At 41.8% G+C, this 138,057-nt stretch overlaps 7 protein-coding genes across 17 annotated transcripts; 1 reads left to right on the forward strand and 6 right to left on the reverse strand.

Moving 5' to 3' along the window:
- Positions 1-5,280: 5,280 nt before the first annotated feature.
- PCBD2 (pterin-4 alpha-carbinolamine dehydratase 2) lies at positions 5,281-30,003 on the reverse strand. Its single transcript, XM_005523512.3, has 4 exons — positions 29,920-30,003; positions 27,106-27,237; positions 8,707-8,787; positions 5,281-7,248 (listed from the first exon to the last, which is right to left on the reverse strand). Exons 1-4 carry the CDS (start codon positions 30,001-30,003, stop codon positions 7,153-7,155), a joined length of 393 nt encoding a protein of 130 aa, XP_005523569.1. The 3' UTR covers positions 5,281-7,152.
- Positions 30,004-30,799: 796 nt separating this feature from the next.
- On the reverse strand, positions 30,800-34,410 carry TXNDC15 (thioredoxin domain containing 15). Its single transcript, XM_088063591.1, has 5 exons — positions 34,302-34,410; positions 33,845-34,215; positions 33,155-33,318; positions 32,829-32,959; positions 30,800-32,144 (listed from the first exon to the last, which is right to left on the reverse strand). The coding sequence occupies exons 1-5, from the start codon at positions 34,363-34,365 to the stop codon at positions 31,948-31,950; spliced, it is 927 nt and encodes a 308-aa protein (XP_087919717.1). The 5' UTR covers positions 34,366-34,410; the 3' UTR covers positions 30,800-31,947.
- Positions 34,411-37,431: 3,021 nt separating this feature from the next.
- Positions 37,432-49,587, reverse strand: C17H5orf24 (chromosome 17 C5orf24 homolog). 2 transcript variants are annotated; one of them, XM_005523511.3, is made up of 3 exons: positions 49,469-49,587; positions 41,671-42,100; positions 37,432-39,785 (listed from the first exon to the last, which is right to left on the reverse strand). In XM_005523511.3, the coding sequence occupies exons 2-3, from the start codon at positions 42,095-42,097 to the stop codon at positions 39,745-39,747; spliced, it is 468 nt and encodes a 155-aa protein (XP_005523568.1). In that variant the 5' UTR covers positions 42,098-42,100; positions 49,469-49,587; the 3' UTR covers positions 37,432-39,744. The 2 variants fall into 2 exon arrangements, with proteins under 2 accessions (XP_005523568.1, XP_014108715.1); XM_014253240.2 differs by having other exon boundaries at positions 37,432-42,100.
- A 4,535-nt stretch (positions 49,588-54,122) lies between these two features.
- On the reverse strand, positions 54,123-73,723 carry DDX46 (DEAD-box helicase 46). Of its 3 annotated transcripts, none has more exons than XM_014253191.2 (24): positions 73,635-73,723; positions 71,166-71,348; positions 70,745-70,885; positions 69,730-69,847; positions 69,399-69,564; positions 68,948-69,099; positions 68,511-68,624; positions 67,747-67,912; positions 67,259-67,379; positions 66,782-66,957; positions 66,227-66,348; positions 65,378-65,456; positions 63,494-63,576; positions 62,491-62,655; positions 61,984-62,146; positions 60,931-61,124; positions 60,278-60,415; positions 59,489-59,638; positions 58,669-58,866; positions 57,888-58,106; positions 57,226-57,370; positions 56,550-56,623; positions 56,015-56,093; positions 54,123-55,078 (listed from the first exon to the last, which is right to left on the reverse strand). In XM_014253191.2, exons 1-23 carry the CDS (start codon positions 73,649-73,651, stop codon positions 56,046-56,048), a joined length of 3,132 nt encoding a protein of 1,043 aa, XP_014108666.1. In that variant the 5' UTR covers positions 73,652-73,723; the 3' UTR covers positions 54,123-55,078; positions 56,015-56,045. The 3 variants fall into 3 exon arrangements, with proteins under 3 accessions (XP_014108666.1, XP_014108665.1, XP_014108664.1); XM_014253190.2 differs by having other exon boundaries at positions 54,123-55,169; XM_014253189.2 differs by having other exon boundaries at positions 54,123-56,093.
- A 111-nt stretch (positions 73,724-73,834) lies between these two features.
- CAMLG (calcium modulating ligand) lies at positions 73,835-80,243 on the reverse strand. Its single transcript, XM_005523508.3, has 4 exons — positions 80,081-80,243; positions 78,533-78,987; positions 77,573-77,638; positions 73,835-75,832 (listed from the first exon to the last, which is right to left on the reverse strand). Exons 1-4 carry the CDS (start codon positions 80,241-80,243, stop codon positions 75,641-75,643), a joined length of 876 nt encoding a protein of 291 aa, XP_005523565.2. The 3' UTR covers positions 73,835-75,640.
- A 1,104-nt stretch (positions 80,244-81,347) lies between these two features.
- SEC24A (SEC24 homolog A, COPII component) lies at positions 81,348-104,996 on the reverse strand. Of its 6 annotated transcripts, XM_088063496.1 has the most exons (25): positions 104,880-104,996; positions 99,583-100,104; positions 98,034-98,192; positions 96,309-96,386; positions 95,825-95,991; positions 95,052-95,224; positions 93,972-94,074; positions 93,065-93,191; positions 92,621-92,730; positions 92,126-92,238; positions 91,345-91,463; positions 90,624-90,679; positions 90,099-90,305; positions 89,672-89,792; positions 88,968-89,126; positions 88,297-88,470; positions 88,102-88,212; positions 87,544-87,719; positions 86,409-86,546; positions 85,648-85,752; positions 85,420-85,512; positions 84,805-84,908; positions 84,065-84,434; positions 83,729-83,930; positions 81,348-82,496 (listed from the first exon to the last, which is right to left on the reverse strand). In XM_088063496.1, the coding sequence occupies exons 1-23, from the start codon at positions 104,926-104,928 to the stop codon at positions 84,320-84,322; spliced, it is 3,279 nt and encodes a 1,092-aa protein (XP_087919622.1). In that variant the 5' UTR covers positions 104,929-104,996; the 3' UTR covers positions 81,348-82,496; positions 83,729-83,930; positions 84,065-84,319. The 6 variants fall into 6 exon arrangements, with proteins under 6 accessions (XP_087919622.1, XP_087919620.1, XP_087919619.1 ...); XM_088063494.1 differs by having other exon boundaries at positions 81,348-83,895; XM_088063493.1 differs by having other exon boundaries at positions 81,348-83,930.
- Positions 104,997-105,116: 120 nt separating this feature from the next.
- Positions 105,117-119,937, forward strand: SAR1B (secretion associated Ras related GTPase 1B). 3 transcript variants are annotated; one of them, XM_005523506.3, is made up of 7 exons: positions 105,117-105,299; positions 109,713-109,783; positions 112,639-112,758; positions 113,547-113,612; positions 114,168-114,271; positions 114,419-114,550; positions 116,081-119,937. In XM_005523506.3, exons 2-7 carry the CDS (start codon positions 109,729-109,731, stop codon positions 116,195-116,197), a joined length of 594 nt encoding a protein of 197 aa, XP_005523563.1. In that variant the 5' UTR covers positions 105,117-105,299; positions 109,713-109,728; the 3' UTR covers positions 116,198-119,937. The 3 variants fall into 3 exon arrangements, with proteins under 3 accessions (XP_005523563.1, XP_087919681.1, XP_014108642.1); XM_014253167.2 differs by lacking the exon at positions 105,117-105,299 and adding an exon at positions 105,627-105,737; XM_088063555.1 differs by lacking the exon at positions 109,713-109,783 and having other exon boundaries at positions 105,118-105,299.
- Positions 119,938-138,057: the final 18,120 nt, after the last annotated feature.

Consider the following 138,057-nt stretch of genomic DNA (forward strand, 5'->3'; position numbering starts at 1 on the left):
TACCCTGATCTAAATTTCTCCCCACTTTGCCATGCATCAATTTTCTTTCTCATAGACAGTCAGCCCAAACTGGAGCATTTAATCCCCCATGCCTAAATCATTCATTATTTCATGCACTTCTGCATGTCCTCCCTTCTCCCAGTGACACAGAATAATTAACATATAAAAGTCTGGTGATAAGTGAAGTTTACGATCCAAACTAGAGGAATGAAGGCTCAGAAGTGAACATTATAAGAGCCCTGTGCCCATAAACATCCCACTTCTGGTGGGCTACCCAGCCAATTAATTAGAGGCAGAAATTCTGGCTGAGCATTCATTGCCCACATAAGCTCCTTGCTGAAAAATAAACCTCCAGAGTCGTCAGGAGAAAATGAAGTAGGAGATGGTGTGCTGGAGAGAAAAACACACACAGACCAAGAACAGGACATGACCTATGTTTTATAGGTTTGGGTTTTTTGTGCCTACTCTGCTGTAGCAAAAAAAAAAAAAAAATCAAAGAAAAACCCCTCCTTTAGGGAAAAGGAAACTGTGCAAGAATACAATGGCCAAGCCATGGGCTTCTCAAAAAACCAGGAATTATTAATTTTCACCTTTACTCATAAGCTAATACAAGCATCAGTCCCTCTTGGGCCAGGTGGCCCATAACACCTGGGTACAGGAGAGCCTCACCCAGCTCCTGGGTTTGGATCCCCCTCTCTGGTGTGGCTTAAAGCCATTGAGTGGAGCTCCACACTCATCCCTCTGCTGTACTTGAGGAGCTTGAGCATGCAGAGGGTCTGGAAACCTTTGGTTGTCCCCTCCAGGTGGGTGTGTGTCCACAGGTGAGACATGTGGGGCAAAGGCAGTGAGGAGCATGATCTGAGATCAGTGAACCCCAGAATGGTTTGGACTGGAAGGGACCTTAAAGACCATCTTGTTTTACCCTCTGCCACGGGCAGAGATACCACCCACAAGACCAGGTCAGGTCCCCATCCCACCTGGCACTCAACACTTCCAAAAATGGGACAGACAAATTTTCTGGGAAAACTGTACCAGTGTCTCATCACTTTCAGCGTGAAGGATTCTCTCCTAGTATCTAATCTAAACCTGCCAGTGTGAAGCCATTCCTCCTTGTCCAGTCACTTCAGGCCCTTGTCCAAAGTCCCCCTCCAGCTCTTTTGCAGCCCCTTTAGGCACTGGATGGGGCTCTCAGACCTTCTCTTCTCCAGGCTGAACAGCCTCAACTCTCCCAGGCAGTCTCCAGAGCAGAGCTGCTCCATCCCTCTGAGCACCTTCTTGCCCCCCTCTGGACCTGTTCCATCAGGCCCACATCTTTCCTGTGCTGAGCACCCCAGTGCTAGTTGCAGTGCTGCAGGTGAGGTGTCATGAGAGTGGAGTAGAGGGGGAGAGTCCCCTCCCTCAGCCTGCTGGTGATGCTGATTTTGAAGCAGCCCAGGGTGCAGTTGGCTGTAAGAAGTTGCAGCTGCTCTCTCAACAGGGGATGGGACTTGCATACAGCTTCAGCAAAAGCTCACTGGTGTAAACAAGAAAGATCTGTGACTTGGAGAGAAGGGGAGATGAGCCCAGACAGCTGCCTGTGGCTGCCAGACCCTGTACACTGAGCCAGCATTTTCACATGAAATGTCCCAAAACAACATCTCTCTGCCCCCAGGGACCGTTTCAAGTGTGAGGCAGCTCACTCCACCACAGTCACCATCATGGGTCTCTGCCCAGTGTGGGGGGTCCTGCCCACCTGTCCACACATCAGGCACCCCACCAGCCCCTCGGAGCCTGGCACGTGCCGCTCGCTTCCCTGCAGGGAGCCGGTCCTGCAGCCAGAGCTCTCGGAAACCTCTGATGCTCCTGACTGGGTTTCTTGACATTAGCCAGGCCTGGCTACATATTACTGGGATATACAATTAAGGCTTAGAGGTTTCCAGACAGTAGCTGGCTTTTGTATGACAAGGAAATCAAGGAGTGTGACCAAGAGGGATTTTTCAATGTGAAAATTGAGTATTAAAAGGGTGCTTAAGCCAGTTGAGCCAAAACCACAAGGGGGAAAGACCTGCCTAGTAAAGGAGCAAACAATAGCATTTTAAGAATGCTAAGTACCAAACAGGTGAGGGGATCTGAAGCTGAAATGCATTTCATACAGACTCTGGGACAGTGCAGGCAATGGCACAGGGGAGGACTATGAACTGGCAGCCACCCCAAGTGTTGACAGGGGCCAAACCCCCATGTCCTACATCCATCCCCTCCAGGCCATAGCACATGGGAACACACCTTGCAATAGCCTCAAGTAAATGCTAGAAGGATCTAGTAAGAAAATTGGGGGCAACACATTCATCATAGGAAGGATCTGGATGCTCCATGTGCCATTTCCACAATGGTTCCATGAAACAGCTTGGTGCTTCTTACCTTCTCCAAGTGACTCTTGGTACAGCTGGGAGGGTGGAACTTGCTGTTTGATATCACCACCTTATGAGGTCACTTCCAGCAGAAATCACATAGGAAAATGCTGGGGAAAATTCCTGGATAGACAAAATTCCAGCGTTAGCACGGGCTGATTATTCTTAATTGACTGGGTTTGCACTGCTGAGCAGTTTAGGCACACACCTGCTCCAATCAGGAGAAGGAAATCAGCCATGGTGATGCTGTGTGGACATGGGTATCATCCCTCCTGGCATCCCAGGGGAACAGCCTGTGTCCATGCCAAGGTGGGAGCAGCCAGCAGTGAGATGGAGAGCATCCCCCCATCCTGTCACCTGGCTAACAGCAAAAACTGCTGAGCACTCCGAAGAAGAGCTGTGCCTTTGAGCTTTAGGGGGTCATCCTCCCTTCTTTGTGTACCCATCATGTCTGGAAGTGGTGCAGGAGCCCAAGCACAGACCTTTGCTCTCACTGAGACCCTTCCCAAGGCTCCAGCATCCCTGCAGTCCATGTGGAGCAGCTGACTGAGCAGCGAACCTCTGGCAGCCATTCCTGAGCTCTTTCCAGAGATCACTTGCAAATGAGTTGCCAGTTCCTCACCAAAGAATCCAGCTCTGTGACAGATCAGCTTTTATGTAAACGTGCCAGTGGGATAGCTCACATCCATGATTACTCCTAGCCTTGGATCTTTAGGAGAAAGAGCATTAACAATTGCCAATTTACTTTGGTTAGTCAGCAAGTCTGGACGCTCTGTGAGCACTTGTTCCAGGACACACACACGTTTCCCAAGGTTTAACTTTGAGCAAGCCACAAATATTTGTTTCTTGGAGAAAACAGTGGTGAAAAACTGAAACTAGCTCATGCAGAAGAACTCATTAACTTCATCCAATTGACAATCCCCTCATTAATCTGAGGCTGAAAGGGCCAGAGGAAATGCACATACCTGGAAGAAGCTGTGGAAAGTGCAAAGCTTTCAAATTTGTTTTTTGCAGGATTGAAAAGCCTTAGAGGAGAGAAAGGCAAAGCAGGGCTGAGGACCTGGCAGGCTCAAGACAGCACAAAGACAGTGCTGGAGCAGGGAAAGGGAAAAATTGTGGTCATCATCCAAATCCATTGATGCTGCATCCCTGACCTTGCACTGAGCCATCTGGTGCACATAAACCAACCAAAAATTCCAATGGAATCCACCCTGTAGTTTTACTCTGCTTAATGCCCAAGGCTCCAGACAAGGCCAAGGAAGAGGCAGTGATGACCAGCACCACAGCCCAGACATGTCCCAAGGGATGCTGTGATCCCTCCAGCCCCATCCTGGAGCCAGGGATGTGTCACGGCCATATTAAAAGTAACCACATCAATCGATCCTTCCAGCCTGGAGAGCTGGCTGGGTGAGGACATGTCCTCGTCAGCCTTCTCATGTCCAAACTGTCTGAGGTGAGAGAGGTTAATTAACAGAAAACCCACCTCTTCTTCAGCCACTCCAGTGCCAGTCTGGGCAGCCAGGAGGAGGAAGGGCAGGAGGAATGCCGCTGCATCCAGACTGAGCCGTAACTCACAAACTTGCTTTCTAATGTGTTCCTGCAGAGCTGTGGGACCCTATTCCCAGAGCCCCATAGCATATCTGATGCCACTACCTCTCATTTCAATATGATTTTTACATTTTACTGGACCTGAGCTCCCACTATGGGGAAAGAAAAGGATTATTCTCTGGCCCCGTTTCAGAGCTGGTGCTGTGAAGGTCTGATCTACAGCCTTCCAGGAGCTAAGCAGTGATCCCAACACACAGCACACTGCAGGCATCGCTCTTACTCTGCTCTCCCAGCCTTGAGTTTTTGCTTTTTAATTTCCTGTGGCCACAGAGCACCACTGGAGGGTCTCCCAGGGCCAGTGTTTCCCATACACCATGGTCAAGGTTGGTGGGGCTGACACAGTAAGTTGTATCAGTCTCAGCACAGGGGAGTTTCTGGCAAGAAGACTGTTTCTGAGGGATTATCCAAATATTTCAAGCCACAATCAGCCTTAAAGCAAAAAAACCCCTAACACTCCAGAAGAATATTTAACCTGGTGGCTGGTGATCTGAGCCTGGAAGCAAGCAGGGAAAGGTGATGGCAGGAGCAGCAACACTCTGCCTTACAGTGCAACTTTGTGGGCTCTTGGGGAGCAGGTACCAAGCTGCCTGGGAGGAGAAGCCAGCACAGCAGGGGAAGCTGCACTTTGGGCAGCTGGTTGAGCCCTATCTTCACAGAGCAGCACAGCTCCAGCAATGCCACCACCTGGGAAAGGCCCAAACCTTCTACACTAGCTACTTTTGCTCAGAGCAGATCAAATGATGCTCAAGAGGAGCTTTAGGCTGAGTTTCCTGGCCCCAAACCAGCATTTGCCACTAAATCCTTGCTGTCCAAATTTGCTGTGAAGTTCCAGCTCAGAGAGACTGTGCATCCCTTCCTCAATTGTCCTATTTTTATATTATTATTTACATTTCACAACAATGCTCACTTTGCTTATAGGTCTGTGGGATGCCCCAGAAGTTATCACGAAGTGACTACATTATGGCTAAATGACTAAAATTATGGCTAAACAAGCACTGACCATAACACTTGAAGCATTTCAAAGCCATCCTCATTCCTGAATATTTTGGCCTCTTTGGTCAGGATTCTCAACACCCCCACCACAGCTTTGTGCCATAGCCAGACAGTGCAGCTCTCTGAGCTGAATTAGTTGATGGGGATTTTTTTCCTCAGAGTATGTAAATAAATATTAATATTCTAAACCAAAGACCTCCCAGTAACTAAATATTATTTATCTTAAATTTATCTTCAAACTAAACAGCTTTGTCATATATGTACAATAATAAAGAAACAAATTACAAAGGAGGAATTTGATTTTATTGGTTTTATTCAAAGCCCATGCGTTATGTATCAATTCTGAACAACAGACTTTCCACAGTTCATTAGAGATGTTGTCAAAACGTTGGGTGAAGCCCATTTCACTTCCCCACCAGTAACAGGAGACATCATAGCCTGGTTGTTTGTTTTTGTTTTATTCACTCTTCACAACACTGACCATTTTCAAACCATATCAGGGAAATCCTCCACTTCACTGGGGACAGGCACTTGTGAGAAAAGAACAGCTGAGCACATAGTCTGAATTTGGGTCTTTTTAGGTATTAACTTCATATCCCAAGCAGGGTTACAGATAATAAAGCCCAACATCTTTCTTCCTGTATGTGACCAATTAGCACGCGATGGTGCTTGCTAAGGATTTATAAAAAATATCTTTCTTATTTTATCAACAGTCACTTGGGTGGCAGTTCATGGCATTTTGCATCCCAAAATATCTGAGAGACCACACACCTCGCATGTACTCCCGATATAGATTTTGGCACTCGTGCATCTCTCTTCTCGGTAGCTGGTGGCTGTGCCGCCGGTGTCATCTGAGCAATGCACTCCGGCATTTCGGAGGTGTCAATCTCCCGGGAGCGCCGCAGCCGGAGCTGCTCACAGGGCATGACAGAGCACGCTGGGGACATTCAGCAGGGGGACTGCAGGGGGAGAGGCCCTCCTGCAAGCTTTGAGCAGAATGAAACCTCCCTGCCGGCACTGGAAATCTGTCTCGGGGAGGATCATAGGATAAAAACAAAGACATTCAAACCACGGAAGAAATTATTTTAAACGTTGTCAGTGGGATCTGCAACAACGTTTGCAATGAGTAATTCTAGCTAAGAAAATAAAAAGTGGGTAAGCATAGCTTCAGTCAAGCCCAGCTTAGCAAGAATCCTGCTAATGCAGCTTTCTTCACCGCCGGCAGCCCTGGCCAGGGCTCTGGGTACTTGGCCAAACCACCCCCTGCCTAATCCAGCAGGTACTGGAACATTACAACACCAACAGTGACTCAATCCTGCAGGGTGCTGAGCACTGACCCTGCCAAGCACATGCTTCATTTAATGGTGTGGGAGCTGGGGGCTCACCAGGATATTTATTTTTTTTTGCGGTACCAGCGCTAAAGTTTTCAGCGACTCCAAGATCCGGTCCTGAACCTGGGAGTGTCCAAGCCAGCCTGGATGGGGCCTGGAGCAAACTGGTCTAGTGGAAGGTGACCCTGCCCACAGCAGGGGGTTGAAATGAGCTTCAACCCAAACCAGTCTGTGGTTATGTGATTCCATACTCTCAGATGGGAAAAAGTTCTCAAGCAGTAACTCTGCATACAGCTGTTCCTGCCAGTTGAGCTTCAACTCCAAGGACACACCAGCAGCAGCTTGCACTGCTCTTCCCAGTATCCCTGCACTTGTCACTGGCAGAGATGATGATACCAAGCCTGGCTGGGCTGCTCTTACACTGTTTGAAGCGCAGAGATGTACACATCTGTAAGAGGGAAGTGGCTAGGCATGGCGGAAGCTCATATGGCACCTACCACCAGTCCCTGTGGGCTTGGGGAACACCAACACACATAGGTGGGCTTCTGGTTTTATTCCAGCTCAGTTTAGTTTTTAAAAAAGGATTGTTCAAAACTTATTTATTGCTGGTTTATCCACTACATCCTCCTGCAGAGCCAGCAATGGGAAAGTACAAGCACAGGCATCCAAAGGGGTCTCAAGACCAAGGTACTGAAGGTCAGAAAAGCTCAGCTACTGCTTTTACAAAATATCTTCTCTCTATGGGTTTTGGAAATCACGATTACAAGGAAAGAGGGATCCCATTTAAACACAAAATACAGGTGGACACTGTATTAAAGCTATTTACATCGTGGTTAAACTGAGGCAGCAGCTTTGTCAATAAACTGAGCCAGCTTCACGTCTCTCTTGGTCAGCCCACCGCAGTCGTGGGAAATCAGAGTTATCTGAACCTATCACAAAGGAAAAGAAAGAGGTTACAAAGAAAAAAGCATTTTAAACTCTGACACGTAGGCTGAACAGCAGTTCACTGTGAACGCTGTGTGTCCCCATAGTGAGCTGGTTTTACTTGGTGCTCCTGGCAAGCACCAAGCTGGACCTTCCCTCCTCATGTAAACCAGAAGATGCTGTAAGTGAGGAGACTTTACAGAGCCTGGAATCTCACCATAAAAGCCCCTTTGCAGAATAACATAGGCTTTCCATTCCTGGGCTTCATCCAAGAAGAGGTGTCTGATTAAATCATTCACTCTTTAAGTTTAAATTCCATGGATCAGTTTCATGAAGAACCCGGGCCAGTGACCAAGCTGCCAAGAGCTGAGTCAGGGGCTCACATTTTGTTAAGAACCACCATCCCAGCGGTGAAAAAATTCTTAAGCTCGCTGCAGATTAATTTAAAAAAAAAAAATGTCTTGGTGACACAGCTGCAACACAGGTCTGTTTGGACTGAGCCAGATGACAAGTTGGGCATTATTCTGTCTTGCCTTCAACTGTGATTTTAGAAAGACTCAAAAGGAAAAAACCACAAATTCTGAATATTCTAGAAATCCAAGAATATCAGGAAGAGTGGGTGATCAGGTTTTTTTACAGTGATCATTTAATGTCCCTTGAATAGGGTGACATGAGGGGCTGATGAGGAAGAGTCTCTGCTGGGAGCTTCAGCTGCAGGGAGAAGTGGGATGTCCTGCTTTGAGGGTGGTGGTCTGAGCTACAGGATGTTTGTCAACATGTTCTTTCAGGATATTTTTAGTGGGATTACCATATATTCACTAAATGCTACAACAAACAATGTGATACAATGCAATGAGAAGTATTAGAAAATAAAGCTGAAGGGAGAGCAATAATTTCTCCCTTCACACAGCACCTTTCATTCAAGGGTTGCAGTAATCCTTGCAACCCTTGTAAATACGAGACCACCACCAGTTAGGTAATATTATAAACAAATTTTATAAGCTGCTATGTTGAGACATAGGAGCCTACAATTTTTTAAAAATCAAATCTAAACTGAGACTGCCAGGCTCCCATTTAGGTACCAACAGTCTGCTACCCTACACCACCGAGTTCCTGACCTGCTGCACAGAAAGGAATGAGAGCTGGTGAGTAGTTTTAAAACAGTAGTTTATTCAGGTTGGCTAAATAAGAGTTTAAGGGCTTCTGTTTTATTTTTAGATCCCAGTCAGAGAGGTGAAGCCACAGACCCCAACCATACAGCTGGCAGCAGGCGCAAAGAGCTTCATTATTAATTCCTCACCACAATCTCAGCATCTCTTTAAAATCTCAAATCTCTTACAGAGACACCTCCCATTCCCTTACCTTACAGAAAAGCTACAACTAAAGGCAGAGAGAATGGGCCAGTGGTTTGGTCTCCTTAACTCCACCGCTGTGTGAGTAACTGGGTCTGGTGAACATGTTACCTTGCTGTAGACATTAAACCATTCCGGGTGGTGATTCATCTTCTCTGCTTGTAGAGCAACACGTGTCATAAATCCAAAAGCCTAGGGAAAGAGAGAGCAAAGAGGAAAATACTCCACCTGCCAGAACTGGCAGTGGATTGGCAAGATTCACTCCAAAATCTCAAAATCTCCTCAAGATGCCCCAGATAGCTGCACCTTGACTTTGTGTGTTCTAAAGAGGCATTTGAACTTCTCATGCCACTGGTGCATCTCCCAGTATAGCTGAAATGACCCCCTGCAGACCCTGGTAAATCATCCTGCTCAATGTGATTCAGCTCAGGACTCAAAGCTATTGCATCCCAGCAGTGATTTTTATCTCTGACATCAGCAGAGATTTTAAATATTGGGATTTGAAAACTGGGATTTTAAATATCCATCCCAAGTCCTCCATCCTCTACTGCCTCTTAGAAATGTGCCATTTCTAATTAAGCACCATGCCACAGTATGACCAACACTGCTCCCAGAAACACATCCCTCCATTTAACCATTTTGGTATTTATTTCACTGGGGAGGAAAAGGCAGCAGGTAGCCCTGCCCCTCTGCTTTGTGAGATATATTTTCCCTTTAAATGAGTTAAAATAGGTTTTCCAATCCTCTGTCCCTACATGCTCTCCCAGGATGCAGGTTTTATCATAGGCTCAAAAGGAAAATAATAGTAGGCCCTTGCCAAAATGCTTAGGAGCAAATCACTGCATTATAAAGAAAATTAGAATGTCCATGCAAATCAAGACTGTAATTATGCAGTGGGGCCCGATGGGCCTGGGAGCGTGAGCAGGATTCAGGCAGCAGGCTTTGTTCATACCAAGCTCCATCCATCGGGTTCAGGACCTGAATTAACATGCAAAGCTGGAGGAACATCCACATTACAGTCTGGTTCAGATTATAATACAACAAGCTCCACAAAACCATACCTGATTTAGGTAGGTTTTTAGTGCTAATTTATGGAAGAGAATGTACATAGCCCGCATTCCACCAAGCGATGGCCATTTCAAACAAACATGTGGTCAATGAATAACATATAATGGTTGATAATAGCTTCAAGTCTTTTTCCCTCTCACAAATTGCAAAAACCTTTAAGGAAAAAAAAAAGAATTGGTGCCTGGATGAAGAATGACTTTGTTGGTCGCTTTGCCAGTCAAATGAATACAAATGTTATAATCAGAGAAAATCATTCCAATGAGGTTTGTCATTTGGAAATCACCAAACTGTCAGCAATTAAAAAGCCTTTTTTCTTTGACCTAAGAGCTTTCCAAAATTCAGAAAAATCTAACTTCCCTTGAAGCTCTTGCTCAGTTTAGTTTTACTTTGAGTGAACAATTACTTTCAAAAATTTGCCCATGTTTCAGCAGCATGCTTTGAAGTAGAAACCTGCAAGTTGTGCATCAATGTTAGCAATGATTTGGAAAACTTAATTAAGTGTTGATTTAAATGTTTTTAGTGTCTTAATAAGAATGCTATTCCCAACACAGCAATCTATACGCAGATATATCCTCAAAAGTTTTAAACAGTGATGTGCCTGCAACCAAACTGCCTGTACAGAAACAAATAGCAAGGGAAAAAATAAAAATAAATTTATAAAACCCCCTAGCAGGTTTGGGTATGCTCTATTGGTATCTGTTCATTCCAGGAACTCACCCGCCCATGTACAGACCCAGGTCACACTGCAAACAGTCACTGATAGTGAGACAATAATCATTGCTCCAAAAAAAACACACAGAGAGAATTACACAAGCAAATTACTCTAAGAAACTAATTTGCTCTATATGCATTCCTCCACACTTCAGATGACAAATCCTCCTCATCAGTACAGCACCAAATCCCCCCAGTCAGTGCACCAACATGACATCCCACTGCCCCTCCCCTGCAGAAAGCAGAGTCTCCAGCTGGATAAAATGGACATGTTCAAAACTGTTCATCCTACCGAAGATTGCTCAACTTGAGGCTGTCCAACCCATGAAAAGGAATAAATTCCAGCACAGTGGGCTCTCCCCAGGACACATCCTGCCACTTGTTGCTCCAGCTGCCCACAACTGAACCAACCAGGGCAATCCAGCGTCACAGTGAAGGACAAAGCCTGCCCACCTTCATACATGCCCTGCTCTGCTTGGAGACATTCTCCCTCACTGCACATTACCCACAGCAACTTACTCCTTGCATTTTAGTTTACTTTAATTACACACAAAATGTATCTCTCACTAAAAAATGAGCTATGGTTCTACTCAGCAATTTCACCAACACAATTTCCATTAAGGTCTTAAATACTTCCTTTGCTAATTAAATGAATTGGAACACTATTGTTTATTAATCACCTTTATATTTGTAGAGCCTTAACCTTCTTTGGGAAAATACAACTGGCTCTGGAAGGAAAAGATCTTTAGGTTTGATTAGATATGAAAACACTATTACACAAAATCAGTTTGGACATTTCTTCACGTCTTGAAACTTGATCGGTAATTTGGTCTAATTGGTGATCAAGGAAACTATCTTGTGATCAATTAAAGTAATTACCGCATTCCGGCAACACAACCAACCTTAATTTGAGCAGGAGTCTGCACTTCTTCAACTTTAATTAAAAATAATGAAAATTATTATGCAGTCTGCAGTGCAAGATCATTGTCAAGACTGCACTGGTGAGCAGAGTTTATCAGACCATCACACATTTCTTGATGAAAGTGGGACAACCACTTCACTCATGACAGTGAGATCTGGCACAGTCTTGACTTTCTCTCTATTAATAACAGGGATCTGCAGTCCCTCAGCCCCAGATGAGAACTTTTTCTAATTTTTCCCTCAAAAATAAAAAGACAGGAGAAAGAAAGGTTTTGTGCATTTTCTAGAACCCATAAAGAAGTATTAAAAGAGACTTTGATGAAGTAAATATTATGAAGTATTCTGTTTTTTCAGTAATAGGCATATTAGACACATTTTTAACCTAACCCTTTTAGGAAATTTAAGCTAAAATAGTATCCAGACATTCAGGGAACTTCACATAAGTAGATGACACCACCCAAGGGGTGGCAGCGAGCAGAGTCCCTGCAAGGAGCCATGAAGAGCAATATAAGTAAGGAGTGAAGCAATCCTGCAGAGACAAGATGCCTTGGGTGCGCTGGTACATCTCTTCGCTTCTTTAAGATAATGAAAGAAAGAACTAAAAACTAATGGTGTTTCACATCTGAAATGGTTCTTAAATACTAGCAGCCCTAATATGTCTCCATGAGATAAAAATCAGGGCTACTTTTAGAAAAACAAGCTAACCTAAAAAAGTGAAAAAAGCCCAAAGTAAACTTTAAAAGAATTCAGCTATCTCATAATGTTTTGTGACTGGTCAAGCTGCTCTTGAAATTGATGTAATCCACCATCACAAAATATAACTTAATGTTACTTTTGTTGCCAGAGAAAGAGAAAACCAGGGCCAGACACTTTGCTGTCAGAAGTGGAAGGAAAGATGAAATTCCATCCACCCCTCTGCTCCACACAGCGCTGCACAGTTCTGGGAGAACCACAGGATCCCAGAGCTAATCTGCTATTATTCTTCCTTTCACACTTCTTAAGCAAGGAATCCATTCATCTTAATACTTTTTAAACATGCTGCTTTTGCACAATGCTTGCCAACATTATCTTGATGAGTTATACATCAAAGGCTCACAGGTCATTGTGTTGTGCTCATACATCAGCCACCGCAAGTCCCCCATGATGGATCACCTCCGTGCATCTCCAGAAGAAAGCAGCTGACAGTACTTGACTCAAAGTGGAGATATTTAAGCAAAACAGCTGAAAGGGTCAACAATATAACCATGCACACTTTTTATTTGTTTGTTTGTTTTAAAAAATGACATCAGCACTCGGGCTTCTTAAATCCTCTGGACACCCAGCCAAGGAAAGTACGTGTTAATCACAAGTACATTAAGGTTTCTGCCTCCCATCTGTCATTATAACGCTGGAGGTAGCATTAACCCTGACCTTCTGCAGTGCGAGGGCTACCTGTCTTCCCTTCCTCTGCCACCCAGGCTGCATCTGTACCATTTATCAGTGGGAAATTAATAAATTACTCAGGTTACAGTGACACTGTCACACAGGAGATGACTACACCTCATACATTTGCTCTCCACTCACCTGAATAAAAAGTACCAAGGGCACAGCATGTATTCTCCCCAGCAGTTTGACACTTGTAACTATAAAATCAATCATTATGGTTCACTCCCAGACTCCAGAAGCTTTCACATATCCAGCCAACATTACTACCTAACAGTGAGCTACAAGCCAGCAGATAAAAGGAAAAAGCTTTTTAAAGTCAAGATATCCTAAGTCAGGATTAGCTACTAGTCACGAGGGCTCTCATGACATTTTCTCTTGTGCTCTCAGGAAAAAATTGGACTTTATGTTGATTCTATTTACTCCATCACTAAATACTTTTATCATATAAATATGCATAAATCACAAAGCTACACTCTTTATCTGAAAATGACAACATAGTTAAACATAAAAAAAGAGGAATCTAACTAACATTTATGAAGGTGATGGCAGCACAGAAGGACATGTATTCATTCCCAAAACCACATGCCCATATTGGGATTTTTCCCTGTTGGCATCATCAGTTTGCCTGAACCACCCTCAGGGACACTGGATCCACATGGCAATAGATATTTTTCTCCTTTTTTTTGTCTGTGTCTGGATTCATACACAACATCAATTAGGTGAACATTTTCTTATTGCTCCCCCGCTTTTTAATATCAATCCATGAACAGTGGGACAGTAATTAAGAATGCAAATAATCATGCACCAAAACAGAGCTAAACTCAGGTTACTCATGTCCCACATCTCTATGCTGAGCTTCAAGGCATAGACAAGGAAGATTCAGGCATTGTGCCTACAATTCCCTACTGTCTCCATTCCACCCCATCCTGGCATGGTTAGCCAACAGAGTCTGAAGGTGAACAACACCACTGGTAGAAATTTGGTTTTCTCCTCTTCAATAGCTCAAGCAGCAAAATATTGTGAACAGAGGCAACCCTCCCATTCCACAGCATCACTTGTGACTGGGGAAAGCAGTGCTCTAAACTCTGAAGGATACTAATGAGGGAAAAGGATGGAATAATAATACTAAAGACACTGTGGCATGGACTGAGATGCCATTTCTGTCTTCATAGAAATATCTGAAACTGTAAACACCCCTACAACTCCAATTTCCAATTGAATTGTCAATGCTTTTCTACATTTACAATGTTCTTTGAAAATCCAGAACTGACCACTTGCATCCCCCATACTTATCTGCATACATCATTTACACAAAAATGCAATGTTGCTTTACACTCTAAAAAAAATTACCTATTTACATTCCTATTGCAGCTGTAAAATTGCTGTGTTGGATGTGCAGTGGAGAACGTGCAAACTTTTACACCATGTTCTCCAAAGAACGCTGTTTCTGTCTCCCAGCACTTGTTTACAATTATGTCAGTGAAGAAACCAGCTTGCCAGCTCTATATCAAACATTTTTGACAGCAAAAGCACAAACACTGATCTATTCTAAGTAGTTTGCCACTCTATGTAATCTTGGAAAAGGCATTCTTGCCTTTGATTCTAAAAATGTTTATACTTTGTACATTATGCAAATAGTTTTTATATATTAAGAAATAATGCAAGCAAAGCTCAAGTTAAATTAAATTCTTCAACAATAACCTTGCCAAAGCACTGATTTTCCTATTAAAAAAATTATTCCAATTTGTTGATCTTACATTGGATGAAACATACTGTAACAATCTTCATAATTTATGTCCTGTTGGGACACTATGATTTAAAGTAACATAATACAGACTAGCATCAATGCTAATTTAAACCACCTGACCAGATAAACAACAGTTTCCCCTTCTCTCTTCACTGAGAGTATTTCTGTTTATTGTCATATGATTTCCCAATTTGAAGAACGTGAAGAATAAATGGAGGCAGAGAGGAGTGGAGCTGGGAGGCACAGCCCTGCCTCGATGGGGACGTTTCTCACACAGGTACTGGTACAATGTCAAAGCCACAGGAGATGACAGAAGGCAATTTCAGGAATGCTGTTCCAGGAAAAGCCCAAGACACTGGTGGCAAAGGGAAGTTTGCACTCACTCAGCACCCTCTAGACCCAGTGCAGCACTGGGCACAGCACAGTTCTGACAGTGCCTGAGGTGCAGCTCTCCAAAGGGATTGGAGTCCAAGGCTTCCTCTTCCTCAGTTTAGCGACCTAAACTATGACATCACAGAATCAGGACAGAATGGTTTGGGCTGGAAGGCATTTTAAACATCATCTAGTTCTAATCCCCTGCCACAGGCAGGAAAATTGGCCATTATTCCATGTTGCTCCAAGTCCCATCCAACCTGGTCTTGGACACTCCAGGGATGGCACATTCACAGCTCTTCTGGGCAACCTGTGCCAGGGCCTCACCACCCTCACAGGGAAGAACTTTCTATATCCAATCTAAATCTCTTTTACCTTAAACCCATCAACAGTCATAAAACAGATGCAAGTGTCATTTGCCCCATCTGAGATTCAACCAGTTTAAAAAGCAAATTCAATTATTTTGCTATGGGCAATGGACACAGATCAGTGCAAGGAAAGGGACTTTGAGAAAAGTAGAGAGCACTCAACTGCTGCACTTAAATCCTGCTCCTTGCTTTGTTCTCTTCCTCCTCTTAAGCTCATTAAGTATGTAAAAAACCCTTGTGTGCAGTCTGCACAACAAACATAAACCTGGTATTTTCTAAGCCTGTTTATATCAGGATTTTAACAACTGCTGAATTTAGGCCTTCTTTCTCTTACTGATAATAATAAACCACAAAATGTTACACGTATTACCTTCTTCTTCATCACACCTTGACTTTTCCAGCAGCCTCCATGCTGAAGATATTTCTTCCTATTCTCCTTTTTATTATGAAAAGTGATTGCACTTGCCACGATTGGCTTTCATGAACAGAATACGTAATATTCTTGGTGATTCAATAAACAGATTTCACACCAACACTAATCACCTGTTCCACCAGAAAGATTTATAGACCTGATGGAGTAGAAGTGAGAGAACATGGAGATGTCTTAAGGCAGCATAAAAACTTTCTGGCAGTGATAAAATTTTCAGTGCCAATACAACCATATTACAAATTACATTTATTTGTTTATAGGTAGATAAATATAATGACAGTTGCCCATAACAACTTCTGCAAAATAAGTAGATACCCTAAGTTCAAATCTCACCTGGAAATAGGTTATGTAGTATTTGCAATGCATCATTTCATATCAAAATACAGAAGATAAATGCTTTTATTCTTCCTTTATTTCCACAGGTCCCTCAGTACTTATAAACATAGACTAATAAATATTATTTATTTATTAAAATTTTAGGTCTCTAAATTACATTTTCCAGAAAAAAATAAGGGGGAATAATCCCAGGTTTCAGGACTGAACTAGAATATGGAAGAAATCCTTCAGCCACATCATAATCTCAAATTGGCTCTCCACTTCCCAAGCCATTTTTGTGTGCTTTGTGTTAAAAAATGGAATATAAAGGTTGCCCTTAGGAGGTTTGCACCAAATAAAACAGCTATTTCAAGAAACATGACTTTTTAAAATGAGCTTTTTGCACCCTACCTAAAAACATGAAATAACACAGTGAAGTGCCCATTAACTGAGCACCTGCTAAAGTAATCAGGCACTTAAAATAATAAACTCCTTTGGCTGCACAACTGAAAGAACAATGATAATTTGACTTGTTAAAACTAATGTTTGGTCCAGCAAATCAAACCCCTGGCTGTACTGTAATAAAGCCATCACGCAAACCACAATAAAAATAAAGTAGTAACAAGGTGCAGGGAGTCCCCAGTTCCAACCTTCTGAAAAATTCAGGCACTGAGTCCTCTGCTAAGGCAAAGGGCAATGAATTATCCTTGACAGCACAGTGCCAGCCCATGACACGAAGGTATTGTAAACCAGAGCAAATCAGAATTAATTTAAGTGAATGTTCTACTTCTAAAAGTTTCTCAAACCCTCTGACTTTTACAGAGTGCAGGTATGGTGTAGAAGAACAGAGAAGTTCATTATCCCATCATGCCACATTTTGGATGAAACAGATTTGACTAGAGCAGAACAAAACATTCTGCAATTTTCCCCAATGTTTGTTTTTACTCATATGCGAAGGAATTATTTCATTCTGTAGACATGAAAGTGAACTTCACATGCTGTTGATAACACAGGGATGCTCAGACAAAATTCTCCTTGGTCTTTTGGCAGAGATTACATACACTATCAGTTTAATATCCAACATCTTCTCTGCTGAGCATCCAAGGGCAATCATATCCTGCCTCTGATAATCCTCTAAATCTCTGCCATTTATGATCCTAAGAACACATCAAAGAGTGGTAAGAAAGGCTTTGCTATATGATGGATTGAGAGAAGATGTTGGTCTCATGACCATTTCATCTTCCACTACCCTGTCAGCTTTTTTGGTTTAGTTTGTTTTTTTAAAGACAAGTTCAGCCATTCAAACATGCAACAGAGAAAACACGATGGAGATGTGAAAAATTTGGACAGGTCTTCCAACCGTTCTCTTGGCCAAGCCAGAAGCTAAAAAGAGCTAGAGATTTGCAGTAAAGCAAACTAAGGACCATTTACTGCAGATCCAGTCAGGGGATCATTTCACTGAACTGAACTGCTGAAGTACAACTGTACTGTCAGAATGAGTTTTAATGTTTGGACACCTTTTATAGTAGAAGAGTTCAGATGATAAAAAGGGGCAGTGAACTCAGGATGAGAATTACCTGGGCCAACATTGGTAGGCTGCTAATTTACACTGCACCATAAAATTCAAATGTTATTTTGCAAACAAGGTATTTCAAGTCCAGAAACAACACATCATTTGGGAAAAAAAGAGTAGGACAGACCAAGAATTTTCCCAGACAAGATGGGGCATCCTTCAAGCTCTGCACAGTTGGGTCCCTTGCCTGGTTTTCCATGCCCACTGTTCCCTCTGGGACCTATACATCTCCTCAATCTGAGCTTCATCTCCTGTCTCTGCTATTTGGAATAATGGCTGGAGTAGGTCACAGAGAAAAGGATAAAAGCAGCTACACTAAGCTGTGTTATTAGGACAAAGCTCACCTAACAGCCAACAAATCAGGCACTCAGCCCACACTTAACACGATCCACTATCTTCAGACCCCTTCTTATGCTCCAAACATATGCCTGGAAGTGAGAGTATGTTTGATGAGCAATATTTTGAGAAGTTCTATGGGGTTTTTGCTGGTTGTTTTCTTACCAGAACACAAAGGTTTCTCTGGGCAGGACAGAGTAAACGTTCCCTCAACCAGGGATACTTTGGACATACACAGACATATATTTAACTGTCTGTTGTTATTCTCATCCCAGTCCAAGGAAAATCACGGTATATCAGGTAATCAGGACTTTTTCTTCTGATACTAGGAATAAATAATATTTTCTTTCAAAGCATCCTTAGCAATAAATAAACCCAACACTGCAGTGCTGACTCAGCACAGGGCTTCCCACTCATCACTGTGCTCCCACCAAACCCCTCCAAGAATCACAACCAGCTTTGTGTTTGTCCAAAATGACTTTTCATCTCAGCAAAACAAAACTAAAGGAATAAAGGGCAAGGGGAAGAGCAAGAAAGGAAGCTCTTCCCCAAAAAAGCCATGTGAAGTGGGTTTGCAGCTTTATAAAAGAGGGCTAAAAAACCTCCACACGCCTTGCCTTGATAAACGATGGCCGTGCCAGTGGCTTTGCAGAGCAGATGTAATGTTTTAGCCAAACGTGATTGTTTGTGAAAGAAATAATTCTGATCAAAACCCGAAATTGCAGCCAGCAGAAGAGCTGCACTTCGTCACGCTAATCCGCCCTGACGGGGAGCGGCGAGCGGAGATTCCTACTGCGAGAGGAGCAGATGCGAAAGGTCAGCGCTGGCCCACGACTTCAAACCCCTTAACGTGTAAAACAGTGTGCATTAAAGCCTGAACCGGCTCACGGCGGGATTAACGGATGTCCGCTAAGTGGGTTTGATGTGCTTTTGGTGAGTAATGGTTAATTTTGAAATAGGGGCGTTGTAGTTTTATTTTAGTTTATTCTGCTAGCCAGAGTCCATTTTTAATTACAGCTGCAGAGAATAATATCCCAAAGCGTGTCGCTCCTTTGTGGGAGTATGAGAAAGTGAGAGGCAATCTACAGTTTGAAACTGTAGGCAGGCATTGCTATAAAAGCAAGGGGATGCAAAAGGTTAAACAACCAGGATTGCATTTAACCAGCATCATTCCAGTTCCCCCATAAAAATAAATTTTATTGTATAAAGGAGTTTCAAAAAAACAGTTTTCCTTAACTGAAAAGATAAAAATGTTCATCTGAGTGACCATCTTCAAAAGAGGCAGTCATACTTTCATTTTCCCAAATGAAGCTTTTCAACTGAATTCAAACCCACTGAATTTTCATTCATTTTCCAAAAGTGTTTTATCATGGAAAGTGCCCAAACTGTAGCTAAAATTAGATGGATTTGCTCCCATTTATCTCTTTGAGCACTGTCAATATGGCTGATAGAACATTATTTGTTCTGTTTAATTGAAGCAATCAATCTGTGCAGCTCAAAAAAAAAGAGAAACTTTTCTTTTGCAACAAATTTACAAGACAGCTTGTGAGATCCAAAAGGCATTTTGACAATTTCTTTTGCATTTTCAGATCAATGCATGCAACAAGCATATGAAAAATGCTGTAATAACTTTTGAGTGATAATAAATCTGTTAAGAAAAGCATTTGTATTGGAGTCAACTGCAGAGCAGCCCAAAGGTCAACTGGGCAGATTTTAAGCAGTGGAGTGCATAAAAGGAGATACAACAGGTCTACTGAGGGGGGAATCTCAGCAATTAGAAACACCACACCCCAATAATTATAAATAATAAAATAATAATGGTTTGTTCTAGGGAGAAATATGACTTAGCTCATCAAGAAAATGACAATGCCAAATTCCAATGATGTCACAGAAAAACCAAAACAAAAAAAACCTGATGCAAACTTTACCACAACCAGGACAGGACATTTTGCATGATGAAAGAGATGAAGGACATATGACCACTCAGGAGTCTTCACTTTAAAGATTTTTTTTTTTTAAAAATATGATTAATATTGTGACATTTTAAATAACCCCGGTGGCCTGACACCACTGGCAGTGCCACAATGAAATTATAGTGATGACATGGGTACTGTAACAGCACTTGTCACAGGCAGGTGGGACACAAGGGTGGTGGCATCTGCATGCACAGACCCTGGCAAAGAGGAGACGGGATACTCAACAGCACAAAGAGGAACCATCACCTAAAAGGGCTGCAGGAGACATAAGGAGGGACTTCTTACAAGGGCATAGTGTGACAGAACAAGGGGGAATGACTTCAAACTGACAGAGGGCAGGGATAGATTGGATACTGGAATGGAATTCCTCCCTGTGAGGGTGGTGAAGCCTGGCACCAGCTGCCCAGAGAAGCTGTGGCTGTCCCATCCCTAGAAGTGTTCAAGGCCACTTTGGAAGGGGCTTGGAGCAACCTGATCTAGTGGAAGGTGTCCCTGCCCATGGCAGGGGTTCAGAATGAGATGAGCTTTGGGATCCCTCCCAACCCAAACCATTCTACAATTCTGTGGGTTTGTACATGGCAGGCCATGATGGCTGTGAGAAGAAAATAAATACCTTATTTCCCCACTCCCAGCTCCAAGGATTTCACTTCTTCTTAGACACAATCAGATGACACATTTCCACCACTACAGACCTCCAAGCTTTGCATAACTTCTCACCACTGATTGCCAACTGGAAGCATCACTGGACACAGGATACCCTCACCAGAGCTCCAGTATCATCTCCTCCTTCTCCAAGGCTAGGGAAGGAGAATCACAAGCTTCCAAACAAGCCATGTCCCTGGAACCTCTCATTTCCCCCAGACTCTGCACTACCTTCATCCCACAGGCAGTGGCAGGCGGTGGTGCAGGCAGGTGGATCATGTCCAAGTCCCACAGCTGCACCCTGACCCGCCGACTCAGAGGCGAGACTCTTATTTACTCAGTCAATCCCAAGAATAAACTCAAGGAAGGTGTGACCATCTAGGAATCATATATTTTTACTGGTGCTTTGCTCTGAGACACTTGATGCAGTTCATTGACTGTGTTTCAGCCTGCAGGTTAACCTCTGCCAGGTCCAGAAACTTCACTTCGCTATCAGTTTCTAATAAAAGAAAATGTCAACAGGTAAATAGGCCCAAAATTCATTATTTTCAGATACAAAGATATTCCCAACTCTGTAAACCCACTCATAAATAATTCTGATTTATTATAAATCAGTTATTGTATTCATAAACGCTGGGAAGTTAGTGAACAACATAACTACCAAAAGAAATACTTTCATAACTTTGCAGGTGCACAAATCACAGCATATGGGAGAGGACTCAAAGGATAATGTAAAATGAAGCAGTTTCAGAAAGCCTATATGAAAACCAGCACCTACCTAGCTCGATAAAAATAATTTATTTTTAGTCGACAGGCAATCAAATGCAAAACTCTAGCAGAAGGAGCTGGCAGAGCAATACTACTAAATTGTATACTAATGTATGTTAACACTATTAAAAATAGCAATTCCCCCCAAAATGTATGAAAATGGGTCCAACTTTTGATTAGCAGAAGTGACAGTTGGGCTGAGGCTGCTCAGGCTTTGAGGTTAAACACAACTGACACAGGCTGCACCTGAATCCAATCACTCCCCGGGCTCCGAGAAGATTCACACGCGAGGACTAAATTTGTCACAAATGGGTTGGTTTCCGATCCTCCTGTAGCCAACTTGCTTTATTCTAACCCCCGTTTAACAAATCAACTTAATGGGTACTGGGAGTGCTATAAAACTTAACAATGGAGTGATTTTAACTTTTAAAATATAGTTATGAAGCAAAATGTTGGAGAGCTCCTTCAATACTGGAAATCAAATTAAAACGAGACATTTTTTAACAGTCTTGACAGATATAATCCTAGTTACCATGTAAATTTATGGTAAGCTGCTGTGATATTAGCCACAGGTGCTACTTTTAATATATGGCCTGCATCTGGCTGGGAATAAAATACCTCAGGAGGACTGAAAATGACCTCACTATCAGACAATGGAGAAGAAAAAAACCCACAAGACCACTGTGGCATATAAAAAGCTGGAGATGTGGTCCACAACTGAATATTTACCATAAAATTCATTTTAACTCTGCAGATTGTAAGTTGAAGGATATAATGTTTTCAATACATAAAAGGTATGGACGCATTTCAGACAAACAGCCAAAAGATTAAGTACATAAAGTGAAAACAAAATACACTGCCTATATGTATAAAACCAAATTTTCCAACCTTTGATGAAGGTAATAAACAAAGCAACATGCCAAGAGTAGAAGAAGGAAAGACAGACCCGGATTATATTTAAGGCACTGGCACCAGGTTCTGCCATTGAAAGAAATCAAGAGTATGCATTGCATATCCTACCAAATTCATTGGATATCTAACTGGGATCATACAACAAGGATCATCAATTTAAAGGGACAAATCTGAGAATGTCTCCCTACAGCCAAAAGAAAAAAAAATTGGCATCACCAGGAGGGAGAAAAAAAGGTATGTACTATAACATGCTCTGTCTCACATATTCCAAGCAAGAGAGATAGCAAATCTAGAAAGGAAATGCAAAGTGAGAATAATAACTTATTTAATATGCCTAGATTTTTTGCTAGATCTTTAAATATATTCTCCAAACCCAAGACACAGATTGCACTGAGACATATGTGCCTCTACTCTTAGTGCACAGCATTTCCATACTGTCCTCTCCACTCAGTCTCATCTTCCACCTCCACCCTCTTGCCCCAAAAGACAAAAAATGTATCTGAAATAGCTTTAAAACTCTTAGAGCATTTGATTTCCTGTCATTTTAGAAAATGGCATTAGAGACCTTATGGAGACTTCCTACATTTTTTTTTTTTAAGCAAACGTAATTAAAAACTTACCCTATAAAAGAAAGCAGCTGTAAATCTGAACCTGACCATCACCAAGCTTGCCCACCTTTGTAATTTCCCAACTGCATTTGCTGCCTTGGTGTGATTACCTACGGAAATGCAATCACACAGGCAGTTGCCCCTTAAACCTTCTGGTCAAATCCAACCAAGTTTGACAAGAGACATGGAAGTCTCAGAGCTAAGATGTTCCTGCAAATTCAGGAAAAGTGAGCAGCTGGATACAGGACCCAAACTGAGAACTTGGCATTCTGCACTCACAGCCTTTCACAGCTGCCCACCCAGCCCAGGACTGGGCTTCAGATGAATCTGGGAGGAATTCACATCTTTAAACTAGACCTATTGCCTCTTCCCACTGCTCCCAAGGTGAACTAACCTGAAATGCTGGGAGTAGTTACCAGCATGATTTGGAGGCATAAATTAACTTCCTACCCCAGTTCCCAATTTTGTTCAAGCAGACTGGAAGCTGAGAGCTTGCTCCACTGGAAGAAGACCATTTTGTTTCAGTAGCACAAAGATGTGAATACATGAGAGCATCCCTTCATGGATGCTACACCATGGCCTGAAAGCCTCACCAGCCACTCTTCTCTGCCCTGCAGCCTGGGAGGGAGGCCCCAAAGAAGCTCCCTGATGAGGCTGTGAGGTTTGTAGAGGCTCATGAGCACCCAGATGCATAGTAGGGATTGGGACTTGCCACAGAGTGCTCCAAGCCCACCTCCTCTCCAGAACCTCACTCACAGCCAGAGGTTTCTGCCAAGCACATGTTCCTTTGGAAAAGTGACTCAACCTGGGGGCTTTGAGCGAGTGCACCCCTTCAAGGGTGCTGAAGGTAAAAGACTCCAGTCTTAACTCATCACTGCCTACCTGCCACTCCACAGTGGCAACAGCTCAGGGCAACTGCAAGGCATGAAGAGGAACGGAGGCATTGGTGTCATCAGCACAGCTCTTCTAGACACAGCACTCTCCTACACAGCTGAACTGCATTTTTCCACCCACCACTGGTGTATTTTATTTTATACAAGATGCAGAACACCAACCCACCAGGAGCCTGCCTCACATAATGGGAACATACAGCCAATACTATCCAGTCCCCCAGGACTGATGCTTGGTGGGCATGCACAGCAACAAAACCAACCAATGTCTTTCAGCAGAAACCCCAGGCTGGTTTCCAGTGTATTTCAGAGAACTGTTACCACCAAAGTCCATTTTCATGAAAACATATCTTCAGACTAACAAACACCATCAGTGCTTTCAAATTCTGGGTTACAAACTAATTCCCCGAGCCAGAAGTGTCATTAGCTTGTCAGCCTTACAAAGGCAGCTCACTGCTAATTGCTTTTAACTGAGCTAATCTCGGCCTGAAAACTTCAGGAATCTAAATAACTCTTGTTTCACAGAAGTTTCATTTCATTCTCATGCTGAAAATAATATACATAAACGAAGCTCATGTCTACACATTTGCACAACTTTATAATAAAAGTTGTGTTTATATTCTTAACATCTGTTGACATACACAGACTTTGTAAAGCTGGCATAGATTTTGAAGCCACAGAATTTTCCATGCATCATGAATATTATCTGCAAGAAGCAATAAAAAAAAAAGCAATGAATACATTAATCATACCAATATCATCTGCAAAACATAAATTTGAAATACCTTTCGTGTCAGCTCAACCACTTTATTTTTTGGTTTTTTTTTTTTTTGCATTTTTGGGGGTGATTTTTTTTTCCCACACCTGATTTTATGCCATCTGTAAAAGGGCAGCAAGAAGATGACTGAAATGACAGATCACTGAGGAAATGACATTTCTCAGTCTTTTGACTCTTACTAAACACTTTAAATCCTGTAAATAGAATATTTATTATATTAAATGAAAGCAGTTGTACCTACAAGTTCCATTTTTTCATTGCAGGACTAAATTCTCCCAAAGTACAAGGCAGGTACAGCTCCACTTTTGCTATTTGTTTCCTAGGTTGTAGTAAACTGTAAACAGTATTTACTAATAGTCACTATAAATACAAGCATATGTGCATAATTGAATAAAATTAAGTATACATGCAAAATTTAAATTTATTTTCAGCTTCAACTTATTGAAAGGCAAATACCTGCTCTCTAATACCAGCCAAGTATCTAATGCCCTTGGGATCTGCATGTTGAGCCTGCTCCTGGACTATGAGAACATGAATGATTTCTTCCCTCTGCAACTGCAAAGGAGACACTGCAGAAAATCCATAAAAATCAACACGTGAAACTCTGCCCTTAGATATTCACATCTATGCTTGATCCAACAAAAGCTGCCCAGAGCACCCACCTGCATGGCTTTTTCTCACAATTTGGGGCAGAAATTCTGTTTTGAAGTCAACTCCCAGCCTCTGCTATCATTTCTGCCTTACATCCATGAAATCAGCTAAGAATGAAAGACACTGTTCTAATATCTTCCAAACAATTCAAGTGGCAATTTTTAAAAATACTCTTCCCATTACTACAGGAACTCAAAGTATGAGCATATAGTTCATCATTTACCAATAAGATAATTTAAATATACTCAACTTCCTATACTGGTATGTGCTCCATCCACCTTCAAATCAGGAAGACATGGGTACAGGTAGACCTGTGAGTATCTACCCATGCTGTAAGATAAATCTACACTGTCAAAAAAAATACAACTTTGTAAATTTTTATCAAAGTATGCGTTTTCCAGATACCTGCTGGTGCAGGACATTGATTTGTCTCCTCATCTGTCTGTTGGCAGAGAGGAACTGTCTAAATCCATCTGATCAAAGTCAGTTACTCATTTACAGTGGGCAAAACTGCTTTTTAATCAACTTTGGGGGCAACTTCGTTTCTAGTTATCGTGAACCAACAAAAACTTTGACCATAACCAGGCAGAGATGCCGTTTCATAAATATTTGAAGTCAGAAAATCTCAACTCTTCCAAGGGTCACTTCTATGTCACCTCGTTCCTGGTTGCTCCAGCCCCCAGCTGCCTGCACTTCTCACCAAGGCTTCCTCTGAACTCCCCCTCATGGGCTTCTCCCCTTCACTGCCCTCTGAATGAACTGATTTGGTTCTATTTGCTCTGTATTAACACTCAGGTTAAAAACATACTCAGAGCTCTGACATGCCCCCTGGACCAGCACTGTCCTGCTAAATGAGCTGGATTTTTCTGCAGTTGTTTTCTCTTTTGCTTTTTCCCAGCTCACCCCATCCACCTTCTCTCTATTGCCTGGGCTTTCCTTACTATGACAATTAGTGAAACAGGGAAAAAAAGGGCCAAGGTTACAAGTTGTTGTTTACCCAGATCACTGTGGTTTCCTAAAACATCTTGTTCTGGGTTTAGGCACAGCCATATAAATAAACAACTCACAGCATAGCTCCTGGTCCCTACACACACCAACAAACCCACAGTATCCCCAAACTGGAGCTTGCCATGTCCCTCCATAGTGAAGGAAAGAACCAGCTTGGTGAGACCCATCATCCCAACAAACCCCTGGAAATTCTTTCTCCTCCCTAGAAAGAGCTCACCCTTCCCTCAGAAATAAAACAGAAAGGAAATGCATGCTCTGGGAACGTGACTTTTTCTAAGAAATGTCATGATTCCTTAGAAAGGAATTTACAGGGGAATGTAGCTGAACAAGGACCTCGAGACAAATTCAGTATTTCTAAAGCAAGTTTGTAATTGATGTCTGAGGCAAGTTCTTGTATGAGATGTGGCTCAGGATCCTGCCTCCAAACAAAAACCCAGTGATGTAAATAAAAACCAGCACTCTGTGCACTCTGTGTGCCAAAGACATTGCAAGATCAGCTATTAGAACTTCGTCAAGGATATACTAGAACTTTGTATTCCTGTTTAGAAGGTGAAATGTTCCTATTTTCCCCACCTTGTTTTCCAAAACTTTCTGTTCTTTCTTATATTTACCCATTTTTCTCATGTATTTCCCTGACAAAAATTATCCCCACTGGCCATCAATTATGTATTTCCAGCATTTATTTATGAGTGCTAGTAATGAAAAAAAAAAAAGTCAGGATCAAATACTGCTTGTATTTCCACAATACCAACCTCGACCCTGACCTGAATATTATAATCAAGAAACTGTAATATTAGAACAAATCTATTTATCAACTACAAAATGGAATTAATTTACTCCACCTAATGAGATCAGAATCTGAGAGCAATTCATCAGGGCAAATCCAAGAGGATTTGGCCCCTCCAGGATACTCCCAAACTTCTGAATATAAATATTTTCCCATCAGGATCATATGGAAATTAAAGCAATTCCATTTCCTTTATATTAAAAGTGGTATATAACAATCATTACCTGATTAAAATTTTTGAAATTGAACTCTTTGTAGATGGCATCTCTTTCTCCCAGCTCAGACCAGCCTGAAGTTTTGAGATCCAGTAAAACTTGGTTCCTTTCCTCTGCTGTCAACCAGTGAGACTGGGAGGACTATTGAGGGGAAAAAAATAAAGGCACGGCACAAGTGAGGCTGAGGTTCTCTTTTGTACAACAATAAGAAACAACACAATTAAATTGTGGTTATGTATTGTGCAAAGGTGAGGATGTGGAAAATTCACAGTGCAGTTTCTTACTGTTTATAATTTCACAGACCAGTTTAACCAAACCCTGCCATTTCTGTTTGGGCAGGTAAGTTTGGCCAAGTGCTTTTTGTACAAAACTACTGAAAAGCAATAGACTCTTTCCCAAGAATGAAGATGGACATCACTATACCCATACCCTTGGTCATCTCAATTATGCAGATGCTGTAACATCATATTTAATTTTCAAATGTTCCATTCTGTCTGGTAAGTAAAGGATGATTTATATTATTTGCTAAATGTACATTTATAAGGCTAAAAGATATCAGGAAATACCTATTTCAAAAGAGAGAAGAAAAACAGGACATTGTATTCAACCTACTTTGTATTTTACTATTTTAAGAAAGTGGGAATGGACCTTTAAGACAGCACACGCTGTGGAGTTCCACAAAAAACAAAGAGCTTTTTAACTAAAGTAAAAGAAAAAAAATTACAACTAAATTAAAAGAAAAAAATTACACAATTACAAAAAGTTTGAAGCTACTGGTAAAAGCACTAGATTCTGCAAAGCACCGGTGTTTAAGTATGGCTTACTTGAAGTGACAAGAGTCCTCCTGATGCCACTGGGAGCACAAACATGACAGATTAACATTCTGCTTAAATATCTGAACCAGGGGCTGAACCACACACAGGGTCAGAGCCAGACACACCTCTGTATGTGTCTGTGGGGCCTTTGGAAGAGATTGATACCTTTTCTAAAAGCAGGGACTAAGCATGAGCCCTTCCTCAGACAACATATTCTGAGAGATAGGTTCTTCCCACTAAAGCATGAGAGGCCCTTCTCCCCAGTACAGCTACATTCAGATTGGTTTAGTTTTTATTTTAGCAGCTGGCCAAGCTTTGTGAGATCCTCCAGAAAGGCAGTTTTGCTCCAGAGGTTCATTCAGACATGGGAGGCCAGCTCAGCAGCTCAGGAGTTTTCACCTTTGCCAGCCGGTGCTCCAGCAGGAGCCCTGGTGCCACCAGATGGGGCTGTGAGTCTGAGCAGAGCAGGAATTAACGCAATTAATGCGACCTCAGCAAGGCATTAAGATGCCAGAGGGCCAAGGAGCAACATTTTCATCAATAACACAGGATAAAAAGCCCCAAAGGGAGTAAATCAATCTAACAGCAATACTGCTGCTGTTTGTGCTTAGGGGGATATAGAGATGTAACAAGAGATGGGTTTTACAGGTCCCAAACTGAACTAATTTAGGTTCTTTACACTTCAAACGCTCCATCAGGCTTGCAAGAACACAAATTTCAGATTACTATAACTGCAGTCATAGGCATAAATTTCTCACATTCTTCTTTTTTTTTTCAAGCATACACAAAAATCACCAAAGCTAAAGGCTGTGTCAAAATGTACTGTATTATCTAGTGTGAGATGAAATTAGTCTGCAAAGGCACAAAAAAATCATGAGGGTGGGTGGTTTTTTTGAGATAGCAAAGTCCAGGACTGTGACCAGGACACAACACAAAGTCCACTCCTCTGGGGACACTGTGGTGCCCTCCTGACACCTCACCTGACACACAGCCATTGACAAGACAATGCTGTAACTTGAAATTCGATCACAGAGTTTTTAATAGAAATATGGAGACCACGTTTGATGCAGGCCCTGGTGAACACAGAGCACATTTTGCATCCTGAGTCAGTCCCTTGACACACCATGATGTACAGAAATGTAGCAGAAAGCAGCAAGGAAAAAGATGAAGTGGGAGGTTCTAATTGTGTTTCCATATTCAAAACCCTCAGCAGCTTGTCACGGGCATGGCCAGAGCCCCAGGGAAGCAGGAACAGGCACCAGGTGCCAATGATGACCGAGCACCAGAGGTGCTGGCACAGGAGCCACACTCGGGGCCCAGGGGCTGTTGTGTGGTGTGGTTGACTAAGTGATCGATAATGTTTGTTCAGAGGAAGCTCAGGCAAAATAGTCATTAAATACAAAAGGAATTAGAACGCTCATGCCTGAGGGGCGAGGGTTGAACCCTGCACGTGCTGTTCATTATTACCTTTGTGTAAAATAAAATAATCAGCTGTGAGGTGGGATGGTGGGGGGACACAGGAAGAATCACAGAATGATTCGGGTTGGAGGGGATCTTAAAGCCCATCTTGTTCCACCCCCTGCTATGGACAAGGGCACGTTCCACTATCCCAGGCTGCTCCACGTCCCATCCAGCCTGCATGAACACTTCCAGGGATGGGGGCAGCCACAGCTTCTCTGGGCACCCTGTGCCAGGGCCTCACCTGCCTCACAGGGAAGTATTTCTTCCCGATATCCCATCTAACCTATCAATGTGAAGTCATTTCCCCTTTCCCTCCGGGCTCTTGTCCAAAATCCTCTCCAGCTCTCCCCGTGCCCCTTCGCGTACTGAATGGTGGCAACCAGATCTCCCCGGAGCCTTCGCCAGGCTGAGCAATCCCAATTGCCCCAGTTCCGAGGGAACAGGACCGGGGACTGACCCAAGGCCGCGGGCCAGCGGCCTGTCCGTGCGGGACCCCTCTGCCCCGCGCCCCCGGCCCGGTCCCCGGCCCGGTCCCCGTCCCCCTCACCATGGCCGCGGGGCTCCCGGCGCCGCCCGCCGCCCGCCGCGCTCCCAGCAGCGCCCGCCGCAGCCCGGCCCCGCCGCCCGGCATGGCCCCTCCGGCCCGGCCGGGCCCGCCCCCGCCGCGCCCCGCGGGAGGAGCCGCTGCCTGCGGCGGAACCGCAGCGGCCAGCGAGCCGGCAGCGAGGGGACACGGAGCGAGAGAGGAAGGGGAGATGCCTCCGCCACAGCAGCCGCCGGGATGAGGGGTGGGACCGGCAAAGCGGCGACCGGTCAGGAACGAGGAGGCTCAGGCACCGCATCGCTCTGTGCAGCCCCCTGGAAGGAACTGGAGTGAGGGGGAGACCGATCTCTACTGCCGTGCTTGCAATGAGAAGATCACAACTGGCGCAAAGCTGAGATTGGAGGATTCAGATCAGATTTTAGGAAAAACCTTTTTACTGTCCGGGTGGTCAGGCACTGCACCGCTGCCCGGGGAGGTGCTGCAGTCACCATCCCTGGAGGGGTGTAAGAGGCGCTGGGTGAGGCGGGTTAGGGGTTACAGTGGCGGTGCTGGTGCAGGGCTCGACTGGACGCTCTAAAAGGTCTGTTCTAACCTTGATGATTCCATGATTTGTGACACCTACCCGGGAGGAGAACGGCCGAGCTGAGCTGCGGGCCGCGGCCGCTGGTGGATTCTGTCTCCAGGGAGCAGACAAGAGTAATTCCCACCCCAGGGGACCGTACCAAAACAGCCCCGTTCTGTTTGTAAATACATCTCTGTTTCTTTAGCAGTGCGGACATAAGCACTGGGGACAATCCAACCCTGGGCCTCTCAAACAACCCAGATGGCAGAGGCAAGAATGCTCCAATTTATCATTACAATCTTTATTAATAACATCCATCCTAGTTTTATCTTCAGTCACACCGAAGTTTTACCAGTGGGGTTTCCTTTTTGGACACAGATATACACGAACTCTGTTTTCCAGACGAAAAGATAGAGCCAGCAGAGAAATACATGAAGAATTATGTTCACAGATATGAGCTGTCAAACATATGTCTTAAGACTCTTTGCTGTATCTTGGTTTAATTTGCTCTCTAAAGCACCCTATCACGGTACTCTGGCAAGCCTCCCCCATAATAAATACTATGCAGTCACATAATCCAAACCCCACCCAACATACCAGTCCATACCTTATCCAAAGCCCTCCATACTAATCATAACTAAAAAAAACCCATAAATTCTTTATGTAGCCTCAAGTGGAGAGTGTGGAACTACCAAACTAGAAATGGTACTAGAAATTTAAATAAGCATCAAGACTGGTCTTCATAATTTAAGCAGGTCAGTTGAAGTTCAGAAATTGCATGTTTTTCCTTCTGAAAGAAAGCAACTTAAAAGGTTACACTAAAAACCTGATTTATTTTTTTAAAAAGGACAATCAATACAATTCCATCCAACAGAAATGTGGTAAATAAGTTGTATACATACACAGAAATAGTGAGGTGAGCTTGGGAAGTAACTCTAAATCTCATAAAAAACTGCTACTAAATCAAAACTCAGAGCAAAGCGAACGAGAAGACCAGCACTGAACCCCAGTGCCAGAGGTGGGAACAGTCACCTCCAAGGGAGTGAAAAATAATTTAAAACATCTTCATAGTTCATTTTATGGACAGTCAAACTAATGTACCAACACCTCCCTTCACCACCCTTTTTCCTTGCAGTTCTACACACAGACCAATGTGCTGTAAAAATCTTCCCTGATCTACAAATTAGAACTGTACCTCTAATTACATAAGAGTCCATTAAAAAAAGGTCAATCAGAGCAGCTTAATAAATACTTTAGTTCATGTTTTTTCATACTTGTTCACTTATACCTGTAATCACCACAAATGTGCCCCTTACAGATTCAGTAGTTGATAAATAAAGCAAATTTTTAGTCATTATTATAAATTACAACCAACAAATTCAACAGTTCATTCTTAGGTACTTCCAGTCCATAGAAATTCCCACTTTACCAATAACTGGAAAATTTTGTCCCTGTTGGAACATGTGAGGTTATTCCTGATGTTCGTGCTCTTGTCCCGGGATGAGCCACCGGATGCTCTCGGTGCGAATGGTGGCGTACATGACAAAGGCAGCCAGGAAAAGCACAGAGAACAGGAGCAGCCAGTCTATGCCTTTTGTCAGAACACTGGGCAGGGGCCCTTCCCAGTCCTCCTCTGTCACAGCCACATTGCTTTTAGCTTCTATCCCTAAAAAATAAAGCACTTGGTCAACATCATAATTGCTAAATACAAAGAAGCTGATTCTATCTGGAGCTTTGTTCCTGCTCTCAAACTAAGGCCTAAACACAGGTAGACTTAAAATTTTGGTGAGATGGCCCCTGTGTATTAACATATACCCAGGATATAATTTACTTACATAAAAACTTTGTGATTTTTATGTGTATTTGCATAACAGAAGACTTGTTCTGTCCTCCCATAGCACAGCCTTGGCTAAGTTGTGGGGGTTTTTCAGCGCATGGAAATTTAATTTAAAGTGATTTTCAGGAATCTCATTTTTGTTCATTTCTGGAAATGCAGATCCACACAGCACTTCAATGTGGAGTAGAAGAGAGCTAGCTGGGTGGCAAAGAGTTTTATTTATTTAATTCTTAATTAAATCTTTGGGCAGAAAGATGTGCTCCATCCTTCTGGCAGCCTCTCCAGCTAAACACCACTGTTCCACCTGCTCTGTGCCAGCAGCCCAAGGGGCTGAATTTCTGCTCTCAGCACAGGCTGAAATCCAGCTCATGGCAACAGCTGATTAAGTGAACCTCTGCTGGGTCCTCTTAGGGACATTCATTTTAAAGAACATACACAGGGACAGGAAAGCCCAATTAGGACCTTAAAGCCAGCCTGTGCTTCCCACTGACAAACCAGGGCTGATTTACACACCTGTCTGGTTAAAGATGAAGTCTTTCAGGGTTTCCAGCGTTCTCTCTGTATGATTAAATCTAGCCATAGGTTTAGCACCTTGGAAAAGAAGGATATTTGGTACAGCCACAGTTCCAAATCTAGTTGATAAGCTACAGAAAGAAAAAAACAAAGCATGAAGGAAATTAAATCTTCTGGAGGAACAAATAAAGACAGTCACAATACTAAAAGTGTTAGTTTCACAAAATAAAGTTGTCACATTATGTAGAAAAAAAAGTCACTCCTGTTTTTAAAACTCAAAACTAACAGGAATAAATTGCAGCTAGAGCATAGGGAATGTGAGTTACCTGCTGTGCTGGGATGCATCCAGTGCCAGAAAGCGAAGAGTGGGAAATGCTCGGGGCAAAGAGTTAAAATGAGGTGCCAGGCTGGCAGAAAAGCGGCACCACGGTGTGTAGAACAGGACCAGTGTACAGTCACTGCTGTTTGGGTTCAGGAACTCCATCAGGTCCTTGGAGAAAGCATAAGAACAGACATGAACAATTACATATTTAACAGAGTTAAATTCTGTGCAGGGATGCAACATTCAACAATCAATTAGATACTCGGCAATACTGATCAAGCAGCTGCACCTTTTAAAACAGGTAGAGAATTGTACATAACTTTTTTTAAAAGTTGTTTCAAAAGTTTATTACTTAAAAATATGCATACACATAACTGTTACAAGAAATGAGCTGGCACTAACTGCCATTAATGATTTCCGAGAAACACCAGAACACAGAGCAAGCTCGCAGTACCCTGCAGGCACAGAGATAACACACGGGCACATGAAGCGAGCCGTAACTCGCGTTTTTTCTGCTCAGAATGGTGCAAAAAGCCTCCTTGCCCAGTCATACATATGTTCTTCGGTATTACTGAGGACGTTACACAAGAAAATTCACTAAGTCAAGCACCGAAAGCAACAAGCTGACGGGGCATCTTCCAGCACCCTCAGGCGTTCACACCAGCAGCGGGCAGAGAGCGGGCCACCCGCGTACCTGGGACACATTCAGGATCTGCAGCGTGAAGCGCTCGATGCCCGTCGTGTTCCTCTCCTCGCAGTTCACCTTGGGAGCCTTGGCGCCGTCGGTGCCGTTCTGCTCCTCAGCGGGCGCGGGCAGCACGGCCTCCAGCACGGGCTGCTCCCGGGCCTGGGCGGCCGCGGGGTCGCTCCCCGCCGGCCCGCACGCATCGCCCGCGGCTGCCCCATCGCAAACCTCCGCCGGGCCGCCGCCCGCCTCGGCCGGCACCGCCGACAGCAGCACGGGCTGCTCGGCCAGGGCCCCGCTGCCCAGCATCGCGTCCGCCATCTCGGCCGTGCGGTACCGCACCGGCTCGGGGCCGCCCGCGCTCCGCTCCGCCGCCGCCCCTGAGGGAGAGACAGGGACGGAGAGAGGGGTCAGCTCCGCGCCCCGCCCGCCCCGCCACCGCCAACCCAGAGCCCCCTGGCCGCACCTGCGGGAAGGGTCGCACCGAGCCAGGCCAGCGCCAGCAGCAGCCGCCACACGCCCACCCACATCCCCGGCCCCGGGAGCCGCCACCGCGTCTCCCCGGACAACGAGTGCTTCCGCCGGATCCCCGGGACACTTCCAGTTCCGCTGCCCTCCGTATTTCCGTGGGAAGAGCCCTGAAGGGCTGAGGGTGGTGCTGGGGAGCGGGGTTGAGCCCTGGCCGTGTTAGGTACAAAGAGGGTGGGTTTAACCGAGTTTTCTGGCGGCCTCGCTGAAGCCCGAATTGGGAGTGTTCAGCCTGGTGACTTAACTACGGCCTCCCAGAACCTGAAGGGAATTTACAGGAAGGATGGGACAACACAAGCACATGTTGTGACATGACAAGGGAGAATGGTTTAGATCAGATAGTAGGAAAAAAATTCTTTATTAAAATTATTTTAAGATAAAAATTGCTGTGAGGGTGTTGAGGCCCTGGTTGCCCAGAGAAGCCCCAGCCCTGGAAGTGTTCCAGCCCAGTTTGGATGGGGCTTGGAGCAAGCTGGGATAGTGCAAGGTGTCCTTGCCATGGCAGGGGCATGGGCCAAGTTGTTCAAGGTCTCTTCCAATCCAAACCATCCCATGACTCTGGGACCCCGCCTTGCAGGGCTGAGCCCGCACGGTGTGACCGCAGCCGCTGCCCGGGCCCGCTGCTGGGCTGCTGATGCTCCTGGAGGCGTTTCAGTGTTGATTTAAATGAGCTCAGGTTGGAAATTCTTGCAGCGAGGCAAGTGCCATCCCCTGGCCTCGGCAGGCTGCTGTGACTGAGCAGTGAGTGAGCTGTAACATCCCAAAGGCTGTTCACAAGCCGCTTGCAGCCCCAGCATTTCCTCACAGCCACATGAAGGATTTGCCTACTCCCTCGTTAGGGAAGAACGGTCCCGTTTGGGAGTTGTTTGCACACAAACTGTTCCTTAACCTACAGCAGGCTGGGGTAAGGGTAAAACACGGCAAACTAAAGGCATATTTTTAAAACTAAAAAGCAGACGTCTTGTCCAGCAGCTTATCAACTAAAGCTCCCAAGGAGAAAGGCAAGATAAATACTCCCATATGCGTTTTTAGGAAATTGTATTTTTCCTGTTGCAAAATTAGTTTTCACTTTATTTCAGTTTAATAGTGAAGCCTTCAGACTATTTGGGGCAGTTTGAAAGTGAACACATTTGAAAATGAGCACATTACTTTAAGTGCTGATATCTTTTTAAACACACTTCCTTAAAACTGCCAGCAGTGCAAAATGACATTTTGCCAAAACTCTGCATCTGTCAAAAACTGATAGTTATGACCTATGGGAGCACGAACACACTGGAAAAGGGCATGAAAAATCAAGTACATGTGTATAAATGAAGATGGGGTCATTCATTACAGAAATGGGATTTGATGCTTTGTTTTTACTCAGGTGTACTTCTCCAACTGTGTTATTCCTTACAGCACACATTTTCTCGCTTGAAGCTTTTTCTTTCAAAGTGCAATTTGCATAAGCACTAATAATGAGGACATAATATTTTAAAAATAGAAAACATGAGGTTTGCACATAGAGGGAAAATATTTAATTAGATTAGCTGGTGCAGAGCAAGCCTGAAAGCAAAAGCACAAAGGGAATCCAAACTGGTGCAGACTAGCAAAGAATAAGCTGCCCCATTCCCCCTTCTCCTTATGTTTTAGTCAAAACAGTGTTTTCAATTTGAAAACGATTTATCTGTGAATTTAATCTTAACATAATATCCTTCCTGCCATAACACAAATCAAAATAACACAGTTTTTTTTACGGTGACTGTAAGTAATCCATGTTTAACAGGTACAACATGACTAATTCACTCTTTGTGCTGCTTAAAAGAGCTCAGATCAAGGAGATGCAGAAGCATAAAAGTGCCAGTCCAGCCCCAAAACAAGCCCTGCTGTCTCACCATACATGTAACTGAGGTTATGAAAAGGAAGAACCATTTTAAAGACCCCTTGAAGATGTGCAGTTTGCATAGCTGATACCCCAGCAGTGCTGGTCTACCAGCATGAATAAATTCTGAACTGGTCCTGTCATCAGAAACCACACCTGGCTGCACGTACCTGCTGTGCACTGAGGAACAGACTCCCTGCAGCTTCCATCCTTCCATTCATTCCATGGCAGAGAACACAGAGACACTGGAAGCAGTCAAGCAACTTCCAACACACCTGAAAAGGCTGGATTCTTGTTTGATACTATTTGTGACTGATGTAATATCGAATACTTAAGGTTTCCTCACAACAAATAAAATAATACATGTTGCTCATGTAATCATGTCCAGGAACTGATATTTTTAGACCAGCATGTAGCAAACTCTCTGAACATATCCAGTAACCTTGAAAGACAAGTATTTAGAACTATCAGAATAGCCAACCAAAAAAAAAAAAACCCAAAAAGCCAACCAACCAACCCAACCAACATACCAAATGTCCTTTTCATGTAAATTCAAAAAGTCTGCAGAGTAACAGCAACTGGTATTTGGAATGTTCCAATTCCAGATGTATTCAAAGCCTTTGAAAGTTCACGGAAAAGAAAAAGGGTGCTGGAGAGCAAGCAGAGGATGCAGGCCTGGAAGTCTGGACTGCAGCTTCTGGTGGGATTCCTGTTCTTCCCCAAAATTACTGAAAAACTTTAGTAAAGAGAAAAAAAGTGCTGAGTGGCAGAGTACATCTTACCAACACAGATAAATTGGAATATTCCTGGAATACAAGGATAAATACATCTTATTCATCACAGACTAATGAATTATGACCACCATTCCATGAAAACTTTATTTATGAGTACTTTCAAATTGATTTCCATGTGCAACAGAGGAAAAAGTTAGCAGTTGACTATTTATCCATACAGGGTTATAGCTCCTTTCTTCCCCTTTTCTCCTATTTGAGTGAAAGGACAAGAACAATTAAGTTACTGTCACTCTGTTTTTAATTAATTAAAAAATAAGCAAGATTCCTCTACATCCTGACACCTTGTAACTCTGAGTCTTTTTGCCTTAATGCAAACATACATAATGTGCCTGTAATAATCAGGTAATGTTGTCAACTAGCATATTCAGTCAGAACTGAAAAGATGTTAAAAAAAAAAAAACAGGGAAAAATGGTTAGGTTTTAAAGTATTAACTTTATTAATAAATATACATCCATATGATGATGTAAGTACAGATCATGAACACTACTCCATTCCCATACACATAATTGCACACGAGTAGCTCAAGTTCATGGACATAAAAACATACACAGTATCTAATCAGGCTTTTTACAGCAGAGAACAGGGTGCTGATACTAGTTATTTAACAGATTACTGTTACCCACAAAGTAAACCTGTGGAAAAGCAAATGATGAAAGACTGAAGGAACAGAAAGTGGTTCAAATTTCAGAATACAGATTCTTCTATTTTGAAAAAACGTCACAAGGAGAAAGATCTAGTCTCTACTAATGTCATAAATATATTTAGCGGGTTAAAATATATGCATTAAAATAGAGAAGAATAAACTTTTTGTAATCAGAAATGAAGTTTGCAGTTCCAAGTATTTATGATTGTTATCAGCTGTTTTAACTGTCAACTCTAAGGGTATCATGAAGTATTATACTACATATAACAAAGAACAGCAGAGTCACAGATAATGAAACCATTGCACAAATGACTTCACATTGCTCTGCCTTTTAAAGCTCTTCAAAATGGGGGAGGGAGTTAAATTCTCATCTGAATTACTCAGTGTATCGTAGTTCCAGGTAATTCTCTTCACAGATACATCACTTTTCACTGACAAGGCTTGGCTTTGTCCTGACTAAACATTAAGATCCTTCAGACAAAATGAAGATCTACTCATTCAGAAGAGAGATCTTTAATGGCTCTAGTTAATTTGATCACTTTAAACTAAATCCAAGATATAAAGAACATTGCCTTAATGACAAAGCTAAGTGCTGATTTTAAAAATACCATCTTTGATATCAAAGTCAGCTGCTTCTGATGGTATCTGTTTTTTTTTCTGCCAAAATATGGTGCTAGCATCTTGAATCTGTCCAGTGCAAGACTTTATAGTAGCAAAATTATTTGGTTTTAAAGTTTAAGTAAATTTAATCAGAAAATGAATAGTAGTTACTATATGTATCTTAAACAGTGAACTTTATAGCATCATTAAGGAATAATAGCAAGCTAATACATTTCATTTATGTATAAATAAGACACTAGAAACTTGATAACTAAAAGAAATTATTAAAACCTAAACTCGACATGTCAGTCTTCTGAACAGTGTTAACACACAACAGTGATATAGCTGAATTATGATATATAATATAAAATAAGCAATTTACCTTACAAGTAATGTTTTCATACTATGGGGGGAAAATGCCAGTTTTCCCATTGGTACTAATAAAGTTTAGGTATTAACATGCTGTTTCAGTGTTTTTCATGGAAAGAAAAGTGTTGAAAAAAGCACAATGTATTCTGCAGACTATATATAGGAAGAACAGAAGTATTTGAAAATTCCATTTTCTAGTCACTTTGAATCTCCTCTTTTTTTTGTCCCCCCACACGGCACCAGTAAACTCTAGTCAGATATAAAATAAAGCAGATTTAGGAGACGCCAGCAATGCATTTCTGGTCTCCTTCCTAAATCCAGGGTGCCAAACAGCACACTGCAGGCTCTCCGAACACTTTTCTATTTGATGCTCATCACTTCACAACTGACAACATTAATTAGTTTTTACTGGGATTATATTTAATCTGATATAATTAATAAACACTGTAATGAACAGAAATTGCTTAGGTGATTTCATTATTTCATCAGCATACTTGAATACAAATTATACTAGCAGAACAGCAATACATCTGCATTATCTCCTGACACACAGCAAAGCACCATTGAGTGGATGCACAAGTGAGGAACGGACAGGAGCAAACAGGATCAACAGGAGGAGGTAAGGAGTGGAGTTTCTCCAAGGTACAGTGGTGACATGCAACACGTTCCTTGCCAGAGAGGTGTGACACTCCTGCAGTTATACATTCAGCTGAAGATGACTGCTTGCCCAGCTGAGTTCAGGAAAGAACTTAAAGCAGTCTTTTGTTGAAAAATTATCTGATTAAAAACAGCCAATACAACACAGATCCTGAGGGTGAATGAACTCACGTTAGCATTTTGCAGGTGTCAGAAGTTATATCTTCTGAGAGAGACTGCTAAATTTCAGACTTGTGAGTTTGTTGAGGAACAGAACGTACAACTGGATTTCAGAGCTTCAGCATGAAGAAACTATTCCTTAGTAGCAATTTAGCTGCCATTAGTTCATCTATCGACTAAGGAGCCATCCAGTATAAGTTGAGGTTCATTGTCTTAGTTGCCAGTGCATACACAGCTCCCCCAAAACAATTCAACACACCTATTGTAAAGTACAGCAAAAGTCCAGCTCAATATGTGTTAGGCATCACTGGAACACCTGAAGGCTTGCTGCTTTTTTCCTGATAAAAAAGGTATGAAACATGACATCTGTTTCTTAAGTTGTCATCACTGAAATCAAGAGGTCTAGTCAAAATGACAGCAGGCCAGAATAGCATTTATGTTAACAAAAATGACCATCATCATAACCCATTCAGCACAGGCTCAATTAACCCAAATTTTAGTCTTTCCCAAATCTGCAAATTCTACATATTCCCCCTCCCCAGGTATTTCAAGCTACAAATTTATCATAAAGTCATTTTATATGTGAAATGACTTAGATGTAAACTTTCTTCCAAGTTAAAAAAAAAAGTTCTAGTTTCAGTAAAATTAATTTAGAACAAACAATATGCAACACTGAGGACTGGTTGTTTTTTCTTTTGAAGTCTGAATGAAAGTATTTTACACACTCACACTCACACATTCTCCCACACTTAAAAAAAAAATTACACACACCCAGTTGAAAAATGGAACATTTCTTTCGGGAGGAGGGGAGGTTTTAGTTTGAGTCAAGAAAAGTATTTATAGTTAACCAACATTTTTTTCTGGCTTGCATGCATAGATAAATTACTCTGTATCTGGGATCTAGCAGTGCAGTAAACTGCATCCTGTTTGCATCAGCTATACAGTTTGCTTTTATAAATCATGAAAATGGTGTCCTTTGGTAGATATATAAGCTTCCATAACTTAAATATAGTATAAATGAGTAACAATGAAATAACTATTTCCAGGAATATCTGGCAAAACTGAGTCTAAAAATTTGGCAACAGTGTCTATTAAAAAAGTTTAATTTGTAAACATTATAGATTATTACTTTAAAAGCTATTAAACTGTCACCATCTAAGCACAGATTTGAAAGGCAAAAGCCAGGGTAAATAGCTATTTACAGATTTAAGAACATACTGTTAATTATTAATCAAGTGCCTAACTAAAATGAACAGTACTTTATTTCTTATAAAGTATTTCAAATTTCAGAGAATTATTTGTGGTTTGGTATACGTACTATTAGGCATTTCAAAATAACCTAGTAGAATCCTGTAGCAGTGTAACTAAAAGAACAGCTCTCACCTAAAGGCAAAGTAATTTGTCTTGCTTTGTAAGGCGCTGTGAAGCTGTAACACACTGTACAAATACTCAGGTTTCTTTAATATCTGCCAAAATATTTTTGGAGCATTAGCTGAAATTCACTTAATGCTACAACTCCAGAAATAAAAGCCACCAGAAATCACTTTAGAAAAAAAAGTTGGGTTTTTTTTGTTTAAGTCTATTTTAAGTCTATCTGAGGTCTGTAGAAAGTCCTGCAGAAGTGGAAAATGTGGCTTGCTACTTTATCAATTTTTTCTTACCAAGTAAGAATTGGGTAAGTTGCTCATTGTGGGCCAGGCCACATCATGAACCATCAGCCAGCTAATTTCTGTCCTCCTTATTTTGATTATTTAATGCATAGCCACACATCTACATTTATGAGAAATTGAACTTAAAACTTGGGACATGGACATTACTTAAGTATCAACACCAAGGCATAATGTGTCATTTTAGACTTCCTTATAAATTATGATTTAAAATCAATAGAAGCTTTAAACTAAAAGCTTTTTAAACTAAAGCCTTCTCAACATTCTGTAAAAGTTATTAATTGCACCCCTAGGTTATGGCATTATTGGAATAAAATCTAGAAGCTCAGGCTTAAGCAAACATTACAAGAAAACTCAAGAAACATGCCCAAAATCAGCATAAAGCAGATTAGTAAGGAGTTACTCATTCCCTCCCTTCACTCATTAGGCTGTTTGATTTTGCTGCTAGTTTCACCAGCAGCATGGACTCCTCTGTTATGCACCATAGGGTAAGGAAAAGCTGCACTGCCACAAGTATAATTTAGATTTGCAAGCCGTGATAGAGCTTTAATGCTACCTGGAGGTCTGCCTGGGCTGACTTTGTATCCTGCTGCTTTAGTTGTACCCAAGGGTCTGCCTGGACTTGTCTTAAATCCAGCTGCTTTGGTGGTCCCCAGGGGTCGGCCTGTGCTGGTTCGGTACCCTGCTGATTTCGTGGTCCCTGACGGCCTTCCACGTTTCCCGGAGCGGTTGAGGTTTTTCTTTTTCTTTAGTTCATCTTTTGTCTCTATATTCCTGCCACTTGTGGTCTGCAAGTGGGAGTCGTTCAAGGCATCTTGTCTCTGGCAGGCAATGGGTTTGTGGCTGACTGCGTGGCTGTACTTGCTCTGCTGTGTGGCGTAGAGGTCAAACTGATCCGCAGCCCTCACATTGTCTTCATTCAGGCAAGAGCTCTTGCCGGTCCCACAGAAAGCTGGATTACTGCTGGCAACAGGGTGCATCATTTTCTACCAAAAACAGGAGAGGGAAATATGTATCAATATACCATAATTCTGCAGTGTTCCACAAAAGAGAATCTTTCAAAAGCTACCTCTGTTTCATAAATTAGTCCAAACTACTTTGTCTATTTCTAGTAAACAGTCTTGATGTCAGTAAATTATTTTTAAAATTAGTTTTATTAAGCCTTCACTTAAGGCTCTACACAGTAACCTTTACACATAGTTAAAAAGGACAGTTTAAAATATGTATTATTCACATAGGTATAATTAGGGAAGAAGTGAAAAAAATGAACAGCATTTCAGCAACCAAGACCTACATAACCTTCCTAACCACATTTCATCTAAATTTTAGTTGCTCTAGCTCTAAGATTAGTATGTGACTCAGCTGTAAACCAAAGAAAGATATAACTCTCTTGGTATAGCAGACATAGGAGCCTGAAGTTTTTTTGCTTAACTGCAGCAAAAGAATAAAGTGCCAATCAGTTTTCTTATTTCACATCACAGTAAATGTCAAAGAAATAAACATATAAGGCATTTGGGCAACACAACGGTGCCACAGTTGGGAAAGCAGAGGGATGAAATGAATTTGTAACAAAGTACAAGATGCTGGATTGCAGAAATGCCTCTACTGTCCTAGTTAGGAGAGTACATACAAACTGCTAGCAATGCCAGCACTGAGATATGTTGATATTGTTGGCATTGCCAACAACTCTGGGAAATAAAGCAATTACATCTTCCATTCAACCATACTGGTTCTACAACTTAAATAAGCTGCAAATACTCAAAGTCTAAGACAGTAATATTTAGCCATGCTGAAGACAAAATTAAGCCAATATATATGTGGTCCTTCAGAGTATTTCTATGTCTTAGAGCCACACTTAAGACACCAAAAGTGTCTTCCCATGGTAAAATTTCACAAGTAGATAAGGTCTGGAAGATTTATTATCTTTTCCCTACAATCACTCTGGAATATCACCTACAGCAACACAATTTAAACTCTACTATTGATTACTGAATTTATTTGTCAGTTATGAATGCTTCCTGCCAGCAAGAGAGAAAGCACACAGCACAGTCTATTTACCCTGGAATAAATCCCCGTGCTCTTTTCTGCTGATTACAAAGGATACATTCCCTGTTGGAACACTCAATCTACCCTGGCTTGTCAAAGGCTCATTACAGTGTGCATTACTCTTGTGCAAATATATGAATATGGGTTTATGTCAAATAGTGAAATTATGATAGTAATACAGTTTAAATATTAGATGTTCTAGCAGAGATAATCCAAGTGCTACAATCCTGGTGATTTGCATGGGGTACAGTAGAACAAAAGTGAAACCACTGTTATTGCAGCTGTTAACATCCAAACAAAACAACTAAGAATAGTTTGCAAGCCTGCACTTAGCAAAGGGCAAAGGAAATAAGCTCAGGTCAAGAGACCAGACAGACTTTTCTGTGCAGCACAAAAGGAAGCTGAAGGTTTTCTACAATTAGCAGTCAAAAAAATGTTACCTTTCTTTAACCCCACTAGACAAGTGCCTGCAATATCACAAAAAATATCTGAGATTTTTCATTATATGGAACTGCAAACATGAGGGTTCTGTCATGTCCTTTTGCTGCAGAGGGCAAAACCCAGCAGCTCTGAAAGGCTGTTCAGCTGTTTGTTGATCCACTACAGACACTTGGAGTGGTGAGCAGCATTCTTGTCTCAGTACTCATTTTAAACACAGGAATATTGGCTTTGGCCCCAAAAAACTGCTCCCAGCTCAACTGCCACAAAGAAGGGTGAGTTGATCTGCCCAGTATCCAAGGAACACACTAGAGCTGGGAGAAGGCACTGAATAGAAGCAGGGGCTCCTGGTATTTCTCATGAGACCAACCAGGCTCACACTCACTCCTGTGTTACATTCTTAATTCTCTGTTTCTTCTCCTCACTGCATTTGGGGGGAGTTTTCCATCCATCTTTCTGGGGGAGAACCATCAAAAGAACTCCCAGACAGTGAAAATATTCTGCTGTAGCTGACAAACGCTGGAGCTTCATCACCATATGCGTGTGCTTTGTGTCTACTGCAATACCACCGACAAAAACTGACTTCAAACACAAGCCCTGGCTGATGATAATTTACCTTCCATCTGGCAACAACCAGCATCACTGGAATGGATGAACGAAGAAAGACAGTACAAATCAGTAACTGTTTAAAATTTCTTTCTAGAGGAAGCTTAACAAAACCTCCAATCTCAGTGGAAGACTGCCAATAGGATTTTTTTTAATGCATCCCCCCCCATTTTTCATCAAACCATGCAAATTTCAAGTAGTAGCCAAGGTTCCTCTTCTATCTTCTTTAAGACTTCTTTGGAAAAGTTTTAAAAGGAAATATGTAATCAAGCTTAATTACCCTAACATGGAATCTCCAGCATAATTTTCCTTCATTCACATTACAGTAGGGAATAAAAGAATGTAGAGAGTCTATCTGTAGAGTGGAAGCAGGTTTCTTGGCAGGGAGTTATACAATATAAAAGAGAATTGGTATAAAATGCAAAGCTATGCCAATTTAAAAATTATACTCTAGCTAAATTGTATAGCTAAACATATACAACTTTGTGTGCAATCATTCTTGAATAAAACCCTCCAAAAAGTTCCAATAAGATAGAACTTTCTTGATTTAAACCTCTAAAAGTATTTGCAACAGTTTACTTAAATCAGTTTTTAAACTGATTTAACTGACTGCCTGAATATCTCTATGTCAACAAACAGTTAAGATGAGGCACTGTAACAAGGAAATTTAGTTGTACTTGAAAAAGATTTGCTGAAAAGTGACTGAGAAGGATTTTCTATACAGATCTTTTAGTGCCTGGTAATTTATATCTATACAAATGCTGGAGACGGGAGGAGACACTGGATAAGCCGGGTTTGGGAAAAGAGAGGCAGCTTCTCATGCAACAAAGCACAGAAGTTCCACCACTGCTAGAAAGAAACAGGACAATCCAGCTGGGACCCAGAAAGCTTTGCTACAGGGGGATGCCTGGACATGGTCATGACTCCTCCTCGTATTCCTAAAACACAGCTTAACATACAGCTCTAGCTCACAGCTGCTAAGGCTCCCAGTATTGTTATGGCCCATCTCTGTCTCCAGGCTTTCCTCCTGCAGGTAATTCCCATTCATGACCTGTTCACTACACAGAATTGCAGTTTCAAAGCTACTCAAACCACATTACATAAAAGCATCCTCTTGAGCTGTGATGTGATGCCATCTTTGGCTTTCAAACATCATACCTTGCCTATCATGGGCATGATTTAGCTGCCAGTGTAGACAAGATGAAACCTTTAATAAGCAGAGAAGTTCAAAGCCCCCCAGAACCGGCACTTGCAGTAGTTATTTTATGCTGAGTACTGGACCCAAGACCCATTATCTGCATTGAGCAGAATAATCAGTCCCAGCACAAGCAGCAGGCAACTGCTCTGCTCTCACCCACCCCAGCCTGCCTTCTGTGGCCTGGTGAGCACCAGAACAGAACTGACACAGCAAGTGCCTCTGACTTCTGCCAAAACACACCTGAATCACAGCAAAACTGCACAAAACTCGAAGTCCATCTATATTACAGCTTTTCAAATGATGAATATCAGGAAGAGTAAACTCACACCAACAGGGACAATTTTGCTTTTAACGAGGGTTAGCATAAAACACCCACTTGTTTTTCTGAGGTTTTTCACCACTGAGCTTGCAATAGTTTCCAAAGTATCGATGGGGCTGTGGGAGGCTGTAGCAGCACATTTTCATCATCATCCAACACATACAAAGTATGTGACTCGCTACTTAACAACACAAGCAGTCACAAGCATCATTTGTGCACAGCTCCCTGAAGGTCACTGCTGCCAGTGAATGCTGCGGGAGTAGAGCACAGGCCCAGCTCTGTTCAGGATCCCTCATAAAGGACATTCTATGCTGAGTTCCACGGCCCTGGGGAGCGTCACAGGGCTCCTTTGCTTTGCAGGGGGGTTGAGCAGCAACAGCAGCAAGAGGAATATTTTCCCTTTCAAGACCACAACAGAAATATGGTGTCTATTCTGTACTTCTCTCTTAGGACAGCATGTGTGAGAAATCCTTTCATCACTCACTGAGAAGAATTAATTCTATCAATTTAAATGTTTTTCACATGTCCCTTTTATTGTCAGCCCCTTTTCTACACATTAACTCTTGCTAAAGCAGGGCCTTACCCAGTTTTTAAAACGCTGTAACTGCTTGCTTTCACAAAGATGCACCTTACCTGAAGTACTCACATAAATGTATATATTTTAAAAATACTGAGTATGAAATTCTATCAGTGGCACAATATACACTGTAACACCTGAACCTACAATTGAAATCTTATCTACTTGTGAAGCTCGATAACCAGCTTTTCCACACTGTGCTTATGAAGCTCATTCCGCAGTTGGTACATAATATGATTTTTCTCAGCATTTGACACCAGGTAAAATATATTAAAAACTGCCAAAATATAAGAAGTAATTTTTTTACAGCAGTGACTTGCTAGAATTACTACATGACAACACAAGACGGCAAATCAAGAGACAAGTAATTTTGGAAACAGTTTATTTCTCAATTATTCTTAGAAATGAAGAGTTTCCCAAGCAATGGAACTTTCAAGTATGGTCCTTCTCCTGGTGACCCAGCGTCATTTCCGTATATGACAGAAGTTAAGAGTTATTTGGAGCTAAACACCTACCCCCTTCAAATTCCCCTTCCCCAGACGTGCCAGGCAGAGTGGGAGCCTTCCCTCACCAGCATCTGTGCCTCCTGCTCCTCATCACAGAGCTGCAACCTGGGTGCGGTCTCTGTGCCCCCGGGAGTTCAAGTCCTTTGACTCAAACACCCTAGGAGAAACAAAGCTCTCCAAAGCCTAAGCACCAGCTTTGTATTACAGACAAAGCTCAACTGCTCTCACAAAGAGTTGATGTTGGCAAGCCCACAAGGCTAAGTGTCAAGTAAACTGAACTTTAAGGGTTCACTCATTATTTGATTGCAAAAGCAGGCAAACAATTGTTAGGCTTTCTAACCTTAAAAACCAAATAAGCCATATCCAAGGGCAGAGTTTCACTAGATGCGAACATCAGCAAGGACGTCAGCTGACTTCTTCCCACCCCAAAATTAAGATCATATGTGACGATGATGATGAACAGGACACCTTGAAAGGCTTCACAAAAATTAAGGAAGATGGCATCAATGACTTAATTACCTGTGCACCTCCAGTCACAGTAACACAATGTCAGTTTGGTTTCGTAATCAACAGAAACCACTCCGAATCCGCCCCTTTTTCTGAACAGGACAATCTTGCCCTTTCCTCTTCTCCCACATTCCCACTCCTTCTGCCAACACTAAGTGTTGTGCAAGAGCAGGACAAATCAACAGCAGGGATCTGATCCAGGTGAAAACTAACCCAACAAGAAAGCAAAAGCAACAGTGTGTAGGCATGGGGGCAACAGAGTAACAGAAGTCCATATTTCCATTATCAGAGAGACAGTCCCAGGTCAGCGTAAACCACATTAACCACTGGCTGCCACTGACCCGACTCCCAGGTAACGTTACTTAAAAAAAAAAAAAACAACAAGGTCTCAAAAAGATGGTCTTAGAGGACATCAAAGATCTGGATGACAGGCATGACAAGTCCCAAACACAGCACAGGGAATGGAGGTTGGAGAAAAACCCCAGAGCTGGGGATGGAGCAGCACAGAATCGAGCAGCCATCAGGCCAGACAGACTGGCTTAGGAGAGTATGCAGAAACTGCACCCTCATTATTCTGTGGTTCTGCAATTACCAAACTTCAAGGCAAACCAAATAAGCATATGAATGTTGGAGCAGGTAGAGGTGGATCTTTATAAAGAAAGGATTATTAGTGTTTGTGAATTGCCCATTCACCTCAAGGGGCTATTCCCAAATAAAAAGGAGCAGTCCTTGCCGCAGTCTAGAACAAGGGCTTTGAGGAGCTGGAGATGCTTATTCATCTCCGTGGGTGTTCTTGCCCACCCGCTCTTCTCCCCAGGGCTGCAGTCTCGAACAATAGCTCGAGAGGTAAGAGGTGCTCATTCATCTCAGTGGGTGTTCTCACCTACCCTCTCTCTCCTTTTCCCTAGCCTGCTACCACACAAAAGGACTTTCAAGCTTAAGAGATGGATCAAGCATCTCCCTCCTGACGTGCATTTTCACAGTGTTTCTCTGTGACAGGACCTTGCAGAAGGCTCTGGACACCTGTCCACACCCCAGCAGTGCAAAGGGCTCTGAACACCTGTTCACACACCCAAACACAGCCACGGCAGTGTCCTTGTGACAGACTGCAGAAAGACCAAGTCTACTTGTTGAATCTGTTCAACAATGGCCAATAGAAAAACATGCTGGACTTCTTTTATTTAAGGTTGCATCTAAAATATGAGGGATACGGGTACAGACACACACGTACACAAAATTCTAAGAGAAACTGGGGCATCTGAAGACTGGAATAGAAATAAATAATAATTTAAGAAATGTTTTAACAGAGTGCCACTCCCATCCTTTCATTTTACACAAATAAAAAACACATGGATCAAAATAACTGTTAATCCAGGGAGAACTGCACACAAATTTAAGGCGCAACTATTCACTAATTAATTACCCCCGAAAGACTATGCACAAAACTCTCCCTAATTGTCCACGAGAATACACAGCAGTGACACGCGTTATGTCAGAACGCAAAGAGGCACAGAAAGGACACAGTGTGGCTCTCCAGGTACCCCTGGATGCGCAGGTGAGGGAAGGCACCCGCTACTTTTGTGTGTCGGTAAATACATCCATGGGCTGTACACACACATCCAGATGCCCCACGCGAACGGGAATATGCTCGAAGTAAACAGCGCTGCACACGCACCAGCCCCACGCACGGAGCTGCGGCTGCTGAAGGGAAGGAACAATTCCCGGCCGCAGGCTGGAGAGCAGGAGGGCCCAGCCCCACCTGGAGGGGCCAAGGGCCGGCTGAGGGGACAAAGGGGCGGCACAGCTCCCTCCGACTCAGCCGGGGACACCGCGCCGGGGATGGCCTCACGTGTCCCGCGTCCCGCGCGGGGGGCACGGACAGGGCCCGGCCCTCGGCCCGGGGCACGGCCGGGCGGGGACAGCGAGGCAGGAGGCGATGGCGCAGCTCCCCTCGCGCGGCCCCGCGGGGCCCGGGCACCGCACCCCGGGGCGAGGAGAGCGCGGGATCACCCTCAGCGGCGGGGAGGGGAGCGGAGGGGGGAGAGGAGAGCCCCCCTCCCCCCCCCCCCCCCCCCGGCCGCGGCTCCATCTTGCCCGCCCGCCGCCCCCCCCGGGGCGGAGCAGGGGCCGGGGCCCGCGGGCCCGACCCGCACCTACCTGAGAAGCTCGGGGCGGCGGAGGCGGCGGGCGGAGCGGCCGCCCCCCCACACCGCGCGGGGGGGCTGCAGGGAGGGGACGGGCGCAGGGGAGGGAGCGGCGCTGCGGCGGGCGCGGGCGGCGGGGCGGGCGGGGCGCGCTCCCGAGTGGGGCCGCGCCGCGGGGGCGCGCGCGGGGCGGGGCCGGTGAGGCCCCTCCCGCCGCCGAGGGTCGGGGCCGCGCGGCCGCCGCCATTTTGTGGGGCGGGCGGAAAGAAGTGAGGGTGGTGAGGGCGCACGCGAACGTTCCGAATGTTTGAGACACCGTGCATGGCTGCGCACATCCCTGGAAGCGGGTAAATATTACTGGTGCTTTCGTCGCTGCCGTTTGGATAGAAGAGTGTGGTGTCTTCTGTGTCAAAAGTGCAGACAGAATCACAGGCTCACTTAGATTGGAAAAGACCTCTGGGGTCACCGAGTCCAGCTAATGACCAACACTGCCTCATTGAACAGACCATGGCACTGAGTGCCACATCCAGCCTTTACTCAAACACCTCCAGGGGCGGTGACTCCATCACCTCCACTCCACCACATGCTGCAGTCCATTACGGAATAGTCCAGCTTCAGGGCTATTGGAACGATGAATTATGTTGGTTCTCCCCCGTGTTGACTCTGCAGTGGGAACAGCTGCAATTTCCCCCGTAGTTCACACGGACATGGACCATCAGTGTCTTACAGCACCAGTGTGGGACTGCTGGCTATTAAATATTTTGCTCTGTTTCATCCATCTGTGTTCTGAAGAGTTCAGTATTGCAGTAGCACTTCCTTATAAACACAACTTCATACCTGCAAACAGGAACAACTGCAGGAATTGCAACTTCAACTGTTTCCAAAAAGATCCCATAGAAACATGAATTTTAAGTGCCCAGCACATTTCACCATTCAACATTTTGCCCAGTTGGTGGAGGGCTGTGACCAACATTTTTTATTTAATCCACATTTGTTAATGACTGTAACAGTCTCCTGCCCTTCATTAGCACCCTTGGTCTGGGGTCTGAATGACCACATTGGTCCTTAAATGACTGACACACAAAAAAGCCTGAAAAATATTGTGTATTATTCTGATGAGGTTTTAGAAAATAAAAGCAAAAAGGACCAGAAAACAAGGATCTGCAGCTTTCACAAATAGTTAATCCTACTTTTAAAAATACTTTCCTCTCCTGCTGTTGTTTGAGGAGCAGACTGCTGTACTCCAACACTAAGATACTCTATTTCTACAATACTTGGAGCTCTTCAGGCTGAAAATTGCTGTGAAACATCCTGCCAAGATGATAATACATATTTCTTGCCATTTCTTCCTAATGCATGCAGGAATCCTCATTTGCAATATAAGAAAGCAGCAGGGAAAAGCAGCATTTATTTAGCTTAATTTAGCAAATGATTCAGTTTATTTACAAATCTCATCTTTCTGCTGTTCAAACGCCTGTTGGAAATGCCAACGAAAAATAGTTCAATTCAATACATTTTTGGTGTCCTGTTATTTTTCAATATTTTAATCTGGAAGGTGGTGAAGTCAGGCTGGGCTCAGCCTCCTGATTTCTGCAAAAATTGTGGTCTTAACAGAACACAGAAGCCATCACACCCTAGAGGAGTGGAAGTGCAATGTGAGGCAATGAAAGGCTCCATCCTGAGCTGTGAAGCTGGAACCCAGCTGTTGTTGAGGCTGTTGCTGGCAGAGCAGAGCAAGATCTAAATGTGTGACCTGGAACTGACCATGGCCCTGTGATGGCCAGGTTGGTGTCACTGTCCTGCACCAAACTCCAGGCACACCACACCAGCTGAGCCAACTCCTAATTGTCATCTGGTAACAACAGGGCCCGGTCCTAGCGTGAAACTGCACTAATAACAACAGGGACCAAACACTGATAAACTGCTCTGCCACTGTCTTCTTTTTCTCAGCTCCAAGGGCGGTGTTCTTCCAGTTGTCAATCTGCTTCCTCCTCTTCTTTCCTCTAAAGGACTGACTCATTAGCAGTACAAAATGATTACATTAATTATCAGTAAGATAAGTGATGCAATGGAATGTTGACCCTTCCCACATCCAAACCACAAAGTGCCATTCTCCTCCTCTATCACTGGAGATCCCACCAAAGGATCCCCATTTTCAAGGAGAGGATGGGCTGCAAGGCACAAGTTCCTTCTTCTGCCAATGCTGGTCTCCACAGCATGCTGAGCAAACAGGGAGAATTCAGTATGGAAACTGCCACGACCTCCTGTCTATTTAACTGTGAATTATTGGAGCTGGTAATTTCTACAAATTCACTTCCTTGCTAACATGCACGGGCAGAGGAAATACAGGTTTTAACGAAAATCCTTAATCTTAACTCTGAGTGTAACATTTTACTTGCTTGGCCATTCATTTCAGAAGAGTTGCTATGTGGTATTTATTATTTTGAGAAATGTTTGTGATGATGAACTTCATACTTAGAGTGGCCAAAGTATAATGTAACTTAATCATACACTCACTCTGCAGTAGGTTATTAATTATTTCTTAGCTCACTAGGACAACTTAGATGTGAGATGTTAATTAATTTACCTCTGCTTATGCTGGTCAGTTTAACAATCATATCTCTTAGTTTGACTAAAGAAAAATATTTAAATTTGTTTCAGATGAAAAGTCTCAGAGAAGCAATGTTTTGGGTGGCAATCACTCAGACTAATGGTCATTTATTTAAAAACAATTGTTTCCACTGTAGCTAAAATTATGAAAACAAATCTTCCTGCCTAGCATTGTATAAACATTGTACAAAATGTACATTTTGGGACAACTTTGAGTCCAGCTGTGCCCCTTTTATTTTTGCATTTTTAGGTTGCTCTCTGCCTTCACTCCCCCATACAGCCAGCCACAGTTAGCTGGAAGCCAGAATTTGTTCTGCAAACGCCCAAGCTCTAAGAACACAAACTTGTTAAAGCTGAGACCATATTTGGAAGAGATCTGGGTCAAGGAAAATAATCGAAGTGCATTCCTGGAGCATCATGTGAGGAGGCCAGAGCATGCACACAGGGCCCAGTGCTAATGCTCAGGGACAACCCTCAGTAGCTCCCTGCCACTGATGTTCACCCTGAGAACCACCTCACCAGCAAACAGGCGAAGCCAGGCCCGTGTAAATGAGGTGTTCAGCAGCACACCATCAGTAGCATCATGACCATGACAGGAAGTTAAAAACTAATCCAGACCAGCTCCACAGGCTCCATCCTCACAGCCACAGGTACCTGCCTGTAACCCTGCCACTATTTTGGCTGAAGTAACCACCATTTCTTAAAACTGTAAACATGCCTGAAGGACTGAAATACCAAAGTATTCTCTCACTCCTTGAAATTCCAGCGTTCTTTTTTTTGTTTTAGGAAGATCCCAAATCCATCCTTTGGTGTGTGTTTAATATTTGGCTGCCACAATTACAGAATTTCAGGAAAACTTTGCTTAACAAATTTTTATTTTTTTTTCCACTTGGAAGACTCAAGTATGAAAAGCCCCTACAGATGGTACTTTAAGCTTCTGAATATCTTATTTAATTACCAGCCACATGCACATAAAATAAATTGCAGTACTTTAATTGTGCAAGTAAAATCTCAAGCAGCCAGCACAGGAACAGCTACAGAACATACTGGCTGCGATCTACACTCATTGTCTGGGTTAATGCTTATACCATAAATTCAGCATGCAAAATAGGCCTTAAGCTGCCTGTTTACACAAAAGGTGGCACACAAAAGGTGGCAACCGTGTACCATATAGTTCAGGGAGTATAACATTCTGAACTGTGATAGCACACATTTTTTATCTTGCTGTGAATTTTTTCCCCCACACAAAACACTGTATTTAGTGTCTCCTGTTTTCCTAGCTAGGGCATTAATCCTTTATAATGGTGGTGGTTGGGGGGGCATGAAGAATGAGGGAGCTGGGCTGGGAGCAGGGGTCTTGTTCTGCCTCCCCTCCCTGGTGTGGGCCTGCTGCATGATGACACCACCACATTATGTAAAATGCAAGAAAAAACTCATTCATGATCCAGTGCTAAGTACTTTTATCACTTATCTACCCAAAACCTCACTGTTCGCTCAAGGCAGCCTTGAAAGCTGGTAGCATTATCACCTGGGCAGGTAACAGAACAAGCTTTGCTTATACGTATTTTAAAACAAACCAAAACAAAACCACACCATCCCTGTGTTTTCCCACAACTGGCAACATGAATCTGACCAGAGTAGATTCCCTGGAAAACAGCCAAATCGTGATATTTATAAAGATCTTGTCTATAAAATCCATGGACACACTTGTGAAGATCTACATATAGTGGTTTTCATTATTAATTGTATCTTCTCCAAACTTTTATTCTCATCTTGTTTCCACTATTTTCCTGTGTATTTGTTAACTTGAGAGCTTCTTTTCCCTGGCTTTTATGCATTTTTCTCCTGTTTTCACATATCCAAACACCTTCACTGTGACTTCCTTAACTGAGTATGGGTTGTGTTGCATTGCATTTCCAGCACGAAAACAAAACATACAAGCTGCTCTTCACATCACCCTTCTCCAAACACTGTGAGGTTAACTGTCATAGGAAAAAACACAGAAGCAGTGCAGAAAAAAAAAAAGCAATGCAGAAAACAGAGGAGCTATTCAGAAAGACAGTTTCTGAAAAACATACATTGAAATTGCTTTTATTTTTGCTGGAATTAAAAAAACATAAGAATATTGACATTGCATTTAAAACCCCCAGGAAGTTAAAGATTATACATTTTTGCATCTCTGAAATCCAATAAACATGTCTCCATCATGCCTTTTATAGGAGATATCAATGTATGAACGTTTTGAACCAAGATTTTTAAAGAAATTGTCAGGCTGTCCAAACTCCACAGCACTCTTCATTAAATATACAAAATGTGTCATTCTTCTGGGAAGTGACACTGTCCAAAAGTTAGACAATTCAACAAAGAATTTTTAGGAAAGACATCAAACCCCAGTTCTTAAGGGAATGAAAACTGATGTATTTAAATGTAATCACAGAGCTTTAGTTCGGGATTTCTGTTTTACGTTTTGAGAAGTGTTACTTTGTGTGCTGCTTCTCCTTGCTCTACTCTTATGTACTAATACTGGCAAGTACGACATTAGGACTGTTCTTATCCTAGAAGTAGACTGTTAAGCTGGTATAGTCATTCCTTTCCTTCTTCCCTGTACTGCAAATAAGGTACAGTGACACGGTAACACACAGTGGTAATGCAAACACAAAGAGTCACTTAAATTACCTGAAGTTTGGAAATAAAAGCTGCGAATTTATACAGCCATGATGCTGATTGTATGATTTGTCTTCACCAGGGTTAAAGCTGGTTGCAGAGCTGGTTTAAAATGACACATTTCTTCTCAATGTGTCAGGTAAGAAAGGCTTTCTAAGAAAGTCCTTTTCAAAGTCATCATCTTGAAAGTCTTGCAGCTGATAGAATGAGACAATTCAAATTGCTACTGGTTCAGCTCCAGACGAGCAGACGACTTAAATGTTTAGGAGTAGAGTCCATCATGAATCCTACTGGTTATGGGGATGAGACCTCAAAAACATCAGTCTTGCCTGTCCCAGTAGCTTATTGACTGCAATGATAGTATTTGTGGAATTCATTCATAAATATCACTATACATTTTTATTTAAAGCCATGTCCTAACAGTAATAAAGATGACAATCCTGGGGGAACAATCACATTAAACATATATATAAGAACATTATAAAAGAGTGACAAAGTTGTATTTCATTACAAAAGAGGTTTCTCCTTTTTTTTCCTGACAATTCCTTTTTAAACTAAAACAGACTTTCATTCTTATGTCACCAAATGAGGAAAAAAAATCAAATCCTAAAATTCTGATATTTAGAAAAAAACAGGAAAACTACTGTCATACTACAAAACATTTCACTTTACAACAACCTCTAAGAGTTATCTATTAGCTGGATGATAAAGAAAAATTGGGACATGAGAAGGATAAAATCTTAAAACAAGACCTCAAGTATTTTTGGATAAAATTCTCTACTCTGATGCAAGACTCTCTGACCTTAGGGGGACATTTGTACAGAGAATGAATGTGTGGAACCAGCCAGAGAGATGCTATGGATCAGGAGAAAAATCCTGACTTTATTTTGGTGTTTTGTAATTTTTCCAGTATAAACTGATGTGTGAACCATTTCAACAATAAGAAGCAGGTACATTCTAACAATTTCCAACATAAATCCCAACTTTCATTTTCCCAACAAAACTTTTGTTTATTTAACAGTACACTGTCTGTCAAAAAAATTAAAATGTTTATTTCATATTCTTTATGATGAAAAGTATATAAACTGCACTTTTAAATTAAATCATGTTCTGCCCAAACTGATCTGCTTTAAGACTTATAACTTCAGTGGAGAGAATTAAGATGCTTCAGCAAGTATCAATTTTCTGTTAAAAAAATGTCCGCAAGACGAAATAAAAAAATTTCTTAATTTACAATAAGCAATGTAAACAGCAAAAACAACAGAAGCCACAAAGTTTCACGCACCAGCTGCTAGCAGACAGATAACTCCAAATGCTCATAGAACTTTGTATCTTCCTTTGTTGGTAGGTTGGTAAGAATTTTGCTGCAAATAAAGATAATCACAGTTAAAAGCGAAGATGGATAAATGAATTGCAATAAAGTCCCACTAGGTTATTAGCTGGGTGTGATGTAAAGCTACAGCAAACTACATTTATGAACACATATAAAATATCAAAATGAGGGGGGTAATTCTCCTCTCCCCTGCCTGATTGTGTTGAAATTAGGAAATTTATTGGGACCCAACTCGTTGAGAGGTCTTCATTCAAAACCTCTGTCAATGTGTTATCTCCATCTGCTGGCTGATAGCAGCCGTGTTCTGGCTGATTAACCAGTGTCATGGATTTTTAGGCTGTTCAATAAAACAGTGGTTTTGAGATCTATAGGTCCCAGTCCCTGATATTAATAAAACCTTATGCCAGAGCATCAACATTTGCAGAAGTCAATCTCATAAAGCACACATTAAGGCACTTTCCCCCTGTATTTTGGATATTACACTCACCAATCTGATGAGCTCCTCTTTTATAAGTCGTGTGATTTCTGCCTTTGCTTTCTGTACAGCCAGTTCATTGGCACCTGAAGATAAAAATATGCATTTTAATCTTAAACACTTTCTGTATATGAAGCCTACAGCCTGTCCACTTTCAGAAGCAGAGTAAAATTTGCTGAATATCCTCAGCTATTTGGTGAAGAACATTCTATTGCATAGAATGCCGAAGCTTGACTGTATTCTCTTTTAAGGAAGGTATTCCAGTCATAAATGATACTGTTCAGAAATATGTAGGATTAGAGGCTTCTTGAGAAAAACTCAACCATTATGACATTTGCCAAGTTTTTGTTGTAGTAGTTGATGCAATTTCTTACGCCTTTAACAGCTTAAACAGAATTCTATTTCCTTCCTTATTTCACACTGGCACAGATCTCTTTGTGCTGATTCTTTTTCCTCTGTTCTTCTCCAAACTGACTTCATATGTTAGCTGTTGTTCAGTGGCAAGGGAGGAGAAGCCTCTCTGTGATTCCCATGGATCATTTGATAAGTGTATAAAGATAAACAATTGCTAAGTAACTGAAGTGAGTCTTTAAGTCAAGTGTCCAAACACCGACTACAGAAATTCCATGTCTAATTACAAAACTAGACTCATAGCTTTAAGAGAAACATTTATAAAAAGAATACATACTTTCTATAGCCAAATAAATCTTTCGTTCTCCTTCCTTGGGTTCTTTGCCTGGAGGGAAGTAAGTTCCCCTGATTGTAATGGCAGCTTCAGAATATTCACTGATTCTCTGCAGTGCTTCCTTGGAGGTAACTTTCCATCTGGCAGTCTGCAAGGTGAAGGATATGAAAGGATCAGCAAGAAGAAAAGCACCACAAAATGGCAATCCAGTAGTTCTGCCAGTGTGGGCAGAACCTCAAAGATAAATATAGGGAATTTGTATTTGATACTGTGAAATATAAATCCTCAAAATAATAGATGATGTAGATCAGAGCAGCAATATTCTGAACTGCAGAAATACTAAGGTACTAAAAAAAGGGCAAAGAGCAGTCATGGCAGTAAAGCCTTTCCAAAAAACACCAGACAGTGTCAGAAATCTGGATATTAGATAAGTGGGCAGAGGATGAAGAGGTTTTTGTCTGATAACAAATACTTGTTTTTCTGATACTCTCTGGAATAAGTCCAAAGCATAGCATTTTTATAACCTGAGAAGTAATCACAGTTGACGTAGTAATTTCAATTAGGTAAGATCAGAAACAGAGACATATTTTACTCGTGTAAGTATGAAGAGAGGTTTTGTTAAATAATGGTACTTTAAACTTGATTATAGCAAAATGGTTACTTGCCTGTGGGAAGTCATTGATCTCTAACTCTTCTTCATATCTCTTGAAGGATTCATTCTGTCCTCCATCCTGTTTCTCTTCCTCCTGCTTCTCTATGGGTACATAATTGAGCTTGGCATTGATTTTTTCAGCCAGTTGCTCTGCAATCGTCTTGGCAGACACAGTAGGAGCTTGAATTGTGCCTCCTCTCAGGATAGCATTTGTAGCCTGCTGCATCACATCCTGTAAAAGCACAGGTCTATACTGAGAACAAGGTAGCCAAAAAAAGTCCTATATAAACCAGTGAGAGGTTCATTAAAGCTCTCTATGTAATGTGATTATCTACATAACAAATACATTCTCCAGACTTCTTCCCCCTTCCTTCCTCTCAACAACTCCCTTCACACCTGCAAAGAAAAGATCTTTGTCATCTTTTGTATTTTCAGCCTAAAATATCTTTGGATATCCCAGAACAATTAAGCTCAGTCTAAACACATTGTACATCACATGTACACCTCATGCTTCAACAGAGAAAAATGTTCTGCAACTCTGCCAAAGCTGACAAAACTAATTGTGTAATGTTATCAGTAATGAATTAACTCTTTGCCAGGGCAGACAAAGCATTAACAGTTATGTAATAAGTCTTATAAACGTATCAGCTCACTCACAAATACTACGTGAGTTAGCCCAGCCTAAATGAGATAAACAATGCAGTATGTTACTGAACATGAAACGGCAGCCACAGAACAAAGAACTGAACAACCTCTATTAAAAAAGAATAAAATTGGTCTGTAAAGAGCCTGACCTTAAAGTGGAAGGGAACCATGACTTGTGCCTCTGCTCCAAGATTCTTCTGAGCATTGATTCTCAAGGCCAATCTTTTAGCAATTTCCAATTTTTCTGCATTCCCAGCTGATGGTGTAGGAGCATTTGATGTTCCTGGCGCTGCCATGTCTTTTACTCTTTTCTTTGAATTGAACATGCTTTCAATTTGTTCATCAATCTAAAGAAAATAATAATTATATGATCACTGCATTTACCACTATATAATCTTTTCATCATAAAGGAAACACTAAGGGGCATTTAGTTCACATGTCCTTAAAGAAATTAATCTTGTATAAATGGCAGAAGCCTGTCCAAAACAACAGCTCAACAAAAGGATGATCTAATCAGGAAAAAGTCTGAACAGACTTTTTTTTTTGTTTACTTGCAAGGTCACAAAAAGGAAATCTATCCAACATTAAGAAAAGAATCTAGTAAGATTTAGAAATAGAAAATGCTACTATGTCTTTAAAGCACTTCAAATAAAATATGTTCGCAATTGAGGACCATAGTTTTCATTTACGCAAGATAAATATCCCAAATAATTGATGTGACTTTTATGTAACTACACCTATTAAGTATAAAATACCAGTAAATCAAAAAGAGACACTGAAGATCTTCCTAGATCTTGATCTTCATAGCTGTATCTCTATATTTGAACAATACATTCAGTCAGTAACAAAGGTCCCAGAGTAACAGACATCCATACACTCTGCAAGATATCATGGAACCTACTGGGGAAGAAAATCAAATGTATCGAGAAAATCCATAAGCAACTTAAAATCCTATTCCCAAGTGCTTACATCAACAGCTGTATCTTCATCATCTGAATCTTGCAAGCCAAGAGCTGCTTTTTGTAGCTTCTTTCTTTCATTAGCCAAAGCCTGTTCTGTTTCATCAAATTTAAAACCTTTGCCAGAGAATCCACTGCTTTTTTTAATCAATTTTCCCTCCTGAAAACAAAAACATGTATTACCATACTTAGGAGTTTCAAATCCTAGTTCTGATAGTTGTAAAATAACTGTAAGATTATACAAATAATTTTGAAGTTCTTTAAAAAGCAAATCCTAGCACATTCATAATGCGCCTCAAATTTAAAAAGCTGCATTTCACAATGAAATGTAATAAAAAAACCCCCTGTGTTAATTCAGCAGAGACAGTACCCTACTGGGATTAAGTATACATTTTAAATGCTCTTCAAATGCAAAAAAAACCCTCCATTTTTTTAATCAGAAAAACTCCAAAGTCACTCTTCTCAGCACGAGCGAGATCCTCTGATGATGAGCTCTAGAAATAATCATACAAATTCTTTAAAAAGGCTTCATTATCTCATATGCAAATTTTGTTAAAAGCCAAAGTGTCCCTCATGCCATAGGTATTTATTACATACCAGGTGACAGTACTTAAATTCTCAAGAACAGCTCTTTAAATGAAATTCAAGATCCCAATCTTGAGGTCACTGACACACTTAGGCAAGCACACACGTGTTCCCAGAGAGGTGACCCATGTGTGTACACTGGACAACTGGACACACATGCATACACAGGCATTAAACCTAGACAAACCCCCCTATTGAAGACAGAATTACTTACAGCCTTCTGTTGGTCTTTGAAGTCAGCCCAGAGCTTCTCCAAATCAGTAGGAATTGGATTCCCAGACAATTCCAAAGCCTTAATGATATCACCAGCATAACGTGCCTGATCCTCAGTAATGAATGTATATGCATATCCCTGGTCAAAATTTATTTAAGAGACAATCAGGAAAAAGCTCTAAAGACTCTATCTCTAAATTTACTGAAGCACCCTTGCACAGATGATGATTTCTGGCCAATGAAAGTAATCACAGCAGTCATGCAATAACTCTTTTTTAGTGGAAATGTAGAATGAGTAATGTGATTTCCCAGGAAGCAGATACAGAGGTAGCCATCCGAATATACTAAACACTGAAATCTCTCCTTCCAACTAATGTTGTCATGGTTAAAAGTTTGAAAAATTAAAATCTTATCAATTTAGTAGGGCACATGTCCAACACTGAAAAACACCCCAACTTTCAGCCACAAGTGGGATTTAGAAGAACACTCAGACATCTGAAGAACACATAAGAGCCAAATTTCAGATTGCTAAAAACACTCTTCCCACCAACAACACAAACTACTCCCTCTGTAGCTATCCCTCGGAGCAACTTCAACAAACAATAAAAGGAAAAATGCCAGCACTAACAAAACCAGGTAACTGAGTGTACATACTTTATTGCCAGCTCGCCCAGTGCGGCCTGCTCGGTGCACATAGTCCTCATAATGGTTGGGACAGCTGTAATTGACCACCAGCATCAGCTGCTTCACATCCAAGCCCCTCGCTGCTACAGACGTGGCCACCAGAAGTTTGCAGGTTCCATTCTTGAAGTCATTAATGATGCTGTCCCTGTCATACTGATCAATACCTGCAAGACAAATCAGTTAATTATAAAAGTTCTGCTTTAAGTCATGAGAATTTGTACACAGGTCAAAACACCCTCCAACTTCAAAAAACCAAAACCATAAACAAATGAAACTTCAATACTTTCACAGTTTTGAAGGCAAAATACACTAGCCAAAATAACCTCTATTATTTAGAATAACTTTTAGTTTTTCAACTATCAAAAGATGATTTCCCCATACCAAGACCCTCAAAACGTTTTTTAGTATTATTTTATATTTTGTACTTCAGCTGAGACCTCATCTGGAGGCTTTGTCTGTTCTCTAAAGGCAACAGAAATCTCAGAAGAACAACAATATTTTTCCCTCTTCCACTGCTGCATTCCTCCAGAACACTGATTTGTAGTTACTCGTTTTACATGAAATGCTCTAAAAAATACTCTAAGTTTTAAAATACACTGGGATGGGACAGCATTGTAAGGAGATTTTTCTCCTCTTGCTAGTTACATTCTGTACTACTTGACAGAAGACAAGTAAAGTGACAACTGCTGCTACTGTGGAATCTCAAATAAAAATATCATGTGATACTCTCCCAATGGCACTCACTACAATAATGAGAGGTGTTAACTCTCAGTAACAGCCCTCTTGCATAGACACAAGATCTGGCATCTGATGACATCTCACAGAGAACAATGAGGAGTAATTACACAAAATTATCATGTCTATTTCAAATTAAGAGACAACTATCCTCCCCAATTAGAAAGCAAAACCTGCTTATGAAGAAGTAATAATTGGTATTATACAGGAACTAAGTGATACTGGATACCAACACCCTAGCTATAAGCTATTATATAGTTAATATAAATCCTTAAATTTGAAGATTACCTCCATGAAGAGACAAGCAAGGATAAGAGGCCCTCATTAAATCTTTCAACAGCCCATCAGCATGTTCTTGCTTATCTACAAATATGATAACGGATCCTTTCTCCTGATAATGTCCCAGTAGCTCCAGTAACTTCAGAAACTTGTTCTCCTCTTCTATGACAATCTGGAAAAAGACATACAAAAGCCAAGCAGGAAGAATATAATTTGTATCTTGAGTCATTAAACAAATCTGGAGCATACAGAAGTAAAAATCAGGAACAGGAGATGGCTTTTTCAGGCTGTTCCCACAGCTAGTGGTAAAAGAGCTGTTCAGCTTAGTACTACGGACCAACTTTAAAAATCACACTCATTTGCAGACTAGGGTGTTGATTTGTTCTAAGTTAATTTTTAATAAGGCACTAAACTTCTAAAAAGAAAAGTAGGTATATTGGTTTATATTCAACATTGCAGGGAACAATCTTCTGTGAGCAAATGAGAAGATCAGTGAGGCAGATGTATCATACTCACCACGTGTTGCTCTACATCAGAACAGACAACGCTTCTGCCTCCAACCTGCACCTCTATAGGTTTACTGAGGATCCTGCGAGCCAGGGCCTCCATAGCTCTGGGAAAAGTAGCAGAGAACATGACAGTCTGACGGTCAGGCCTGACGTTGTCTACAATGCGCATAACCTGTGGTGAGACAACATTTCCTGTTAATATCCAAGTGCTGTAACTCAATTTCACACGCATACAAAGCTGTCGTCTTTAAAGTCAAGTGGTATCTGCACCTCACAGACTACAAAACATTCTTTACAGATTTCCTCTTGGCACCAAGCTGCTGGCATTGGAAGACAGGCAAAACTTGCTGGATTCAGAAGGAGGTTATATGCAATCCGGCAGCAGCTCAGCAAAATTCCTAGGAAATGCAGCAGAAACCCTACAGTTCAAGAAACAAATAAAAGGAATTTTCCTAGTTTTGGAGAACAGTATAGCCCGTGACAACTGAAAGAGCCCTGGATGTCCAAAGCTCTCAGCAAGTAATTATTCAGCAGCATTTCCAACATTTTGTTTTTATCTCTTGCCAAGAGATAAACACGTTACAAACAGACTACAACTACTAACACAACACCTGTATCAAGGAAGTACACCAGGATACAATGCGGCCACAAGTACTCAAAGTGAGTGTGTAAAACACCCTGTGTATTAAGAGAAAAATCTAAGCCATACAGGAATTTGTTGAAAGCAAAACATAGAATCACAGAATGGTTTGGGTTGGAAGGGACCTTAAAGATCATCCAGTTCCAATCCCTTGCCAAGGGCACAGATACTTTCCACTAGATATGAGGATAATGTGATGCTATAATAATGTGGTAATAGATACGAAAGTAATAGAGTCAGCTTAAACTGCCACCCATATGCAGCATATCCTTTTGAACACCCACAGGCAGTGTAGCAATAACGTAGTGTTACAAAATCCTTGATGTGAGAAACAGCATCTTTCGGCACCGTCCCTCATGTCACGAATTACCTGAGGCTCAAACCCCATGTCAAACATCCTGTCAGCTTCATCAAGCACAACGTAAGTGACTCTACGGAGGTTTGTCACCCGACCTGTGAAAGGAGAGGAAAAAACACATGGGAAACAAAATCAAATGGAAATCTAGTTTCCCTTAGGAATATTTTTTTATAATGTTATATAGTCTCACTATCGGCTAACAAAAACATTAATTAATTTAAAAAAAAATTCACTAAAAGTGAATTTTAATGTTCACACTTTAATCACACATACATTCTGGGAAATGTGTAAGTATGCACAAGGCCCTTTTAGTTTGCCAAACTCTTCTCTTGCATACCATCATAGGGCCAGAAGAACCTGTAAAATTCAGAAAACTGCCCTCGCCAAAACACATCATAAAACTAAGACTGAGCTGAAGCAAGGAGCCACATCAGCCAGTATCTGACAGCGGCACCTAGAAAAGAACATATTAGAGATTACAGCGCATGTGTGGAAGGCAAAGCCCAGTGCTAACTGCTGCAGCCTCAGGAAATTCCTTTATACACAATCTTTAATGCTTCCTTGGAACTAAGAATAACTATTGAGGGTAACTATACTAGTTCTAGATCACTGCTAATAATAGGCATAAAACAGAATAAGCACTCTTTTCAAAATGACTATATGAAGATTAAAACCTACCCAGCAATACTACTGAATTTAAAATCAAGAACCACCCCAAACTCTGGGACAGGTTGAAATAAATTAAGTAAGTTGTGTTTCTGTGAACATTTTGAACTTATTATGAACAGGCTAACTAGCACCCTTCCCAAATTGTGAAGAGATTCCCTTTCATGAGAAGGATTTAACTCAAGGATTTTAGAACCATACTCTCAAACAATATAGAAGCATTCAGTTTCACACAACTGTGGAGTGACACTGCCAAATGCTCTCTGAATCAAACAGATTTGTCCTATTTTCTACAACTATCACTCAGATTTGTGCCTATGAAACTACAGAAGAACTTGGTCCTCTCAGCTTCAGCAAATTGTAGCTGAACCCTCAAATTCTTTAAGACATTATGCACTGCATTTTTTTAAGATATGGAATTCATACTTAAGGAACAAAGCAAGTATTCCTTATATCTACGTATCTATTTAACACCTTAACACTTTCATCCCCAAATAATAACTGTAAAATTACTTGGGAACAGCATTAATGTACCTACCTTTGACGATTTAAGTCTTGGAAGCCCAGTTCTATATGTCTTGAAGGTACTTTTTTCACAGAAGTTAAATAATGTCAACAGTTTAGTAGAGGTTTTGATGTGGAATAATTTAATAATAAAACTTTATCTAACAAGCATGCAATGGTTACACTAGGACAAAACCTCTTAAAGCTGCAGTGGCTCAGTTTAATCAATCTGAATATTTGATAAAAGGTCACTTCTTTTATTTCTGAGGAGGTATTGAGGGAGGGCTTCTTTGTCTGTTTTTTAAAGCCAACAGATAAAGGCAGTCAGATGCTCTTGTAAAGCAGGGAACTGCTGAGCTACCCTAACGCAGATAACAGGTCAATGGGCAGACAAAATAAGCAACTGCTATCTAAGGTTTAGATAACCTTTATCTAAATTACTCCAAGTTAAAAAATTTGGACCAGCACATTTCAAGTTTAGCAATGATTAACATTCTCAAAAACTCTTCAAGAATGTAGTATTTCCTGTCCTCCCAAAAAAAGTCATATCAATATATGCTTAGACATATTATTAGTACTATATATTCTAACAGCTATATAGTGCAGCCTGAAGAGATACAAGAAAATTCCATAAGACCATTTATCAAAATACATGATCTTTTGAATTTGTTAGAATTACACAACAAATGTAAAAAAGTTCTCCAAAGGAAAAGGTTTTCTACTCACCATTGTTAGCTGCTAACATGTCAATCATACGTCCAGGTGTGCAAACAATAATTTCAGCACCTCTTTTGAGTTCAGCTATCTGATTTCAAAACACAGTAAACAATCTATTAGTTCTTGCTTCATGATTTCTTTCAGGGTTTTTAAACATATATCACCTTGCAAAAAAGAAAACCACCTACACTGTAATACAGCTAACAGTGTGAATTATGTAAAGATTTTAATTAGCAATTTCTTCAAGTCTTTGGAAAACTTTGCTTCCAAAAAGAGTAACCCCTGACAGTCTGAGTTACCACCATGTGAAGTAGCTTTAATGAGGATATGACTTCATCACAGTTAAGAGCCTGTAAGAAATGTCAGTGTTACATCAGGAACAAGTGATAGTAGACACACAGATGGTTACTCCTGTTGTTTCCATAAATGAGTGGGGTTGAGGTATGGAAAACCTTGAAATTAATTCCTAAGTTACTTCAAGATGCACTACTTGATAATGCAATAAACCAATGTTATAATTTTCTGGCTTTTGTTATCTTAAGAGGAACTCTCAGAAAAATATAGCTTCTTAGTAACTTTCAAACTATTATAACCCACTAATAATTCAGTTTTAATTTAATGCTCAGTACATACATAAAGAGAAACAGTCTGAAATTTTTAAGGATTGTGTCTGAGACTTTCCAGGATCATCACTGTTTAAGGCAAAGCTTTTTGCGATACTATGATTCCCAAAGAGAAAATCCATAACAAAGACTGCAAATGTACTGGGTTAATGGAAAAGGCAACTAATTTTGCTACATGAGAAACATTAATAAAGCCCAAGCATTCTTTGACAAGGCAGCCATGTGTTTTCCATACCTGTTCACTGATTCCTGTTCCTCCATAAACACAGACAACTCGAAGCCCAAGTGTCTTTGAGAATTTCTTGCACTCCTTGGTAATCTGCAAAGCCAACTCACGCGTAGGCGTCATAATGACAGCTGAAAAGCAAAACATTTTCATCATACATTGCAATATAAGAGATGTAATTTCCACAATATATATTAACCTTTTGTAATGATGTTTACAGCAATTTACTTCCTATTTTTAAGAATGTAATTTCAAGGAAAAGATAACTGAGACATTATGAGGAAGGAATGGAAATCTGGTCCAAGTGTAAAAATCAGTAGTAAGGTCTCCCAGATACGTGGACATGGGAGAGCTCCGAAAACAACATGAGGTAGTAAAATGAACACAAAACAACATTAAAGAGCATGGTGATCTTTAACTAAAAAAAAAAAAAAAGCCACTTATCAATGGACATTACTGAGTACTTCTCCCCATAACCAAGCAAAAAAACTGAAATCCCATCTAAAGCAAATACTTGAGGTTATATTTATTTAAACAGTAACTCTGAAAATACAATATTTTTACCTATGGGACCTTCTCCTTCTTCTAATGCTCTCTGATCCATAATGTGTCTGAACATTGGCAATAGAAATGCAATAGTTTTGCCACTTCCTGTTTTGGCAATGCCAATCAAATCCCGTCCATTCATAATTGCTGGGATAGCCTGGGTTTGAATAGGAGTGGGCTTTTCATAACCATGTCTTCAAGAAGGAAAAAAAAATATTTTAAAAACAAAACAGAATTTAGGAAGTTATGCTAAATTTTTTTTACATATTCATATCAGTGCCATTCAAAAAATACAGATCAAAATGAGCAGCAAAAGCACAATACAAATGGCAGAGAATAGTTAGTAACAATAATTCAACACTGATAAACACTCTGATGATTACAGACATGGACATGTGGCATTATGCAGCAAAGTAAAAGGTCCTTCTCATGAACACAGGACAGAACACAGAGAGAAAAATCAAAGATGATACAATTCATAAAATGCTTGCTTACTTTTTGAGGGCAGTGAGAATCTTCATGGAAATACCACATTGTACCCAGGTTTTTATTGGTTTGGGGCAGCCTTTTCCCTTGACTGTAATTCCCTCCAGCTCCAGCCTGTACACATTTACCTCTGAAACAGAGTTTACCTTTTAACAGAGTCAAACTTGACACTTCTCTAGTACCCTGATTAAAGAAACTCTTACTTTGTCTCTTAACATGAAATACTAATTTTATCACTCCCAGAAAAACAGCTTTTTGCTTGTTACACATAAACACGGAGTTTAAGTTGAAAGGACTTGGGTTAATGTTCCAATCAAAGCTTCATATATTATAGTAAGTTATCAACAGTAGGGATGCACCTGATTTAACACTTTTCAATATCAAGTTGCTCCAAATGCTTTTTATATTCCAAAGCATTTGCTGTTCCTTAGCACACTGAAATCCACCGTTCTTCTCTTCAATAGTACCCAAGATGTTCTAGTTGTATTTATATTTACCTTCTTGAGTCATTTTAGCTAGTTCTGGTACTTCAACATAGAAGTTTTTCCTGAAAGGTTCATATTCTATCTTTCCATGATCCACTGGTTCTAGCAGCTTTCTCTGCTTGGTCTGGTAGCCAGTCAGGGCAGTCTGAAGATCAACTTCCTCCTCTTCTGAGGAATACTGCAGAGATCACAATTTTTGTGTACATTAGGATCAAGAATTATGAAGGTGTTTGGCTTTTTTCATTTATAGTGAAACTATTCAGAAGCAGCAGGTACTTCTGTATTACACCTGAAACTGAAGATCTGCTCTCAACTTTAGAGTCGCAATTGTTCCTTCCCCTAATTCTTTCATATGTTTCTCCCAAACATTAAATCACCATGCTGTGTGTCACTTTCACAACTTTACCAATAGCAACTAGCAGCCCATTCAGAAATAACCACTGCCATACAGAAGAAGCAGTAAGAGGAAATTAAGAGAAAGCAGCCAGCCATCAGACTGGTGTCGTACTGCAGCCACAGCTCTGACAGATGTCCCCACCTCAGCTTTGAAGGAGCACCACTAACACTGGAACTGCAGGAACAGAGCATGACCTGAAGTGGCTGAGCTCCAGGGACTGTAGGGTATTGAAACTGTGACTCAGGCAAGGCTGTCCCTCCCGAGCAGCAGAATACCCACACCCTTCACAGCTCCTCAGGCCAAACACCACACACAACCACAGGAAGCAAGAACAGGCACTTTGCCTGCTCACAAAAGAAATACAAAACATCTCCATTACCTCCATTGCATCTTGGTCATTCTCCATGAGTTCCCCTTTCTTCTTTTCGGACTCAGCAGCTGCCTTTTTGGTTGTCACCACAGTTACCACCTTGGTAACAGTTGGTCCAGTTTTCTATAAAAATGTAAAAAAACCCCATTATTGTATAAAACAAAACCCATCCTGTAAAAAACATATAGAATATTTGTACTTCTGGATACATTATGCTAAGCATTTTTATTTCCCACTTCCCGCAGTGAAACTTTATCAGAATAATGCTTAATAAACAGTTTCATAAAAACACCAGGAAATGAAAGTTAAAGCAAACATGCATTAAGTGCATTTAATTTCTTGCTTTTCTGCACTTTCCCCCACTTTTTTCCCAAACCACTTTGCTATTAAAACACAAAGTTATCTTTGTCTTTTAAAAGCAAGAAATCTTTGACAAGTGATTTTACCTTTTCACTCCCACCTCCACCTTTCACACTTCTCATATTGAACTTCTTGACCTCTTCTTTTACTTCTTCCATATAAGCATCTAAGGGATCTAACTCCTCATCTTCAACCTCATTGCCTTCTTTTTCTCCTTCTGCAGTTTCCTCTTCATCATCTAGTAAGAGTGAAATAGATGAGGATAAAAGACAGGGAAATACAGAAGTCCTTACATGTGTCAAATTATTGTCCATCCAAATAATTACAGCCCTGTTTATTACTATGGAATTTTTCTTCACACAAATCTCTCCAGCTGGTTTATCAAGAATGTATCTTACACCATTTGACACCATGACCAGATTAGGCTTTGTTATTTTACGGTTCACATTATGAGGAGTAATTAGATGCTTTAAAGAATTGCAATAAAAATACTACTAGGAACAAAATTATTCTGTTATATTCAAAGAGGTTAAATACCATCATCATCTTCTAAACTCCATTTTTTCCCCTGTTTCATTTCTTCAATTTCTTTTTTTAGCTCTCCTATGTTTTCCATTGCCTTCTTGCGTTGCTCTTCCCTCCATTTCTCCACTCTTTCTTTTCGTTTTCTCATTTCTTCTTCTAGTTTGTTCTGATCAAAATTCTATGACAAAAACCAACCAAAAAAGTGAAAATTAACGGCCACTGGCTTTAGCATGTGCTTCTTTAAACAAATGTAACTATTGAGTAAGCAAGCTATAGGAGACTGGACATCCACAAACTTCCTGGCTCAAATTCTTTTAAATTTACAAGTGTTAGAAGTCTCTACCTCAGTGGCCACAGCATTTGTAGTAGCATCTTTATCCTTCTCTTCCTCTTTGTCATCTTTGTCTTTTTTCTTTTCTTTGGAAACCTCCACACCTTCTGTCTTTTCTTTAGATCTTGATCTGAAAGGTAAGATCAAAAGTTTATTAGAACATTACAGCTTTTCTCAGGGGGAGGACACATATATGCTGGACAGAAACAGAACTATGATCACCCTGACAGTTTTTCGAACACCTCAGAAAACACACTGCTTCCCAGACAATCTTTCCATGACAATATCTCTTCCTCCAACTACCAGTACTGTAGACTCTAACCCAATCCTCAGATTCACGTACTTTTCTCATTTCTTTGTAGACTTCATTTTCAGAGCTCTTACAATTGATACTCCAGTTGTTCTGCACTTTATTTTACACTTCCATTAAGTCAGCATTTAGAAAAGAGATAGAACAAATTCCTGTTTGTAGAATTTCTAGAGAAAGGTAAAGTGATCTAGCATCTTGACATGGAAATGTGAGTGTCCCCCTAAACACACTGTCCTGGCTGACAGACAAAAGCCCTTCTCCCTGGGAAAAGCTACTCATGTAATGTAAATTTAATAGGCAGACTTGCACTGAATACAAAACCCATTTATCACAGGTTTTATTATCCTTGCTTCCAATTTAAAAGAAAGCATCTAAATCAAATTTGTGCTAGCTTATGACAATAAATATAAAATTCCCATTAGCTAATTAAATATCATTAAGCTTTTTTATGTTTTCTAATACAAAACATACACTTATTACCAAAGCCTTTGTGATCCCAGCTTGTCACGATTTCTAGAGTGTTATCACTACTTAACTGTATCCTACTTAGTCTGTATACAGACTGCTGTTACCCTTTACAGACTTCCCACTCATTTTACAGCAGTCTGATTATATGCTGTTTGCAATTGTATCTGAAAACCTCATCAAGATATATTTAAAAGAGAATGACCTGCAGTAAGCTTTTACACATTTCTGAAGCCAAGAACACAAGAATACCTGTTTTCTGTTTTCCTGTTCTTGCTTGGACTGGAGGATCGAGACCGTCTCCCTCTACTCCTGCTCCTGGAACGCCGCCTCTCTCGGCTCCGGGATCGTCTTCTCTCTCGGCTCCGTTCCCTTTCTCTACTCCTTGAACGTCTGACATGCAACAAAATTGTCTTTACTTAGGACATGCTCATCATATAACTTTAGTCTTCCATTGAGGAACAGGTTGTAGAAGGAACCCACCAATCATCAAGACCACTAAGAACTTACAAACCTCAGCAACAGCAAGCCAGAAAGCACTTAATAAGCAAAAAGCCTTAAGCATAGTAAAATCCATCAAAGACATCAGCAAAGTAATTAGCTTGAATGGGAGAACTTCAATACTCAAGAGGACAGGCACCTTTAGATACTTTGACTGGAGCTGATGTCATACCTTTGACGCTTTCTGTCCCGTGAGCGAGACCGTCTCTTGTCCCTGCTGCGTGACCTCTCCCGTCTGCGATCCCGATCCCTGCTCCTGGAGCGCCTGTCCTCACGTTTCCTCTTGTCTGATGGGGAACGACTCCTGGAACGGCTCCCGGAGCGGCCCCGGGATGCAGAGCGCTTCCGATAATGCCTGCATGGCACAGCCACAGATGGTGAGCACCAGAACCACGTGCAGTTAAAGGGTGTTTGTCAGATGGTCTAGCAAGCGAAAAACATTATCTGAATTTCATGGACTTTTTAAATGTCTAAACTTTTGTAATCATCTGCCAAACTGATTAATACACATACTATATGTAAAATATACATAATATGCATATACACTCTTAATGACACTGAAATTAGAAGGATTATTTGGTCGGAGTTTTCTTTTAGTTTTAGAGTACTATTATAAGCACATCATTAGAACACCAGAACATCAAGAACAATTTCTTTTTCAGAAATCCACTGATTTCCATTTTATATATAGGAAAAACTGAAGGCTCTTTGAAGCTATCCCAAAATCTTTCAAGCAAAAAAAACTCCCTTCATTACTTTTTATACAATAAAAATTTACCCATGTAAGCTAAGTAAAATATACCTCTGCTCAATGGGAAAGCTGTCAGACTGGAATTAAAGAAACATAAACCCCTGAGGATGTGACACAGCTGTGGTCAATTATCATGCCGACATCAACAGAAATTCTGTAACATCAAACATCACAACAGAAGCTGCCAGAAGTCAGCAAGGCTTGAGGGGTGTGTGATGGAGATGGGTGTCTCCCTTCCTTCCCTCATTAATGCTCTTATCCCAACCACACTGTGGGGCAGAGGAGAGCTAGGAATTTTCTAGGAAATTCTTCAGCTGATTGCAGAAGTCACAGAGGAACCTTGACTGTGACCATTTCTTCTTCCCCCAACCCCAGATTTGCAGTCACCATGCCAGAATAATTCCCTTAATAATTCACTGTCCTGTGGCTCAGGACCAACAGAGCCTTTCTCCTAATAAGCCCAGTATTAATGCTTGAGAAGCAGGAAGAACCATAGAAGGCAAGACTTTAAGGCCCCCAACTACTGTTTCACTTCTATGGTAGTGTTAAAATAGTTCAGTTCTAAATATAGCAGAATATTTATATTTAGTCTATGTTATGTGGTATATTTAGGTACCATGTGCACTTGGAGTTAGTACAGTAGTATATACCCACATCCTGCCTATCAGCAGGATAACTGACTGCAAAGAATGTCTGTCAGCATTGACATTTTTAATTTATTTTCCATCTCCATCAAAAAATGCCAAGGTATCTGTTCTATACTTCCTCTTTTAGTTTTAGAAAACTACTTTCGTTTTTATTTTTTTTCCTCTATACTGTGCAATAAAACCAAAAAACAGATTATTTCAGGTTGCAGAAGCCTCAGTGTGAGGAACATTTCTTCACACCAACCCCACCACATGCAACCCCCACTCATCATTCACTCTCTTACCATTTCTTCCCTTTTAAAACTTTTTGTATGTTAAAACAGAAAATTAATACATTTAACATTATTTTTAGCCCAAACAGAAGAACCTTGTCATCTTCAGCAGAGAAGCAATACTCTGACAAGCAACGGAGTCCTGGTGACTGGAGTGCCAGAGCTTGGCTTTCAGTTCAGGAGGCTCTAATGGTGCCCTGTACTGCCCACTGCTGCCCCCGGTCACCTGAAGCTAATTTAGATAGATCTGTGAGAGTGCCCACTTCTGCACTAGATCACTAATTAGAGCCTAAGATGGTTGTAAATTTTCAAGTCATCTGTCTCCCTCGGTGTAAATCTCCGTTATGGACCTGAGAGCTGTTACAGTGTAGTACGACTGCATGTGGGGACTGTCTCGTCAGCTTTAGTGTTAAAATCTGATTAAACTACGAGACAGAGGCATATGCCCGATAGCGCTTGCAAATCGTGGAATCAGTATAAAGCCTGATAGGTGTGAGCAGCTCCAGATCATCTGGAGCACAAGCTCGGCCCGAGACACACGCAGCACAGGGGCACATTACTATCGAGCTTGTTATAACCCTAATCGGTCTTTTTATCAGCTGTGAGAGCAAAAGATACGTGATCCTGCATAAATACAAAACGCACAAGCAAAAACATCTAAACCAAGTTAATCCCCCTATCTGGCTAATTACGGCATTTTGGAACAAGCCCGCGAAGGCCGGAGGTGCTCCGAGAGCCGCAGGGTCGGTGCCGGTGAATCCCGGCAACTCGGCCGGGGCGTTGGGGCCCTCGGCCCCGAGTTCCCGGCCCTGTCCTTCGGTCCGGCTCCAGGCCCGGGCCCTGCGTGGCGGCCTCAGCGCACCCGCCGGCCGGGAGAGCCCGCGCCACCCTTTGTTCCCCTCACGGCCACCTCACCGCGCCACGACCCCAGAGCGAGCCGCGATCCCCAAGCGGGCGGGCGGCTCCTTCACCTGGACTCGCGGCCCATGGCGGCGGTGCTCCCGCTACACGGCGGCGGCCATTCCGCGCCCGCACGGCGAGAGCCCGGCCGGCAGCACCGCCCCTTCCGGCCGCGGCCCGCGCCGGCGCACCCCGGCGGGCGGAGGGCGCAGCGCCGCCCCGGGGCCGCGAACACAGGCCGCCCCTACTCAGCTGCACACAGCGCCAAGGAAGCGGGTAACAAATAGGCTTTTAATAGAAAACAATCGGTCTGGCAATAAACATTAAATAGAACTATGTACACCAACAGAGGCAAGGTAAAAACGGAATAAAAGAGTTTGATTTCTTGGTCAAAGGTCGTTTCTTGATCGCCGTTTCTTCATCCAGATTTCTTAATTAACACAAGCACCTCCTGGTAGTCTGCCCATGCAAGAGTCTTTACCCGATTAAAGTTTTTATGGTGAGGATTAAAAATCCATTTCTTTTTGCAGGCACTGGTATAGGGATTTTTCCAATGTATTTGTATTGCATTCGGGCATATAAATACAGAATAAGAACAAGTAATTTTTGAGTAAACTCATTACTTACATATCTCAACCTTAAATTACTGTAATTTAATTTTTCTCTAACTACTATCTAATAAATTTAAAGCTGCTAAATCAATATCTGTGCTAACAGAACCAAGTCAGAATTTTCTGCAGCCCAACCCTGTACATCTGTAATGTAATACTTACTGTAACATAACCAGTTAAAAAAACTCCATGAAAATGGTCAAATCAAAACATACGGTTCTTGTATTCAGGGCACAAATATGTATCTAATTTAAAAGTCAGAAAGGCATCACTAAAATTACAGAAGGATGCATTAACAGAAAATAATCAGCTGAAAGCTGGGCCATTTAGAGAGGTACAATCAAACACATCTGCTCCCTAAAAAACCCTCTGCAGGCAAATACCAAGTTAATTATGTCGTTTACCATGCTAAAAATAGGCATCAGCCTGTACTACCTGAAAGTCCAGATTTTAAACAGAAAACTACAAGCTGAAAACACTACCAAATTTAGCTTCAATAGAGATTTTCAGAAATTATCAGCATTTAAACTGACTATTTGGAATGACACTTCCTTCCTCTCACTGTGCAAAATTCATAAGAGATTGAAAACAAAACTGTTTCCCTTGTAAGTTTTACAAACACTAGAGCAAAGATTTGATACTGCAGATTGGGTGCCAATATATAAAATTTTTCATGAGATGAACTGTTAACAAAAAAGTTATCTGAAAGCACAGGTGTGAGTGAGCTGCACTACAATTAGGTTGCTGGAAACTCATAAAGAGATGTGATTAGTTCTCTTTCTTCTTACTTTTTGATTAATGACTTTATAAACACCAAGACCTTCGTGTTGGTTTTGCTTAGCTCTTTTCCACGATAATCATCAAATTAAATTAATTACAATCACAACAAGTAATGTATAGCAAGGCAAGGATAAGGACAACAAAGTGGCAAGTTTCACCAACATTCTCCAGAAGCAGCTGCTTGGTTCAACGTTCTGAACTTGAACATTTGAAGAGAATACAGGGATTTCTTTTCTTTAGAGCTTTCTTTAAAAAATGGAACCACCACAAAATGAGCAGGTCTTGTTAGCTATAGTCATACAGGATATACACATATATATGGTTCTACTGAAGGGATTTCTCTTCTTGTTCTCACTGAAAAGAACAAAGGCAGCTTTGTAAATGTTTATGAAAGAGGCTGAGAAGGGCATCATCTAACTAAAGCAAATAAATCATCGACTGACACTTGCATCCTAGCCTTCACATTTGTAATATGCAGACACAGTATTTAAATAAATGGAACCAACACAACTGGCAGTCAGGGACCCTGCTCTTCCTTTTCCAAAATTACTGCATTAAGACCCCTTTCAAGCATTCCAACAGGTAAGAATTTTAATGAAGGTTTAGACCTGCCTGCACAGTCAGATGTTAAAAAGAACACAGTCCAGAAAGTTTTAGTGTAGCTACTGTGTGGAATTCTACAGCCATCACGGTACTTCAGAGCCAAAAACCAAAGTAAGTTCATGGCAAAAAATAAAAGTAAAGAAATAGACACAAAGGTCTGTGAAAACATCTCCCATTTTGCTATAGGTGTCCATGGAGCGACTGATCACTTCTGCAGGGATTCCAGACAGGAGAAGAGCAGCAGTCAGTACTGTAGTTTTCACCTTCTTCTCACACTAAAAGGGAAAGAAAAACCAGTATCACATTACTTCTTCTAATCCAATTCTGCTTTACATGTCACCAATGTTGTGCCAATTTCACACATTCCAAATTGTTTGCTAGGAGTAGCAGGTTTGGATTGATTCTGTCCAGACACACTCCAGGGGTCACAGCCCTTGTCCTAGACACAGATTCCTGCTGTGATGGATCCACCAGAGCTGAGTGAGAGGCTGGTTTACAGCAGATAAAAATCATCCCGGATATTCTGCCTCTTTTACACTACTGCTCCCAGCAAGCTGAGACGTGAGGCTGAGCAGCTGCTCCTGCATGAGTGGGAACATTCCTAGACAAGGGAAATCTAGGTATAAGAAGCCAAGCCTGGCATCTCCATTGTCAGAACTGGATTAATCTCATCACACTATTTGGCAAAAAACAGAATCCCAGAATGGTTTGAGTTGGAAGGGATCTTAATGCTCATCTCATTCCAACCCCCTGCTACGGGCAGAGACACCTTCCATTAGACCAGGTTGCTCAAAGCCCTATAAATACTGTTAAGTTTTCTAACAGAAAAATTATTTAGAGTTGTAAACCAACTGTTTCTGTTTTAGAACGACTTAATTTGGCAGTTTCATTCTCTGAACTCAGAAATGCTTGAAAACCTTTTGAAAGCTATTCCATCCTTAAGATGAGGAATCCCAAGGATGCAAGTCTGACAGGAAAATGCTACAGTGGCTGAAAATTCTAGCAATTTGATGACATTTGCTGGGTATTTTAATTTAATCCAATCTAAATCAAGCTTTCTAGAATATTTCTGTTCCATGGCAGAAAAATAAAAGAATAACAAAGGGATTGATCTCACCCAGGTCTAACTGCAGTAAAAGCAAGTTGTGGAAAGGAATCACCTCTTTGAATTCGGAAACTGAGAGATGATTTTAAGTACACCAGAAACAAGATCAGGATGATGTAGCAGATGAGCTGATTCCAATCTTAAGGCTAATTTTACTGTTTTGTGTTGTGACACATCAGCTTAGAATGACTATTATGATATACTTAACTACAAAACAACTGCTGATTTATTCTGATTTTCTACAAATAATCTATTATTCCTTTTAAAATGCAAATTTTCCCATTTAACTATGGATTGAGCATCCCACTCTGCACCACAGACCTGACAAAACCATCAACCTAACAAAGGCTTCAGCACAATTACCTGTTGTAAATATATAAAACAAGTGGTATAGCAAACCTTGCTAATAAGCAGCCAAGTTTCACACACAAATAAATGTCTCATTTCAAGCTGCCTTTCAAACCAATACCAGCAGGGGAATGCAGAGCCCTAAAAACTCAACATTCTGCCTCATTTTTTAGCAAACACTCTCCCAAATTTCATCCAGATATTACATGCAGAACAGCTGCTTAGCAAAGCAAATAATAATCAGAGAAGTGCATGGTCTAGAAGAAAAGCAAGTTTCCTGAAGACATGAAAGGACTACCTGGATTTTCTGGTCAGATGCTTTCAGTTAGGCTACAGCTACACAAGCTGCTAGTCTGTGTTTTCACTGCAACTTTAAAATAGATCCTGGACTACATCTTATAAAGTAACATAGTATAAACTATCAGCACTGGTCATTCAACTTTACAGTTTAAAACAAGGGAAGAATACTTCACATGCATTGGTCCTAAAACAATGCAATATAAACACAAGTTCAAATTTTAAACACTTCAAATTAATCTAATTCTAAAAAATAAAAAATTACCTTTGGAAAGTACTTGGACAGTCCCATGTAAGCAAGTTGTAGAGTAAGAAATGGTGCAAATATTGACTGAAGGAATAGAAAAAATATATATAAAAAAAACCTTGGTCAGAATAGTTAAGAAACAAAGATTTAATGCTTCTTAAGTACTAAAAGAATATTAGGTAAAAATTTATTTGTGGAACAAAGCGACACTGTTCTTGAACACTACAAATCTAAGTAGACAAGCTACATGTCAAAAATAAGGTTCTGCCCTATATTCTTTGAGTCTAAAGAACTGAAATGGCAGAAGAGAACAACAGAGTGTAAAACTGAGCCCAAGGATCCAGGAGGTGGACAGCTGTACCTGCCTCACACCTCTGTCCTGTTGTTCTGGCAGGCACTGGGAATACTCAGGAACTACTTTTCCCAGGCTGACAAATGAGTAGGATCTACTTATCTTGGTAGAACTATTATTCTTAGAATCACAGAACTGTTTGGGTTGAAAGTGACCTAAAAAGCCACCTCATTCCAAACCCCTTCCATGGGCAGGGATACTTTCCATGAGACCAGGTTGCTTCAAGCTCCATCCAACCTGACCTTGGACACTTCCACAGATAGATGAGAACTCTATTCTTACTCTATTATTCTTTTGTAGACCCCACACTAGAGGAGCAGCTGACTCATATGCTTACCAAGATGGGAATACACTTGCAGGAGACTTAAGCTGCAACAACTATTCCAGTGCATCTGGTCCTGAAACACAACAGACTAAACGTGCTGCTCTCAGTGCTTACACAGTAGCTGTGTTGGTAGATTAATCTCAGAATTCAGCATTTTTTTTAGGTTTTATGAAATTTTTAGAAATGTAAAGAGTGCCTAAAGTTCCCAGCTTGGTCATTACCAATAGACTTAAGCCCCAGATATTTCCCAATAATTTGCACCAACCAGCAAACCCTAGCACGATTGTGTCTTTGAACTCACCAGGTACTTGCACACAAAAGCCCTGACCCCGATGGCAAGCAGAGCACATCCCACCAATCTGAAAATGCGGAAAGAGTCAAACTCCTCTGCCGCATTCCCATTCTCTTGGCTTGGCTTCTCACTCATCAGCTGGTTCCTCAGCTTCAGAGCTTCATCAAACCTGGACAGATACTGCTCCAAGCCGTGTCTTGGTGGCCGTGGTGCAGCCTCAGAGGGCAGCTCTCCTCTGTGACGGTGACGAAGCTCGCCTGTCCCCTCGGTGACCAGCTCTGGGGCTTTACCAAACAAGTCCTTGTCCCCTCTGAGCTCTGCCATGCTGCCTGCATGGTCAGTCGAGCCTGTCACGTTACACACAGAATCACCAAGCACAATCCGCTTGGAAACAGAAGGAATGGGAAGGGAGTTTGATTTATCTTGCTCATGCTGAAGCTTTAATTCTGTGTGACTTTCATCATCTAAGGAAGAAAAATAAAAACAGAGTTATGCATGCTGAGTATGTGGAACAACACTTCAGCTATACTGGATCAGGATTCTGGATCTCTGCTTCCCAAGAGAAAAGGCAGATTTATGATTAAATAGGGCACTCTTCATGCAGCAAACACGACATAAAGCTGTGCAATGCAGGTCAGAAGTTGAAGCTGTCAGTCAGCAATGGAGAAATTAAAACACAACTTCTTTAAGCAACAGCACTGCATACACAAGCAGAAAGATACAAATACATGGACTGACATTAAGAAAAAAGACAAAGATTTGCAGAAAGTGAATCAACCAAAAGAACACTAGTACTTGACAAATAAGCAGACAACGTAAGTGCACTTTAGCTTGCTGTCTATCGTCAGAGGCTGGGCAGTGTTAACCTGCTCTTTATCAAACCTGAAGACCCATCTTACAGAGAGGGAGGTGATGGCATAGAACAAAAGCCAAATCAAGAACGTGTCTGATCCTACAGGAGAGCAAGAACTGACACTTCAGGAATACTTGGCATTATGTCAGACTGATTCATGGCTCATGGGCATCCTTGTAAACCAAAATCTGAGAACTCTCCTCACAAGACAGCCCACTTGAAGGATGTACCGAGCTATAACTGAGCTACCTAGGTTAAGGTTCTGCAAGAAAATTCTGCATGCCAACCACAAATACCTATGTCACCATCCAAATGTGAGATAATTTTGCTATAAAAAGCCGACTATGAAAACCATCAGCTACTGACTAAAAACATGGGGGAGGCTCATCGTTTCTTCAGCTAAAAAAAACTACTTGCAGTGAAATGACATCTGGTATGCTCGCTATCTAGCCCGACCCTCCGGCGACACAGGGATTTTATGGGTGGGTCCCTCGCACAGCAGGGCAGGTCGTGCTGCTTGAAGCATCCCTAGGAACGAAGGCGGCACTGAGGGACCGGGGAGCCAGCCGGCCCTGTCCCTGCGGGGAACCGGCCGCTCCGGCTCACCAGGGGACCGCGGGCAGCGGTCACGCTCGGAGAAGCCAAGGCGTCACCGCAGCCCCGGAGCCCTCACACAGCCCCGCCGCACCCGCCACGGGGCTCACCCTTGCCCGCCGCGGGCCGGTGGAAGCCCATGATGCGGTTGATCCGCTCCTCCGAGTTCATGAGCAGCTTCCTGCGGCGCAGCTCTGCGCGGCGCTGGGACGCCGAGAGCCCCGCGGGGGGCCCGGGGGGTGTGGGCGCCGCTCCCGCGCCGCCGTCCGCCATCCCCGGCACCGCAGGCCCGGCACCGCGGGCTCGCCGCGCCCAGCGCGCAGGCGCCGGCACCGCCCGCTTCCAGCCGCTGAAGTGGACGCCGCCATTTTGCGTAGGGGCAGGAGAAGGGCGCCCCTCTCTGACGGCACAGGCCCGCACTCAAGATGGCCGCCCCGGGCTCGGAAGTGACGTTGCGGTGCAAGGAGAAGAGGCGATGGCGGTGCCAGGGGCGCGGGGTGACAGTGCCGAGGCAGGGCGGGGCTGTCCCCGCTGCGCACAGCACAGCCGCACACCCTGGCACTGCCGCGCTGCGGGACTGGCGGCGCACACCGAGGAAACACCGACACACGAGCACCTCTCGAGGGCGCCAGAACTCCCGGCAATATACAACAGGGGCGGTGACTTCTTTCCAATAAGATACAGTTGGCATAATATTTTTCTTTATGTACGCTAGAAGTCGGTTACACCTCTCTGTGTATGGCAGGTGATGAAAGTGCCACATTACTCTTCCCTTACCTGCAAGAGCCCCGTGGCAATGCCACAGAGGGCTCCACCAGCAGCACTGCCGGCCGGCCCTGGCACCGCTTCGCTCCCGGGGCAGGGACACTTCCACAGCAACAGCAGCGCTGGAGAGCCCGCAGTGCCGAAAGCCAGCCGCAGGACACCTGCCGGCTGAGCCCCACGCCACAACAGCAGCGCTGGAGGGCAGCAGCAGCAGGACAGTGTTAGGTGTATTGGGAATAAAAAACAGAGCTGACAAGTCCAATTAATATTTCTAAAATATTGAGAGAATTCTGTATTTAAAACCATGTAAATACAGAAGTCAGACTACCAAGCTCATGCATTAAGTTATCTATGATGGGCCAGAGGCAGCAGTGACAATATCTCAAAAAAAAGTGCAAGCATTAAGATGGAATGGCTTTGCTGAAATAATGGGATGTTAAATGAAGATACAGGATTACCTAAAATTAAATTGATCACCATCTTGGAATGCTGCTGAAGGCTAAATTCCAACCATCACTGTCAGCTGGCTGCTGTGACCAATGTGGTATTTATCTCAATTAACTGAATACATTGTTCTACTTTTATTTATAAGAAACAAGTGATGGACTGGCATGAGTTTGTTCAATTAATTTTATTGAGTAGCCAAATCTGATAAATTAGCACAGATAAAATAAGCATTTGCATGTGTTATAAATGACTTTTTACAGGAATAAAACAGTGAAAATTACAAACTGTAAAAAGGAGGACAAGTAAATCCTGTCTCAAATTCAGAAGGGGGAAGATTTATAACTTCATACTGAAGATCAAATCTTTGAGTTCAGAGAACGAAGATTTAATATTACAATATTATACACTACTTTACAAAATTAAATTTACTATAAGGATTACATCCATAATAGTAAACAGAACCTTAAAATCACATTTAATGGTCCCTTAACAGCCATTCTGCATCTTTGATTAAATTCTGTTAAGAAATTAATTCTAAATAAAAGTGAATCATTCTAGTTATTGCAACACAGTCTATGAGGACTTAAAAATATTAATTTAAGAACAATAATGAAAGCAAAGTAAAATGGATGGTAGCAATGTTGGCTGAACACTAATGTGTCAAACACAGAAATAGTTTAAAAAAACGTGTTCAACTACAGAGAAAAACACCTCTACCACGCATTTACAGTGGTAGAGTTGTTGTGTTGAGATATAAGTACCAGAGCCACTCTTGCCTACTTTTGCAATCCATCTTCAGTGGCCTCATTTTTCAGCTGTATGTAAAAAAATCAATCACAGGTAGTGTGTGTGTTCATGTTCCCTGCACTGCCGTTACAGCAGTACAAGTGAACCAGCAGGCCTTCCCCACTGCAAGGGAATGAACTAACAAAGTTCAATACAGAATTTCTTCCAAAGTGAAGAGAACTCCGAGGGTTCATCTGACTCATCATGTTTTGCTCTGTGAATCATAGGGACTCAAATTCAAACTTGTTAACTGCCATGAAGGCTGCCATCTTCAGCCATTAGTCTGGTGTACATAAAGCAATGAGGCCATCTCCAGTATTTAAAAGTTTCTTAAAAAAAAAAAGGATATAGTAGCAAAATACAGTCATAGTAAGAAACAGACTTTGGGGTGGGCTATTTGATGCAAGGATGGTTTTCAATTCAACATCTGAGTGATAACATACCCAAAACCACAAGGTTTAGGGCAGAACCTATGCAAATGCAGAGATTCCATTTATGATTTAAATGAAGAGACCCCGTTCCCCCTTCCTGGGAAAAAAAAAATAAAAAATCAGACTGTCAAAACTTAAAAGACAACTCTTCACTATGACTAGAAACTGTGCAATTCTCTGAAAAGCAGTTCAAGTAAATATATTCCTGTTTGCTACAGAGGCAGCAGACAGGGAAGCTTAAATTGATTCTGTAATAATCTTTTCATGCTGTTTTAGCCATTGTTCTAAGAACTTTAGCTTCTTGTGCTCAACAACAAGAACAATTTCTCCCAGGGAACTCCTCCCCTAAAGTAAGGCAACTCCTGACAATCACCAGCAGCTACAGCCTGAAATGGGAGCAAATATTTACCCAAATGTTGACCCTACTGACATTTATGTCCTAAATGTCTTAAGCACAGTACATTTGATCACTCACAAGTCTTTTACCTCTTCAAGTTACTTGCCCCAGAAGGTAGGTTTTGCAAGACCTTTAAGTTTACCACTATTAAACAAAAAACCAAACCAAGATTTCTCCATACGCAACACTCCCATGGGCATTGGAATACAGTAACTTAAATACTCTTTACATTGGTAGCTATCAATGATACCTTAATCTTGAAAACAGAAGAATTATCAATACATTTCTATAAAATTATTTAAATACTTTTTGTATATAAATTTTTACTTCAAGTCCAATGTCAGCTTCGATCTGTATCTCTGGCAGGATCTGAGAGTATATTTAAAGCTTTTATTTGGTGCACACTGGCCTTGGACCTGGGCTCATTACACAGCTGCAGCAAAAAACTTTTTGTTTGGAAAACTTCAGGCATGTCTGCAAACATATACGAATCTTCAAATGCAATATAATAGTTTTGTTCTTGGAAAAATAATTTCCAACTTTAATATCAGAACATTCAGTGTTGCAGACCAACATTTGATCTGAAGTGCTGCCAATAAATTTGCTTCAGAAACACACCAGATCTGAGGGGCCCAATATTTGCCTAATGTAAACAAGAGCCAAAAGTCTACTGAACATAAACCAAACAAAATCTGAGATAACCTTCCTTGCTCTTCCCCTCCCACACCATTAATAAATTGAAATTAAAACTATTACTTCTACTGAAGAAAAGTAAAGCTTACCATCTACCTAAGTCTACTTTTGCTGCCAATTCAGCCAATGACTTTTAAAAATCTGTCTCATGTAGGGCCCACTCTTCCCCAGTTTTTAAAATTAGAATAATGACTTATTAAAAGCTTCAAATTCAGCCACCTTATCCAGGTTAAGCTTACCTTTAGTCCTATTAGCCATAATCCAATCCAAGCACTGGATTCTATACTTCATAAGCATTTGTTCATTTCACAATGAATGAACACTTCTTTCATCGCTACTTTAAGCATTAAGTTGAACATTGAGATGCTCTGTCTGTAATCACTGGATGCACTTAGAAGAAATTTCCCTGCAAATCATGATCAGTATTATGAGGTTTTATATCTAGCAGCAAAAAAAAAAAAAAAAAAGTTACAGAAATATACATTTTGAACAACAAAGAACTCTTTATTTTACAAAATGTATTTCACCTTTTCAGTATTGCCTTTGTAAATGTACTTCATGCTGCAACTACTTACAGTAAAAACACGATTTGCAGCAAATTAAAGGTGCTCAACCAGTTCCAACAGTTTGATTCTTTTTTTAAGGTACAATATTATGTAGTTGCACATTTGATTCTCAGATGTGGTCCTTTATTTGCTTTAGTTCGTTGAAATCACAGTGAGAACTTCTCATCAACTGCCTCAGGCCACAGATTTAATGAAGGTATTACAAGCACAATCATTCTTTACTGCAAAATCTTTCCTTAAAGAAGTAAGCCAAAGGCTAGTGTTTCATTTATTCACTTGCTGCTGTATATGAAGGAGGAATTCATAGTATGATAAGGCTGATTCTGTTCTGTCTTCAATCATATTTTGCAGAAAACTTGATTTCAATGGACTCTCATCCCTTAAAAACAAAAGTAAGTGTCTGAGTGGAATGAACATTTGCCATGGGCTACCATGCATTAATAAAGTTACATATCAAGTGGCAAGACATTTCAAGAGCTTAAGGACATATGAAAAGAGGATCTCAAATAGCCCTTAGCAGTGATTAATCCTAGTAAGTGCTCTTACCAGCATTTACTTCATTTATCTGACATTACCTAAAGATTCTTCTGTGACACTTAATCTTTTTTAGTCTTTTGAAATTCTAATTGGAGACAACTCTTACCACACTATTGTTAAGAATTCCATTAAGAAAGTTCAGTATATGATATCCAAGTATGTATTGTTAACAGGTTGCCAAAGAAGCAAAAATACTGTTAAAAACCACTTACTTTATTATATATAGTATAGGAAAGAAAGGTCTCTGTTCTCTCAGCCAAGAAATGAAAGCTCGTGTTCTGATGGATTCTGCCGTTTCAAGTTCTGGGAGATGTGTCTAAAAGCCAAAGGGTTTTATTAATAAAAGCAGGGCATTTTTCAGAAAACAGTGAAAGGAACACAAACTAGCCCAACTAATTAGTATAAAGAAAACCCAGACAGATACATTTTTTGATATATAGTTTCAGTCCTGTCTTCTTTGAAGGGGCTTGAAACAGTCAAGAGCACAAAACTGCTATCAGCAATTAGCTGTCAGAATGTTAATGACTGAGCTGTGATTGATTCCTGCTTTGTTGAAGAAACTAAAGGATTTCCTACTTTCCCACTATGCTCATTATTTGCAAGTGTTCTTAGTCTGCTCCCACAGGTCTGAGAAACTGAATCAGCCAGCCTCTTCCTACCATGTCTTCAAGAGAAGAAATTCTAAGAGGTAAGAAAAATTATTTCTTTCCTTGGATCTGGATCTATACCACTAGAGGGCTAAAATCTGAGTAGTGTATTTTAAATCTCATGCAAATTATATTCTGGCAGCACTGTATGTACTACTGATGTGCAGAGCAAGCACATACCATATTCTGTGGTATTGAGCCATAATTTGGAACTCCAAGGACATGGCTGATAAAGCCCTGCCCACAGTTCTTCCCGATCCACAGAAACATCACCTGAAAGAAACCATAAATAACATTAATTCAACCCAAAACACACCTGAGCAGTCTCGTGCATATTCTGAGTTCTCAGAAAGAACACACCAAGTAAACTTGGGTACTTTTTAAAATCCCCCCCACCACACAACTTACAGAGCCAGCATCCATAAGATAAGCACCATCCCTACTCAGCTTCTCCACTGACAGCTGGAGAAGGGGTGGCTGAGGTATAGTTCTGTCATTTATGTTAAGAGCCCCCTAAAAGAAGGATGAAAAACAGTGGTTCACATCTTGATGCAAAAAAACAGAATAGAACTTTAAATAAGAGTAGAATTTATTACACTGAATACTGGAGCTGGACTGTTTTTCTCAGTTTAGCTCAAGTCATACTTAAAGTGATCATTTACTTTATTAGTTAGTAATTTACTAATAAAACAATGTTTCATTTAGAGAGGGTGAATTTCATCAAATGTATCTTAGTTAATTAGTTGTAGAATGGGAATATCCAATTTGTTATGTACCAATTTGTTATGATATGATTTCTAAAATTGTTCAGGGTTCCACATAAATATTCCCTGTTCTCAAAACTGCTTGATATTTTAAAATAAAGGGACAAAAAAAGCCCATTATGATGTCTTTAGGTGTATGTGTTTTATAGCACAAGATAACACAAGGCAAAGGTGAAATAAGTTAGGAAAAAACCTTCCCCACCCAAAGCATAGCTTTCTCCAGAACTCATCAATCCAGTTCCAAATAACAAATGCATAAATGCAACAAGTGGGAGAATATAAAACATTATATTTTAGCTGTGTAGCTTTAATATGGAGATTAATATTGGGAGATTTTTAACACATTTACTTTCACATCACACAAATCTTTGGGATCAAACAAATTATGTAGCAAGGCAGACTCACCTCATCTGTGAGATTATCGACTCTGTACAGACTGGGATGCGTCATGAGCATGAGGTAAACAAGGGGCTGGTTTTTCACCTGACACATGGTAAAGATGCGTTCATCCAGACGTGTGTTTGTCCCAGTTTGAAATGCTTTCTGCAATCAATCAGGCATTTAGTTTAACCATTAAAGCAAAGTAAGATAAACTGAATTTCACACATTGCCTAGTGCTTATTTCTAATTTACTCAAGTATTAGAGATGTACCCTAAATGTTTTCTCATTGTATTTTACTTCTCTGTAGTTCTCTTCAGTGCTTCACATATAAATCACACAAGTCTCATTCCCATTTCTGGATTTTAGAATTAACCTTGACCTGGCACCATCAATCCTTTCTAGTGAGCACTACAGCTGAGATGAAAGCACCCTGAAATACTCTCTAACATACACCTCAAGAATGCTACTTGATTAAATTGAAAATAATAAATATTGGAGTAGTTTACAATTGGCTTCAATGTACAGAATCGTAGGTCTGTATTTACAAGAAAGAGATAGCCCTGGCTTGTTGAGACCAAAAAAAGCTGTAAATCAAAGTAGGGCTCACTCCTCCCACCTGACTGGATCAAATGTTTACCAAGCCTTTCAAATGAAAAAGCTCAATATGAATATGCTGGTTAATTCCTAATCAAGATGTATGAATCCAAAACTTCTTTCTGAACCAAGAAACCAGTTTGTCCAACACTTAAATGACTTCTAGTATCTGTTCACGGAAATTCAATTAAAAAATATTTACACTGAGCAAGTACTGTGAAATGCTTTAAACCTGTTGCAAGAACAGCCAGCCAACTCCCTCTCTGCCACACACCCAGCTCACTTCTAATCCACACTGAACTGCTGTGTGGATCTACATTTCCAGAAAGGCACAAAATCGAGATTCCTGAGAAAACACTACCAGTACCCTGACACATTCTCTTCAGTAGTCAGTGTCTATTATTTTGCCCTTTCATTGCTTAAAACATGTATACTTTCGGTTTTATGCATGTTTCTAAATTCCTGCTTTTGAACTAAATCATTCTCCATCGAAGAACCGTCCTTTTACTTCAGGCTGACCTGCCAAACAATCATCCTCTTGCCTGGCCTCACTTCCCCTCTTACCTGTTTTAAGAGTGCCAGTATATAAAGCGGGAAGAGCCGCAGTGAGTAGGGAGCTGTGAGCCCAGGCTGTTGGATGCTCAGCACAGATGAGCGATAAGCAGCTAAAGAATCTATCACTGCATTGACCAAGGCATCCCGAGCATCGCTCAGTGTCGCGGAAACGGAGCGGTCCACAGCTGAAAACAGAGTACAAGGTTCAAATAACAGGGGTTTCCTCCCCCGGCAGGAATACAGTCACATACATTAAATTCTCTCACTTTATCACATATGTCGATGCAGCTTAAGCTTTTATTACATTCTAGGGGAAGTCAAGTGCTTCAGAAAAAAGCTGAGGCCCACCATGATGCACCAGACTAAGCCTAAGCCCAGGTGATTACACACAGCTCTACTGATCCTTCACCCAGGCCAAGCATTAAAACCAAAATTCTTAGGCTTGCAATTTTGAAAGCACTCTATGAGGGAGAATCTTTTCTTCCAATGCCATCTCCCAGAGGGTCATTGCACAGACCTTTAAGGATACAATCCACACATATTCAAACAAGCTCTTAGCACACTCACCCATATTGGCTAACAGCCCTGTGATGGCCTGCACATCTGCCCCTAGGTACACATCACTCAGTGTTGTGACTACAGGTAAGCACATAGTGTGGACACGAATTCTTCTTTCACCTGCAAGGAAAGAAAACTGTAACCTCCATACTGGTTGTATGAAGCAACACTACAAACGCCACTGTTGGTTCAATCTAACCTTACCTTTGCTGGAGGTGTACAGGAGAGCTGACTGAAAAGAAACAACTTGCATATCAGTAAGACTTTCTTCCACTGACATTTGCACAGCGTATCCCGCATCTGGGTTTACATTGGGTAATGACAACAAGTCTGTAGATCGTACAAAGAAGTTCCCATGGAAAGTATGAATGGAAAGACCTACAAGATAATAATGAATCAGTTTGGGTTTTATAGCTGTGAAGTACAGGCACCATATACAGATCTGCTATCAATGTACACGACTGTACCAGAATGTTCCCTCTCAATGAAATACATTCTCTTCAAAAAGCGTAAATACTGCAAGCTGACAACTAATCCAAAGAATCCACAAAGCCTACCAGAAAGTGGGAATTAGCAAGGCAAATCAATGCAGAGTAGCAGAAAGTATCTAGAGTATAAAACCAGTCCCTGGTTGAAATAGCAGTCCAGGAAAATTTCCAGTTTTGACCATTATAAACTGGAACTTGGATGCCAGAAAACACACTGCAAATACAGTCTTTAAAAAACTGTCTTATCCCTGATACTGAATTTTACTTTTCTAATCTCTGCCTTTCGGTTACAAAACAGCTAGAATACAATGAAAACATTCCCAAAGAACAGCAAACACCCACTTCCCTCTTCTCAACCCCCAAAAATCCAAGAAGGTGAATTCAGACCTTTGGTGCATCTTATCCTCATGACAGCCTCAAACCCAATTTTTCTAGTTAAATAGCGCTTCAGTTCCTTTTGCAATTTTTCCACCTGGACAGGGTTGTGTTTATGATGGTAAGACTGGTAGTAGTAGACACTACCTGCAGAATACCTTGATATACAACCTGAAATAAAACCAGTATACATTGGAGAGTTGTTGCAGACAGTTGCTGCTGCAGCCTTTAAACTATTAAATTGTTCACACCTACAAATCACTCAGACACAGACACGCCTATAGAGATGTAGTACAACTGTATATTCTAGTATGTGATAAATTTCAGGTATGAAATAATTTTCCATTGACCTGAAATTGCTTGAAACTTTAAAGTTTGGTTAAACAGAAAAGAAGGTAATTAAATGCCAATAAAACTTGCTCTAAAGGCAGTGACACTGATGGTTAAAAGGCATAAAAAGGAAGAAAGTATTTCTGCTACTTGTATCAGTAGAACAAGAATCCTGACGCACTAAGGGAGGACATAAATATAAGTAGGTTAAATCAGGACTGATAGACTACATTCTATTCTGTGTCACTGCTCAGCAAGGACAAGTTTGTATCTTCACACACTAGATTAATTCAAATCAGGTTCATCTACTAAATATTAACACAGATTCTATGTATTTGCTCAAAATACAAGAGTTATATGCCCCAAAACAGCTTTATATGTCTTACCTAGAGAAGCCAAGTCAGAATATTGCCCACTAAGAAGAAACAAATCCACTGCAACCTGTTGCCCTGAGCAATCCAAGGCCAACTTCTTGTAGAAATCAGTCGATGGTGTCAGATGTATATCCTGTCAACACAGTGGAGTATTACAAAATACAAAGGAAATGTAAATTGATTCATACATTTATTGTCTGTTTTCAGGGACACTTACAATCAATTCTCCATCACTGCTTAAAAACCTTTTATAAAAAAATATTTTTTTATTACTCAGTAATTAATTAGTGTTTATATTCTTTGGGTTTTTATTGTTTTTTCTGCTACTTTAACAAAGAAGCAAGATAAGCACAAAATTAACCCAGAAGAGGAAATCCCAGAACCATCTACATGCACAGAACAGGTTTGCTAGTACTCTCAACCTTTTTGTTTTCCTAACCTTTGCTGTTGCTCTTTGGTTTGGCTCTTCTCGTGACTTTAGTGCTCCCATTCCCACAGATGGAAGCTGTGTCTGGAAGACAGTGATTCTACCTCCAGTAGGGGACATCAGTTTAAAGGCAGCCTGTAATGCAGGCCCCAGAGCACTCTGAGTTTCCAGGGACTTGGTGAACATCTGTGGCAACGTCTTCAACAGATCCTGAATTAGCTACAAGAGAGAAAACAGTATTAGGCCTATGACTCTTCATGATTTTCTACTTTATATACAGCTGATCACTTAACATAACCAAGTATTAACACTTCTAATATTAAAGTAGTAAAGAGAAAGTCTTAGAAAATTTGAAGTACTGTCTTGTTCCAGGTTGGCAAGAATTTACAGTGACATAGATAAAAGACCTTTTTTTTTCACTCAAACCTGGCATGTGAACAGCAGGTGTTAATGAGCATTAATTAATCAAAAAATTACCACACATATCCCCAATTACGTAAATGTTACTAGTTATGTAAGAAAGTCCTTGCTTCTTACCTCTTTATTTTCATTTAAATTTACTAGTAAGTTTTCTGGCATTGGTATAAATACATCTGAAAGGCAAAAAAAATATATTTGAGTTATCTTCTAAAAACACATAAATCTTTCCCCTGGCTTTATTTGCCAACCATCAGACTTATTGGAAAAAAAACCAAAGCACAGTATCAGAGTATTAACCCATGTAAACATAATTATGTGGTTTTTTTTTTTTCCATAAGCTTTCATGTGGCTAGAATCCCATGTTAGAATAGCAGTCAACAGGGCTGAAGGATAATCAAGACTATTAAATAAAATCACATAGCAAATATTTCCAGTGTTCACTCTACCCTGTGCAAACTTGCACTGTGCAGTAACATTCAGTGAAAGGTGATTTGAAACAAAAGGCAGGACACCACCAAGCACCAGCTACAAGAAAAATCTATAGAAAGGTATTCAGCATCCATATTTGGGATTTCTAGAGGAATCTAGAGAATTGTACAAATTAAACTAGAAGTTAAGAAGGCTGTCTTCACACTTGAAGTCATGAGCAGCCACAGCATTGCTCAAACATCAGGGAGATGTCTTCATAACATAAACTCACACATATTGTACTTCTAAAGTCATTACTAGGGAGACTAATGGTGTGATGTAGAAACTCCCACCAGATACATATTTTTAAAGGCTGTCATAACCAGAAGTCATTAATAGGTACTAATCAAAAAAAATTATTTTTGCATACCTTCAATATCTGAAACTATAAGCATCTGAGGCTGAGAGAGACCTTCCTGAAGACTGTAGAAATGGATTGTGCTGTCAAACGTTATGAAGCCTATTTTTGTTCTAGTGTTCCCAGGAAGCCTGAAAATGAGACATATGGTGTTCAGTGAGATGAAATTTCATTTCTGCAGGCTTTTTTCTTTTTTTTTTTTTTATCATCCACTGCATCTCTCCATGGTTGTTATCAAGCAGTTAGTTTAAGAGCTAGACTGCAAGAGCTTCACTAAGTCATTTTGAAAAGAACAAAAACCACAACAAAAAAGGAGCTCATGGTAGAATCACCTAGCAGGCAGGTGAAAACCTTTTAAGAGGGTAATCAGAAGTGGAAGAAAAGGAAGAAATAAACTACAAAATACCAAGTAGTGCTTATGTAAGTTCAGACAGTATACATTTTATGAGAAGTTTATTAGATGTATGACTCTTTTCACCAAATACGTATCTAAATTTCAGTTTTTAAAAAATACCATTCAAAAGATATCATAAACATGATGATTATATTCTTTTGGGGATTGATGAAAAAGTTAGACTGAAAAATCAAGTCTTTTCAATCAACACCTTTAATACTGGTGTAGCTGTGATGGGAAAAAGACCACAGCTTTATGGTACATTTTAACACAACACGGACCACTGTTTGCCCATACTAGGAAACCTGTCTTCCAGACAGAAATGACTGGCATATTGGTGTCTATCACAAGTTTCTTAAGAGGAATGAAAATTGGTGATTTTAAGAAAAAAGTACTTACGAGTCAAGATTGTCTAACAAGGTCTGGCAGACTGTATTCAAGTATCCTGTCTCTATTGCATTGTGAGAGACATCAAACACAAAGAGGTACACAGGTGGCTGTGGTGGACGCAGCTGAGCAAAGAAAATATTACCTTTAATTTTCAAACAGCATTTGTTAGATTGGGTTTATTCATTCCATTGCAAGTTTAAACTGTTAAAACAGCACATGAATGAATCATAGCTAAAATTTCTGAATGCATTTGCCTCTCATTTAGTAATACCAGAAGTCTAGTTTTCTTCTGAAGATACCTACATATTCTAAATACAGAATAACTTTGACATCATAAATGTTTAGAAGTGAACTCTCTGAAGTTCTCCCCCTGAGTTCTCAGATACACTGCTTAAGGAAATAGCTGTTCTACTGAACTGGAAAGCATCCTCTGAAACAAAGCTTTCTCTGACTTCCCTCTGAAAATAATACAGAGAGAATAAGCAAAAGTAAATAAAGCCTTACCATGTATTCAGATGGAGCCATAAACTCAATAGTAGCATTCTGGACTTCAGGTCTTTTATGAGGTTCTCCATAAACTCTTGTCACAGGATTATACAGAAATTCTTCAGGAACTATGCAGGTAAGTTTATATATTAGTATTTCATACTAGTATTGGCTGTGCTGCATTTTAAAACAAACATACCAGTTCTTTTGAGGCTGTTGGGCAACACATGGAAAACTACACCAGGCAGTGGAGTTCCCTTACACTTGTGCAAGGGTACCCTGAGGGACGACTTGGGCTTACTGTGTTTCTTTAGGGACACCACTGTCACTGGGAAACATTTCTCATGACTCCCAGCCTGACTGACAACAATCCTCCTACTGATGTGCCCAACAACATTCCAGTCTCAAAGGCCAAGGTGGGAAAGGTTAATTGCAACACTTTAAAGCACATTTAAAACTTACCATCATTGACTCTATAGCACAAATTGCATTTCCATCTCCTTTGATCTAGGAAGCTGACAAAAGGGTTGATGTACGTCCGGCAGGAACGGCATCTCACAATAATACTGGAAGTGACCACTGGCAATTGCTGGAATGGAAAAGCTTCCTGTTTTAAAGCATCCTCACCCTGCAGCTGTTTATCTGTGGTAACAACACCACCTACACTGTGCTGGCTAGTGAGGCAAAGCACCCTTGGTGAAAGGAGGAGTACTTCTGCATCCTCACAGCATCCCGGCAATTCCTTAATACAATAGGTAGGAACTGAGCTCTAACATATTTGACTGTGTAGATTCCTTTTCCAAGTCTCTAAATTCTTGAATTTTACACTGATGGTTTAAGATCAAGTCCTGCACCCAACACAGATCAAAAAGGGGGAGAAAAAGCCCACATCTTTGAAAAATCACTTAAACTGAGAAAAAAATCCAGTGTTTAAGAGAGACACTACTAAATTCAAAGTCTTCTGGCTATGTCATGACATCCAAATCCCTTCAACTTTGTCAAGTCTTGAGTTTAGAATTAGTACTAGGTTTGAAATTAATAACTACAACTGATATGTAACAACCTAGAATTTAGGTGTTGCCTTCTATCACAGTCCAAATTCTGTGCTGCCTTTAGGCTTTTGTTTTTTTGAGATTGGGGAAGCTTTCTTCTTTATTAAAAAGTGAGATCTGAAGGTTTTCAAATGGTAGGGAGTATAAATTGAGAAAAATTACAGTGATCTGTATGGAACAAAGAAACGTCAGTTACTGTGGGAGTTGTTCTGGGCCAAGATACCTGCCTTTGTTTTATAATTCATTGTCCACTGTCTGGACTCTAGTAAAGGCATAACTGGTATTTCAGCATGTAAAGTTTTGAATATTTCTCATACCGATAAGTCTTTGAAAGGATGAAGCAGGAGCCCCAAAGGAAGTTTGGCTTTATTCAATAAGGCCTGAGTTTGAGGAATGTTAGTCAGGGTACAGCGGAACAACCTACATGGAGGACAAAGGGTTATTTTCAGAGGCTTTCAAATAAATTATGATTTCAGTAATACAGTATATTTTTCTAGAGCTGTTAGTGGTGAATTTCTATTTCCAGATAAAATATCTAATCCATCTCTGTCAAATCATTTTGTTTCTGTCTGAGCTTGACCCACAGTACATACTTTGAGTTCTTATTTTATACAAATGCTCTTTATACAGAGCTGAGTGTCATTTCAGTCACTCAAGCCAAAGTTAAGCCTAATAATATTCGAAGTTGCACCACATCTTTATATACTAAACGTTATTTTGGAATAAATCAGAACTGGCAATGTTTAAAACGTGGTTCTAAAAACTTAGTAACTATAAACAATCCCACAATCATTTTCTGTGTCTTGAGCGCTCAGTAGCTTCCACAAAGTGCAGATGTATGTGGCAGTTTTGCAAATCCTGTCCAGCTTGTTTGCATGAACAATGTCACAAAGGTGCTGTTATTTCCTTTATCTACCATAAAAATATTAGCAAAGCAGAAGTCCCTGGCTATACACTGATTGGTCTCCTCAGAGAGAACAACTGATTAATCAACTGCCAAGCTTTTGTTTGAAATGTCATTTACTCCATTTTTTAAATGTTTACTTTTCAATACAGAGGTCACTCATGTCTCTTCATGCACAATCTTTTTGTTATACCTCACCTGACTGAATTAATTCCTATTTTATATCTTCTCATCCATACTCCGTGCCAAGCATAAAATTTTTGTTCCGTACCTATCTATAGCTGCCCTGTTAACAAATTTTTCCTCATACTTCCTACAAAGATGATTTTCCTCTCTTTAAAGTTAAACCCACTTACTGCCTTTATCATACTACAGTGAAGCCCGTTTTCAATATTTTCTACTCATAAAATTAAGAAAATATTTTGTGATGTCTATAAGTAGGAATTTATACTTCTATTTATTTTGATGCATTATAGCAAATGCATAATCTTACTCGGGATTGCAGTTGAGCTTCTGGATGTCCTCATGCAAGTTGGGGACAGGAGCCTTCAAAATGGTGGTAGGAAGAATATTTCTTTCTTGAAGAAGATTCACAGGTCTTAACCCTTCTTGCTGTATACTCAGACCACCCATTGATGCAGTTAAGTGATTAGTGCCCAGGGCAGGCTAAAGTCCAATAAAATTTCACAAATTAGCACCAATTACTTGGATGAAACCCACAGTCCATTAAAAAGCACATATATGTCCCTTTTGTTTTGCTCATGTACTAACTGCTATTTTATCAATATATTTAGAAATATTGGTTGTCACGTGAACTTGACCTATGCATGCAACATAATAGAGGAAAAACATAGCATAATTTCCCTATAAACCTCTTGAAATACAAAGGCTTAGCTGGTGAAAGTGTTGGTCAGTTCACTTTGAAAGTTCAGGGAAAGAAAAACCAAATACTTCAGCTAACAATAACAATGCCACAGAAGAGAAACATGCCAAAAGCAGTTGAAAGTTCCAAAAGAAACATCCTGCACAGATTTGAGGGTGGAACACTTCACAAAGAGCTGGTACAAAGCTTTGCCAAACTGGTACCAGGGCACAGGCAAAAGCATTAATTGTCAGCTATGTCTGTCCTCTTGAACAAACAGTGCCCAAACAGGGAAGAAAAGAAGCAGCATCCTAGAGTTGCACAACACCTACCAACCATCATTTTTCTTTACCCACATGCCCCCAACAGAGGTAGTATTGAGGTAGAAACCAGACAATCTTTACCTGGTGGAAATGTTTTGATCCATCTGGATATTGCAAAGCAGATGCATTCATTCCTGGTGCTCCAGGTGGAGAAGTATGTTGGTAGCCTGGAGGCAAGGCAGGGTAAGAATACCCAACACTTCTATTCATCTTAAGATTTGGGGCTGCAGGAGAATGATGTGGAGTTGCTGGAAGCAGAGTAGACAGACACTTAATTGCTGAAGAACTGTACCTCACTTGAGGCATTTGTACAAGAGGAGAGCTGCCTGTTTAGTTTTTAAGTGTAAAAAATACAGCTGCTGTCAACTTTGCAAAGGGCTCTCACCTACTTTACATATCACAGGCAAAACATGCTAATTGTCAATGCATCAAGTTTTGCATTTAGCTTCAAGACAGGCATTGAACCAAGTACATATGTCTGTACACAAATGCTTAGACTTCTATCTTTCCCATACTCTTAAAAGTTCCATAATAATAACAACCATTTTTACTCCCAAAGCCTTACCCATAAGGCCACCACCTTCGATTGTGTCGTAGCTGTTTTGCACTACAGACCCATCACTGGCAGTAGATCTGGCATCACCTTTAAAGGAAAACAACCACAGGAAAAAATTGCACAAGTTAAAAAGTTTTAACGAGGTAACTGCAAAAAATATCCTGCTTTCTGGGTGAATATTAAGACGAGCATAGCTCGAATCTACTTTGGTTTTGACCCAGGATGAAACTCTGAATTAAATACACATTCTGTCCTCTTTCTCACACACATGTCCCCTGCAGATGTGACCTCAACAAAGGACATTCATAAAACATTATTTTTATTTTTTTAGAGGAAAACAAAAGTCCCAGCACTTCTGGTTGAATAATCTTTTACAACTCCTTCAGATCAGGGATTTGCCAGTTTCCAAGCCAACATGCAGTAAAGGGTCAGGGGACGCTCCCTCCTCAGCAGAGGAGGTCTCTTTAGGCTAGCTGCAGTTTTAGAAGTAACCTGTAGCTTAGATCCCCCTGAAGAACTTTTTCCATTGATAATTCACAGAAACACCAAATTCCCTCCACTTGCACATTTAGCCCACCACTGCTCACCAAACGGCAACAGCTCTGACACAGTCACATACTGGTCAAGACAGAAATTCAATCTAAGATAGGAAAAACTTTGAAATGCAGAGTGCTCCCAAAGGACAGTTTTTGGTAAGCCAACCATGTCTAAATATACTAACACAACTATGTATTGCTAAGGACAAGTAGGTACTCTATTTTATTACCATTTTTTATTAAATCCTCAAAGATAAAAGGAACCAATAGAAGGCACTTACATTACATTATACACTGAATCTTGCTAGCAGCAACCTGCTTCATAGACTAAACATTTTTATCTCTCCAGGACTCTGAAAATGTTTCTCTTCATGATGAAGAAAATATTTTCTAAAAAAAGCTGTTTCCAATGTATTTAATACATTCCAAACTAAGCCAAATCTGAATATACTCACAGAACTACCACACATGAGAAACTGTCAATCTGACCATGCAAGGAACCAACAGCTTTGACAGAACTACATATGTAAAAATAAAGCTGCCGACTCACACATGGCCCCATCTAGCATGGGCACTAAATGCCAAACAACTGGAGTCTGATACAGAGCCCTGAGGAGTTCTTAAACAATGACATATTTGTGCAGGGCCCACAGCAGACACAAAATCGGGTACCTGTCTTCAACAGCTGACACTTCACAGTCTCTAGCAACTTCCTTCATAAAACCAACAAGTGCAAGATGTGTTTCAGTGATTTTACACAGAGAATAATAAGGTACAGCTACATAAACAGCAAGGAATTGCAAGGTTCACATTTTATCTCTCCCTGTAGAATGAACAATACAGGGAGTCATACATGGATTTCTGTCCTCCATGCAGAGAAATGAGAATTTTCCTCTCACTTTATAACACAAAAAGGAAAAAAAAAAGCAATGCCAACTACAGGAGACATGGCCATGTAAAACAGCACTTGGAAATCTATTTTCAACTGTTAATTACTTAGATTTTATTAATACCTATTTAAAATAATTTTTCTTCTTTCCAGGTCCTTACCTGCTCTTTTCAGATTAAATTATTAGCTGTATTAGTACTAATTTTACAATTTGAATCTCTAATAGAACAATGTGCTTGACTTTAAAGGTCACACACTGCAGCAAGTTGCAATGTTTGAATTCAACATAAGGAGCAAACTGTTTCTTACCTTCTTGGTTTGCAGCTGAGTTTAGCAGAGACTGTGCAGTAGGTGGTCCTGCTACTGCTGTTGATGGTCTAGGTGGACCACTGACTGGTGGAGGTCCTAAAGGTGGCCTTGGAGGGTGGAGTGGAGTTAAAGGCTGAGTAACTGGTGGTGGTGCGGATCCTATAAAGAGATTAACTTTTAGGAGAGTTTAACCTAGCTGAAAGAAGTCACAGAAGTTTTATTACAAAAACACACAGATTGAATTCTAAATATTCCTGTTATTGAGAGGATGAACAGCATGAGATACATAAATCCTAACATGTGGGTAGAGGGTCTCAACTTCAGGTTGTTTCTGTCATGCTTTTCTCATTCTGGGTTCCTGTAGCTACTGATCTCTTTCAGCTTTTTGCTACTACTGTTGGCAAGAATTTCAAGATACACAGAAAATAGCCAACTCTATAACCAAGTTTGGAGTGATCACCAAACAAGTTTAATTAATTTTAAAAGTGATCATTGTAATACAAAAAAATACCAGGGAAATGGCTCAGGAGGATTGAATGGATATAAAAATTACTTATTCCAAACACTTGCTCTCATAGACTCCACTTTCCAAAATTTCTCTACATCTTCCTCATTAATTCCAAAATTCTAGCTGTTTATTCCAATTAAATAACAGAAATAGTTTCATAAATTCTGCAAGCTTAAGACATTTTGAACAGCATAAGAAAATTAAGCAGGCATATAACAAAAAACTAGCATCAATAAAAATCTCTAATGAGGCTAAAAGCACTTAGAAGAAAAATTATTTGCTTTTACATGGAAAATATTTCTGTACCTAAGTCCTGTTTGCATGCTTAGTCAGAAAAAAACTAACATACAGCAGTTTGGCAAAGAGAAACTTGAGTATTAACTGTTTCCATAATAATCACAAGTTGCACAATAGAGCTATTTTGTGCTAGAAAAGCTTTTATCACTGCATATATCAGCAGAAAACCAGCAGGAGCACAATCTCCTACTTTTAGAGTACTTTCTGAAGACTGACAATTATTTAATGTGAAGATTACAAATCTGGGGGATGGAAGCTTTCCATTGAACTGACCTCTATTTCAACAGCACAGAATACTTTTCAGTTTTCTTTCCAGGCTGTGCTCCAGTTATTTGCATCAACCTGACAGGCTATTCAGAAAATTACCTGAATCAAGTGGTTACTGACCATGCTCACTAAATAGAACTAGTTTTCAATGGTGAAGTCCTGGACTGAATCATGCTAATGCTTCAACAGTTACCCCAGGAAATGGTAAAGGTCACAGAAACAGCATCACCCACACACAGCATCCCAAAACAATGGGACACCATTCAGGAGTTACCCGCTCCAACCAGCTGAAACACCAAACCTGGGCACAGAACTTTCATTTCTAACCCAAAGAAAGCAGCTGTGTATTTCTGATGGGTGTATCTGCTTTAACAATCCTTCACAAGCAAAATGTCACTGCAGAGTCAGTTCTATACTTATTATTTAAAAGGTCGTTGAAAAATGGACATTAGTAAAATATCAAAAAGTTCTTGTTACCTGGCTTCATGTAGCTGTTCTGCAGCGGAGGAGCCCCTGGAGAAGCAGCATACTGGTAACTCCCTGCAGGATTTGTACTTCCTGATAACGACAACGGTGGCTGAGTTGACCCTGTCCCAGGCACATGAGCCAAATGGCTTGTTTGAGCCCCAAGTGGCTGACTCACAGAAGTCTGGCTGTACTGCCAGTTTGAAAGCACCGGTGGGCTGGCTCCAGGAGGAAAGCTCCCAGCAGATGATACAGCAGCTGAGTTCTGTAATGCAGGTGGCAGCACTTGTGGAACAGGACCTAGCTGTTGTACTGGTGACCCAGAGAAAGCTGCCACTGGTGGTCTATTGAGAGTCTGGCCAGGTCCTTGGTAGTTGTTTGATTGAGAAACATTCTGAGAGCCACTATAACTATACTGTCCAGAAGACTGGTGTGGAGGAACCTTTGCCAGCATCTGATGAGAGTACGATCCTGGAACTGCAGGGCCGTATCCCTGGCCATCTGAGGAATGCATCTGCTGATTTTGAACAGGGCCTGGAATGAAAAAAAATACTATGCTGTTTAGAAAGTCAGTGTTGTGTATCACTTCTGAAAATAAAAGCTGTTCCTGTGAATGTCTTTTCTTAGGATTTTATTAGTCTCCAAGCCATCTTTAATTTAAACCATTAAGTGTGACAGAAGTACTACTGCAAGAGACATGAATTCAGCAGTATTTTGCTATTGACACTTACATATTTGTTTTATTTTACAGTAACCTTGAAACCACTAAGCATTCCAGTACCAACAATGCTCCTGAATTGAAACCCACACAGGATCCCATCCAGTCTTGAGGAACCCCCAAAAGCAAGCTGCCCACAGAGGTGCACTGTCCCACACCACTAGCAGCAGCACACACAGCAGACCAAAAGCAGAAGATCCATTGCGTAAGAGCTCCATTTCACATGATGGCTGACACCAACAAACACATCAGCTTACCACAACAACACCGCCAGCCAAGTACCAGTATAGGTCACCATGCTACTTCTCAAGTGACTGAGTTCATCTATGAAAGCTTCTGCAGTTAATTTTAGTAAGAGAACTGTTCACACACATACTGCTCATGTGAGTGGCCAACTGGTCACCAACAGAGAATGAAGGGTAAGTTTATCATAAAATAATTCACCAGTCTGGAATTGATGGTTTGATGACAGGTTGATGATGCTCTTTACACATTTGTTGGTTGGTATACATGAACCAAGTTTTACTCATTTGAAGAAAAAAATTGAAAAAAAGGTTAATAACTCTCCAAAGAGTAAACAACATAGGCAATAACATCATCAGATTCCTGCTTTACAGACGTAGAGGTTGACAGAATCCCATGGGATTTCCAGTGCAATAAGAGCTCCATCAAGAAATGGATTGTTCATATAATTGCCACAAAATGGACATGCTGAAGAGAGACTATCAATTTTTGAGTGAATTCCTTCTGAGCAGAGCACACTAGATACTGCAGGCCACAGCCAGCTATGACTCTCTCAACTATCAAAATACTTTCCAATGTTATATCACTCAGTTCAGCCAGTCACACTGTGGCTCTCCTCATCCCCTAAAAACACAGCTTAGATACATTCCACACAAACAGTTCCACATTAAAAAAAAAAAGATGGTTGGTTTCCTAATGAAATGCAGTGGCTAAATTCTAAAATGTGAGCAAGTTCAGATTTCCAAGTTAAAGTAACTCACACATTTCTGACATAAATGCAGAATACACTGAAATTCTTAGTTAGGACAAACACTGCACTGATCATTCAGCTCCTCATTCCCTAGAAAACCTTGGCCTCTGGGTCACAGACAGCTGTTAATTTGCTGAATATTGCACAGGTCCATATAACTACTACAGTGTCAGTGATCTCATCCTCACTGCCTCTTACTTGTGCATAAAAGGTACACACCATATTATCTTCCAACCATTAATTTCAACATGCAATTTATCATTCGGTTAGAAAATCCAGTTATACCCTACTGTCCTGACAATGCTGCTCACAGATATTTGCAATTAATAATTCTCTAAAATCAATGGTGTTTAAAGAGAAAGCTCTAAAGATGAAAATGCTTACAGTTATGAGTAACCTTCAAAAACTACCCTGCAGTCTATCAGACGGGTTTCCAACAATCAATATACAAACCCCACTGGCAATTAAACTTGCTAGCTTTAAAAACTATGAATTCTTATCAAACCTTCTGACTGCATCTGCACAAATACTGACACAACATCATCACTATATACTGTAGGAAAAGTACAGAACAAATATAAATTGATTTAGTAACTTGATTTTTCAGCTTAAGGCATGACTCTCTATCCCAGGCAGAAATCAGAATATCTGGATTGCTCTCTTATGCATTGTTTTCCCTGCTTGAGGATAAAACAGTGGAAGTGAGGTGATATCAAAAACTGACCTACTTGATATTTTCTACGGCACTTTATGCAAAAATATAAATAAAATTCACCACAGAACAACGTTCCAGTTTCAATTTTTATTTTTAAAGTCAGAAGCACAATGAAAAGTCTTGTCACCTTCATGTAATAGTTCATGTTTCCAAGAAAAGTCTGTAGAAAGCTGCCAAAAAAACTATAGAAATAGCACTAAGGGACAAAACCCCTTTACAAAGGGTTTCACAGTGCACAAAAACTTTTCAGGACTTGCTGTTTGGTTGCTGCCAGATACCCATCTTGACCTGACCCCTTTACTGAGACCCATCAAAGAGTATTTAGGCTGTTCAGCTTCCCCCAAATACTTCCGGTTTTCTGTGAAGCCAGAAACAAACAAGGAATTCTGTGTGGATTGAAGAACTACTTCACCTGCACAGCAGCAAAACAGCCAACACTCGGAGATCACAGAAATGAATTAGCAATAGAAGAAAGGCCACCTATTTAACAGCAAGTCTCCTCAACAACAACAACACAAGGCCATTTAGCATTTCTAAGAGATCGGGAATAGCACCAGAATATATACGAAGTTCATCTGATGGTTTTAGAAAATGGTCAAAGTACTAATGTGGACAGCCAGGATCCAAGTAATATTTTCCACCACACAGAATTTCACCGTCCCCTACTCTAAGCTAGTTACTCAGCACATCATTTTTGCCAGCCACAAGCTCTCCAAGTTCCAGGGAGTGCAAAGACAAACAAAAGTTACATCCCAAAAGATGCCATTGAATCAGTCACCATCAGTGTCCACTTCATCTGACTCTGACCCAGTGGATTCCAAATCCAGTAGCTCCTAAAGTGCCTCATGTCATCAAAGTACCATGCTAAGGTATCACATGAGAGGAGCAAAAGCATTTCTAAAATAATTGTTTCTCCTTGTTTGCACTTCAGATCTATCAACTGGAAAGCAAATCAAGACACCTGCAATAAAATGAATACAGAATACTGGTCCTATTAAAAGACAAACAGAAATGAAGAAGAGGAAGGTTGTTGCTAAGCAACCCAAAGCTCTGTGCTAAACAATTTCCCAGGCAGCACACGGTGCTGCTGACAATTTACTGCCTTAGTGGACATGCAAACTCAGAGCTAACACTTCAGCAAGCAACAAGTTGTGAGGAAGGGGTGACAGCTATACACCAATTTATCATCCTGCTGACAGTCTTCTTTCCTCACAGACCACTGTAAGCACACTACAGCACTCAGTACCCCCAAAACTGTTCTATAAAGCTTTGGTGTTAGTATAATGGTCAAGGATCACAGCACCATCTCAACGTACATTTTAAACAATGCTATGAACAGTGCATGCTTGAACAATTTGGTTTATTTCAAAGGCCAGCAATCCAAATCTTATCTCTAACATACCGTAACAACTGTTTAATTTTTTTACCTAGCATTTGCATAGCTCTACATTTCAGTTCTTTATTTCTTCATACACCTGACAGCTGAGTAGCTGAGTAGTATTCCTCTTTCACAACTGCCTCTCCATAACATCCATTATGTGCTTAATCTGACACTAGGGAAATGAGCAAACATAAAGCAATGCCAGTCTGTAAATCATCCCACTCAGTTACTCCATCACCTAACACTCTCTTTGTACAGCCTCTGCTCAGACCATAAGCTCTCCAGGACAGAGCCTCTCTCCACACTATATTCATACTCTTCCCACTCTCTTGACCCTAGAAGCAGCTATACAGTTAATTGCAAATTGTCATTTTGCTGATGACTTTGAAAAAAAGCAATAAACACACTGTGCAGGAGGAGGGGGAAGAAAAATCAAAAGATCTCATTATAACTGAACTGCTTATGATGCAGCACAGCTACTGAAACACACAAGTGTATAATTAAGGAAGCAAATGCAGAGGATGTGTATGTGAAATCAGGAGACACTTCTATCAGCACAGATTTGCACACATGCAATAAAAACAGACACAGAGACAAGGATGGCCTTGAATTTCTTATTCTTATATTAAAACACTGGCTAGTAAGTTCAGTCTCACCTTCAATACCTCATTTTGCAGAAACACATTTTGAGGGGAAGACAGTAATTAAGACTTTCCCAGCTTGCAGCACACAGAACCAGATAATGTCGACTTTACGAGAATGACAAGATAAGAAAACCCCGCAGCGCTGCAGGCTGAGCTCAGCGATAACCAGAGTGCCACATGTGCAGCACCGTTCCAAAGGGTCAAACCTCAGCTGTGTCATCCGTGTCACCGACAGGGACCCACCCGGGCTAAGGGACACTCCGGAGCAGCTCGAGCTGTGCATGTTACCCTGGCAGCACAGACACAGGCTCTCTCTCTCTGAAAGACGCTGTCGTTCACGCTGACAGACAAATGCACTCTGGGATACTTCTACCATGAAAGTAAATCAGAATGAAGGTTTATTCTACCTAATGAACCGCTCTGTGTTTTCCCCAGTGACACTTAGGGCAGGGCCCGGCCCGACAGCACCTCACCCCCGCTCCCACCGCCCCACGCCGCCCCCGGGGTCACACCAGGAGCCCAGCTCCGCTGCCGCTCCTTTCCTGCTTTCCTCCCTAATTCAGCTGCGTTTCGCCCTGGGCCGCGGGTGTCCGGGCTGCAGGGAGGGCACCGCCGAGCTCAGCCGAGTGTAGCCGAGCAACCTGGGCAGCGAACGGGCCGTCCCCGGAACCCCCTCCCCGCGCTCTGACCGCGGGCACCGGGCCCTGCCCCCTCTGCCTCAGGGCGAAGGGCGGCCTGGGTCCGGAGGAAACGCCGCGGTGAGGGAGCCGTCCCCGCCAGGCCATATCCCGCGTCAGGCCATATCCCGCGTCAGGCCATATCCCGCGCCAGGCCCCGCGGGCCTGCCCCGCACTCACCGTTGCTGTAGAGGTGCTGGCCGGCGGGGGCCCCGGCGGGCTGGGCCATGGCTCGGCCGGGTGCGCTCGGAGCCGCCCGTGTGGCGGCGCCGGCCCGGGCGGGGGGGACGGACCCACCGGAACTGCCGGGCGGCGCGCGCAGCCGCACTGCGGACACGTGGCACTTCCGGGAGCGGCCCTGCGGCTTAAGGGGCGGAGCTATGGGGCGAGGCCAGGGGCGGGGCTGGGCGGGCACGCGGAGGGGCGGAGCCGAGCGAAGCCGAACCGAACCCAGCCGAGTCACACTAAACCGAGCCGAGCCCAGCCGAACCCGGCCGAGACGACGCCCCCCCATCCGAACGCAGCCGAGCCCACCCGAGTCTGCGCCGCGGGCGCCGGTGCCGGAAGGAGCCGTGGGGGGCGGAGCGGGAGCAGCCGCGGGTGAGTGTCGGTGTCGGTGGGTGTCGGTGCTGCCCGAGTCCCGGACCACCTCAAGCTCGGCCGTGGGTGGGCGGGGCGGGCGGTGAGGGGTCTGTTCTCCCCGGCCGGTGTGGAAGCCGGGCGAGCCCCGCAGGGCGCTGGGCCGTTCTCGTGTCCTGCTGGGAGCGGCCTCCGGGCCGCGGCTGGGCCTGGCCGGGGGTCCCTGCGCGCCCCGACAAGCTGCGGCCTGCGCGGGGCCGCGGGCAGCGCACCGCGACGGGGCTGGGGGCGAGCGCTCCCCTCCCTTCCCTCCTATCCCTTATACCGCCTCCCTCTTGTTTTCCCCCCGGCACAGCCCTGGGGCTGCTCGGGCCGCTGGGGGCAGCGGCCGGTCCGTGAGGCTGTCACGGTGCGCGCAGGTCCCGAGCAGCAGTGCCTCAATAGGTCTGCGATGGTAAGGTGCGTTAAGAAACCACATAACCCATAGATGCCCTGCAGCCTCCCTGGGCAGCCGTCTGCCATGTTGTATCGACCTGGCAATAGTTGTTTGAAGTATTGTTATATCTTCAGAAGTTCTTGCTTTTAAGGGTTTTGTTCGTAAGCCAGTGAATAGTGTAGCAGCCTTGCAGTAAGGATGTGCTCTGACAGCTGGGCTTTGTCAGCCAGGGCTGCCTAAACCTCTGCTTCAGGGTGCAGTTGTAGTCCTGTCTTCACAGGTAAACTCTGCTGTCTCAAAAATGAGTTGCTGTCAAGAAATTATTAAAATACTTAAAGTCTATGCTGTTACATCATTTTCTAACTGTGCCTTTCCTCGGCTTTTAAAATACAACATCCAAATGTAGTTTCAAATCAAAGAATAAACTGTGTTGTAGAATCTCAGTTTATCCACTGAGTTTCCTAGGGATTTTGACTTTGTTGCCTGTGGTAATATTTTATAATGTTACAGTGATCATGTGAGAAATTACAACTTTTAAGTGATCATACTTGCATCCTACTTGAAAAACTAAAAATAAACCCTTAGCAGTAGGCTTTAAGCTGTTGCTTGCAGGTTGTGGTTTCAGACTGAACTGTGGCTGCAGGTTTGGTGCTCTCAGGCTGGACTGAGATTTCTTGCTTGGCTCTTGCTGACAGTCCCCACATAGGTGTAGCAGTGTGTTCCCAGTTCATGCAAGAGCTGTTCACTTGGTTGTCACTGGTTGCTGTTTCCTAACTCTTCAATAAAGGCATTTAAAACTCTCTTTAAGCTAAGATGTCTCTTAGCTTAACTTGGAAAGTCTTCAGAAATGAATGCTGTCCTAAGGTTTGGAAGTGAAATGATGAATTTTTAGGTAGAAAAGAAGCAAGTTGAGTGTAGGAGGAAAAAAATTCCTACTTTTCAGACGATAAAAGAGGTGTGAGTGAGTTTGCTTGCTAGTCCATGCTGTCAGCAGCTTTCCTTTCAGGAGGCTGGCCAAATGTAACCAGAGCCACAATGTGGGTATTCCTCATTCTCCACAGCCTACAGTCAGTGAACCCACATCCTTGGTCCATGGAGTGGTGGACTTGGCTCCACAGGAGTTACTGGGTGATGCTTTGCTGATGAAATGACATTGACCAGGGTTGTTGGGGACGTTTTTCACTGGTAGACGTGTGTCATTGAAGGGATACTAGGAAGTTAACTTTGGTATCTTTATAGTGGAGACACAGTGAGTTGGTGATGTCTGTAAAAGTACTCAAAAGACTATCTTGGTCCAGCACAGCTTTTCATTCAAAGCTTTTGTCTGCTTCCAGTGGATTATTTTCAAATCAACCCATTAAATAACTTTAAAATAATATCTTTGTCTCCATCATGGCTTGTGAGCAGTTATTTCTGAGTCTTCATTGTTCTGCTTTCATGGTGTTTTTAACATGAGCCCGAGAATTTGAGTCCATATATATTATTCAACACCTCAGTTCTTCCCTGAATTTGCCCTCAGCGTAACAACTCTCAAAACCAGAGCAGAGCCACTCTGGTTTTTTAATGCTTTGATTTGATACAGCTCTGAATTATATAGTCGCTTTTCCTGTGTGATAAGAGTAGATTTAATATCTCTATTCAAATATTACCTGTGTGCCTTTACAATTAGCTGTGCAATTTTTTCCCATTTTGAAAGTGTTTTCCTTTAACTGCTGCCAGCTGATATGGAGGTTGTTCTTGGAGGGTTTGGATGGCTCTCTTTCCAGCACCACTTTTCTTATGGTGATGGAAATTGAACCAGTATTAGTGCCACTTCAGCTGCGTTTGTAAGAGTAATCCTGTTCTCAGGTTAATCGCTAGAATCTCACCCTTTAAAGTTTTTTCTGTAATGCATGAAGATTGTTTTGGTTGATGTTTTTTTTTTTGTAAACCTAAGTGTAACAGATGGAACAGGTTAATACAACTGAGCAGTGAAGTTATTCTCACCTCAGTAATCTGAGCACTTCTCTTACATCACGCAGTTTGCCCTGATTTGCAGGTTATTTGAGTCGATCGTTTCCCTAAGCCCCACAGAGGATTTTCTCGATTGGTATTTTGCTCAAGCAATAAATAAATCTGCTGACGTGTGTGTTCTGCCATGTTTGCTTATTCTTGACCTTTGATTTTTAGCCATGCAAGGGACAGTTTCAGTCATGACATTGTGTAACTGGTGTTCATGCATTTACAAGCATATTTGATTTGTATTCTTAAAAATTGTGCCTGTTGCAGCTGCTGTGTTGTTCAGAATAATGTAGATGTGGTTAAAGGTTTAAGGGTTAGTTGTGGCGAAACCGAGACACCTGGTGCTTGTTCATCTGACCAGATTTTGTTCCAGTGCAAGCAAAGGTCATTTAAATATTCACTCCTCTTTCCACATTATCTCTGTATGATGTAACTGTTGTTGCATAGCAAAGAAACTCTTCGTCATGAGTGTAGTTGCTGTGATGGATGCCTGGATTTTGGGCTGGTTCAGACCTGTGTTTTGACTCCTGTGTGCTGTGCTCCAGGCTCAGAGCTGCCCTGAAGTCCTCTTGTGACACCCCAAGGCAGCCCTGCAGCTTCTAAACAAGTGTAGTGAGAACCTGTAGCAGTGTGGATGCCTCTGCCAGCTGTGTTTAGCAGTGCAGTCCAGTTTTTCCAGGGCAGTCAGACTCCAGTGTCCACAGGGGTCATGCATTCCAGTAGCAATTAGCTGGCTAAAGGCTTCTAAGGATGTTGCCTTTTAGTCTCCAACAGAACTAAAATACTCACACTTCACTGTGTCAAACTAGTGCTTTCAGTCTGATTTAGAGCACAAGTTTGATGAGGAGCAGCTGAGGGAGCTCAGCCTGGAGAAAGGAGGCTCAGGGGGAAATCACTCTCATCACTCTCTACAGCTCCCTGACAGGTTGTAGCCAGGTTGGGACTGGTGTTTTCTCTCAAGTGACAAGACAAGAGGAAACAACTTCAAGTTCTGCCAGCAAAGATTCAGACTGGATATTCAGAAAAATTTCTTCACTGAAAGGGTGGCCAAACTCTGGCACAGGCTTCCCAAAGTGGTGGTGGATTCACCATCTTTGGAAGTGCTCAGAAGTCCTGTGGATGTGGCCCTTGGGGACTTGGTTTAAGTGTTGACCACAGTGGTGTTGGGCTAACAGTTAGACTCAATGATCTTAGAGGTCTTTTTCAACCTCAATGGTTCTGTGATTATCTTCTCTTTAGATAAAGAGGAAATTAAGATGAAAGCTAGGAAATTAATCAGTCATGGCTACACAATGAACCTAGTACTGACTCTCAGCTCATTCTTCTGTTCTTGAATCTAAGCTGAAGGAATTCAGTGGGAAAATACAGGGATCTGGTGGTTTTTTTTTAAATAAAACGTTTGCATTTAAGTTTTGAATTGCAGCAGCCTCTGCAGGGCAATACAGGAGGTCACTTTCTTTGAAGGGTTATTCCAATGCTTTATGCTAGGTTGTTGTTTTCCATAACAAGCCAAACAGACAGGTTCTGTGTGGACAAGGATTTATTTGGTATCAAACTTCTCTAGATTCAGCTCCGCAAAACTTTGTCACCTTTTACTGCCTTTGGTATTTTTTCCCCCCAGCAGCTTCCAGGGGTGGTTGTAGCACTAAATCTGCAGTGATAGGCCTCTAGTGCCCTCTCTGAAGTGCCACCTTTTCCCAGTTGAAAAGTGAAAATCCTATTTAAAATCTTCAGTGGATCATCACATACCTTCAACAAATTGTACTTTGGATAAAATTATTTTACTGCAAAGACTTTAGTCCATGTAGTGTTTTCCCAAGGGAGGGAAAAATCTTTGCAGTTGTCACTTAACTGATCTATGATACAGTTTACCAAAACTAAGATTTTTTTTTTTTATTTTTAACACAGGATTTTAAATTACTTTTGTTACCTATAAATATTTTACAATGTGCTCTTCTGACAGAACTTAAATGCATTATGTTTTCTCTTTATTTCAGACTATAAGATTCAGATATGTTCCTATTTGATTGGATTTACAGTGGTTTCAGTAGTGTATTGCAGTTTTTAGGTAAGTCATTATTATTTGGGGCTTTTCCTTTCTGATATTCTTGTGTAAAATATCTATTCACCTCTGTTTTCATCAAAAAAGACTGCTGGGTAGATAGTAATATTTGGTTTGGTGTACATTCAGTAACACTCAAACAAAAGTTTCACTTATCAATACTGAATATTTCCAGAGTGTGCTCTCCACTCTGTCTTACATAAAGCCTTCTTGAAAAAAAATTACATTTTATTTCATGATCATAATAGGTTGGACTTTTCTAATTGTACTACGTTTAAGCTGGTGTAATTCAGTTGGCTTTTATGGGTCTTCTCCTGATATTTCTCTGCTGTAAAGATCTGAACTCAGTTATTTTGTTATTTTGCACATGAGGCTATAATGTCAGAATTCAAATAGGAGGGACTGTCTACAAAAAATTAGTGCCAGATATTGAAGCCCTTTCTCATGTTCAGCTGTGCATTGTTCTGCGATTTTTTGTTCTGTGGCATAGAAATTAGTGTGAAACTTTACTGGCATCAACTCAAGAGCCTCAGAAAATTATTCCCTGGTCAAAAAGTCTGCAATGCATATCAGTTCAAGGTAAAAAAAACTCGAAACCATGAGGAAAATTATTGTTAGGTTGCTAAAAAAAGGATCAATGTCCTGGGGTAAAAGGCATAATTTCCAAGTTCAAAGGATTTTATTGAAGTGGTCACAAAGCATTTGAGGCTAAGAAGTCATAGCAAGCTATGCCACCTACCTTTTATCAGTTGAAAGTTTAAAGTTTTGCACTGAATGTCAGACCCTTGGTCTGCTATCAAAATGTTAGCCAGTGAAATTTTAACTAAGTTGACTAATCTTTCTTATCTCCTCTTCCTTAGCTGCACAGTGATTACTGCACACTGGGCTGCTCTTCATTCCTGTGCAAGCAAAGGCTAATTCTGCTAAAAGACAGAGGAGCTTCAAGTACCTTCCTCTTTTATGTCCCTCTTTTTAAAAGAAACACTTTCTCTTTGCATTCTCAGTTATATTTAGAGTTGAAGAAGGCAGATCATAACATTTGGGAAACTCCTCACAGTTCTCTGTGCTGTTCCATCAGAAGGCTAATGTGATCACTTTAGGAAGAGCTGCACAAGTATACTTTTGGAATGCGCAAAAACATTTTTTTAATTTATATGTACATATAAAAACTCAGGTCTTGGTGTAGCCAGTAGCTGAAGTATGGCTGCTTGTTAGTCTTGTGCTTCTCTGAAAGACACTTGGGAAGCTTTAAATGTTTTGGTGAAACCAGCAACATCTGACTGCGAAGCAAAGACTCCTGGATGTGCAGGCTGAGAGTGGCAAAAATATTATTGTTTTCCTATAGGTTAGTAGAGTTCTGTTTCACTCATAAGATGAGTGTGAGTTGGGGTTTCTCCTGTGATGTAAGTTACTATAGGAAAATGTTTGTCCACTTCTTTCTCTGTAAACATTAACACTTTCTCCTCTACTCCGTAGTTTAATTGTTAATATATATGTGGGCATGTGAGAAGGTGAGTTTGGGAATTAAGAGTTGTCTTTGAAGGAGCTGTGAAGACACTCTACAGGACCCGGAGTAATAAAGACCATTAATGAAACAAGATGAGGCATAGGAGAGAATATGCATTCCTGCAAGTTACAAAACATGTCCAGCTGGAATGTGATCCCTGAGATTAGTTTAAAGGCAGAGGGAGAGGTGAACAAACAGCAGTGGTGTAAAGGTCTGCTGGGCAGAGCTACCTCTGTCCCTGGAATGCCACGGCATCAGTGGGGCTGTCTGAACATCCCAACACACATGAGGATAGCACATTACAGAAGATAGAGGATTTTTTCAGTACAGAGCAGGATTGATACTTTTTGGTTTTAAATTTAATTTATATTAATGGTTTACTTAGAATATCAATGAGTTTGAAGCAATGCAAAGTTAATTCTGGCAGAGGATACAGTGTTGACAAGTTGTAAGAGAATTGCCCTTTGATAATCTCCAATTTAAGAGAATGTGGTGTTTATGTTTTAAACATCTTTCCTTCACAGCAACTGTTGCATTTCTGAGGTTACAAGTGGAGGGGAAGAAGAAAGGCAGAAGGCATTTTTATAAACATGACAACCAATGAAAATAAAATTTCTTATTCCTGTTAGGAAAGCATTGTCACATGGGACAAAGTGTATCAGAAGTGCCCTGACGATGCCATTCAGGATGTAGACAACAGTTTTCTTGGGGGTATGGGTGAAAGTTACTTTTTGTCCATATAATATGTTAAGCAATATTAAAGAATTCATAGACAAATTATGATTATTGATGTTGAATCCAATTTCTCCATATTTTTTATTCTGTTTGAGGTCTGAACTTTCTTTTTGACTCAGACAAGTGTTTTGCTATAATTGGAGGCAGGTGAACAGAGTTCAGGTTCAGGATGGTCCATGGTCCAGAGCCTGCCATTAGTGCTGCGTCTGTGTGCTGTGTGCTGTGCCCACCTCTCCACCACCCGTGAGCAGAGCTGTCATTTTGCTGGAGCAGAATAAACTACACTGGTAGCATTTAGTCCTGTTCTGCCATGCTTATCCTAAGATAATGCAATGCATTTCCACTATTGACATATTCACACCAATTGTGTGCCTCTCCTGTTCCTGCCAGGCATCCTGTAAGCTGCATGTTACTTGGTGCAGCATGTTTGTGGTAAGTGGGAATGTCATTTGTATCACATGGATAAAGGGCACTGATAAAGGTCTGGTGGAGTTTGCCTGGTTTGTATTTTGTACCGTGACTGTAACACTTTGTTCCTAGGAGCAGAATTATCTTTAGTGCTGGAAATGAATTCCTGCTGGTTGAACTGATTAGTCACTAGGTCCTTTTTTTGTTCTAGGACTGTACAAGAAATCAGGCAAACTAGTGTTCCTTGGACTGGACAATGCTGGAAAAACTACACTGCTGCATATGCTCAAAGATGACAGACTGGGACAGCATGTCCCCACGTTACACCCCAGTAAGTTAATAGTGTTGTCCCTTACCTAGAAAGCATTTGAGGGATTGCAAGAAAAGCAGGATCTGATTATACATCGTAAGACCACCAGTGTAACTGGGGAGGCACAAAGGGATTTTTGGGATTGCAATCCATGGATAGTTCAAGTAATCTTAAAAAAAAATCCTATGTGTGTAGGATAGTTCAGTGTGTTATAGTTAAAATTAAGAGGCGAGTAACAATCAGAACAGTGAAGCAGAGAGTTTGTGCTATAGAAGCTGCAAGAAATAGGGGCTTGCAATTTTTGGGAACAGCTTCTCTGTATAATTGGAAAATCACTGTTTGTGTCTCAGAGGTTGCTGCGTAATAGTTATCCTGGTAACCTTGCAGAAGAAAAAGTTAAACACATGTTGATAATGTGGATTGGGAAAGTCCAGTAATGAGATGAGAAATCGGGAAGGATGTGAAGAAGAGAAGCCTTAAATAGTATTGTAAACAAAATGCCAAATGCAAAATCTTTTATGCAAACCAGATGCCAGAGCCAACTGTTGTTTGTGTAATATGTAGGGATAAATAATGTAGGAATACTCTGCTGTTCTTAGCATTGTAGATATTTCACACATGCTTTAATGGTTAATAACATTTTGGTGATACATGAATGTGCTGTTGATTTTGAGAGAATATATTACTCTGATTTTCTTCTTGAATAACCAAATACTGGAAAGAACAAAAGAAATTAAAATCTATGTGCTAGAAGGCTAGACTTTTCCAAGTATAATCTTCACATAGAACATAATTCTGTGTATTTCCAGCTTCAGAAGAGCTGACAATTGCTGGCATGACTTTCACTACCTTTGATCTGGGTGGACATGCTCAAGGTAAGAGTGTGTTCTGATTCACTTAAGCTCACTGAAGTGGGCTGGAGTTTGCTTCCAGTCAGAAACACGGCCATGCTGCAGAGACTGACTTCCCACAGTCTTCTGTGACAGCATAAAAGACATTGGCTGCTCTTTTGCCCATTTCCACCATTTATGACAAATCACAAAAATGATTTGGCAAGAGCACAGTAGAAGAGAAACTTTTGACTAATACTGTGTATTATTATTAGTATAAAGTCCTGTACTTTGAATTCATTACATTTACCTTCAAACTTACCTTTGTTGACATAATTCTTGGGGAAACAAAAACCATTTACATACATCAGCATTCATGTGGGATAGAACAGCGGTAACATTAGAGAGAATGATAATTTTGCTCTGTGATTTCAAACTTTGTAAAATATGAAATTGCGTCCCAAAAATTGGCAACATAAGCTAGGAATTAAGAAAAAAATCAAATTAATAAACCCACACACACAGGTTGCTTCTTAATTACCCATTTGCATCGCTCTGTATTTGGGGATAATTTCCTTTTGTTTCTTATTTTCCCTGTAGCTCGCAGAGTGTGGAAAAACTACCTGCCTGCAATTAATGGTGTTGTGTTCTTGGTGGACTGTGCAGATCACGAAAGATTACTTGAATCAAAAGAAGAACTTGATGTAAGTTTAAATAAGCTTTTAAAAGTTTGAACTTCTAAGAACTAAGCTCAAATACCCAACAGACCTCTGCTGTCACCTGCAAATGAATAGTAGTGATTTGTCCTGTATTCTACATTAATCATTCCTCCTCTCTCCATTCCTTTGTAGTCACTAATGACAGATGAAACTATTGCTAATGTGCCTATCCTAATTCTTGGTAACAAGATTGACAGACCTGAAGCCATCAGTGAAGAGAGGCTACGAGAGACATTTGGTCTGTATGGCCAGACAACAGGAAAGGTATTGCTCCTTTAAATTTGTTGTTGTTTGGTTGGTTTTCGTTTTTGGTGGGGTTTTTTTGGTGAGGTTTTTTGCTTAGGGAATTAGTTTGTCTTATTTGTGTGTTGACTCTATTTTGCTCCAGCTATACAAAATGTTTTTCTAATTTATAAAGTAGTTAATACGTAATAATAGTATATAGAATGAATCGCAGAGTCTCTTTGTGTGTGTGTGTGTGTGTTAGATGTATGTCTGCTACAATTTTTTATGTTGTATGTAATGCCACGTTTTCTCAGAGAAAATGTATTTGTATCTAGAATAATTTTTAGTACTTCAACTGTCTTACGCATTATTTTTAAGCAGTTTTCAGAGGCTATATTTAGAGTGAATTATAAGAGAAAACTGAATAGAATCTTTCAGTAAGTGACTTTTCTCATTTCAAGTGCAAGTTTTAAGAGTTTTCCATCTAACATATTTGCCTTAAGCTTAGAGATAGATAGATACACCATCATAGAAGTTTAAGTTTGTAGGGTGTGGGAGGAAAAAGTTCCTACTGGCATCTGTAGCAACAAGGCAGATTTTTAGTAAGGATGTTTATGATACTTCAGCTCCTCTTAATATAAAGTTAATTCAGTACTCTGCCTGTGAGCATTAGAAATGATGCACTGTGTCCTTGGCTCTTGGAAAGAAGCCGATAGAGTCGTTCCACTGTGGCTTCCAATCACAGCTCCCATTAGCTGACCAGCTCTGCTGAGGGCACCTGCCTTGCAACTCCTCTTAGCTTATTCACTCTTAGGTGCCTCCCTTAAAGTTCAGTGCCAGTCAGAGTTTAGGTCAGGCAGGAACAAACCTTTACTTTCTAGTTTGCTGTATTTTACCCTCTTGTTTTCTGGTCTTTACACCGCATGTATTTGATGAATCATGGACACCACTGTGAATCTCCCATTGAACAGCAACTCTATTGCACTGTGCCGATCTTGGCAAGCAAGCACTCTTGCTTTGGTCAGTCCTTAAATTTATAGCAAATGTTTTTTTTTTTATCTGGTTGGTAAACTGTTGCAAACAGAGCAGGGAGCTGTGACTGAACACCAAAAACAAGCTCTAAAATTCTCTTCACATGTTTGCTATTCCATTCTGGTTTCATGTACTTCCCCCTCTCCAGTATGGATGCATGTGAGAACATGCATAGTATATTTCTTGTATGCAAGTTACTGATATTAAGGTCACGTGTTTTGGTCTCTCTGTGGAGGTGTCAGGCCCAGGGAAGCTGGGGATGCCCCATTCCAGGAAGTCTTTTCATGCCACTTAGGACAGGGCTTGGAGCAATCTGGTCTAGTGGAAGCTGTCCCTGTCCGTAGCAGGGATTTGGAATGAGATTAACTTTAAGGTCCCTTCCAACCCAACCCATTCTATGATTTTAGATTAATTTGTTTTCCAAAATTCCAGTGTCAAACCCTAGTTAAATAAGGGCATTCCATAGAAGCAGATGTCCATGTGGAATAGGTGTTGTTTGTAAGGGAACTGTAAGGGAATGTTTGTGTTTCTCTGCAGGGTAACACGCCACTGAAGGACCTGAACGCCAGGCCCCTGGAGGTGTTCATGTGCAGTGTGCTAAAGAGACAAGGCTACGGGGAGGGGTTCCGCTGGATGGCCCAGTACATCAACTGATGCCTGCCAAAATCACAGCAGCACATCCTGGCCCAGGTCTCAATGTTGTCTGCTCCTTATTTGATCACTCAGTGTATGTAACTTGAATTCATTTGACTGTTCAATTTTAAAAATACACATTTTTAGCTAATTATATCATTGATGCTAAATTGTAAGTGTGAGGATTGCAAAATTATTTCAAGCAAGTTTGTAAGTTTAAATACCACAACCTGTGAGCTTTCTAATCCCATGCAACATCCTTTTGCAGCTTTTAATTTAATGAGTCTCCAGCACCATTTTTGGTCAGAGCAACTTTCCAGTACAGTATGTTTGAATGCACTTTTTAACAGCTGAAAACTATGAACATGTGAAAAATATTTAATGCTTATGTTAAATTTTTTATGTACTTTTTTGAAACTGGTTTTATAACTTTAGAGTATATAACCATCTTTCAAGGAATAATAAATAATTAGCTGATGGATAATTGCATGATGCCTTACATTTTTCAATAATACACTTTCTTATGCAACGTCATGCAATAAATTTAAATCCAGTTTTTGGCATCTTTAATGGGAAATGTTTCCTTTTAATGTGTCTTAACTAGTGAGGCTGATCTGAATATGTGGGATATTTTCCTGAAACACAAGCAGGCCACAAAGTTGTTTAATTCTAGTTTAGAGTAAGGTGGGTTTATTCAGACTACTAAATTGTATTTATTTTAGGATTTTCCATAGTAAAGGAAATATCTACTGTGATGCCCTTATAATTACCACAAATACAAATAGTGTAAATTAGCTGTGCCAAAGTAAATCTTGAACTAATGACAAAAGTGGTCTTAATCTACTGATCTCTTGAATTAAACCCCTGATGTGACACAAGAAATACAGTTTCTTTTTGAAAAAATTAAGACTACTACTGCACTAAATATCCTGTTTCAAATTTCATTCATTTTTGGGTCTGCCAGAAGACTTGCCCATGAGATTTCCAGGAAAAAAATGGGTTGCCATTGCTGCTTTTGAAAATTTACCAGCTCACACCCATTAGCCAGTTTTATTTTTGGTATTTTGAAATGGGACAAGATGGGTTCTTTTATGTGGTTTTGCCCTGAAACCTGCCCAGTGTGGCAGCTGCTGGCTGACCAGGGCACTTATTTCTGGGGTAAAATTCAGTCCCTCTTTCCAGTTTCTGACTGCTTTTCCCTGCATTTGAATGTTAGTTCCCCAAGGAGAAAGCAGGTTATCTTTGAACAAAGGGTGTTGCAGCATGTTTTATTGATGCTGGCTGGGAGCTGTGGTTGGTGCTTTCTTGTGCTGGACATCTTTTACTTCTCATTTGCCGAATGAAGGTGGAGTTTCAGCTGTGGAGTCACCATTTCACTATGATGGGTTTGAGTTTCACTGTGTAGTTTGTTTTGTCCTTGGACAAATACAAACCACTGCAAGTTGTACTGAATCTCTTTTACTTCCTGTTGTACATCTCCAAAATACTTCAGGCCTTATGTTTCCAATACCCATGGCAGCAAATGTATTTCTGACTGGTTTGACAAAAGTTTCACAAAAAACTTTCTCTTGACCTCTGGGCTTGAATCTCAGATTAAAGGCTGTAGGCACAAAGCAAATAAATGAGACTTATTCCTTGCCTGAACCTGAGCTGGTATGATTGAATATTGATGATCAGTTACCCACAGTCCTAGATTGTGCATCTGAATAATTCAAAACCTAACTAATGTAAATTGTAAATGAAGTTTATTACTGCAGAATCACATGCAAAACATTAAGCCCAGTTTGTGTGTGGTGCAGTTCAGTGTGAGGGCATTGGATGGCTTTTCCAAATGACCAACATAGAGAATTCTGCATTTAAACTTGTGCTCAGCTGTAGAGTGGTGTCTCTGCTGCATAAATCCAAGCTGGAGGCAAGATGTGGCTTCTCACCACTGTGAGGTCAGTCTTTACTACCTACAGCCATTATGTAGGGGATATGCCTCTTGTTTTTTTACCTCTAGCTTTTTCTGATGATGGTTATGGTGCAGAGAACTACAGCTAAATCGCTAGATGGTGTAAATATTAAAAGTACTACTTGCAGAGTCACATTGTGGTGTTGATGTGAGAGATCTGGGACTGTGTTGCCTGTGCTTATGGAAATGAAGCTGGAGGTGGAGATGTTCTGCTGCACTTCCACAGGCTGAGCCATTGCATGGGCTTGGAGGGATCCTCTTCACCTGCTCTTCCAACTAACCATGAACAACAGCACTAAAGAAAAGGGTAGTCCTACTAAAAATTAAAAAGGAAGGGAGGTGATGGTGCTTAAAAGAGTGTATTAAGAATATTTCCCAGTGTTATGGAAACACTCTTGATTTCCTGATTCCTGCTGTGTGATGGTGGCTGAAATGTGATTGTAATAAGGGCATGAAGAAGGCTGGACCTTGAGTTATCCACCTGGGTACGTTGTTGGAATAGGTGATCAATGCTCAGTGAAATACATAAATAATCTTGCTCTGTTTCATTTCATTCAGCAGAGGAAGGACCTTTCTTCTGTGGTTTACATTCTGTTGTGCGCATGAATGTGAATGAGTGTTGTGTGTCTTTGTGTGAAGACTTCATTAATGGACAAGTCTACTGATGAGAATTTTCCTGGTGGTTCTCATCCCCACCCCCTCTGTATCTCCCTGGCCATTTATTTCTATTTTATTCCTATGACTGTGACCAGTCTTGCTTCAAAAAAAATAGTGTTCACATTTGGGTCTGACTTACATGAATCTTTTTTTTGCACTCTTGACTATGCAGATTTCAATTGAACATTACTTTAAAGAATGTGAAAAAGAAAACTCATTAATAAAGATCTTATTTATTAATTGTCTCATTTTGTTTTTACATTGCAACAATTTCTTAAGATAAATGAATGCAGATTTCTAAGATCCTAATAACTACTTCTGACAATGGCCTGTATATCATGGCAATGGCCCCAGTTGTTAGCACCTCTGGGTTGAATAAGATTTCTTTTGCTTGGATGTAATTAAAATTTGGGTCTAGTATGTATTGTATAATGGAGAGGTGATTGCTGTATTTCAGTCTTGTTTTAATACATTTTTCAGCAACTATTCTTGGCATTGGAGATGTGAAAGCTCTCCAAGCTTTCTCATTTATCCTCTGCCAGATGTGGTTATTTTTGTGTTCAGGTCCTGACTATGATGTGCCAAAGGTAACCTGTGGCATTCACTGAAGTACAATACCTCCCTGCATGGGAGCTTTATTGTGTTTTGATAATTGGATTTGAGCATCAGATAGAACGTTTGGCATTCACTTATTTATAATGTTAGTTCAGAAAAATTACGGAGGTGGTCTCCTATCCCAGTGAAATCACAGGTCTGCTGGAGGCCAAATTGTTCTTCTCTTGTTTGTCCTGTCAAAGTATTTGGTTGCTACCAACCAATGTCCTGTGTTTCTGTTGACTACAACGTGCTCACATTTGGGTCACACTGTTGTTGTGGACTGAGGAGTTACATTTGAGCCTCACCCACTGCTGTCAGTGGGGATGAGTAACTTCCTTGCACTTGGACAAACCACTGTTTGCACTGGTGTTTCTGTTCTGAAATGTGAGTGCTCTAAGTGTTGAAAAGCGTAATTTATATAATAAAATGCAGAAGAAAAGATAAAGATGAAATTGTTCTTTAACATGTTGTCAATGCATTTGTTATTATGTGTCCCACCCTATGCTGGAAATACAAGATAGAAAATAAAAAAAAATTTTGTTTGAAATTTGAAGGAGTTTTAAACAGGTAATTTTTGTCAAATTACCAAAATCAGGAAAAAGGTGCTCAGTACATGGTCTAGAAGTGAGTTTGGGTTTTCTTGGGTGAATATAGTAATTGTTCTGTCTCATTTTTGCTCAACTTCTGTTCATGGGTGTATGGGGAAAAATCCTCTATCTGGAAAACTCTTTGAACATGGAAAAAAATTGCATTTCCTTTGTGGCAGTTCAAAAATAAGATGGATTGATATGATCTTAGAGGTGACTGATGCTTCCTTAGAATCAGCTGCTCTCTAGGATTGGCCCTGTTGGTGGGACTATGGAGGGGGGATTGTCACTGAGTTCATATTTATCAAACTGAGTGTAGCCCACAGGAGAGTGTGTTAGGCTACTGTTAGAGAACTATTTTCCAACCCTAAGCATACATTCTCCTTAATTTACATTTTTTAAATTATTTTTGTCTGCTTTTGAATTACAATTAAAAATTTGATGAGCAAGTATGGTAAAATAATAATTAAAAAAAGATACCCCTTGTTTTTCTGATGACCCTGTTTCTTAATGCACATGATGCATCATAGTAGGAAATCTTACAGTAAAGTTTTGGAGCCTTTGATGCCTTTCATTTCAGGGCCTCAAAGCTTTCAATCTGCTAATGCTGCCTCATCATCCTTGTGAGTGGAAGGGCTCTTGTCCTTGTTTAACCTCTGGTGACAGTGATGGCTGAGGGATTGGGTCATGCTTGGTCTCTGCCTGAACAAGAAGAGTTCTCACAGCAGCCTCAAAGGAAGTGGTGCCTCCTGTTTGCCCATGTTTGTAACAGGATGACAGAAGCCTCCCTCACACAGAAGCTACCAGAGATACTTCACCAACATCGTGAAAATTAGTGGCACATTGGGTCCTGTCCTCGGCATTCACAGCACAACAGCCACTCTGAGTGTGTGCCATTCCCTGTGTTGAATCCAACCGTGACAAGATTCAGTAGAATACAAGGTAAAAAACCAGAAAAACTTGCAATGTGTACACTACAAAGCTTGGATCTACTTAAAATTTCTGATTCTCCTTCCTAAATCTAAATAAATATTTTCATAAAAGGAGAATGTAAAGGCATACTTTCACTATAGGGTCCAAATGCCTAGTTTTGGCACAGGCAATAAGAGTTTATATTGTCTGGTTAGGTTTTCCCCCTGCAAAGTGGTACTTTGCTATCTGAGTGATTTGATGAACTCCTAGGAGCAGAACTTGCTGGACCAAACCCTTGGCAGTAGCTTGGGGCAGGGATGAGCTGTTGGAGACCTGATCTTGGCCATTTAGTGATATTTGAGTACCTGACCCAGGGGAGGTGCAGCAGCTTTGGGGACAAGGGCTGAAGTGTGACAAGCGGCTGGGCTGGGACCAGTGCTGCAGCAACCACTGGCAAAGCTGAGCTGAGAGGTCTGGAGTAGCTCAGCTTTTGGAGCAAAGGGATTTGGTCATCAGTGTGAATATGGCTCTTGAGAGGAAGGGCAGAACTGAAGTTCGAGTTTGTTCAAGTTTTGGTGAAAGCTAAAAGCTTTGCTAGTGGGCATTGAGCAGGCCAGAGGAGGGGTCAGTGTTGGGGGCCTGGGGCAGGCACTGCCCTGCAGGTCGTTGTGAGTGTCTCTAGGAAATACTGCACCAAGTTTCTCCTGTGTAATGGACGAGAAGAATTAGTTGGATTGAAAAATGTCCTTTTGCCAGTGAGGTAAAAGGGGAGCAATTACAGCCAGGGCTCCTAATGCTGCCCTGCCACAGCTCGTGTGTGGGCTGACCGCAGGGCGGGTGTTTGGGAACGCTGCTGCTTGCGAAAGCAAAAGGGAGAGAGAGCTTAGGGAGTGATAGGAGCTGTATTTCAGTCATTCTGCACACTGTGCTAACGCCAGCGTTTGCCAGGTTATTTCAAAATTTACCCAGTATCCTAGATTGCAGTAGCAATCCTTCTAGATTGCTGAGTCACTGGAAACTGCTGCTTCTTGGGCCAGTGTTCCCCAAAAATAAAGCTGAGGTCACTTGTTTAATGCACTTAACTTGTAACCAGATAAAGCAGCAAAACTTAACCCATACTTCACCCCCTCTCATGGCCCACTGGTACTCAGGGACAGATTTTGAGTTCAGCCCAGGCTCTGGGTTCCAGCCCCAGTACCCAAATGCTGTGTCCTCTGCTCTCTTAGAGCAGGACTTTGGTTTAGTTTCAATTGAAACTGTAAAAGGAAAGCTCCTGTACATGCCACTTAACCCTTCTATTCCTTGCTTTCTATGTAGTATAAATATATCTATATTATATAGAGATATAGTATACCTATATATAGTATTGATATATATAGATGCAATATATCTATAAATTTTCATATATATGTGTATATATATATACAAGAGTTTTAATATAAACCTGTGCAAAATACTGTTACTGAGATGCATTAGCATGAAGTTGCAGAGGATATTTACTACAAGTCTGCACTCATAGTAGGTTTTGAAGGATAAAAAAAACCAGGAGTCTGCAGGAGAGAAAATTAAAAACCTTTGCTTTATTGGCAAATAAATAATTACAGGAGATAGTGCGGGAGAAATTGAGATGTGTAGCTATGGTAGGGACAGCAGCTGGAGCTCTGGGTGCTGCTTGGAGAAACAGTGGTTAGGCAGAGCTAGTAATGTAGTTTTCCCTTTTTTAGACCTTATATTTTGTTGCTGGCATTAGAAAGTGTAAAGAAGGACGAGTGATCCTTCAAAATAAGAGGTTTATGCAAGCATGTTTTTTGGAAGTGTGTCCTATCCAGATCACTGCCCTGTCAGTGACAGCTGTCTCTGGGGAACTCTGATGAACCTCCCCAAAGGAAGGTTATGATGATTTATTTGTAAAGACAACTTATTTTTGATTTAGAGTATTTTTTACTTTTTCAGTTCCCCTCTAGCCCTCCTATCTGCTATTACCACTTCTGTAATAGCCTTTTGTTTCCTAATCTGTAATTTAAATTGCTTCCCAATTAAAAAAAAAAAAAAAAGCTGTTTATTTTTGTCCCAAGCTGTTTTAGGGGGAGCTTTTTTCCAACACTTTGGAATCCTGAGAAAGAAAGACCTCTATCAAAGAAGAAATTCTGCTTGTGTTTTCAGAGCCATTGTCAGACACAATGCAAGAGAGAAGCAGTATGAAGTTTCCATGTGTTGTTTGCCTTTATTATTTTGTGAGAAACGAGGAAAACCCAAGAAGTTATTCTCTATGGGTAGTTGAAGTTAACTGAGCTCCTGCAAGTCTGACTGCAATGAAGAATGTAATAGATCCTTACACATGTGACTGTGGGATGGGTCTATTTATGTCTCTGTAAATATGAAATTATGAAATGCACACCATGGAGACGGGGCTGGTGAAGTCCTTGGCTGACCTGGTCAACTGTCATTGCAGCTCTGGGAGTGAATTTAAACTTGCTGCAGAACATGGTGCTGCTGGAAGATGTTTAGTGAAAGGGAAGGGAAGCAGGTTCATGCAATAAAGCAAAGAAACCATCCTGTGTGTTACCAGACAAGTGGGAAAATGCTGTGAGTTTCTGTAATAATATGTTAGACACCTTGTGGGCATAACAGCACTTCACAAAGACAGCTTCTAGAAAAAAATCACAAAAAATAATTTTGTATGTTTCAGATCTGAAATAAACAGATGTGTGTCTGAGACTTGGATTCTTTCTGAAAAATATGATAAAAGTGGAAATCTCAAGATTGCAAAAGAAGGAAAAAAAATAGATGTGAGAGAAGTGGGTTATTTGCTTTTGCAGTCATTAGATGGTAGCTGGACAGTACGAGGCTGTGGTGGGGAAGGAGCTGGTCCTATCCTGAGTCCTTGGCTGGAGCCTTCTGGGATCCAGCCCGTTGCCAGAGGGAGTGAGTAGGAAGGTGGGACAAGGAGCAGCCTGTCTGTGCAGGCACAGGAGTCCTGCCAGGTGGGAGGAGACCCAAAGCCTGCTCTGGGAACTGGGTGAAAAAGTCATGCAAGGAAGGAGTAAAACTCCATCCAACTTGGCCTTGAACAGGGATGGGCAAGCCACAGCTTCTCTGGGCAGCCTGTGCCAGGGCCTCAGCACCCTCACAGGGAAGAGTTTCTCCTTAATATCTAGTCTAACCCTGCCTTCTGTCAGTTTGAAGCCATTCCCCCTTATCCTGTCACTCCATGTCCTTGTCCAAAGTCCCTCTCCAGGTCTCTTGGAGACCCTTTAGGCACTCCAAGGGCCTGTAAGGTCTCTCTGGAGCCTTCTTGGCTCCAGAATGAACAACTCCAGCTCTCTCAGCCTGTCTCCAGACCAGAGATGCTCCAGCTTTCAAGAGCATCTTTGTCGCCTCCCTGGAGTTGCTCCAACAAACCTGTGTCCTTTTTATTTACTCCATTTCTGATTTTCTCATTTTGCAGAAGAGACAATCAAACTCCCACCTTATTTTCAGTAAATGCTTGAGCACAGTCCTTTGAGAAACAGATGGTGCCCCTCCATTCACACACAACATCCCCCAAACTCCTGGAGCAGCATTTGCCTTCATGTCCCTCCTTCATGTGTTGCACTGCTGTGTCTGAGCCCTGTAGCCTGTGTTGCAGTATCTCTCTGGGGAATAGCCTGCTCCCAGTCCTGACCTTTAGAAAGTTTGTGGGTTGTTTGGGCTGAGTAAAAAAATCAGGTGAAGTGGAAAGAGCAAGCCTTCTAGCCCACAAACCTTCCACAGTACTGGAAAGGTTCTCAGTGGAAAGCTGTGCCTAATGGGAGGGATTCAATGAGGAGCCTTGGTGGGACATGTTTCTGCTGTACAAGAGCCAAAGACTACCTTAAAGCCCCCCTAAATTCAGCTCATTTCCCCCTGCAAATGCACCCTTAATCTCATATTGTCTGCCTGGACAGCTCTGCCAGCAGTGAAGTGTTGGTGACTACTGTGGAAATATTGACTAGAAATTGCTTTTAAATGGTTTTCCTCTGAACTTCCTAAATGTGTACAAAGGACAGCATAGAAGAGTGTGATGGCAAGAAAAAAAATGTGTTATGATTTCACATCAACTGGCTACTTGCTGTTAGGGAAAAACAGAAATTTATGCCCCAGTTTAAGCTTATCATGGTGTGCAACCCACTTTTGGGGTACTTAGCAGAAATCATCCCAGTTGTAGTTAGAACATTCATTTTATTCCCACTGGCTTTCAAGTTGTATTCTTGTGCTTTTCTTTGCCTTGGATACACAGAATCATAGAACTCTTTAGGCTGGAAAAGCCCTCTAAGATAAAGTGCAACCATTCACACAATTATTAGTGTTAAGACTGCTCTGTGCCCTGTGCATTCTCCTGCCCTTGGGATGAATCCCAGCCCAACTGGACCATGGCAAGGGTTTGCTGGAGCACTCAACACTACAGCTGCAGGAGATTTGAGCCATTATTTGATTTACGTCCCACAGGGAAGTGCAGCACCAGGTATTTAGGATAAGGTGCTGAGTATAATTCAATCTTGACAACTATGGGGTTAAAAGGAAAAATGCTGCCAAAAGTCTTACTTTGTTTTCTTTATTGGTACTTATTCAGTTGCAGAAGGACAGGGGGAGAATTATTCGGGTCTTGGTGCATAGGAAGAGCAGGATCAAGCCTTTCATTTTGCACCTTTAAACTCTCAAGGCTCAGTTTTGTTCATGCAAAATTTATTCATCCCTCACATGCTGCTGGTGCTGCATTTGCTGGACAGGGGTGATGTATCTCTGAGTGTCAGAGGGGATTCTAGCTCCAAAAGAGCTCATTTGATTCAGATTTCAAAAATATACAGTTAGGATCTGTGTAAGAGCTTCAGTGAAGTGGATAATTTGGATGGTGGCCTCCTTTCCCCCATGAATTCTTGTAATTAGAGGTGTCCCATTAACCAGCAGTTGTGTTTTCTGCCTCGTAGCAGTTTGTGGAAACTTGATATTTCCAGGTATTTCAGCTCTATCGTTCAGACACTTGACTCTCCTTACAAGCATTTAAACAGCAGACAGATTGGCAGTGAGATGTGGTTCATGTGAATGCTCCTCATAAAAACTATTTCAAAAGCAAACAGAATGATCGCTGCAGGTTTAACCGAGGAATAGGAACAAACCAAGGCTTCACCAGCGATGAGTCAATGCAGAAATGAAGTGCCTATTTATTGGTAAATAAAGGCAGGCTGGCTGACATCCCCTGCTTTGAAGCCCACGTGCCCCCGAGGGGTTTGGAAAGTGGTGATGCAAACCGATGAGTCACAGTTTAGAACAATAGTTTCTTCATGTGAAATGACTCAGGATAAAAGAAAAACAGGTTTTTCAAGAAGCTGATGAAATTACAAAAAAATTTTTAAAATAATAAAACAATAGGACATCTTTAACCCTGTGCTGAAAGTATATCTGTTTCTAAAGAGTAAGGTGGTGGGTACCTGAGATCAGGGGATCGGGTTGTACCTACTTTCAGCTCATTTTCTACTTCCAGAGCATGCATAGGGATAACCAGAGCAAAAAGAAATGAATACCATGTTTATGAGCACCATGTATCTAACAATATCTCGTTTAATACTGAAGTATGGTCTGCACCACCGTCCCTGCCCTCTTCTCTTTGCCCAGTGAGGTAAAGGTTGGTCCTGCTGGGCAGAGGGCAGCAGGGCTCCCTGTGATGTCTGGTGGCATTCTCTTGGGATGAGAGATGTACCCTGCCATGGACCAAAGAGCTTCTTCATGAACTAAGGGCTCTGCTAGGGACAGTGCTATAAAAAATATCTGTATTATAGATGTGCTGTTATCTATAACATAATCTATATTAGAGATATCCCTGTTTTTTTCCAGTGAGGGTGGAATATGCTGCTCTATAGTTTTTATGGCCCCACAAATATCCAATTCCAGGTGTTTTGTAGAGTATTATTGCAGAAATTATCACCATAGAAATCTGACTGCAGATATGTACAATTTTTTAAAGTATTTAATTACAACAGAAGAAATAGGTGAAGGGGAAGGCAAGCTACAGTCTGTCAATGAAAACACCATAATCAGATTAATCCAGCAAGCCAAAAACCAGGCTTATTTCCTCTCTGTACTACATGTATCACATGATGGGTAGCAAATTTCCCAATAACTTTCCTCAACCCTCTGTATCCTACACCTTGTTGGGTTTGTCTGAAGAAGGAGAAAGCTTGTGTCTTTCTAGGCTGCTGGCATCTCCCCCGTGCTGAGGACTTCATCCACAGTTCAGGTCTCCTTCCATGCTCCCGGGAGGATTCCTGCTCTCACTGCTTTCCTTCCATCCATAGGTGGCAGCAGGCTGTAAAATCTTTAACCTCTCAACACTGATGTTTTTTTAAGAGCTCAGGGAGTTGTGCAACAATCTCCAGAACTACTGTGCACAGAGCTGGGGTAAGAATGGATTCTTTTCAAGGAATGAAACATCCTTTGCAGCTGTTTGCTGAATTGTGAAGACAAATGGTAGAAAGCCAAACTCGGGAGCAAGAAAGAGTAAACAGGCACCTATTTGGGGCCAACATACCCTTGCAAAGGGAAGCAATTTCATCAGATAAGCAGCTCAGGAAGACTAATGTGGTTAACAGCTTTCCCCTGCAAAAGTAAGTGGATGCAAAAAAATGTGATGTGGATTTTAGCAGCTCTGCTCTAATTTGCTTCTATGTGCCTTTGCCTGCAGCAGGGGATCTCTCCTCTCTCTGCCGTGGTGCTGCCTGGCTCATGTCTGGGTCAGCTGCAGGTGGCAGGGCCAGCTCTGCGTGCTGAGGACACAGGGACAGCAAGGGGCAGACTGGCTGCTCCTGCTCCAGCTGCACATGGACTGCAATCTGCTCCACGGTGGTGTTAACTCCAGCTCCAAAAGCTGCTCAGGACCTCCAGGGCCTGGGATCTCCACTGTGATGCCTCCACCTGCCACAGCATCTTACTGGCTGCCCTGGGCTGGGCAGTGCTGTGAGCCAGCCCTTGTCCAGCCTCCCACCCCAGCTCCTTCTGAGGATGGAGCAGGTGGAGGAAGGTCAGCATCACTGTCTCTACTCACATTAATTTTAGGTTGTGGGTCCCTGCTCGAACTGCTCAGCACATCCTGGGGATCGCGGTGCCACGTGCCAAGCACACTCCAGTGGCTGACTGTGGTTTGCCTTTTATTCCCATGTGTGTCGTGCCAGGCTCACACAATCAAATCAGATCCTGTTGACAAGGACCAGCCAGCAGCCACGTGGGCTGGAGGCAGGGCTGGGAGGTCAGAGGGCTCCCCAGAATGAGGCAGAGCTTGCTTAGGGCAGGCAATGAGTCATGGCCACCTCCCAGGGTGATTAATTGGGAATTTGTTAAAGCATGGAGAAAGAAAAGCTCAGCAGCAGATGCACTGTCAAAGGGTGAGGGAAACCCTCCGTAGAAGTCATTATACTCCTGCAAAAATTAATCACTGCTTCAGTTGAAGGAAATACTCTTTTCCACCTGCCCGGTAGCTGATGGGGTGTTGCTGGAGCAGTGGTAATGACTCAGTTGGAAACCACAAATGTGACAGGAATTTTGACAGACAATCCTAAATAAAACCTTGCAAGCTTTACATGGTGCTTGTAAGATTAAATAATAATAAAATGGTAGTTACAGTAGTGCCTATATGCAGAGGGAGCTCTGTGACTTGATCTGGAGGCATCCAAAGGAGAAGAGGAAATCCTGGGTTTGTGGATGGATGTCTTGAGGCTGTGGGGGAGCAGGATCAGTCCTGGGGAGCAGAGCGGCTGGGAGGGGACATGGTTCCCTTGCTGCCTCCTTCAGCAGAGACAGAGCCCATCCAGCTTTCTGCGTGTGCTGGAGTGTGGGCTGTGCTCAGCTGAACCTCAGGAAAAGGCATCTTCCCCACATTTATATCCTCAGCCTCATTTTCTTATCCTGTAGGGAAATGTACATGCCAATTTAACTTTTCCTAATAACATGATTAAATATGTGTTTTACACGGCTGGTTTGCACAAGGCAAGGAGGTGATTTCACGTGGGGATGCAATGCTGGTACCAGTGCTGAGATGTGGGGATAGAGAGGCTGCTACATTCCCTGGGCAATCACTGCCCCACACCAGTGGCAAGGAGATGCCCAAGCCCCTGCTCCACTACAGAGCTCTGAAGTGAAGCACGACTGCTTGTTTACAGCCATGAGCTGGCTCTGCAGGCAAAATTACCCCTGTTTTGACACCTCTCAGAAGCACTGAGTGACGGCTCTTGGAGAAGAGCAGCAGCTTCACTCAGGCTGCCGTTGACAGTTCCAGATGACAGGAATATGAAGGCTTAATTATGATATAATTAAGTTGAAGTGATCATCTCGTGTCTGTTTAGTGTCTAACATAAAATGATCTGGTGATCTTGGTCTAGTTTGCAGCGGCCTTTGGTTAGAAATGGTAGCATGGGGGTGGAAGTGGGTGCTGAATTCCTGGGGGAAAAAGGGGGTCAGGGAGAGGGGTCCTGCCTGGGCACCGGAGGCTGCTCAGGAAACTGGGCTTCTGCAGTGTTCTGCCTGTATTTGGGTGGCTTTTTACTTTCCCTCCTCCAGGAACTTCCCAAAGAATGATTTCTGTGTCAGACAGCTGTGAGAACAGCAGTTCTACATCTGCTATAGCACAAAATGCAGATTTGTGCATGACACAGGCAGTGGCTGTCCTTGTGCTGCTGCCTGCCTTGGGCTGGGAAAGGGGGAAGCCCTCAGCCTGGATCACCCTTGCTGGTCCTGAGCACCCATCTGCCATGCTCCCAGTACCCAGGAACACCAGAAAAAAGAAAAATATTTTCAAGAAAATCACTATTCAAACCAGCAATGTATACCCCAGCTTCTTGGTAGCTGCCAATGTCACATTTCCTTGTAGGCAAAGTTCAGAGGATGGATTCCATCCAGGATGAGCACCTGCCACAGGGCTGCAGGGAACCCCCTGTGCTGTGAGCACCCCAAAACTGAGCCTTGGTGATGGCTGGGGCCACACAGAATCACAGAGGATCAGAGAATACTCTGAGTTGGAAGAGACTCACAAGTATCACTGAGTACAGCTCAGCACACAAGTAAGCACTCCTCTCTCTTCCCATGTGAAATTGGATTTTTCAACCTTTAATTCTAGGAATATAGTTTTTCATTTAGAGATATTCAAGATATCTTGACTATCTGCAGATGAAAAACTATTTATAGAGCTAAGTATCTATAGGTATCTATCCATATAGATTTTCATATATGGATATTTCAAGATATTCATTATAGATGTACTTATAATATACTTTTATAAGACTAAAAACCTTTGTAATTTCAGGAAAAGATGGATGCTGGCATTGGTGAATTGCTCAGCTGTGATGCCTGAGTAGCTTCTGTGCCCATGGGTGGGAGCTAAGAGAAGCTCTTTAAACCCAAAGCTTCAGCACAGATTTGCTCCTTGGTAGTTGCTGGTGCCATCCAGCCTGGTTTGGTTGTTCTTCTCTCAGCAAGAGCAGGGTAGGAAATGTTAGGACAGGTGTTAGGCCATGTTTGTGTTTTAAAGGCGTTTCATATTGGGATTCACATCTGCCTTGGGAAAACCCAGAGAGGAATTGCAGGTGAGTGAGGGACATTTACAGTTTAAGTGTCACTCTCATCCTATCCTGACCAGGCTGGGCTCTGATCTATTATTCCCAGTCTCCACCTGTCCTGCTGCTCCAACACACCAAGGGCCTGCAATTACTTCCAGAAGAAGTTCACCCATTCCCCTCTGGCTCAAACAGTCCATGCCCTTATCCAAAAAAGATCTTCAAGTACTTTTCGGCTCTGAGCTGGAGATGCAGCAGCTTCTGGGCAGTTGAAATGGGGGTTCTGTCTCCATCAGGTGGATTGTGCTCCATCACTACAGAAAATTCTGCTTTTATTTATTTTCACCATTTCTTTGCATTAACCAGATGGGAAGTTATGGGTGCTGAAAGCAGACAGGGAGCAGAGTGCCTGTGTGGAGCTAAGTCACACAATGTTCTCACTCTGGCCTGAGAAAGCATAAAGAGTCCAAATCCGAACAGTCCTTGGAGAAGGACAACAACCTTTGCAAATGTTGTTTGAATCCTTGTTTACTTGCAAGAAACAGTCAAAGGGTGTAGTTCCTAATTGTCCAATAATACTAATGTGTTGGTTTAATGACCAATGAGAGTTTTACTTCTCAGACCTTCTTGGAACTGTCTATAAAAGATCTGGAAGAATAAAACTTGCTCTCTTGGGCAACCCAGCTAAGAGAGTCAGTGTCGTACTTCACTGTTACTAATATAGTGTGACAGGAAGATATCTGCTGTACAGCCAAGCAGTGTTTGTACCTGAGAAGAGCCCACAATTTCACCCTTCCCCTGTGGCTTTGCTGCATTGTTTGCTGCTCTAGTGCTTCATGTGGAGCTCACAAAATGTGCCAAACCTGGGAGCCATAGCAGAGTTGTCCCTCCACGGGCAAGTGCCACTGCAGGCAGTAGGCCAGTTTCCTCAGCTGCTCCTAGGCTATCCTAGGGGATGAAATCACGCTGCAGGCACTCAGTGTGGTCCATGTGGCAACTCAAACCAGCCCAGTGGCACTGCACTCCCAAAAACGCTTTCTCTAGCACTGGGATGTCTGCCTGGAGTCAGCAGTGTCCAGACAGGAGCATGAACAAGTGGGTGTTCATCATCAGGATATTGGCAGTGGCCTTGCTGGGCCCTCATATTCCTGCAGAAAAGAGCAATTCCCATGTGCTGCTACCACAAAAGCTGTTCCTTCATGCACAGCCCTGTGTCACTCTGGGTCACTCTGGGTCACTTCTGCTCCCTGTTCCAGAAACTGGTCTGGGAGAGTTGGAGTGGGCTGGGGAAAACCCTGCCTGCAGCAGGCTGAGTGTTCCTCCTTTATGAGAGTTTTATTTATTTATGGATTTATTTTGCCAGGTCCAGCCTAGCTCCCACCCACCAGCTTGCTGGGTGATGAGCCACCAGGACAGGCACATGAGGACAACCCAGTGTCTTTTGAAGGAGCAGCTATGGCTCTGGTGTGTTCTGCAGCATAATCACCTGCCCGAGGGGCTGGAGTGCAGATTTGCCATCAAACTAGACTTGAAAAGTTATAAAATTATTGCGCTAACATCCTCACACTATTTACATCACTAAGTAAAAACTCTGCATGCGCAGAGCATAAGGAAGCTGGTGGTCCTCAGGCTGCAGTAGTGCTGAGCATCCTGGCATGCCTCAGGGTCCATGTCCCTGTTCCTGCTCCCCTCCCTGTCCGTGTCCTCTGCTGGAGTGGGAAGGTGCTCAGCAGGGCTGCCAGGGCAGCAGCAGTGAGGGGAAGCTCTCCTGGAGCAAAGCCCCTCTGCACTGCAGCAGACCCAACACAAACTGCTCCCTGCATCAGGGAGGGGACATCAGCCCTGCTTTGTCTTCCTGAAGCCAGCTGGCCAAGATAGACCACAAAAAACCCCCAGCCTTCGGAAAAGCAGCAAAGTCTCAAGCAGAGCTGGTGGCTGTGAGGTGGCGGCGGGGGCAGGAAGGAAGGAAGGCAGAAGGGAAGCCAAACTCGCTTGGTTTGGCCGGCTCTCCCCGGCAGCATGTGGGATCCTGCGGCTCAGGCCGACACCGGCTGCTGCTGCGGAGATGACTCATGTGTTTCTCAGCAAAGATGATGCTCTCCACGTCGCCAAGTGATGCCTTTGCCTTCCTCCCCTCCCCAGGTGAAGGTGCCAAAAGTCTTCCAGTACCTAAAAGGGCCGCAATAATGCTGGAGAGGGGCTTTTTACAAGGGCATGGAGTGACAGAAGAAATGGGAATGGCTTTAAGCTGAATGAGGGTGGATTTATATTCAATATTAAAAGGAAATGCTTCCCTGTGAGAGTGGTGGGGCACTGGCACAGGTTTCCCATAGAAGCTATATCTTCCCCATCCCTGGAAGTGTTCAAGGCCAGGCTGGATGGGGCTTGGAGCAACCTGGTGTAGTGGAAGGTGTTCCTGCCCATGGCAGGAGGTTGTAAATGAGCTTTAGGGTTCCTTCCAACCCAATTCAAACTGTGACTATGAAAACTGCACTGAGGGCAGATGATGGCTCTTATGTTTGATTGTGAAACAAATTTGTCTGTGGAAAATCTGAGCCTGTCAGTCCTCTTGCTCACATGGGGGCTAAGAGCATCATAAAAGGGGTTGCAGCACTCATGGGAGGCCAGGCTTGGGAGCAGAGGTCTGACAGTCAGAGGTGCAGGCAGTGAACTGCTGGCAGCTTGCCCACTGCCTTTGGCTCCCAGTGTGGGTAGATGCCTCTCCTGGCTTTTGATGTTTCAGGTGTCATTCGTTCCCCCACCCCAAGAGTTCAGGGTTGACTTTCAGTCTGGCATCAGTCAAACTCGAAGAGCAAAATGTAAACGAAATTGCTGTCTGTGGCTGGCTTTCCACTCGTACCAGATCACAGGAGCACCCTTGGGGGGGACAGCCCTGCTCTTGAGTGTCATGTCCTAAAGGGGAACACAGTCACAGCCCCACACAGTCTCTCTGGGAAAGATAAAGAGGCACAAAATTAAGAGAAGGGGATGGGGATATTTTGTGAGAAAAACCCCTGTTCTTGTTGTTTCCCTTCTGAGGGCTTCACATGCACATTCCAGCTGGGTTTAGCCTACAGCTGAGGCTGGAAGATGCTGCAGTTGTTGCTGCAAGCAGACTCCTGGTTCTTTCCAGTCATTCAGTAATGAGCCAATTCCTTGCTTATTCACCCCATCAGTACAGCCCTCCAGGTCCACAAACCCTTCCCCTGATTTCCTCATTTCCAACAAACTGCTTTCATTGATACATTACAGAAACCAAAAGGCAAAATGAGTTTGTATATGCATGACAATTTCACTTCTGCCAGCCACCAGCATTGCAGCTCTCCAGCAGCCAGCAAACACCACCCTCAGACTAGAAAATCAGCTGAAATGTGATTTCTGTGAGGGTCCCAGTGTGGCTCCTGTGGCTATCAGACAGTGCTGCCACGTGCCTTAGTGTAAGGTAATTCTTTTTGCTGAAGCAGCTACTGGACACTTAATTATCAAGAGGTGAAAACCCTTAGCTAAGCCAAAGACTTTATAAAACTACATAAAAAAGCAAGCGAGCAGTCTCAGAATCCAGTAATGGCATCCTATGTTCCCCCATCAGGAAGCAGAGAGTTACACTGTGTTTCAGTTCCCAGGTCATGTTTTCCAACAGGCAGCTGTGAGCCAGGGGCAGCACTGACATCTCCCTTGGTGTCAGCTGCACCTGTTACTTCATAACCACTGAATATTCTCTAATGCTTGGGATGGAAAACACTGCAGGTGCCTGTCAGGGGGGCTGGTGGGTGCTGGGTGGGAGCTCTGGCTGTTGATGGAGTGGGGAGGAGTGGACACTCTTGGCACACTCTCTGCTCTGGTTGTGCCAGTGCTATGCCATGCCCTTGCCGCTCCCAGCCTGTGCTCCTGGAGCTCAGCTATTTATACACCTTTATTTATACTCCTTCTTCCTCCTGGTGTGTTTGTATGAGCTGGTTTTGGAGCTGTTGTGCACCACACACAGAGGACTGGGAAGATGTTTGCAGGCTTCAGATCAGAGCAGTGACCTAAGTCCTCATGGCTCAGCAGACATCTGGCTTTTGCTGTGCCAATAAATGTGCCTTGTGGCTGACTGTGCCTTGGCATCCTTGTAACTCAGCCTAAAATATCAGCCATGGGTCCTTCTGCTGCTAAGAGAGAGCTGGTGCCAAGGAGGTGATGCTCGTGGCACAGGGATGAATGTCCCCAACCTGCCTCTGGCCACACAGTGATGCTGCTTGGCCCTGTGCTGCTCCAGAGCTGCTGCCTGTGTGGTGGATTAAAAAACCTGATTGGAAACAGCTCGTTCCCCATGGCTCTCCAGAACAGCCCTTCAGGGGGGCTGGACCATGCCAGGTCTGTGTCTTGGTCTCTCTGTGTGCTGAGGACTCCTGTGTCCCCCAGCATGGCACCTGGCTCAAGCTGGCTTTGGGAATGCAGGGCACATGGGCTGGCATCCCTGCTGCTGTGCTTTATCCCCCAAACTTACTCATTTTAAAGCTGGAGCTGCAAAAATTGCTGATTTCCCTCTTTTAGAAATGCTTTATTTATCTTTTAGAAATGCTTCCTTATTAAGGGCAGGAATTCATCCCCCGCCTGACAGTTGCTCTGTGGAGTGTCAGTGTTATTTGTGGTATCCCATACAACAAACACCTATTTATAGCTGAGCATTCTTGGAAGGGGTTTTGATACCTTGTTTTCTGCAGGGAATTTTCTCTCTTGCTGGGTACTGCACTCCAGCCTGCACAGGGAGACGTTTGGATGGAGGCAGGGCACGTGGCAGGTCATTCCCACATGGATGGCTGGTGTCCTCAGCCTCTCTCTCCTGAGAATAATTTTCCTAGGAGTTACGGCTGCAGATGTTATTTTGCTTTCTTGACCTGCTGTTGTTTTCCCTGGAAAAACTCCATTTCATTGATCTGACCATTTGGAGCTCATTGCAGGGCTGCTAATGACCAGGTGTAACAGCAGTATTTTAACCTCTTCATTTTCTCCTTGTGCTCAGTGTCAACATTATAAAGTACCACTTAAAATATAAACACAGGCAGTCAATTATTTTAATCTTTGTTACATCTGAATGTACAGCAGCTACTCCTGAGGAAAAACACTGCATCTGATACTCAGTAGAGTGGGTTTAGCTGGGAAACACCATCCCAGCACTTCAAGAAATGCCAAAATCCAACCACTTTGGGAAACTCCATCCCAGAACTGCACACACCAGCAGAGCTCAGACTGCCCCAGGTCTTGCTTCTCAGGACACCCACAGCACAAACAGTACCACCAGCATCTGACTTCTAATTTTGGAAGGGAGCTGCATTCCTCTTGCCACCTAATTCCCCTGTAAACTTGCTGTTTGCACAATTTATACCTGATGGCAGACAAGGTCCATGATCTGTGCCCATAGCACCCTCTCATGGATAAGGGATGGGTATGGGCAAAGCTGTGGGCTCACCCTGTGCCCCCAAAACTTGGCTGGGGGCTGGGAGCCTCCTCACCATGACTACATGGTGGACCTCCAGCATATTTGGCTGTCTCAGGAGAAGGAAGAACTGCCTGCAACCAATACCAGTCCCAACTCATCCCCAAACTAAGTTGCCTGGGGAAAATGCATCTGGTTAAACCCTCCACAAAAAATGTCTAGTTATACCCTCCACAGGTCCAGTTTTCACCTGTGCATTAAACAAACAGGGAATGAGTTTGTCAAATAAAGTTTGGGATGGGCAAGACGGCAGAGGCAGTGTTTGTGAAACCCTCTGGATCAGCCAGGGTCGACACTGCCTGCAGTGGGATTTTTCCCTTGTTTTGTGGGTTAGTCATAGGTTTGTTTATTTTTTTAGAGATTTTTTTTCTTATTCATCTGTTGCAATCACAGCAGACACATAATTTCACAGCCCTACATGGAAATCCAAGACCAAAGAACTATTTTTAGTGCACAAAATGTCTCCTCTAAATGTATTAACTTTAGAAGAGTAAATATTAAATATGGTCTCATCACATTAGAGGCATGTATGCCGAAGTACAGCACCAGCGGTTTTCAGGGTTATGGGAAATTATGTTGTACCACCAGCACTTAATCAAACACAATAAAACAAGTTCTTATTGCAATTCTTTCAGGATAAGCTGAAGGAAAATTAATTACTTTCCACATCCTTTGCTGATGATTTACTGGCACTGGGGTGTATTTGACCCATTAGTATTTATGGTGGCACTTGCAATCCATATGCAAAACATATAGGCACTAGCCTAACATTTATTTTGCAATTAAATTGAAATGATTCTTTGGCTACTCACTAAAAACTGAGGCATTTGGCACCATCTGTGATGAGGATACTTAGGCAAGCCCTGAGCGAGCACCACAGCAAAGCCCTGTGTGCTCTAACTGCCTACAAATATATGTTTAATACTAGCTTTCTGTAACTTTTTTGAGGAATCTTTTCACAGGTTGGGCTGTAGGACAGTGTGGTGCTGCTGGTGGAGCCCCAGTGCCCCAGGTCTGCCTGTCCCTGCTCTGTCAGCAGTGCCCCTCGTGGCTGGTGGCTCTCTTCTGGTGATGGTGATGGGCAGCGGGGTTGCTGCCTGGGTTTGGTACTCAGGGTTTGGGCCCTGGCCTTGTGGAACTTCCTCCTGCCCCCCACTCCTTCAAAAGCCAGCTTGGTGTTTAGAAGGTGCCTGTCAGAAGTCAGATATGAGCTGCTGGGCTGTTCTTGGTGAATTGGTTTTGTTGTCAGCTTAATGAAACAGATACATCTATTTAATGGGGTCTTTAGGAGATGTGGTGACATACAGAGGTGATGTAGTCCTTTTTTGCAGCCCAAAATTCTCTCTTCCTTTGCTTGCAGGCATTTCTGTTCCATTCCCCATGCCCACTTCTATGATACATCCAGCTAGACCATCCCAGCCATCTCTGGTCTAATGTAGGTGCCAGCAGGCAGGGATGCATCTTCCCAGGAATTTGGCTAGCTCTCTCTTCCATGAGCCGTAAATATTTTTGAGACAAAATCCTTGCCAGCTTGTAAAGATGTTGCCTCATGTTCCCCAGCATAAGATCTCTGAGATCCATCTGGGCTTGGCATCATCCCCTTGGACATTTTGGGGCTGGGAAAGGGGTTGCTGTTTCAGGTTAAACAATAACAGTCAGGCTGGCCTTGCTCCCTGCTTTATGGAATTGAACTCACGAGTATCTCCCTGCCTAGAACAGGTGAAAAATGTGCTACAGAAGGCAAGCCTTGAACTGGCTTTTTGACAGGTTTGTGCACAGTGTGATTGCTGTGGGCATCACACCTGCACGAAGGGGCTCTGGGGACTAGACTGGAGTTTGAGTTCATCACTGGGGTGCCTGGAGAGCTGTGAGCAAGAACACAGCCCAGTAAAAAATCCTTACTTTGCAATAAACCAATGCTTTGCCTTTTCATTGAAGAGCTAAATGTAAGGCCATGGTAGTTGTCTCCATCCCCCAGAAGCCCCATCTCAGATGAATGTTTTTTCTCTGTCTTTACTGTGCCCCATGACCTGATTAATCACTTCAGCAACAAATTGAACCAAGTATGTCTACTAAATAGCTCATTTTCCTTCCGCAGCTTGGACACTTGGGCAATTTTACAGAAGAAAAATGTGCCA

The sequence above is a fragment of the Pseudopodoces humilis genome, chromosome 17 (genome assembly GCF_049639895.1).
Source record: "Pseudopodoces humilis isolate 2021_Gansu_Grassland_sample_001 chromosome 17, ASM4963989v1, whole genome shotgun sequence".
NCBI lineage: Eukaryota > Metazoa > Chordata > Aves > Passeriformes > Paridae > Pseudopodoces > Pseudopodoces humilis.

Coding starts and splice junctions, on each gene's coding strand:
- TXNDC15 (XM_088063591.1), bottom strand. CDS start 34,365: ATGTGGGTGGGCGTGTGGCGGCTGCTGCTGGCGCTGGCCTGGCTCGGT. Junction 34,216..34,301: donor CGGTGCGACCCTTCCCGCAG/GTGCGGCCAGGG, acceptor TCTCTCCCTCAG/GGGCGGCGGCGGAGCGGAGC. Junction 32,960..33,154: donor GATGCATCCCAGCACAGCAG/GTAACTCACATT, acceptor TTCTTTCTGTAG/CTTATCAACTAGATTTGGAA.
- DDX46 (XM_014253191.2), bottom strand. Junction 68,625..68,947: donor GTGGAGGTGGGAGTGAAAAG/GTAAAATCACTT, acceptor ACATTTTTATAG/AAAACTGGACCAACTGTTAC. Junction 56,624..57,225: donor GATTTATTTGGCTATAGAAA/GTATGTATTCTT, acceptor TTTTATCTTCAG/GTGCCAATGAACTGGCTGTA.
- PCBD2 (XM_005523512.3), bottom strand. CDS start 30,003: ATGCCGGGCGGCGGGGCCGGGCTGCGGCGGGCGCTGCTGGGAGCGCGG. Junction 27,238..29,919: donor CCGGGAGCCCCGCGGCCATG/GTGAGGGGGACG, acceptor TCCCCTCAATAG/TCCTCCCAGTCTCACTGGTT. Junction 8,788..27,105: donor ATTTCAAAAATTTTAATCAG/GTAATGATTGTT, acceptor CTCTTTCCCTAG/GCTTTTGGATTTATGACACG.
- SEC24A (XM_088063494.1), bottom strand. CDS start 104,928: ATGGCCCAGCCCGCCGGGGCCCCCGCCGGCCAGCACCTCTACAGCAAC. Junction 90,680..91,344: donor TATAGTTTCAGATATTGAAG/GTATGCAAAAAT, acceptor TTTGCCTTTCAG/ATGTATTTATACCAATGCCA. Junction 88,213..88,296: donor CCTGTACACCTCCAGCAAAG/GTAAGGTTAGAT, acceptor CTTTCCTTGCAG/GTGAAAGAAGAATTCGTGTC.
- SAR1B (XM_005523506.3), top strand. CDS start 109,729: ATGTTCCTATTTGATTGGATTTACAGTGGTTTCAGTAGTGTATTGCAG. Junction 112,759..113,546: donor TGTCCCCACGTTACACCCCA/GTAAGTTAATAG, acceptor GTGTATTTCCAG/CTTCAGAAGAGCTGACAATT. Junction 113,613..114,167: donor TCTGGGTGGACATGCTCAAG/GTAAGAGTGTGT, acceptor TTTTCCCTGTAG/CTCGCAGAGTGTGGAAAAAC.
- CAMLG (XM_005523508.3), bottom strand. CDS start 80,243: ATGGCGGACGGCGGCGCGGGAGCGGCGCCCACACCCCCCGGGCCCCCC. Junction 77,639..78,532: donor CTTTTGTGTGCAAGTACCTG/GTGAGTTCAAAG, acceptor CTATTCCTTCAG/TCAATATTTGCACCATTTCT. Junction 75,833..77,572: donor TGTCCAAGTACTTTCCAAAG/GTAATTTTTTAT, acceptor TTTCCCTTTTAG/TGTGAGAAGAAGGTGAAAAC.
- C17H5orf24 (XM_014253240.2), bottom strand. CDS start 42,097: ATGATGCACCCTGTTGCCAGCAGTAATCCAGCTTTCTGTGGGACCGGC.